Source organism: Malaclemys terrapin, chromosome 14 (assembly GCF_027887155.1).
Source record: "Malaclemys terrapin pileata isolate rMalTer1 chromosome 14, rMalTer1.hap1, whole genome shotgun sequence".
NCBI lineage: Eukaryota > Metazoa > Chordata > Testudines > Emydidae > Malaclemys > Malaclemys terrapin.
In genome coordinates this window covers 8905921-9050099 of record NC_071518.1, presented here as the reverse complement: position 1 = coordinate 9050099, position 144179 = coordinate 8905921, and the positions used below count along the sequence as shown (strand labels likewise).

General features: G+C 41.1%; 1 protein-coding gene across 1 annotated transcript; it reads right to left on the bottom strand.

Annotated features, from left to right (window-relative positions):
- Positions 1–45326: 45326 nt before the first annotated feature.
- On the bottom strand, positions 45327–100408 carry MLYCD (malonyl-CoA decarboxylase). The gene is made up of 5 exons (XM_054048938.1): positions 99752–100408; positions 79315–79427; positions 77050–77206; positions 76031–76180; positions 45327–46772 (listed from the first exon to the last, which is right to left on the bottom strand). The coding sequence occupies exons 1-5, from the start codon at positions 100322–100324 to the stop codon at positions 46239–46241; spliced, it is 1527 nt and encodes a 508-aa protein (XP_053904913.1). The 5' UTR covers positions 100325–100408; the 3' UTR covers positions 45327–46238.
- Between the last annotated feature and the right edge of the window lie 43771 nt (positions 100409–144179).

The window sequence follows — 144179 nt, the reverse complement described above, 5'->3', positions numbered from 1 at the left end:
AAATCCGGTACATGATTCTTCTTCACTTCCTGTCCGAAACCACCATGCAGTGTTGCTATGCTGCTAGAACAGTCCCCCCAATCAACGATGAATTAAGTGAATGTGAAGTGCTCTGAAATCCTTTGATATAAAAGTTGATGTGAATGAAAAAAAAATTCTTTTGATTCCTATTAATTTGTAATGTTAATGAGTTACTTTTAAGAAATTACTCCTCTCCTGCCTTGTACAATACAGAATTTTTGCATTTATCTTGTTATATCTAAATTAACAGCATCCCCAAGCAGGTGTTACATTTGGAAGGCAACATACTGTAAGCAATTAGAGAATTGTGTGTAAATATATAATTTGTTTGAGGAAAAGAAAGCTCTTTAGTGCGATTAAGTCTTATTTAAAATTTCACTTTAAAAGCTAAACAATTCCCAAAATGGGAAGAGCAGTAATGGCTGAAGGACCAGCCCGTATATTTGTATAGCGCTTCACACCATGGGGTCTGGCCACACCCAGGGCTCCTACTTGCCACATTAATACTAATCAGTAAGAATAACAGATCTGCTTTTATCCAGCTGCAAGGCTATCGGGCTAGCCTCCGGAGGGACTCTGCTCGTTGCAGAGCTGATGGGAGAGAACGTGCATGCTTGTCAACTGTGGAAGAAAACACAGTCTTCACTCTTAGGTTGTTTGCAATGTGTCAGAGACAGTTTATTCTCAAGCAATTGCAAGGGGGAGAGTGCGCACGGCCAGGGATTCCCCCTTCCTAGGCAGGTCTCTGACAGATAAACAATTAGGGCAAGCATGTATACCTTTTGTGGCATACAATAATGATCAACAGCCGCATCTTGTTTATACATATTCCTTCCTGCTGTCTTAGGCCTGGTCCAAACTAACCCCCCACTTCGGACTAAGGTACGCAAATTCAGCTACGTGAATAACCTAAGTACCTTAGTCCGAACTTACCGCGGTTCCAGACGCGGCAGGCAGGCTCCCCCGTCGATGCCGCGTACTCCTCTCGCTGAGCTGGAGTGCCGGCATCAACGGCGAGCACTTCCGGGATCGATCCGGGATCGATTTATCGCGTCTAGACAGGACGCGATAAATCGATCCCAGAAGATCGATCGCTTACATCCGGACCAGGAAGTAAGTATAGACGTACCCCCCCTTTCCTCAGCAGTTCCTGCTACAGTCTGCGTTCCATTTTTATCTAACACAAGGTCAAAATAACCTCTCACAGTTTTCTTCCCCCACTCGCCCAGGCTCTGCCTTACAGTCTCATGTTAGCCCAACTCTTGCTCTTTTTCTAGGAACTAAGGTATCTGCATTGAAATTCCCTTTATCCCGTTCTCCACTTCCACACAACTAGCTCCTCCTCAGTAAGCAGGAGTATATTCCTGGCATGTACATGTTCCAGGAGTATTCTTGCTGGCATGGGATAGGAAGGGATGTGCGGGTAGGGGAGGTGGACATGTTCTGGGTCTTCACTGAAAGACGACAAGGTGTTAAAGTGAACCCAAGTGCTGAGTCATTTCTTCTGCATGGATTTTACACACAGCCTTGAACTCTCACAGGATAAAAAATATCTGCAATCTCCAGTGGAGGCACTGAATCGTAATCTTGCACTGCTGCGTAGAGCCTCTTGGGGCAGCTGCAAATATAGGTACATGGATTTACAGTTCCACTTACAAGCTCAGTATCACACTTTGCAGGGATTGCAAAATACGTTAGGATTACTAATGCAACTTCACAGTATACCCGTGAGGTATGTGCTATTATCCCTAGTTTACAGATGGTGACATGAAGGTTCAGAGTTAAATCACTTGCCCAAAATCACACACACAGTAGCAAAAGTAGGAATTAAATCTCTCCCCTCACACTTCACCTGCTAACCACTAGGCAATACTCTCCTTGAGTGATGGCCTTGACCTTGGTACTAGAGAATTCCATTGGGGCAGATGCTTGCCATGACTCATCCCAAAAATCAGTTAGATTAGTGGCCGCTGTAACTAGCAACAGCTATATAAACACAGCAACACAGTGTATAAGTGAAGCAAAAATATAGCCACTCCAGTAAATAGATAGTAGCCTGCGCCAAGTTCTCCACATTGGCACAATTTGTCTCTACTGCCATCCCCTAACGGCATGTAAATTACATCACCTTGGACTTGGTTTAACGCCTTTACACTCAGTCAGGCTCTCCTAATTGATTCAGGAGCAACTAAGGGAGTCTAACCAAGTCTAAACAGGTGTAATTTACAGACTGCGAGTACTGGAAGAAGGTGCGAATTATAGTAATTTAGATTCACTTCTATATTTGGCCCAGGATCTAAGGGTGCAAGTGAGCCCTAATCCTGAGTTATGTTGGTGCTGTTCCTTGAAGCCATTCACTGAGCTCTGTGACTAGGGTGACCAGATAGCAACTGTGAAAAAACGGGACAGGGGTGAGGAATAATAAGCACCTATATAAGAAAAAGTCCCCACAAATGGGACTGTCCCTTTAAAAACAGGACATCTGGTCACCCTATCTGTGACTGAAGTTAGTTGGAGCAGCACTCACTTTGCTGAGGGCAGAATAGAACATATGGCATTTCTTTGGCCATGTTATTTGGGAACCAAAACTGTGTTGCAATAATTCAAGGCCATGTCAGACCCCTGGAAAGAGCATCTTTTTCCCGCAGCAGTCACGTCAGCCTGGGTGACTAAGTACAGCAATGCTTTTAGAGAGCACGTTGCAGTATGTGGAATAGCATCTGTCATGGCTAATGCAACATTTCTACTTGCCATGCAAAAGGCAACAGGCAAAAGGGTCACATGCGTATGTATCAGGAAGTTGAGAAGATGCATGTAGCAAGCACTAACTTAGCCGCAAAAAGCCATTCTCCTCCAATATCTTCAGAGTTGGAGCCTCAGTTTTGCTTTGCCTTTACAGATGCAGTTTTCCACATGATGAATGGCATATAGCAAATTAATATTTAAGAATCCAGCTCTGAGAAGTAATTACTCAGCTAACACAGAGTTCATGTTATTGATGCTTTTCTCCTTAAGAGACTTTTGGAGTGCTAGTCTACAAACTAAATTAAGACATTTAAAACATTATAGTATTACACATCATTAGTTTTCCTGATTTACATATTTTAGCAATTGTTTCTATGATGTAGCCCGTAGAGCAGCTTTCCCAAGTTATTCCTGAGGAAGGAATGTACATAACCGTATGCCCCTAGAGGTTGATAGAATGAAACAATATGAAGGTAGTGTCTATCCCTGTACCTTTGCTAAATAAGATTACATCTATAGTGACCTCTACAGACAAAAACAATACAGTAAATCCCAAAGTTCATTAATAACAAAGAACTCCCCGCCCCACCACAAACTCCTCTGTTCTGGAGCCATCTCCCTTGGGAAAAGCAGCATATGCCAATGGAAAAGAGTGGAGAGTGAACTTCCAGGTCATGGCTCTTCCACAAACACCACCTTGTGCCCCCAGTTGATCAAATTAAGGTCTGTCAAATTGAACTTTCCAGCTGGTCCAGAGTCCTGAGATAGTTAGTCTTTAATACCTGGGCATGACACTTTGAACCATTAGGAAATTCCAACTAGTAGAGAACGCTGCACATCAAACATGTCCGCCACTCTCTACACTCACTTCCCAGAGAAAGTGATGCTCAAGGTCTCAGTCCGTAACTTCAGTGTGCTCAGTGGCCTGGGCGCATGATACCTAAAAATCCAGAATGAAGACCTTGGTCAACGGCTTCTTTCCTCTGGCACTATGAACTTTGTACCATAAGGATAAAGCACAACTGAGCAGGAGACAGAGCTTCCCCAGGGCTGGTCTGAGACTGTGAAACAAACTTGTCACAGTTCAGGACAACTGCACCTGTATTCTTCCTCCATGGTCCCTCGAGGGCACCCATTCTTAAGTCCAGGCTCCTAAGCCATCACCCTCTTGGGTAGATATTAACATCTCTCTCCTGCCTGACTGGGGTTTTTCCAGGCTGCACAGTTCCCTGCTTACACTGTGAATTCTCCAGCAAACCGTGCTTTGCTTTCTCTTTGAAGACTACGAACACCTGTAATTGCCAGCAACAAGAAGTTACGACAAAGCCTTTTAAAAGCAAACACATTTATTCTTAAGGTGAAAGCATTGGAGAGAAAAACAATAAGCATTCCAACAGGCATGCTAAAATCTTACCAGAGGTCACCCATCCGTCTTATAAAGCCCCAGTAGCCCAAAGTCCTTCCAACCCCTCTCAGTAAGGACTGGGGCCCCCTCTTGGACAGAAGATCCTGACCGCTTGGTGGATCAGAAAGGAGGCGCTGAGTAAATTTAAACTTGACCTATTTATCCAAAAATCCTTTCTTTGTCAGTTGGTTTCCAGAGAATCGAGTATGAACTAGTATACATGTACCTCTCCGGGGTGTTACAATCTAGCTGATCTGTCTTAATCATCACCCAATGTTTTTTGTTCCTGGCCCACAATACTACATACACTTAATACCCTTAGGTCTTTCAAGGATATTGCAGGAAATTGCCATATCTGTCACAAAACTCACACAGGAACTAAGGACCATCAGGTCCACCCGGGGGGGGGGGGGCAAGTGGGGCAATTTGCCCCAGGCCCCGGGCCCCACGAGTCCTGGCTGAGAATCCCTTTCCTGGCTAGAGGCACCTTTTTACTTACTCAGTGGCGGTCCGGATCTCCGGCGGCATTTTGGCGGCGGGGGGCCCTTCAGTCGCTCTGGGTCTTTGGCGGCATTTTGGCGGTGGGTCCTTCAGTGCTGCCGAAGATGCGGAGCGACTGAAGGACCTGCCGCCGCCACCGCCCCCGCAGACTCGGAGCGCCGCCCAGTGAGTCGCCCAGTGAGTGCCGCCCAGTCCGCTCCCCTGCTTTGCCCCAGACCCCCTGAATCCTCTGGGCGGCCTTGAGGACCATTATCAATCTCATCACCTTCTGCTCCATGTGCCAGGTACATTTTTTTGACCTGTCTTCCCTAGCAAATATATACAGAACATATGTACACACGCACACACCCCCAACGAAAACAATACACTCCCCTGCACACATTTCTCCTCCTGGGGAGAGGATGAGAGAATAACTACTTGGTGACGGATGTTGGACACATTGGTTAATACACTACTGGAAGGTACTCAGATACCACAGGGATGACCACATTATAAGAACCTATACAGAGTACACAGGCCTCAGTCTATAAATGGTTTTATAGATCCAAAACAACAACTTGACCTGCTGAAGTATGACCATGCAGCAAGCTGTGGAAGACATAGGTTTGGATCTTAGATGCTTGGGAAAGGAATATAGCCACTCACAAAACAAATACCCTTTGTTGCATGACAGATGAAATGGTATCAGCATTGGACTTTGCAGAAGGCCACTGACAACTTGAACCATGTTTGTGTTTGCATAGGGGAGACTTAAGACGTTGAAGGATAAAAACTGGCCTTGATCCCCAGAATGGAAAGATTAGGATCCTGAGAGCCACATGTGGAGTGGCCTTGGGTCAGGGCCAGATGGAGTTAGAACTCACCCTCGGCTCAATGGCGTAGGGCAAGAGAACGGCACAAAAATAATTTGCACTGTTAAGCAACAGAGGCATAGTTTTGAGTTGATTATGTTTATTCAGTTGTAACTGATCCAGATTGGATCCCATTTTTCACGTAAAACGCTGGGAAAGAGGCCTGACAAATTGTCAGTTATGTGCTGTACCTACATATGTTCCCCGGCATACAGGGATATATTCTTAAATTAATGCATTTTATAACTCGAACAAAACTAATCTAGGTCTGTGGTATAGAACAGAATTGCTGCACTTGGCAGGCATTTGTGAGCATTTAAACCCTCTCTTTATAGGCAAAAATGACAAGATTCATCAATACCATATTGTTCTGTTAGCAGAAATATACCATCTATGGTACATTCAACATAAGGCTTTGACTGACCTTCTGAGATAGATATAAATTAGATATAGATATTTGCCACTGATAACTGAGCAGAACTCTCTACATCAATCTGACAAGCATTACCTAGTTTATTAGTTTACCGAATGCTGCTTTATCCCATATGCTGGGAGGTACTAAGTCAAATGTGAAAAAGTTTCCTATATTGTCATGGTAATTTCCTAATTCTATGTGGTGGCTGGGGAAAAAGAGAAAAAGTAAAAGACCCCCTTCGTTTGACACTACTCCCCAAAATAAAAAGGCACGGGTGCATATGTTTTTATGCTGAAAGATTCACTTGAGACAAAATGTGATTTAACTGGGGAAGGAAGTTACAGCTGAAGGAGTAGCTATGTGTGTAACAGAGACATCTACTGGCTAAATCACAGGGGGCAGGGGGGATTTAGTTCCTTTTGCTTGTTTTGGTACAGAACTTTAGCCTGCACATAAAGACCTCCCAAATTTAACACACACACACATACACACACACACACACACACACACACACCGTCCTCTTCAACATTTCCTTCTTATTCATATTAGTTGTCAGCCTTCATGTATCTAGCTGCAGGCACACCCTGTTTCTCATACTATCGTTAGCTGTTGTGTATTTCCTATAATACGGGAAACAGAAGATAATTCCCTGTTGCATGCTTGGTTTACATTAATACTAAACATTCCTTGTCTTTTGTAGGCAGATGGTGTAGTTAGGTCTATGTCCATCAACTGGCCACATTCCAATATGTTAAAAATAATCCGAAATCTGTTGTGTTGCCTCACTGTCGCTGGTTTCTATAGAGAAAGGGAAAGTTTCTCTTGTTTATCTTTACAAGACACTGACATTTATGTTAAGATGTTTTGATTCGAGAAAGCTGAATATGATTCTCGTTGCTTTCTTAGAAGAAATACTGTGTACCCTCAACTCCTGTTGAGTTAAAAAAAAAAAAAATCTTACTGTTTCTATAGCCTACCTAGGCATACCTTCTTTTGGGGATGTAGTTTTCTGCTGATTATCCACCAACCATTACATTTCCCCTTGGTAATTGTAGATCAGATGTTAGAGTAAAATGGTTATGATCAGCCACTATTTTAAAGATGTATGCAAATACAAACCTTGCTACATATCTTAATCAAAGTGTTTTGTAAGTGAAATCGCATTCCTGAAATGAAGCCGTTTGCCTTTCAAGTACTGTAAAAATCACTTGGATAGACAACAAATGAACAAAATCCTCTCAGATCTGCTTTGATGTTATATTTTAATGTTAAGATGACTGCTGTGTTGGTCTCTTGGTGCAATAATCCATCATTCTGTGGAGAGGGGACACAGTGCTGTGTTGCTCAGGTATAAATCTGGAATAATTTAACACTGTGGATTGACTGTGGGCAATGTATTACTGAGGAAAATATTATAAGAGTGAAACTTTAACTTAAATACCATGTCACCACCCTATGGAATGTAATGGGAATTTTGCCTGAATAAGGGCTAAGTACTGGAGGGTTTGGCCCAAGGTGCACGGAAAAGGGTTGGGATTTTTTTTAACTAGTCAAATAAAATTGCTTATTATCCCATTTGAACATTCCCCTGCAGCATCCCACACCAAACACAACAGCTTTGCGCTAAGGCACAGAAAGAGAAATTCACAGGGGACTATGTCCAGAAGTGAAACTGATCGATCAGTTTCACAGCTCAAGTGAAGGGGAGAGCAAAGTAAAGCAAATAAACAGCATTAGTGGTAAAAAGTTAGATTTTCTGTTACAGGTTGTCAGAAGCTTTAAGCACCCACTTATGCACCTAAGCTGCACACACACAAATAACTAATCAGGTACATTCGCGTGCACCGTTGTGGAATAATTTTCTTTAATATTCTATTTTAATTGTGATGTTGCCCCTTTTAGTGTCTGTAGACAAGCAGAGTGAACAGGTGTGGTCCTCTGCCTGTACACTGTATTCCCACCACATCAAAAATAACTATGAACATTTATCTCAAAGCCAGAGGAGAGCTTAGCACTTATAGGTGTTGAAGCCAACAATGAGTAGTGTGAAATGCAAATTGCAGGAGTGGAAACAGGGCCCCATGTACATGACTGGGCTCTGTAATGTGAATAAATGTGATGGAGCTTTTGTGCCATTATGAATGTTTTTGAAGTTCATTGAACAGAGCTAACCATAAACGTTAAAGAAACAGAAACCAAATATTTTATCAAGTAACATTTCCTATTTTTTTAATTTTAATCTCAGTTTGTTGTCAATAAACATACAGAAATATAGAAGAGAGTTTTAGAGAAACGTGTATTCATTTATTTTTACTTTGTATTACATAAAATAGACACCCAAGATAATGCTGTTACAGAAAAACAAAAATAATAAATATTTATTTTATCTTCTCTATAAAGAAATTGGTGTTTTTTTTTTCTGCCAAATCATTTCATCTTCAAACCACCATCTCCACTTTCACTTCATGGAAGATTCTTTTTCAGAACCATTTTACAGCCATAAAAAAAGAAAAAAAAAGTGTCTAATCTTTTCTCTTGAATCCCAAAATCACAACGAGCTTGTAATTAACCATTGTTTGTAGGGAATTTCTGCCGTCATTATGCTATACTATAAGAATATACTTTTTATCAAGACTTGAGCATGGTCTAATTAATGGAGATCACATGCAGCCCATTAATTAACTTAACAAGGTAATCAAACATTTGGAAATACTGCTTGGCTAGCTCTTTATGAACCCAGGGGCAAATCATGCATCCATTGAAGATGTTATATCGCTACATTAATTAGAACATCATAACCTTTGAAGATGTGATATTCGTGGGTTAATTTGACCGAAGCTACATACTAACAAGGAACTCGTTTTAAAGTGAATGTAGTACCCATTAAAAAATTCAATTGCAACAATAGAAAGTTAATGGTTGTGCTTGTCACTACATCATACGTACAAGACAAGGTTAATTTAGTCCTTGCCCTATCCCACCTAGGTCTTCAATACTGATCTGGATAGTGAGAAGGTGAGAATGTATTTAAGGTGTAAGTGTTGTGCTCCAGGATATTAGAGAGATAAGGTGAGTGAAGTAATATATTTTATTGCACAAACTTCTGTTTCTGAGAGAAACAAGCTTTCAAGCTTACACAGAACCCTTCTTCACATCTGGGAAAGTCTGAGTTAGTTTCCCAGACCTGTAGAAGAGCTCTGTGTAAGCTCAAAAGCTTGTCTCGCTCTCCCACAGAAGTTGGTCCAATAAAAGATATTACCTCACCCACATAGTCTCTTTAATGAGTGAGTCTTTTATTGCTTGGTCTGCCTGCTGAAGCTTACATAAGAACGGCCCTACTGGGTCAGACCAAAGGTCCATCTAGCCCAGGATCCTGTCTTCCAACAGTGGCCAGTGCCAGGTGCCCCAGAGGGAATGAACAGAACAGGTCATCATCAAGTGATCCTTGACCCTGTCGCTCATTCCCAGCTTCTGGCAAACAGAGGCGAGGGACACCATTCCTGCCCATCCTGGCGAATAGCCATTGATGGACCTATCCTCCATAAATTTATCTAGTTCTTTTTTGAGCCCTGTTATGGTCTTGGCCTTCACAACTTCCTCTGGCAAGGAGCTCCACAGGTTGACTGTGTGTTCTGTGAAGAAATACTTCCTTTTATTTGTTTTAAACCTGCTGCCTATTAATTTCATTTGGTGACCCCTAGTTCTTGTGTTATGAGAAGTAGTAAACAACATTTATCTACTTTCTCTACACCAATCATGATTTTTATAGACCTCAATCAAATCTCCCCTTAGCCATCTCTTTTCCAAGCTAAAAAGTCCCAGTCTTATTAATCTCTCCCCATACGGAAGCCGTTCCATACCCCTAATCATTTTTGTTGCCCTTTTCTGAATCTTTTCCAATTCTAATATATCTTTTTTGAGATGGAGCGACCACATCTGCACACAGTATTCAACTTCCAGGTGAACACCTGCTGTTTGAGATCAGCAACCTGGTCAAACAACAGCCACCCTGTATTCATCATCAGTCATTACCACCCTCATTAACATTACAAAAAGAGCACGTTCCATGGTAACATTTAGGCCATCAGTCTGTTCTGGCCTCAGCTGAATCTCAGATGTTCACCTTGGTAGAACGTTCTGTGCAGTTTCTGGGTGATCATACTGGCAAGAAAATTGTTACCTGTATAAGTATTTAAAGAATGCCTTATAGTTAAATCAGTGTCACAGAAAGACACTCCAAAAGCAGGTTCCCAGCCTGCTCTGACTCATAGTTCACATTCAGTTTCTTCCACTATCATGGGATTTGAATAAGTCATAAAATATGGTTCTCTCACATGAAAGTTCCAATATAATAGTTCTGCTTTCAATCATTTGTGATGCATGGGAAACAATCAGCCATAACATCTTGGGCTGTGATCTCATCGTATAGATTTTTATTCCAGAAGGGATCATTATGATCATCAGGTCTGACCTCTTGTATAACTAAGGCCAGAAAATGGCACCTAGTAATTCTTGCATCAAGCCCATAACTTGTGGTTGAGATAAAGACATTTCAGCGTGACGGTGTGTGCGAGGTCACATCGCACAGGGAGGCACCATTGTAAGGGGCAGAGTGGCATCCCCATCCGATACCAGACAAAACCATGCTCAGTTTTGTCCCAGTACCAGATGGAGGACAAACCTCTCAAAAAAAGGGCTGTCTGGTTTAATAATGGAGGAGTGGCTGTTCTAGGTTGAGATAAAACTTTTTTTTTTTTCCCGGAAAGACATCCACTCTTGATTTAAAGGCTCAAAGTGATAGAAAATCCACCAGATCTGTGGGAAGTTGATCCGTTGATTAATTACCTTGAGTCTGACTGTTAAAAATTAGTACCCTATATCTAACCTGTTATTTGGCTTCAGCTTTCAGCCTTTAGATTTTGTTCTGCCTTTATCTGCTACATTAAGGAGCCCTCTATTAGAAATCTTCTCCCCGTGTACGTACTTGTAGGCTGTGATCAAGTCACCTCTTAACCTTCTTCTTCATGAGCTAAATAGATTGTGTTTCTTTAGTCTCACTGCAAGGCAGGTTTTCCAGACATTGAACCATTCTTTTTTGCTCGTTTCTGAACCCATTCCAGTTTGTCAACATTATTTTTGAAGTGGAGACCCTAAAGTATTTTACAATATTGGTTCCACCAACTACAGTGGTGGTAACACCACCTCCCTACTCCCACTTGATATTCCCCTGCATAAACAGCCAAACGTTAGCCCTCTTAGCTACAGCATTGCTCTGGGAGCTCACGTTCCGTTGGATATCCACCATGACCCCAAGTCCTTTTCAGCGTGACTGCTTTCAGGATATAATCCCCTCTCCTCTAAATGTGACCTACATTCTTTTCCCCCCAGATGTATGACCTTGTCTGCTACATTGCGACACATGTTGTTCAAATGAGCCCAGCTTACTAAGCGATCCAGATCTGTAGAAATGACATGAACTTTTCATTATTTTCCGCTCCACCAGTTGAGTGTCATTTGCAAATTTTAATCAGCAAATCTTTAATAAAGCTATTGACTGGCATTGGGACAAACAGATCCCTGTGGGCTAGAAGCTCCACTTCTGGATGATGATTCACCATTTGAGAACTATCACTTAGGCAATTTTTAATGCATTTAATATGTTCTATATTTATATTGAACAGTGATAATGTTTTTAATCGTAATGTTGTGCAGTTCTAAGTTGAATGCATTGCAGAAGTCTACATATGTTACAGCAACACAGTTACCTCAAATTAAGCATGCTGGGCCTGGATTGAAGACCTCCAAGGAAAACCAAGGTGCATTAAGAAGTAGTGTTGTCAGGTCAGCAGGTAGCAATCTTCCCTGAGTCATTAAAGAAACAATATCCTAATTTGGCACTGGATATGCTGTCTTTCAACTGAGATAAAAAATCTGAGGTCCTTCCCAACTGCTTGTGATCATTAAATAGCTCGTGGCACTTTTTCCTAAGAGCAGTGGTGGTAGCCATCGGGTCCTGACATCTGCTCATGCCTGGAAGCAGTAGCTGGTCAATGTATTATTTATAAATATTGAAAAAAATGCTCTATATACACATACAGGTAACAGGAAAGAGAGGGAAAGATAAAATACTGCATCTTGCCACTGGAAATAACATACATCTCTGCCAAAGCAGTTTCATCCCTCATCCAGTATAAGTGGAGTTAGGGCAAAGTTTCCTTCGACCTGACTCAGGGAGAAAAAGGAGGAGAAGAGAGGGGAAGTGTTTGCTTCAGCCGGCAGCGGAGAATCAGGAACAATCACTACTTCATTTACCACTTTACATGTAAGTGAACATGAGTGACTTACCTTTACTGTTTATCTTATAAGCAGTAGAGTCCTTCAGTATCCCAGCTGATCCTTGCCTCCTAAAGGCAGGGCAAGGCCAGCATTTCTACTCCCTTTTCCTGAGCTTCCACTGCCTCTTCTTTCTATCACTGGTCGAATGAGCCTCCCTTGAATCTTTTCCCTGCCTGCCTTATACACCCCATCGTAAGCTGTTTGTATTTGATTCATCTCTTCAATTCCTCCTCTAAGTCCTGCAAAAAAAACAAAAAGCCAAACAAACGAAAAACCCCTACTAAACGGCATGTTTCCTCAACAAGGCTAGCAGAACAAAAGAAACAAAGTTTCTAGGCCGAGCCATTTTGGTGATGAGCAAGGTGAGATGTGCCAATAAAGCCAGGTATATTTTTCAAAAAGTTATCAGTAGGGAAACTTAAAACAGCAAAAACACTATGAGTAAGATGTCTTTTCAGAGATTTTCTAATCTTCTGGGGGTGGGGGCTGGAAATGTATCCTGGATTGAGATGCCCCAGGTGAAATGTCAAGGGATTGGTTTCTCCTGAAGGAAGTAAGGTGTTATCAGAAGGGAAAATTGTAATTTAACTGTAGCGCATATCAACCACCATTGCATGCCATTACCACTAACCTAGCAGAGCTAAAGTGGGAAATGCTTTACACATTCTTCCTCATCTACAAAACCTGATCATCTAAAAAACAAAAAGGGTGCATGATTATAGCTGCCCCAGGACATCAATAAATTATACAGCCACCTTCATTTGACACCTTCCCTTCACACAGTGTAGGTCCATATAGACACTGTCGCTGGTATGGCAATGTGGGTAGTAAAGCATTTGCAACAATGGTCAGGGTGAGGAAATGACCACTGATTATTACTACAACAACCTTACCATATTACCTAACCACATTACGGAAATGAGCTTCCTTTGAATCCCTAAAGCATACATGCTTTCACAGGCATTAATATTTGTAGCAAATAAATACTATTATTAAGACGTGGCTACATTACAATTTTACTGAACTATAAGCTGAATTTCCAAACAAACAAACAATTCAAGAAACTGCCGAACTTTATTATATTTATACAAATATTGTCTCCACAGTTACACCTCACACAGGTAAACAGCACAACGCAAATATACTTTTGCTACTATGCGCCCAAACATACATGTACATTATATATACATTAGGGCCAACTCTCAGCCTTAGCAGCTTTGGCTGTTCATGGAGGAGGTCTGCAAATGCAGGAGAGGAGAGAGATTGAGGCTGCAACAGAGTCAATACCCCTCCAAGCCACCAAGACTCCTCTACAGTCTCAATTTCAGCCACAGGGGCACAGTCCCCAGTCAGTATAGCCCAGTTTCCCTATAACAGGGGTAGGAGGTATGTGGTTTAGCAGATGTATCTTCATAATTGTGTCCCTGCCAGTGCTAAGTCATATGGACCCCTGTGGAGTATAATTAGAAGAGTTTTGAACCATTTAATCAAAATTTAAACTTTTTGCAGGAAAGGAGCGGTTTAGATGATAGTTTCATTGAAAAGGTCCAGGAGGTTATTTCTGGCCAGAGAAAGAGAGTGGTTAGTGGGATGTGGGAAACCCAGGTTCAATTTCCCGTGTCTTCCACATCACAGAGGAGAGTTTGGGTTTTTTTACACAGAACTAAATGGAAAGATCTCAGTTTCATCTCGGTGCAGAATGGAAACAAGTTTTGAAATCATGAAAATCTTTGCTGAATGGGTAAAACATTTCTCACCCAGCTCTAGGTATAATCTCATACTGGGCTGGGGTGTGAAGCCAGGACTCAGACATACGACTTCTGCTTTGTCTCTGGTCCTCTGTGCCTGTGAGGGGCAGAGGGAACTGGATTTGCATCATTGGGCGCTAATTGGTCCCGATGAAGAGTGCACAGTTTAACTGGCACTATTCAATTCAGCTCATATTTGCCCCAGCCTCCCCCATCCTCACTGCTCTGTCTGCCTCCCTCACTCACAAGCAATTGTTTAAATAAACATATGTTGCTGGAAACAATTTAAAATGCACCATGTGCATAGAGGTTTGAGCCCTACTTCTATATGGTGATGCAAAACCACCCAGCACCATAGCAAAAATTCACATTGATTAATCTTCCTTGAGCCTCAATCCTGCCTTCCTTATTTCTTGGATGATTAAAGAGTTCAGCCATGACCTGTGTAGGTCATCTGCCGAGAAATGAACGACACACACCTGTCAGCAAAAACAATCAAAATACGGACCAAAAATGTGGGGTTTTTTTACAGAAAGAAACAATTCTATGTAATACAAGCAGATTTAGCTGACATTAAGCTTAAAGCCTAAGAGGTTATTATAAAGCTATAACTCCTGTTGAAAAAGAAAGACAGGAAAGCCAAATTAAACCGGCAGGTTTGGACATTTAAATTCAGCGACAGTTCAGGTAACACACGACGCTTAGGAAAAAATCCTTAATTCTATTTTAAAGGCTCATTTTCCACAAATGGCTGAGCTGCTTAAGTTAAAGTGAATAAATACCTAATGAGCCATTAAAGTCTGTAAGAACGTATGCCCTCCAGGCACTGGTATCTGGATTCAGCCAATTATAGTTCCATAAGATATGATGAAGACATCAGGTTGTTATTGGAAAATATAAAGGTTGAAGACACTGCTAATAAGTCACTACAGGATGTGATAAAATTGTTTAAACTGTTGGAAAACTCTCAGTGTGTTTTTGCCGGACATATTTTTACTGATAGTTTTTTTTCTTTCTTTTTTTTTTTTTTTTTTTGAGCACGCGAGAGAGAGAGAGACAGCTTCTAAATTTCCTTCTCAGAGACCTGAGAGTCACACACCAAAATATGACATTAACACCAATATGTGATTTGTGTCTACATTTCCATGTGTTTAGCATCTACTCTAGGGGTTATGAAATATTAATGGTAGCAATTCTTCAACTGTGCCTCAGAGAGAATGACTGGGAGAGAAGAAAAAAAAAATCAAGAAAATACCAGGAAATGTTTTTAGAATCAAAGACACTGCGTAGATAGAAGGTGGGAGAAGGGTTATAAACAGTGAAACCTACAGTTTCTTTTGAGCAGAATAAATCTTCATGAAATTCTTCAAGCATTGCTCCTGTGTGTGCACACTCAGCACTTGCCCAAGTTTAAAAACCCTGCCTTTTCACGATTAGGATTTTTGAATACCTTCTTTTGATCTGTAATTTTATTTAAACAGTACATCGGATTTGGCCTGGTACAAGTCAAAGAAATAATTAGAAATACAAGCAAAATCTCCCTATGCACTAAGACTCTGATCCTGCAAAAACGTACGTGCCCGCTTAACTTTCATCTTTCATTGCTCACTTTGAACAAGCACCTTCATGCTTTCTCCCAGGCTGCCCCTCAGTTGGGAGGACTGGACTCGCCATGAACATCCGCAAAGCTACGTCATGATTCTTTTTCAAAGCCCTCTTAAAACTCTTCTCTGCTGTGAAATGTACAAAATTACTGACAACAGGCTGCTGGTGTGCTGAGACCACTGCTTAACACGTTGAGCTGTGTTGTCTCATTGTTTCTTTGTGCTTCTCCATCAGTCTGTATCCACCTGTTGTCTCTTGTCCTATACTGAAACTGTAAGCTGTCTGGGGCAGGGAGCATCTTTTGGTTCTGAGTTTGTACAGTGCCTAGCACAAGGGGTTCTTGTCCATGGCGAGGGATCCAGGTGCTATGGAAATACTAATTAATAAATAATGAGCACTGGGTCATGGGTGCAGTCAGTGGCACTAGTGACAGTGTCTGAAGTTAAGTACGTATGTAAATCTTTGTGTGTGGAAGTTGCAACATTGTTGCCAAGAATGCTAATGGCATTTTGGGCTGTATAAGTAGGGGCATTGCCAGCAGATCGAGGGATGTGATCGTTCCCCTCTATTCAGCATTGGTGAGGCCTCATCTGGAGTACTGTGTTCAGTTTTGGGCCCCACACTACAAGAAGGATGTGGAAAAATTGGAAAGAGTCCAGCGGAGGGCAACAAAAATGACTAGGGGATTGGAGCACATGATTTATAAGGAGAGGCTGAGGGAACTGGGATTATTTAGTCTGCAGAAGAGAAGAATGAGGGGGGATTTGATAGCTGCTTTCAGCTACCTGAAAGGGGGTGCCAAAGAGGATGGCTCTAGACTGTTCTCAGTGATACCAGATGACAGAACAAGGAGTAATGGTCTCAAGTTGTAGTGGGGAAGGTTTAGGTTGGATATTAGGAAAAACTTTTTCACTAGGAGGGTGGTGAAGCACTGGAATGGGTTACCTGGGGAGGGAGCATCTCCTTCCTTAGATGTTTTTAAGGTCAGGCTTGACAAAGCCCTAGCTGGGATGATTTAGTTGGAGATTGGTCCTGCTTTGAGCAGGGAGGTGGACTAGCTGACCTCCTGAGGTCCCTTCCAACCGTGAGATTCCTTGATTCTATGATATGCAGCAGCCTCTTTCAAGCCTCATAACACCCGCAAAGAAAAGTATCTCAACTCCTTTATTATTTGCTCTCTCATAATTTGAAATTTGGAGATTAAAGACAATCTAGGCATGGCCACAACCTAAATTAATACTTTGTCTCACTTTTTAATAGGAATCATGAGGAGCTTGGGGACAGTGGCAGGGTGGCTAATGGAAACAAGGATATGGAAGTCAAAATTACCATATCCAAGGTGGAAGTCAAACTCAGCTTAATGGGACTAAATCAGGGGCCTGGATACTCTCTATCCAAGAATATTAAAGGAACTGGCACATGAAATTGCAATCCCCAAAACAAAGATTTTTAATTAATCCGTAAGCTAAGGGGTCATACACGACTGGAGAATTATAGTACCTATATTTAAGAAAGGAAAAAACGTGATCTGGGAAACTACAGGCCTGTTAGTTTGACCTCAATTGTATGCAAAGTCTTAGAACAAATTTGGAAAGAGAAAGTATTTAATTAGCAGGGCCGGCTCCAAGCTTAACAAGCAGGTGCTTGGGGCGGCCAAAGGAGAGCGGCGGCACCTGCGGCAATTCGGGGGCGGCGGGTCCCTCACTCCCTCTGGGAGCGAAGGACCGGCTGCTGAACTGCCGCCGCCGATCGCGGCTTTTTTTTTTTTTTTTCCCCTTGGGGCAGCAGAAATGCTGGAGCCAGCCCTGTTAATGACATAGAGGTAAACAGTAACTGGGATAAAATACAACATGGTTTTACAAAATGTAGATCATACCAAACCAACCTGATCGCTTTCCTTGAGAAGAAAACAGATTTTCTAGACAAAGGAAATGCAGTGAATCTAAACAACGTGGATTTCAGTAAGGCATTTGATACAGTACCACATGGGAAATCATTAGCTAAATTGAAGAAGATAGGGTTTAGTACAAGAACCAAAAGATGAGTAATGAAAGGGGAGACTACAATGGATCATACTGAAAGGTGAACTCTCAGGCTGGAGAGAGGTTACTAGTGGAGTTCCTCAGGGACAGGTCCTTGGACCAATCTTATTTAACATTTTCATTAATGACCATAGCACAAAAAGTACAAGTGTGGATTTGCCGATGATACAATTTGGGAGGTACTGCCAAAATGGAAGAGGACTGGAATATCGTACAAGATTATTTGGATGACCTAAAAAATTGGAGTAATAGAAATCAGATGAAATGTAATAGTCCAAAGGGCAAGATCATGCCCTGAAGGATTAACAACAAGAATGTTTGCTATAAGCTGAGGTCATATCAGTTAGAAGCGACAGAGGAGGGAAAAGACTTGGTTATATTGGTTGATCAGAGGATGACTATGAGTTGCCAATGTGATGCAGCCATGAAAAAGGCTAATGCAATCCTAGGATGCAACAGGAGAAGTATTTTCAGTAGAGATAGAGAAGAGTTATTTCTATTATACAAGCCACTGGTGAGACTTCATCTGGAATACAGTGTGCAGTTCAGCTCTCCCATATTTAAGAAAGATGAATTCAAACTGGAAGGAGGTGCACAGAAGGGTGACTAGGGTGATCAGAGGAATGGAGAACTCTCCTTCTGAGAGAAAACTTAAGGAGATAAGCTTGTTTAGCCTAAACAAACAACAGGTGGGGGGAGATACGATTGCTCTCTATAAATACATCAGAGGGATAAACATCAGGGTGAGAGAAGTTATTTAAGTTAAGGGCCAATATTGGCACAAGAACAAATGGATATAAACTGGCCTTCAATAAGTTTAGACTTGAAACTAGATGAAGTTTTCTAACCATCAGGGGAGTGAAGTTTTGAAATAGCCTTCTAAGGGGAGTAGAGGGTGCAAAAAACCTAACTTGCTTCAAGGCTGATCTTGAAATGGAGGGGTTGATATGAAGAGATTGCCTACAATGGCATATGGCCCATCTGTGACTATTATAAACAAATATCTCCAATGGCTGGAGATGGGACCTTAAATGGGGAGAGCTCTGAGTTACTACAGAAAATACTTTTGCAGGTGTCTGGCTGGTGGGAAGCAGCTCTAAGTTGCCTTAGGGCTAGTGTTGGCACATAGAATCAGGGGCCTGATTAGGATTCCCCAAGTCCTCAGCACCTCTCTCCTGTGCTAAGCAAAGCTCTGGTGTAAAAAGTATCTGGCCAATACATTTCACATCTGTCTAATTCAGTTCACCACTGCAAGAAGCCTACTCTGTTTTGGCTCAAAGTCAACAAGGGGAAGTTCTCTCTCCATAGACCTAGAATTATGGGGCCATATCTTCAACTTGTATAAGTCACCATAACTTAAGTAAAGACAATGAAGTTCAGCCATATTGCCAGCTGAGGAACAGGCCGATGGATCTTAAAAATTAATACCACATTGAAAATCTCTATGCATCAAGTTATTTTTACTTGTTTTCAAGGTGTAACAAAGTCTTATTTTATCTTTGCCCACTCATGATTTGCTTATCATTTCTTATTTATTCCTGTAAGAGGTGAATATCTCAGAACTTACTCATGAAATACCAGCCACCAGTACAACAATGGAAACTCCAGCTCATCATTGGAACGTTCTTCTCTTCACAGCAATATTTTCTAGGGCTATCAAGCCATTAAAAAAATTAATAGCGATTAATCACGTGATTTAAAAAAATTAATCATGATTAATCACACAATCAATCACACTGTTAATAATAGAATATCATTTATTTAAATAGTTTTGGATATTTTCTACATTTTCAAATATGTTGATTTCAATTACAACATAGAATACAAAGTGTACAGTGCTCACTTTATATTATTATTTTTATTACAAATATTTGCACTGTAAAAAACAAAAGAAATAGTATTTTTCAAGTCACCTAATATAAGTACTGTAGTGCAATCTCTTTATCATGAAAGTGCAACTTACAAATGTGGATTTTTTTTGTTTGTAGAAAAACATCCACATATATTTAATAAATTTCAATTGGTATTCTATTGTATAACAGTGCGATTAAAAGTGTGATTAATTGTGATTAATTTTTTTAATCACGATTAATTTTTTGAGTTAATCACGTGAGTTAACTGCAATTAATCGACAGCCCTAATATTTTCCCATTTAGTATATTTTTAATACTATATGCTGGAATTTCAGAGTTTCACTTCTATAGGTGCAACCCCCAATATACATGCAATTCAAGAGCTTGCCAGAGTGAGCCTTTGAAAAAAATCATGCTCTTAATATACATGCTAGGATATTTTGTTACTGCTTCGAATTTCCAGATTTTACATTTTGAGGTATTGTGACTGAATTCCTGACTTCACAATAGTTTTGTTTACAAGGCGGCAATCCTCCCCTTAACGGCAACTCGCAAGTAATGAGTTTGGTGTAGTCACAGAGAGAGGGGGGAAGTGTGGGAACCAGTAGTTGAAGGAACACAATAAATAAATGAAGAATCTGGCAGTTGAAAAATACATTCCAAACTAGAGTGATCACAAATGAGAAAATATAAATAAGCTAAAAGTTGAGGATTTGGAATACGTTTAAATTACTTTTTCATGAGCCCTGTTGTTTTGCATATTAAAGATCGCTCAGAGCAGCAAATTAAATAGTCAGGGTACTGTAGATAATGGAGTGCTGATATCTTAATGGCACTTGCAGTCCTGACTATGCAATGCAATCTCCTTTTTATTAAGGGAGATTTTCTTCTTGTTTCTTGATTATATTTCCCAGTTAGCTATTTTCCTTTTATTTACTGTTACTGTTATATATTGTAAGGATGATGTTAGCTACAGGCCAGGAACATAATTTAAAACCTGCTTTAAACAGCTGTGTGCTTGTTGGCTTGAGACATATGGTTTTATAAGTTCTAAAATGATTACGTGTGCCAAACCATCAGCAAGGCAACAGCAGAAATGTAGATCATATTTAGAAACGTACATTGGTGACGTGTAACTTTTTAGAAGATAATTATGAATATTTTTGCAGTTTAGAAGAGAGATTACTGGTAGCTGAAATTCAGGGAAACCAACTGCAAATAACATACTTTTTAAAGCAACCATTCTTTGTTTACATTGCCAGTGAAACAAGTGGCTTTTAATATCAATACAGTAAAATGCATGTTTAATACTCACCAAGAAAAGAAAGAAAATTGTTCCTCAGCTGTGGAAAGAAATGGAGAAATGGAGAGGATTATAAAATATAATAGTGAGTTCATATAAGGTCAATGCTATATATTCTATTTTCATTATAATGCACTGCTGTCAAAGTCTACACTGCCTGAACTGACTGGGGGTGGGGGGAAAGATGGTATTTTTCAGCTGAGCATGGGGACTACACAAGAAATACAATTGACTAGCCTTATCAAATACTGTGGCCCAGATGAAGCCCTCAAACCCCGGTGTCCAAGGAGTGGCACTATTTTATTGGGCATTGCTGGATGAAGTACAAAAGTGTTCTCAATTTCAAGTACAATACAGTAAGGTTTTAAGACGTGAACGATCCAGTCTGGAATACCACCTCCAAAATCCTTTGATTTTTTGAAAAATCCACTTCCAAATCTAGACCCATCCTTCATTATGTTTGTCCCTTTGTAGTTTTAAGATAATAATTATAAGAGTGTTTCGCACTTATGTAGCATCCTTCATTTCCGCATCTCAGTACTGTATATCCCAGCAGAAATAGAATCCAAGATACACAGCTCCTCCTTCCAACTCTGGCCACTAGATGACTTCAATTGAACTGAATTCTCCCTCTCTCCGAGACTCTTCTGCCTCCCACATCCATACAGCCCTGGAGACGCCACTTTGTTGGATGAGGCATACAAGCCGTTAATCTGCTTCTAGATATAAAAGTGAACCTGCAAGGACATCACAGGGGGAGAAAAAAAGGTCTTGGATTATTTGCAGTATAATCAAGAACAACACTTGCCTTAGAGTTCATTATCTCTGTTGAGCAAGCAGACATATATTTTCAACAACCTGAAGGAGCAGAAAAAACAACAACAACCCTAGAGAACGACTGTGGACATATATTGATCTAAACAGACACTGACATGAACTTTTAAACACATTTTTTCATGTGTGTTATTTACTCTCCATTTTCCCCCCCAAGATCGTTGACCAATCATTTTCTCTAGACTAATTTTGTCCTCAATAACTGCAGAGTATTGATTTTTCCTCCACATTTGACATGGACCAGAAATCAACATAGCCCTTTCCTTAACTTCCATGCCTGTGTTCACCATCGTTGGTGATGCTCACGCACCTCTGGGAACAGGTTTGATTGGACAGTGGTTATGTATGGAAAACTGGTTGTCTTGGTGGCAGCCTGGTGCATTGGCTAGGTCACCAAACTGTGAATGAAGAGATCAGCATTCTACACCCACTGACTCGCCAAGGCTACGAGCGAGGGGTGTGATTCCCTAGTTCCCATACTCATACTCGCTGTAGTTTGATGAGAGCTAGTGCAAGCATAAATAGGGAAGCTGCGATAGCATGGGCAGCAACAGCACTGGCATGGCTTAGCCATGCTGATTACAAACACTCCTAAAAACCTATGCAGCTGAGCCAGGCTGCTGCTGTCTGGGCTACTGCGGCTATTTATAGTTGGGTTAGCTCTCATCCAGCTACCACGAATATGTGTATTTGAGCAGGGGAATCACACCCCTAGCTCATAGTGTAGATGTAGCCTATGGGCTTGTCTACACTTATCAGGGGATCGACATGTGGCGATCCATGCATCGGCAGTCAATTTAGCAGGTCTAGTGAAGACCCATTAAATCAACTGCAGATCGCTCTCCCATCGACTCCTGTACTCCACCTGAACGAGAAGTGCAAGGGGAGTCGACGGGAGAGCATCCCGTCGACATAGCGTAGTGTGGACCCCATGGTAAGTAGATCTAAGTATGTTGACTTCAGCTACATTATTCACGTAGCTGAAGTTGCATAATTTAGATCAATCTCCCCCCGTAGTGTAGACAAGGCCTAAGAAATTCATCCACATGCACTGAGAGCAAACACTAGGTCTGCCCTCTCTTCCTCCCTCTTCGTATCTCTCTTTTAACTGTCCTCCACTGACAAGCTGAATCACCTTGTTAACTGGTAAATTGCACAGTCCTTAACTACTTGTCTTCTCAGTTTGGCCCATGTGAAGACGCTTGCCAAGTACACAGAGTGGAGACTCGGCCTTAGGCTGCTCACACTTTGTCACACACCGTAACAGAATCTCCACCGTGCCCAATTTACGGAGTCCCTTTGGAGGGGAGAACCACACTTTCATGATGAACACATGGATTTCCAGAGACCAACAGGCAAAGAAAAGGCTTTTGACATAAAAAGGCTGTGTTTAAACAGACTCTGGGCCTTCTTTCTGCTCCAACAAATGGACAGGGCCTTCTGTCTAAGGGAGCCACAACCCTGGCAGCAGGCTTGGAAAGACTTTGGTTTCCTAGGACCCCATAAGACAGATGGGTAACTGTAGGATTAGATAGGTATATAAAGGGTTAAATTAGGTTGACTAAAGAATGCTTTGCGGGTTGTGTAATGTGCAGGCCTTGTTAGCAGTTGCTGCAAAGAATGTGGCTTAACTGGAAAGACTGGACCTGGAAGGTAACTGTAAGATAGGAGGAAAAGGCCTTGAAGAAAAGGCCTCAATTCCCAAGGGTTGTTCCAATTGGTTTAAGCAAAGAAAGAAATTCTCAAACAGTCACGTAGAAACCAACAGGTAAGGTATAAAAGAGTGAACGGCTGAAGGGTTTATTACTAGGACCTGCCTGGCCAAGTTGGAGCCAGGCTCCGAGAACCCCAGAGCTAGTCCTCTTGTAAGCACCTGATTCATACTTATAACGGCATGTTGGGTATGGCAAAATCAATACTCTGCAGTTATTGAGGACAAAATTGGTCTAGAGAAAATTAGGCATTTACGGCATGTTTGGAGCAGCTGTATAAATGCCATTTGGCCTTTGAATTTAACAAAAGGAATGTATGGTTAAATTGGTGTTGTGGTGTTGTTCTGTAGTAATAATATTAATACATTAGTAATAATGCCAAGTGACCTCTGGTAAGCTTTTAGCACGCAAATAGCAACTTCTATTGGTTTGTATGTTTTCTCTCTAATGCTGTTACTTTATGAATGTGCTTGCTTACAGCTTATCTTCACTACAGGGAGATCAACACTGCTGCAATGGATGAAGCAGGGGTCAATTTAGTGAGTCTAGCGAAGACCTGCTAAATTGACAGCAGAGCGATCTCCAGACGACTCCAGTACTCCACCAGAACAAAAAGAGTAAGGTAAGTCGACCACAGAACATCTCCCATCAATGCAGCACAGTGAAGACACTGGGGTAAGTAGACCTAAACTACGTCAACTCCAGCTACGTTATTCACGTAGTTGGACTAGTGTATCTTAGGCTGACTTACCCCGGTAGCCCTTAGAAAGAGCTGTGTGTGGTAACTTTTAACTGTTGATAACACACTCTTCATATTCCTCGGAGAGAGCTGTTAGGCAGACTGGTTTGCTGGGGATATCACAGTGTAGGGAGCTGTGCAGCTATAAAATCTCAAGTCTGAAAGGAGTGGACAAAGGTTCCTGTCCAGCGACAGGTAATGTTTGGAGACCTGACTGGGCACAACGGGGAGGGAGGAAGGGAGATCTGACATGAGGCAAAGAAGGGTTAAGGCCAAGATTTTCAAAAGTGACTACAGATTTGGGGGGGTTCAGTTTGTGAGACAATGAGCTTGGTTTTTAGAGGTGCTGAGAACCTGCACTTGAAGTTGCACTGATAGCTCCGGCAAACAGTGTTTCAAGTTGGACATCCAAAATCTCAAACCAGTAGCCACTTTTGAAACCTCAGAACTATTTGAAGGTCACATAGCAAAACAGTGGGAGAAACTCAAGACCCAAATCCCATTTCCCAGCTCATATCATTAGAGAAATTCTGGCTCCTAATATTACAGAAAGGGTTGAAAGGACCAGTAACTGTAAACACAACTTGGTAAGACAAGGAGAAAAAGTAATACACTTCAAATAAGTTAAATATGGCAACAATAACTAAAAACAACAAGAGACAATTTGTTACATACTATGGGCTCTGCAAAATAGTGTTACCTATTACTCCTTATTATTGCACTGGGAAAGAAATGCACACTGAAGGCAGAAAATGAAGTTAGCAATGATTTTTCACTCATGAATCCTTCTCCAGGGATGAGCTATAAAGGGAAAAAATGCAGCCTGGGAAAAAAAAAGGTAGAAAGCAAGGATTATCTAACTTTATATGTTTACTGAGAGAGACACAGGGTATGTCTATACAGCGTTTGGGATTGAGCAAGAGAGAGCCTCCCCGCTCGGGTCGCCGGACTCGGGTTAGCAGGGCCCACGCTAGCACTCTAAAAATAGCTGTATGGACAGTGCTTTGAAGTTGCAGCTCAGGTCCTGAAGCATATGGAGAGGGGTGAGCAATGTTCAGTCTTTGAAGAAAAACTTTGAAGAAATGTTAGTTTTGTGATGTGGTTTCCTTTGCGGGAAGCTGTGACAACACAAGAGAGTTTGCTTTCTGTCTTAAAGACTCTATCTAGAGTCAATTCTTGGGGTACAATAACTGGAAACTGGGCATTGGTGTTCGGGCTGAGTATTGGGGGAGGGGATTGCCTCTGTGCTGTTTTTGACCACCTCTGTTCCAGGATCGGTGTAAATAAAACAATTTACCCTAAGAACATACCCAGACACAATGTCACTGATTTCTCTTCCAATAGAAAACTGATCTGTAAGGCTCTCCACATCTGCTATCGCTCTGCAGAAGGATAATACCATACTAACTCACAATCCCTATCATATATTATCCAGATAAACATGAATATGGAATGCAGAGGAATGTGAAAAAAAAGCACAATTGGGTGGATATCAGAGAGTGATGAAGAGGTGCAGCTATACTAAGACTAGAGGGAATTTTAGAAGTGTGAATGGGAAAAGAAAAAGTCCAACAGGAAAAGGTTGCAATAAAGGTTAGAGAGACAAAAGGAGTGAAGCAATGTCTTTTACTGGACCAACTTCTTTTGATGAGAGAGACGAGGTTTAGAGCTTGTACAGAACTCTTCTTAAATAGTGCAGAAATGTAACAGAGAAGGTGAGAGGGGAAAAGTGAGGTGGAGCAATCAAAAGTAAAACTAAATGAAAGGATGCACTTCATAATAGGGCTCATACAGTGTAATCGGTTGGAAATGCACAAGGTAAGTAAGTGGAGGAAACGTCGGCGGAAAGAGAAATAAGAACACACAAGGTGCATACGCTGCACCTGGGGCAGAAACTTTCAGAGGTGGCAAGAAAGAGTCAGCCTAAAATAAGGTTGCCATTTTGTCTTGGGAGCTGGGGGATGGGTACAGTAAATGCCAGCTTTTGTGTGTGTGTGTGTGTGTGTGTGTGTGTGTGTGTATGCCCAGTGCCATATGGGACAATAGGTAATATTTTTCAGAGACATTGGCATGAATACAGCAGATTTCCTCTGGTTTCACACTCAGCGTATTTCAAAGAACTTTACAAGGTGATGAATGGATATTCAGAGTACAGCTGAATATATACGTGTAAGGTATTATCCCTATTATCAGCAGAGTACAGCTGAGTATACCTATGTGGAGATGGGGCAGCTCTGAAGTACGAATGATTTGCTCTGACCCAGGCTTGGCCGTTAGGATGCGTACACATATGAGAGTAGCCAGGATACTGAAGCTCTCCTTTTTCCCTTCAAATCTCTAATTTACGCCTGTGGTTTAACCATTTCCTCAGAGAATTAAGCAGCACATCATCAGCCTAGTGCAGAACGCCAGTGTCAGCAGTGTGGACAGGCCCAAGTCTTATGTAGGGCCTGGGTTCTTGACCTGGGGTTCATGGTGGGGTGGCAATGCCTGGGGAAAGGAAAACTGGCTGAGCTGCACGGAGAGGCAGCTATCCAAGAAAGTTGACTCCAGCTTCATCTCCTGCCTCTCCAATTTGAGGAGATTAAGGCCTCAGTTTATCAAGGTACTTAGGCATGTGTCTACCTTTAAGCATGGGAATAGAGTTAGACATGCATTCAGATACCTTGCTGAACTGTAGTCTATAGTCTAAGACTCGGGGCCGCGTTATAGAGTTTTTAGTTCCATCTATCCTTCTGTTTGGGGGAACAGGATTATAGCATGATATTATCATCCCATATGTAATTATTGATCCTATGTGGGGAGAGAGAGAGAGAGAGATTGGGGATAGTCTTCCACAGTGGAAGCAAAGGAACAAGTGAGAGACGGAAATAATAAAATATACCAAAGGTGGGGTATAAAGTATACCCTATTACCTTATATTAAAGGATTCCATGATTGAATGATATCATTATCCCTTCTGGCTCATGTTAATATGCTGGTTAAATCTCTTAAGTAGATTAAAAAGAATTTGCTTTCTCTACTGAGAAAACAAACATGAACATGTGGTGTACACATTTATCTACGTATGGATACAAACATAATTCCACCGCAGCGGAGAAAGAAAAAGAAAGGGGACATATTTGGATTAGAGTGAACGTGTGAGAGGAAAACTGGTGATTAGAAAGAGAAGGATTTAAAAGTTGAAGGGTTTTTTTTACATTTTCTTGCTTGGCGACTTTGGTGTCTAGTTGCTCATGGTCCCCTTTGAAGCATTTAAGATAGATTCATTTCCCCGCAAAATAGCAACCCCCAGCTAGTTAGTTAAGCATTGCAAGAATAACAATCCAGTGTCCTCCAATAGGTCAACATGTTTGGTTAATTATCAGGATAGATCCTCAGTTGGTATAAATTGGCAGAGCTCTTTTGAAGTCAATGGCATTACATCAATTTGCATTGAGAATCTGGCTCATCATGGTCCTTCATCCTATAGCTAACATTTTGACAAACTCTACATCAGTGGTCGGCAACGTTCGGCACGCGGCTCGCCAGGGTAAGCAGCCTAGCGGGCAGGGCCAGTTTATTTACCTGCTGACGCGGCAGGTTCGGCCGATCGCGGCCCCCACTCGCCGCAGTTTGCCGTCCCAGGCCAATGGGGGCAGCAGGAAGCGGCGCGGGCCGAAGGATGTGCTAGCCGCGGGTCTGTCATTGAATGGCCAGACAGGTTAAAGTGTTCTCCCACTGGTTTTTGAGTATTATGATTCCTGATGTCAGATTTGTGTCCATTAATTCTTTTGCATAGAGACTGTTCGGTTTGGTCAATATACATGGCAGAGGGGCATTGCTGGCACATGATGGCATATATCACATGTTGGTAGATGTGCAGGTGAACAAACCCCTGATGGTATGGCTGATGTGATTAGGTCCTATGATGATGTCAGACCTGTGGGTGGCTATTTTACAACAGAAAAACTTCAAAAACAGACTCCAACGAGAGACTGCTGAGCTGGAATTGATATGCAAACTAGCTACAATCAATTTAGGATTGAATAAGGACTGGGAATGGCTGAGCCATTACAAACATTGAATCTATCTCCCCTTGTAAGTATTCTCACACTTCTTATCAAACTGTCTGTACTGGGCTATCTTGATTATCACTTCAAAAGTTTTTTTTCTCTTACTTAATTGGCCTCTCAGAGTTGGTAAGACAACTCCCACCTGTTCATGCTCTCTGTATGTGTGTGTGTGTATATATATATATATATATATATACACACACACAACCTCAATATATGTTCCATTCTATATGCATCCGAAGAAGTGGGTGTAGCCCACAAAAGCTTATGCTCTAATAAATTTATTAGTCTCTAAGGTGCCACAAGTACTCCAATTCTACTCGTGGTAGCAATACATCTAAATCAAATAATTTGTAGTTGAAACAAATGCTTTGATTACATGAAAAAATGGGACATTTCAGGTGTCCTCAAAGAAGCTCCTTGCACATCATCTGTAAAACTGGGAGTGTCCCAGCCAAAGTGAGACAAGTCATCCCTTGACTCATAAACCAGTCCCCTTCAGCCAGCAGTATTTGCTGTTCCTCTCCACTGTTACTTTTCCTCTTACTTTGAATGGCGAATGTTTCTAAGTCCTCTTTGCTATTTCCCAAGACTTCTCCCATTTCCACTTGGCTGAACAAAAGCTCAAGAACAAGAGATCAAATCCCAGAGGAGAAAAAGCCAGACATCACTAAAAATATGAACCATGATTTCCTTATTTATGAGCGTGTAGCTGTCCCCGGAGGCTGATTACATAGAGTAGCTAATTTCCCAGAAAATGACATTTTGTACCGTTATACTGAAAGAACTTAATATGTAAAGTACTATATAAAACAATTATCTAAATCTGGGTAGAAACAGTAGCAATTTAATACTTTACTGTGCACAGCAGAAAATTGCAGGTATTAAGGAAAACGAAGGGCTACCATAGAGACTGTGGGGCTCTTTAACAATCTGTACCCATATGATCACATCTGCTGAGATCTTTTAATGAAGAGTTACAAGGTGGCCCCTGCTTCCATATTAAAACTATGAGCCAAACTGCTTCATTTCAAAAACAGCAATTTGTATACAGCACATGGACATCTGCTGAATAAAAATTGCCTGCTTACAATTTAGGCAGGAGCTTGCATAGGCTGGATTCAGACCTTCATTGTATTGTTCAATGTGGTACCCCAGAACACAGCGACATTTTCATTGTTTGTCTGAAAGGATTTTGAAGAGGTTCTGTGTAATTATTTTTCTAAGCCACTTTGGCAAAATAAATTCTAATTGATCTCCCACCAGCACCCTCAAAATGCTTCCTTGTAGGCTTGGCAGAATGCAATTTTTATTTATTTTTTTTATAATTTTGACAGATATTCATGTTTATTTTTAAGCACTGTTTTATCTATCTAAAGTTCACAGTTCACAGTTGGGTTTTAAGCATTTTCTCCACAAATTTTATTGATTTAAATTTTCACAGTTGCAGGTAATTCTGAGGGAGGGGGCCAGATAAGAATTAGTTAATGACAATGGACACTGAGATTCAAAAAGTTAAAGCTTTGTAACTGTTCAGACATAAATTGTCGTAATAGAGTAAATACCTAGAGTCCTGCAGGGATACAAATTTATATCCATGGATGCGGATATCTGCAGATATAAATCGGTATCTGCGGAACCGCAGGGCTCTCCTGGGAACCACAGCAACGAAAGGAGCAGAAAGCCAGCACCCCTCCGGCATGGCTGTACTGCCCCCAAACAGGAGATGCAGACAGCTGCATGGAAGGGACAGGGGCAGGCTGGGGGCGGTACAGCTGTACTAGAGAAACTGCCATCATGGGGCGCTGGCTCCTGGGAGCGGCAGCCCCACGTTCTGCTCCTTTCACCATTGCGGTTCCCGGGAGAGCCCTGCGGTTCCGCAGATACCGATGTATATCTGCAGATATAAATTTGTATCCATACAGGGCTCTATAAATATCCTTAAATCAAACTCTAGTGAGTTCTCAAGCAACATTTTTCTTACTTTTCCCATCTAAATTTAGATTATTGATGGGAGTATTTTCCCATCGGTTCGTGTGTGTATGATGAAATCGACATTTACCTATATCGACCAATAAAACTGTAAACTTTCCAAGCCTGCTTATATGGCTATTGTCACCATAGGGTATGTGTCAAACACAGAACAAACGTATGAAATCTGCTCACTATGTGGAAGCATGCCCTAGTGAAAGAAGGTAAACATAGGGTTTGTTTTGTTTTTTAAAGGGCAATTCCCTGGAAGTCTGCAGTAATGTGTCACGGCTTGATGTTAAGGGCATTGATACGCTCAGAGATTGTAATAAAAAATGTCATTCACGTGTCTGACACTTGTAACAGCATGTAAGAAAGTGAGAGTCTCCCCATGTCAGTGAGTGGGTCATAGGCCGTCATGCCTCGTGGTTAGAGCAGGAGTCAGTAGCCAGGAATCAGTGCCCAGGGTCAGAGCTTGAGTTGGGGGCCAGGTGCCGTAGGCTGAAGTCTGGAATCGGAGCTGAGGGTCAGGAGCAGATTTTCTGGAGTGAGGTAAGGCAGGAGCAGGGCTGGGAACAAGCAGATGCAGACGTTATCTCAGCCATGGGCAAGTGCTTTGAGCAGCTACCGAACTACTGCTGCTGCTGGGATTACGAGCCAGTCGGCCGATTCTTCCAACCAATCAGGCTGTGTTGCCAATCAAACAGCCTACTACTGTTTGCGCCCATTAGGTGGCCCAGAGATTTGCTCTGTAGGGCCTGCTTCCAGACTGACTTAGCTGCAGACCCTGGTTCCTGACACCCCTCCCTCAATGAAATGTGCTCTTATACAAGTGCAGGTAGGAGCTGGCTAAGTTGTCTTTGACAAAAAAAAAAATCACCACTTTTGGCATATCCTGTAAATGAAACTGTCTGACAATATGTAGCAAAAAGTTTGATCTCCCTGAGTCATAATCAATTTGTGACTAATTTCATTACACTATTTAACAGGGAGCTGTCACTTAGGGCTTCAGTCAAGCTTAGCAGAGCAACAAATAGGCATCACTCATTCATTATGTCTTCACAGTTATAATAGTTACATGCTTATTCCTTTTCACATTCAAGCACTCCTCATGGTTCTCCACGGGGATGGCAACAAATCTGAAGTGTCTGCTCAGCCATGCTATCGGTAGCTTTTCTGCCTTGCGGGGAAGTGGGGTCCACTCACAAGTCCCCTTGCTGGAATTACATATCCAGCTCAAGGTGTGGCCTTTACAATGAAATGCAGCATGATGATGAACAGTGAGTGGTAACCGAACAATGGCACGTGCCTATCACATCGGCTCAGCTTACCAGCAAAAAGATGCCCACCCTGTAAACTCAACTCAGGATCTGAAAATCAAGCTGGACTCTTTCCTGCCTGCTAAGAGCATCTTTCCTCTACCCTGACGGGCTTTAACCTAGCCCCATTGCCAATGGAAGCTCGGTACTTGTAGAGCTCAGGGGAGCCAAAGCCATGCTAGCCACGGCAGCTCTGTGCCACCGACAGATCTCCCTATGTAGGTGAAATCCTTGCTCATTTTGTACCCATGGAGAGGTGCAAAGCAGGCAGAGTGTAGCTAAGAATCATGGCCTGTATCACAATGCGGGTGCACACGGGGAAGAGATAAGGCAAGGCAACCTAAGACTCTGTTCCTGTAATTGACTCCATACAAGTGGACCCTGGCTCCTGCAAGGTGCTCTGTTAAGTCAATCAGACTTTGCATGGAGCTGGAGGCCCATCGTGGGGTGTTTGATGTAGGATCTAGGTCTTAGGACTGGGAGCCTAAAGGACACAGATACCCTAATCTTACTGAAACAATGGGAGCTGGGCATCTAATGCCTTGAGAGCCTTTGAAAATTTCAGCCTAAAACACTGTCTCCTGACTTGTGTGTTTTACTTTGCAGCTCTAATATTCTTCTAATACCGGGGTGGGAGGTTGTATGGGCTACACAGAAAATATCATTTTCATTGCATTCATAGATGCACTGGGTCTGATTCACATCACAGTTACCATGAGGTAAGTCAGGAGTTATTCTATTGAAGTCAGTGAGTGAAATCCAGCCCCATTAAAATCAAAGTCAAAGCTCCCATTGACTTCAGTAAAGCCAGGTTTTCACCTAATGGATTTACAATGTGTGTGATCAGTCTCTGGCTATTTACAACTGTCTGCTTTGTCATTGATGGTGCACAGACAGGCTTCACTTCTTGAGCCACAAAGTTCTTTTCTCCCATTAACAAATGCAAATGACACAAATCTGGGTGTCCTTTTGGCTTTACTGTCAGAGGTTAATTCTCTGTGAACAGGGATTTTCAGCTGTCAATAGGCATTTGTTTCACCTTTCTTTTAAAGAAGAGAGGAACAAGCAACGGTGATGAGAGATTAAGACTGGCAGGGTAAAAGAGCACTGGAATGAACACTAAAGCTATTTTATTCTCATACAAAGTACCAGATCAGAAATAATGGACACAGATAGATACATTGGGAACATTCAGCTAACAGCAGTTTATAAACCACTGAAAAAGTTTGTCAGTCTCCTAAATTATTTTCACAGAGTTGTGCACGTCTCTGTCTATTGTGTCCCATTTTTGAACAATGTCCCATGTTCAGTGTGTTGGGATTGATGCTATTCACCAGTACTGCATGAAAACAACTGTTTTGCCATTCAGTGGCATTGTGTTAAGCCATTACTCCCTTCCAGACTGGGGCTCAAATACAACAACCAGCTATTTGAGAACAAACTCATGGGTACAACATCCAGCTCTCTACCGAGCTAACAGAGAAGATTGCATGCCTCAAAGGGCTTCACCGAGCACTGCATTAAGAACAATAAACACATCAAGGAATGGCAAAACTGAAACAGCCCAAGATAGTCACAGCAAACATGATGAAGATGACAGACAAACCATTATCTGCTGCAGGACCCATTGATTGAAATCCTGATGCTGTTAAAGTCAAAGGGAGCTTTGACATGGACTTCAAATGGAGCCAGGATTTCACATCCGTCACAATGAATTTTTATCAGTGGGCTGAAAGATGCTTTAATTATTATTTTATTTCCACCTGACTTTTTAAGTATGCTCTGTGGGAAATGATGCTTAATGATATGCTAGTAAATAAAGTCTGCAGGCTTCGCAGGACTTAGCAGAGAGAATAAAAAAAAGTGCAATATGCTAAATCAAGACTTGGCTCAGTCCTTGTGCACACATCTCTTTTCTTACACAAAACTGTATTAAGCTTATAGTTCAGTAAGGGTCATTTACGTACAAATCCCTTGTAAATCAGAAGTAAAATGATTTGGTTTCTATGAGCAATACCATCACACATTTACTCATCACAGGTTAATATTTCAGGGTGTTCTTATTAAGGACTTTTCTGTAAACAAGATAATACAAGTGCTTTCTCTCCCTTCAACTCTCTATTTTATATCTCAAAATCTATAAAACAGATGTTGATAGTCTGTATGTGTTCATATTACACACACCCCATCAGAGTGTATAAATTTCCTCTTGATGAATCCCATTATTTTAGCAATGACGTAAAAAGTGTTGAAATGTGCACTTCACCAAAGCCCAAAGTGATCACATAATATCTTATTTCAACACATTTTATGTTGCAGACCTACTATTTCAATACTCCTAACTCAGCAACTTGTTTCAGCCTGAATATTCACAAATCCCTCAGTGTCATTTCCTTCCAGAAAAGCAAAGATAAATCTGTTTAAAAGTGAGCCCATCATTGTTCTGTTTTAAACACCTCCACTCTCTCATCATTCATTCTGTTTTTAATGCTTTTCCCATCTTAACATCTCTGTCCTCTGATCAGTCCACAGCCACAGAAGCCATTTCAACTGTTTTTCTAACAACTCTCTTACTTGATCAGATACATACAGAAATAAACTTGTGCTGCTCTGACACATAAAATAATCACTTGTCATAAATTACCACTGCGCTTACAAATCTGACATTGCTAGCCAGGTCAATATAGGCGGCATACACAGTGAAGCCTGTAGATAAGGGTTGCCAACACTTTTCATTATAAGCAATTGAAAAAAGGCTTATTTTAACATACATAACTGCTCAGGCTGAATTTTCTATGCCAGATGTATGCCTCAGGTTTACATATATATTTTTTTTAATTATAGTAAAAACGGTTCAGCTGTTTCTCAGACAAGGTTGGGGGAAGTTTCTTAAAATTTCTTACGCTGATTCATTGATAAGCTTTGATGCCTCCAGGTTTTGGAGCAAGGACCTCACTCTGTGCCAGAGAAGTGCTTTTTGCTGTTCCCATGAAACTCTGCCCAAATTTGGCTAAATTATAAGCCTCTGGAAATCGCTGTCTCAGTAGAGACGTTAGAGTTTGGCAGCAAAATTCTCTGAAGAGTCCATCTGTACTGAGCATGCTCCATCCAAGGGCTGCATTGCTTCTCTTGCAGCTAAGGCACATGAACTATCCCCCCTGTGCTCTCAGTGCTCCTGGTGTCCAGGCAGCATGGAGAAGAAATGAGTCAACTTGACTGGAATATAGAGGAATCAGAAGCAAGGCCTGGAGGATGAAAATGGGGAAACTGGGATGTACAGCTAATGAGAGGAGGTCAGGGTTGGAGATTGAATGCCACCCTACAGAACTGGATTCTAGCCCTACCTCTGCCACAGAGTTCCTATGTGATGCTGGGCAACTCACTTCAACCAAACTTTTTACAAATGCTATTAACTCTATGTTCCTCATTTCTGCGTGCCCAACTTGAGACAGCTGGTCTATGATTTGCATAAGTGCTGAGTACTCACATCCTGTGCAATGAATGAGATTCTGCTGAAAATATAGTCTGTGATCATGCAGTTAAAGACTGTATCAAAATGCATACACACAAGGGGACAAATTAAGGTTACATGGGCAACCTTAATTCTGGCATTTCCTAACTTTTGGGTGCTTTATCTTACAATATTAACATTCTTTTACTGTTGTTTTCTGTGTTTATGTGCATGTGTGTGTGTGTGTGGGGGGGGGTAATTTGCTTGCATCTGAAAACATCAACATTTCAGTTAAATAATCCTATTGGTTTTGAGATGTATAAAGTTACATGTGGTGATACAGAAGTCCCCAGTTTATGAGAAAAGCACGCCCATTCAAGAACCTAGTACCAAGCTGGATGTTCAGTATTTCACTTTCTTTTTCCAAATGACAGATTATATTCTAAAATATGTTAAAACTCCAACATAAGAAGAAGTAATGACCGCATTTCACAAAACAGGGTGCTGGCTAAGGAGTTTGAGATAATCAAGGGCCTAATGTGTAATGTATACTTTCAACATATTTAGAAGTATACTCAGAAGTATATTTACAACTACATCCTTTCCCACCAAACTCTCATCCATAGAGCAAAAGAATGCAAGAACACAGTGTAACCTTTTTCAAACTTAAAAGATATTTTCATTAAAAAAGGCTTCTTTGGAAAAAATAGTTGATTAAAAAAAGCAAAAACATATCATTGATATTTTAATTACATTTTAAAGACTTTACTAGAACAAAAATTTCATTTAAGTATATTCTTAGATACAGACTGTAGGAGCTTAATGATTGTTTTCATTATTTAAAATTTCTGCATCATTTCCTTTTTCTCTAATTAAGCTGAAACAAAATCGGTCATTTTGATTCTCTCTCCAAATTCCAGCTTTAATTAAGATTCCCTTAGTGTTCCTAGTATAATCCCAATAATCAGGGGTTCATGAGTTCTCTGGTTTAAAGTCATGCTAGGTTGGAAGTTAGTGTACCTGTTTCAGCTAATTTTCCCTTATATTTGCAATGGTTTCAATTTCAGCACATTTTTTCTATTAGATAGAACAGGTGTAGCTGAAAATGAATCCAGCAATTCAGCCCTCAAATCTTCATCACAGGAGGGAAGAGTCTAATGAAAGCTGGAAGCGTGGAATGGCAGGCTCTAATACTGATTGATCAATACAAAACAATTCTGTACCATGTCACACTGAAATGGGACCATCAAGGACCGTTGCACTATGGGGAAGGGGATAAAATGGGGCCCAGCCACTCCTTCCTTCAGCACCCTCCTTGACCTAGAACAGACCTCCCACACTCTGGGGGCACTACATGGTTGTGCCCATGTTCTACCCCCACCCCAGTCATGTGGCCTTGGAAGAAAACTGCAGAGAGAAGCCAGCCAGAGACTGCAGCCAATAGGGACAGATGCAGCCAAGGCAGAGACCTTCAGAGAGCTTTCTAGTTTTGACTAGATTTTCTGTGCCCTGCACTGATTGGCTGCTTGTTCCAACCTTCTTTCTCCTTCACTTTGGTTTCACTCTACATCTGCCCCACTTACCCTCTTCTCTTTCCTTTTTGTTCATTTAGCTTATCCCCTCCAAAGTAAGCCCATCAAATAAATAAAATTAAATTAAAATTAAAAAACCATGGACTAGCATGCCTTTTGCTGCCATCACATTTTCACTCTGCTTGCATGTTATACCCCTTCTCCTCCCCTATGCCTTTCTTGCCTGTTTAGATTGTAAGCTCCCTGGGGCAGGGACTACCCACTACAGCACCCAGCACACCGTGGCCTCATTCTTGGCTGGCCCTTAGACACCGCTGTAATAAACGTGGTTCATAATAATACCACCACCAATTAAAATGAAGTGAGGTACATTGAGCCATGCGGGCTTATGGTATTTTGGTGGGAGGAGACCAACACATCTAGAAGACATTTATCTTTGAAAAACCACAGCAGAGCATATTCAGTAGCTAGTCTCCAGACTGTTTTTATTATCAGCAATGAGGCTTCAATGGTATCACTACAATCACTATGTCAAGGGAAGTGCCCCAGAGAATTTTTCTGAACTACTTGTAAGCAGGTACCAGCACACCATCAATGGTCTGATTCCATGAGGGGACAAGTGTCCTGATTAGCATCTCACACGATCAGGCACCAACTGCTTCTCTTTATGCACAGAACAGGTTGACACTACCAGTACACACTCCCTGCAGTACTGTATCCATAGGCCTCCGTCCCAAATTGCAAGGACTCTCTGCTCTGTCTTTCCTTGCCTGTGTGGTCTTATTTCTTGAGCTTAACACTATGTGGCCCTTGTCTACACAGGGAAGTTGTACTAGCATAACCTAAAGGTGTGAATTTAGACTGATACAGTCAGTGCTTAATTTGTAATGAAAGAGGTGCCAGGACTCAAGCAATTTTTGTACATTCGTACCTGATGCAGCGAGCCCAGAGGTGCCACAGCTATGAACTGCCAAGCCTAGAGGTGCCGGGGCTCAGCCCTGGCAAATCCTGGCGCAAATTAAGCACTGGTTATAGTTACATCAGTGTAAACTCCTGTTTTCACACTTTTATTCTAATCTGAGTGGCATTTTTTGATTAAGCCAATTTGGAATAGGTTTAAGTTAATCCAAAATAAGGGTCCACCTGGGTTTACACGACACCAGTGCAAGTTTTGGTATTGACAAGCCCTTTGGCCCAGATCCTCAAAGCTATTTAGGCTCCTAAATTCCACAGATTTCAAGGGAAGTGAGGAGCCTATACACCTTTGAGGATCTGGGCCTTAGAGACTATTGGGCTTTAGAGACTAAGATGGAGCAGCTCCATTGTAGTCAATGGAAATACACTGATTTATACCACCGGATCTGGGCCTATAACTCCTTTTTTATCAGTGACTCTTTGCACAGCAGTATATAGTGCCACTACCCAGACAGCATAATCATCAAAATAGTGCTTCGTTTTATTTATTTACTGGAGGAATATAATGAACACAGCAATCATGTCATCTCTATTTTTGACATCCTAACCAAGCCGGTGATGCATAAGGCAAGTTGGCACAAACCTTTATGGGGTTTGCTCAGTGTAATGGTCTCATGCATGACTTACAGCTCTTGGCCAAAATGGGTTGTAAGTTAGCCCAGAAGTTGGTGCAAGTGGGGGTAACTTGCCTCAATTTGGCATTTCTCCTGGAACCAAACCCACCTGTTAAAACAAGTGCAACATCCATTGCTGTTCATAGGAGCTGAACTTTCATGCCAGGAGTTACTTGGTCCCTCAGAAAAATAATGGGAATGATGTAACCATAAATTAATGGAGGGGCAGGGGCTGCTTTCTTCCACCTCATTCATCGTCTTGCTGCACCATCCTCCTCTTCAGACCCTTTTGCATGTGTGCAGCATCTCACTTCTGCTGGAGCAAGTAGGGAACAAAGCACCCGCATTCCAAAGCGCGACACCCTAGACAGTGTGGCAACATTAACTTATTCTAGTGCCATGAAATACCCTGTTACCCATGCAAACACACTTAGCTGTCTCTCATAGTGGGAAATACCCGTTATTTCTGAACGTGACCCATTATTTCTTAACATGAGTTTTATCGTTCAATTTTCCAGGCAGCTTGGCTCCACCTCCCTGGACCTCTGCTCTCGCTAAATTGTCCAGGTGGCCTCTCTCAGGGCCTCTACCCCTCCTGTGCGCCAAGGAAAGGGTTCGTTGGCTGAGCTGGTATATTTTAAAAGTGCAGTACATAAAACAAAGGCATCATAGTTTCACCTCTACACCCCACTACTGAGACAGAATCAAGGCAAGTTACATTACTTTGAGGCTTAGGCCCATTTTCTGCTCAACTTCCACCACTGTTTTTGTCACCACTAAAATGGAGTTCAATTCCCTCCACGGGAGTTGCATCACTTAGGCCTTGGCTACACTTACCAGCTAGTTCGACGGCTGGAAATCGAAGTTCTGGGTTCGACTTATCGCGTCTAGTCTGGACGCGGTAAGTCGAACCCGGAAGTGCTTGCCATCGACTGCGGTACTCCAGCTCGGCGAGAGGAGTACCGCGGAGTCGACGGGGGAGCCTGCCTGCCGCGTGTGGACCAAGGTAAGTTCGAACTAAGGTACTTCGACTTCAGCTACGTTATTCACGTAGCTGAAGTTGCGTACCTTAGTTCGAATTAGGGGGGGTAGTGTAGACCAAGCCTTAGGGAGGTTGTGTGTTCTTGTGTGGGTCCCCAGTAGGTGGTAGTCCATACATCACTCCAAATGTACTATTTATAAGATGCAAATAATGTAAGGCGGGACACAAGACACAAATTGCATATAGTGAGCCATCACAAAGGCCTTTATAAAGAAGGCCACAAGAGTTTCATGAAACAGTATGAAGTTGCTGCCTTTTCTGTGGTGTAGGTAGTTTCTTGTATTTGTCTACAACAGCAACCCCCAAAACATGCCTCCTTGCAGACCATTTTGCTCTAGGCATTTTGCAAAATTACACAGATCTGTTATCTACTCATTTTCAGACATTTTCCATTCATAAAACTATGACACAACTTTGCTCTGTTGCTGTTCTTTGAGTTCTTCCATCAAGACCAGTTTGTTTATAACTACTGCAATGATAGTAGCAACAAGAAGCAGTCCACATTAAGGACTGTGTGTCTGTAAAGTGTTGTTAGGTTAAATTCAAGCCATTTTCATAGTATGTTTTTTTTTTTTAATTGACCGTCAGCAACTGTGTTTAAAAACATTTTTTGTGAATCTGTGACTAATACATGTCAAAATCAATTTACGCCCTTCGTCCTCCCCCTTAAAATAAATCTGTACCTGGGCTGATAGAGGACCTGTAAAACGCCCAGATTCAGCAATATGTTCTCCAAAACAACCAGCTATGGTTTACAAATTGAGTTTGCAATGGAAAGCCTTAGAGAGGCATTAACCCTCTCTGGGTTAATGGTTCCAACCCAGTTCATTAGGATAGCGACTAAAAGTCATTGCCCAGCCCATCGCTCTCACTGAAATGAGTTTGTAGACTCCATCCAGTATAGCATGGGCAGCTGTTTAGAGCAAATACCCCATTAATACAATCACTATTCATTAGCTCTCTTACACCAGACAACCCACATTTTGTCTGCTTTGTGCCACAGCAGCTGTAAAAGTACTTTAGCGAGCTTCCTGGGACTTCCCCCTCTTTCGGGGAATCCTTCCATGGCGTGGGGTTGGTATAGTGCAGGGGTCGGCAACGTTTGGCAGGCGGCTCGCCAGGGTAAGCACCCTAGCGGGCCGGGCCAGTTTATTTACCTGCTGACGCGGCAGGTTTGGACGATCACGGCCCCCACTGGCCGCAGTTCGCCGTCCCAGGCCAATGGGGGCGGCAGGAAATGGCGCGGGCGAGGGATGTGCTGGCCACGGCTTCCCGCTGCCCCCATAGGCCCGGGACGGCGAACCACGGCCGGGGGGGGGGGGGGGGGGGGCATGATTAGCCGAACCTGCCATGTCAGCAGGTAAATAAACTGGCCCGGCCTGCCAGGGTGCTTAGGCTGGCAAGCCGTGTGCCAAACGTTGCTGACCCCTGGTATAGTAGTATAAAGGACAAGGCCAGAATGCTGTTCTACAACTATGGGCCTTTGGGCCAGGGGATAGGCTGCAGACTTCAACTAATGCCCAGCTGCCCGAAGTCTGCTCTGATTTCCACTTGGGAATAGCCTGAATTTGAGGAAATACAGACTAATGCTACTTTGCTTCTCCCTTGCTGCCCTTCCTCTACCCACATATGCCTTTCTCTGGCCCTGGCTAGACAACAGGATCTGGCCCCTTCACAGAGAAGCCATGGATTGAGTGTGTAGAGACTACACTACCAACCAATTGAATATAGCCCTATGGTGCCTTGGTGTTATTCTCTAGATGGTACTGCGGCCAAGGGTTCAGCATGTGTTTAAATCTTCGGCCCAATGGGAGTTTTATAATGATAAAAGGCTATCAGAAAAGGATAGCACATGAAAACTCCTCAGCTTGGGCCCAAAGAAGGAGAAAGCAGCCAGAGTGTTAATTACTTTTCATATTGAGGGGGAGGAGGTCTCAGTCATTTATAGATTTTACAAGAGCATTTTAATGTCAACAGAAAATTGCCTTTATGATGGCTACATAATACATTTTTCTATTTTGAATGTTTTCTAGATTATCATTAAAAAAGCATCAGCGTTCAGCAGCTAGCTGAAACTGACAAAAGCAAATGGGAGTCATCCTGCTGAGGCGCTGTACTGCAAATTTACCTTTTACATTCTGAAATAGAACTGTGCCCTGCTCAGTGTCAGACGAACACTGGAAGAAGACCCAAGTTTTGCTGTGTTATACACCATTACCAGCTCCTCTTCGTTATGTGCGTGCTCTTCAGAATAGGCTTCACCAACTCCGCAAACTGGGCGAGGGGAGGCATTATCCCTGCCTTTTGAGCAATGAAGCTGCATTTCAAAAGAATGGAATAAAACCCCTCCAATGACATGTCCATTGCCCCAGTAAATAGTACATATGGTGAGCATTTCCTTTCCACTTTCAGCATTGTTCATTTTAAAGCAACCAAGCACTGATGGTCATTTTAAGGCCAACAACCAATGAAAGAAAACTTGTGGGAATAAACAGCCAGTGGCAGTAATGAACAAAAGACTTCACCCTCAACAATCCTTTCGCAAAGGTTCTTTTAAAATTGAACTACATTTCTGATGCACAATTAAATGATAGAATATTTAGCCTAATTTGTTAGATTACTGATGTAACAGATAAAATGAACCAAAAAGCGAACAACTGAAGAAGTGAAATACTTTTGCAGGTGTTTGAGGGCTTGTGGAGAACAGATGTCATATAGAAAATACATCCATATAATGCACCTCCAATGTGATGCTAAAAATCTTTGTTTATAATCTCCCAACAAACGGACCATGGAGGCATTTAAACTCTGTCTAGGTGTGAGAATCCACACGTTATGAGCCTGATTTAGATCAGCCTGTTACTCAAAAATCGCTGCTGTCTTTAATAGAAGTCTCTTATTTGACTTCCTGAAACCGGAGGCATTTTAGAGAACAAATATAGGGTTTTTCCTTCACAAACAGCTGTATTTATTCATACACAACTGAATTACATCTTAAAACCAGGAGTATACGGATTAAATTGTACTTTCTAAACTTTGGAGATGGGCAAAATAAATACACCTAGCTTCTGATCTCTGTTGAAAACAAAAGTGTCATGTCCTGCAGTAATGTGTTTGCCGAAAATGAGGTTTTCCTAAGTGACTATCTGGCTGTCAGGGTATCAGACTAAGCACTCTTTTGACAGCAGCCATTGAAAGTTCAGCACCCACACAACTTATCTACACATGTTCCCCCTCAGGGCTCCATGTAAAGATAATATTTAATGATGTTACACACAAAACAGGCAGCAGAAATAATAGGGAAAGCACAGAAATGGGAAGGCACTCTTTGTTCATCTTTTCCTTACTCTGGTCACAATTTTATGCTACAACTTTAGACCTGATATTTAGATCCTGGTGGGCAACCATGAGCTTGCAGGTACTTTCAAGGGCACTTTCCTACCACTATTGGCCATATGGGCAGGTATTATAGATATTAATGCCTGTACTTGCAATGGTGTTTTATTATATCAGTTGCAACTGCAGGTGCAGGTGCTAGGAAAGCACCATTGAAAATCAGATCCTTATTTAAAATGGGTCTTTTTTGTCATGTTTTTATAGAAAAACAGAAAATGACACACAGTTTTTGTTTTCTTGGTCTTTAATTTTAAAAGGCACCGGTCTATACATAGCATGAAAACAATAAAAGTCATACCAGGTCAGATTATTCATCCATCTAGTCTGGTATCAAAACTATTGTCAAATCAAGGGAACTTTTCATAAAACTTCTACAGTGCACCTATTCGGAAAGGGGGATTTCTTCCTCATCCCAGTAAGCGATCAGCTTATTCCCTGGCACTATCCTTTATAAATACTCATAATTCTTATTTTAGCCAGTGTAACTTCAGATGAATAAGTGCCTCTCGGGTATACATGCTTGAAAAATTTCAGGTTCTTAAATTTAAGCTGTTTTTCCTTAGAGAAAATATTTAAACCCCCTTTTTTGCCCCAAGTCTAAAAATGAGGTTATGTTTGAAATTAAAAAAAAAAAATCTGTTTCAGGCTGAGAACTTGCACACCAAGTTTCAGAAGGATGAAAGTTCAAAATGATCCTGCTAGAACCCCTAGAAAACTGGGGTACTAACTATTCACTATGGCAACACTAATGAGTGCCACTCCAGTGCAAGGTCTGGCTGAATTCATTTAGCAGATTTTTAAACTCTTAAGTCCTTGAGAGTCTTTAAACATGGATAATATCTTCCCTTTAGGCAACACTGACATTTTGTACATAGCAAATGCTGAAATTTACTCCAAGAGCCATCGACAGGCAATTTAGACAAGCTGAAGCAATGACGGACTGGAAGGGACTGAGTGCACTCTGCATTGTAAAAATACATCCAGAAGTACCTGTGTTGTCATTCATACCTGATATTAATGGGTTCCAGAGGGACTACTTTTATCCTGGGAAGTCCCAGTCCTGCACCTGTCATGGTTTTCAATAACAGCAGGATTAAGACCCTGTTTATAATGCCTTTTGGTGTAAGGTGCGGAAGCCTCAACTCCCACTGATTTCTGTAGGGGGGGGGGTGTCAAATTTTCAAAAGTGTTCAGTACTCAACTGCTTTTTTTTTTAAGCCATATAAATAAGTGACTAGGTTTTTCAGACCCACTGAGCATCCAGCAGCTCCCATTGATTAATGGGTGCTGAGCAGGTCTGAAAAACCTAGGGAACAGCAGGTCACTCGTAACAGTAACTCTGGTTTGGTGTGCTTTTTCCATGTGGGTCCCTCTCACGGTCTTTTAGCTGGCAGTGTCCATTGGGCCCACACATGTGCCCTTCAGGCCTGTGATCCCTCAACTGAGAGCTTAAAGACAAGTGCAGTCCCAACCACCACAACGGGCTTGTCCACATGAGGAGTTATTCCAGAAGAGCTCTTCCTGTGGACCCTCTGAATCCAAAAGAAGAGTGCCTTATTCCAAATTAGTGTAAAGTAGATTAAGCTAATTTGGAATAAGGCGCTGTTATTATGGAATAAAAATTTCCACAAATGGAGTTAAGCAGGGATAGGTAATCCACTTTAAATTCACACCCCACCTTATTCCACATTAACCTTCACGTGTACACAAGCCCGCCATTTACTCTCACCCGTTGAGTTGGTACACAGTGGGGTCTGTCTGCTCTCCGGTATTATTAGAAAAAAACCAGTCCCCCAGTCCTCACCCCATCAATGAGGCACCAGTTTTAGAATTAAAGTAACTGTTTTCTTGTCCTGTTGGCCGTTACCTTTACTCTAGGCCACTGACTGACTGACTAGGCAGAGCTGCTTTCCCACCACTTGCCAAACAAAGGATAGTGTCCAGCGGACACTACCGACACCAGGAGATTCCAGAAGTTCAAGTACTTAATTCTACAAGTGGGAAATGCAGAGGCAAACTGAAGAATTTACTGATCTCTTCTCAAAAGCTCTCCAGTGTCTTTTTGGCTCATGTGCAATGAGCCAAGTTATTCAGAGGCAGTGAAAAAGCTATCTTTTGGCATGTACTGTATTGCCCTCTGGCATTTTCACAAAAACTACAATTCAAGTTGAGCAAAGAGACTCTTAATTTTCCTTAAAAATTTTGGCAATACAAGATTCCTCCCCCACAAGAAGTTGGTAATTTTTTTTTTTTTTAACTGGTATCTGATCAAAACCCACGGGTTTGCCTTAATTTGTTGACATAAGAGAGAGCTGCTGACTAGATGTGATGGCTTTTGGAACCATTCTTAAAAACATAATGAAAGCAGCATGGCATAGGCTAGTTGCCATTGCTAATGTGAAGACCAGCTGCTATGTAAAAATGACTTTGTTCTGAAGGGAATAGTGCGTAGTGCATCCAGCCTCTCTGCATCATCACACTGAGAAATCTGCCATCAGCTGAAGCCAGGGAACATTTAATCTCTTTAGCAGATATTTAAAACAGGCCACTCAGTAGGTGGGAAGTTTTTTGTTTAGTGAATACAAATAATTCATTTGATTGTCCTTTCTCCTGGAATGAAATGGTATATCTGGACCCTTAAGGATCCCTTCACCTTTACTTGCATAGGGAAATAGAAATGTTTGTGTAATTCTCTTAGGAATTTGGTCAGGATTTCATCATACATTGAAGTAGCCAAGAATTCTGCACTCCAAATCTGCTGATATCTGATCCACTGAAGTCAGTGGTCTTATTTCACTGGAGACACTAACATCAAGTGTGACTGTAACCTGAATATGGTACATTTTGAGAGCGATATCATGTAACGTTTATAGGGCAAGACTTATTTTATTTTAATTTATTGCTTTACAGACCAAACCTGGCTTTTTACTATTAAAAAAAGCTTCTTAAAGTCCAACTTCTAAAATATCCAATATAATTTATGGAGATTTAATATAGATCCGAAATCTTCATAATTAAGTCCTATAAGCAACAGACTTTCTTCTCTTATTTAGCGCCACTGATTTTACTTATTAAACTGTAAATATGAGCTATAGCAATCTGCAAATACACTGTTGCACATACCTACTGCCTTGAGAAAAAGCCACAGAAATACAAGGTATATTGTTGCGTGATCAGAGCAATGATTCAGTGTTGGCACTTTGTACTGTACTTTGAAAAAGCAAAAGAATGGCCAAATCAAGAGGTTTTACCAAAAAATGTCAGGAATAAAGAAGACAAAGACCTTCGTGAAGAAATGCTGCAGATTGCTCTTCAGCTTATATATATTTGAACAAAAAAATGGTCTTCGCCCATTGCTTTTATCTAGTTATTTGGGTACAGAGGAATTCCTCTGTGCTTTTGAAGATGTAGCTTAAACAACAATATTGATCCTGAGAACAACAACAGGGGCAGAGAACAGTCCACACAAGTCACCACTGGCTTGTAACCTTAATGAGATGAGTTTACATAGCCTTTAATACACATTTCCAGCTCATCTGAACATAAAGTATGGCAATAATTCAACCATACTGTATCAGGCTTTGGGTATCTGGCAGTACAAGTAAAGAAAGTTATAGTAATTTTGGCAGACAATGTAATTTTGCATCCTGCTGTGACTAAGAACAGAGCTCATTGTTTTATTACAAACATTCCCTTTTCAATAAGGACATCCCAAGATATCCTACCCCTTCATTCAAATGAGGAAGGTTCGCTCTTAAAAACTTCTTGTATATTTAAAGTTTGCTATTTTGCTGAAATTGAGACACCAAGGAAAGAACCTGTTCTGAGGCTTTGATGTGCTTTGTCCCAAGGTATCCTGCACTGTTACTGGTTGTGTCCTCTAAGAAATACCGATAATTTACCATCATGCCACATGAAGCAGTGATCCCACGGGGGCTTGTGTCTGCCATCCAATTTATCCGCCACAGCACTGCACCATTCTGAAGGTGAAAGTTTGCTACTGGATTAAGGGCATATCCACGGTGTTTCTCGCCATACAGGTACCAAGCACAGAGTCTCATAAATGGAGAATGCAATGCTTTGACCAATCTTTCCGATCTCACCCATTCGTTGTTAGTTAAGAGCCTCTTTAGCTTTTCAGCAGCAGGGTCACCTGTGATCTCAGAGATTTCTTGGCATTCTGCATCTGTAAATAGTTCACTTCTCCCCTGTTCCTTTGTTTGTGAGGTCAGAAGTCCAATGAGCCACTTGGTGAATCCTGGGATAGGTGACAGACTAGAAAACACTTTGATCTGAGGAAATTCCCCCTGTAGACCAAAAGAAAAAAAACAAAAATCACAAATCAAGCATGACAATTGCTTTTTTTAAATGAATGGAGAACTCTGACTCAAGGAACAATTGCTAAATATTCTAAAAACTGTTTAGGACAATTTACTGTCAGGAGGGACAAATGGTTCTGAGAAAAGATTATCTTCTTTAGCCAAAAGGATGATTTAGTACACAAGCTAATGGTGTGTGCAAATACCATATAAAATCACCTCTGTCAATAACAGATTAGTTTCAAGTAAGTGTTTGCCATTCTGAGAATGTTTTTCCTTTACAGCTGATAATTATAATCTACACAATAAAGCTCAGCTAGGTCTATAGGTATGTGTGTTGTGCCCATCAACATAGCACGGTGTCCATTAACGACCCTCCCCAGAGGAATAAGGTGAAAGAATTTGGCCATTTATGACTTTCCTGCATTTTTATTATAATTTTCCCTCTTTTGACGTGAAGAAATGTATGGGTAGTGGGGGAGAGGGGGGAAATGAGGCTTAGGCTAAATTTCTATGATCAACTCAGGAGGCTTCTTCCTATTAGATACCAAAGGCAGCGTGTCTTATTTAGATTTTTTAGTCTTGATGTCAGTGGCCCTTTCGGATGAACTGGTGCCACTTACTCAAGGATTTTTCTGAATCCAGCATTTACTGAAGTGTGAGAAGAGATTATGTACCATTGGAAGCTACTTTTCGTACTATCCATGTGAACTGCAAACACTTTAAGATAAAATTTTATGTTGAGAACAACAGAGTTGATCCTATCAATCAACATTTATAGCATCAGTTGAAGCATCTCTTAGGTGCTAACAGACATATGAACAGAAACCATTCCCTTTGGTAATTATGACAAAATTGCATGCTAATTTTGAGGTGTGCTGACATCAGGACTAGATGAAGCCACCAAATGCATTGTCGTTTGGACTTAACGCATCAGGAATTAACTTAGATATCAAGCCTGGTGGGTGAAGGAGGGAGGAAGAAGCCAAATTACAACAACCCAGAGTGCTTTTTAAAATTACTTTTCACACTGAGGGGGAGGAGGTCTCAGACATTTATAGACTTTACAATAACATCTTAATGTCAACATAAAATTGCCTTCACAATACATTTTTCTATTTTGAGTATTTTCTAGATTATCATTAAAAAATCATCTTCATTCAGATGCTATCTTAAACTGACAAATGCTAATGGGAGTCATGCTGCTAAGGCACTGCATAGCAAATTTACCCTGTACATTCTAAAATATAACAGTGCCCTATCAAGTGTCAGACACAAACATTGGAAGAAGAGCCCTTTTAAACTCCTGGATTTCCAAATTTAAGACCCAATTCCCTGAGAGCCCCTGTGGATGCCTAAAGAAGTGAAAGAGGCTCTGATGGGATCCAGTCATATAGAACAGCTTTCAAAACCAAAGTCTAAGAAACCTGAAATATGAAACCACACACAACCCCAAAATGTATGTCTACACAATTTAATATTCTTAAAAACAATATAAATTCTGCAAGAATAAAGGAATCAAATGTTTGGTTAAAATACTATGATGGTCACCAAGAGACCAAGATCAAAATACAGTTCCATATCCTCTGGTCCTGTTAAAAAAATAATTAAACATACTTGATACCCAACATAATATGGGGTCTGATTTTTAAAAATGCAACCATTCAATTGCCCACACCTAATCTGTTTGTCAATTACTTTTAAATACATACAATAGTCAGTATATGTGCAAAGAGCTTTCCAGTCAAAATGTATAAGTGGCTATTTGCACAAGCCAATACCAAATATGCATGCAAAATGACATGACAGCACCCCCTCAAGGTACTTGGTCTGGCAGGGCAGTCAGTCAGCTGCTCTTGCCGGAGTCCTTATCGGAGTCCCATTTTTGAACTATGAAGTGTGTTAGTCTAAGTCCTATTGGGGTGTTCAGATTTCCCATTATACCTGGCAGGGTTAGCTGCTCCTGGTTTTCAGAGTGCCTAGATACCCCTTGGGGTCTTAAGTCTCTGAGAGATGGATAGGGAAACCCAGGTGTACCCACGCCACTGGGTTCCAGCTCAGGGCCTTTAAACTTGAGAGGCAGTATCAAGACTCAACAACTCATCTAGCTGTGCCCTGAGTTCTTTCCTACCTCCCTTGGTTCCATAGACTTTCCCAGCCTGTAGATCTGGTTGTCCCTTTGCTGGAGTTATCTCTGGGTGACTTCTCACCAGCTTGGTGGCAGGACCTTCCTTCTCTAGTTTGTTTTCTCCAAGGAAGCTGTCCTGCCCCTTTGCTTCTAAGCTCTTTTAGTCTCCCAGCTGCTGTGAAGCTGCTAATCAGCACTGACTGGTGGTTGCTGCATTAACTCCTTTGTTTCCAGGCCACCATGGGGTCCATACACCTCATCACATATACACATCTGTACATATTACAAACTGAATTTGAATGTAACTCAAAAATAGATTTTCCCACAAACATTTAGAAGCGGGTCTCCTGCTAAAAAAGTCTTGAAGAAAACCCACATTTTGGCCTAATGCGACAGATATCCTCTGCCAAACATCGCAATCCAGCAACTGAGGTAGTATATTTATTAGTCAGTGGGAAACATAAAGCAAGCTATTCATAATGTTAAAATGTCCTGAACAGTCATTATCTAACATTCTGCAGAAAAGGACCTAGGGGTTACAGTGGATGAGAAGCTGGATATGAGTCAACAGTGTGCCCTTGTTGCCAAGAAGGCTAGTGGCATTATGGGTTGTATAAGTAGGGGCATTGCCAGCAGACCAAAGGACATGATCATTCCCCTCTATTTGACATTGGTGAGGCTTCTTCGGGAGTACTGTGTCCAGTTTTGGGCCCCACACTACAAGAAGGATGTGGAAAAATTGTCCAGTGGAGAGTAACAAAAATGATTAGGGGGCTGGAGCACATGACTTATGAGGAGAGGCTGAGGGAACTGGGATTGTTTAGTCTGCAGAAGAGAAGAATGAGAGGGAATTTGATAGTTGCTTTCAACTACCTGAAAGGGGGCTCCAAAGAAGATGGATCTAGACTCTTCTCAGTGGTAGCAGACGACAGAAAAAGGAGTAATGGTCTCAAGTTGCAGTGGGGGAGGTTTAGATTGGATATTAGGAAAAACTTTTTCACTAGCAGGGTGGTGAAGTACTGGAATGGGTTACGTAGGGGTGGTGGTGGAATTTCCTTCCGTAGAGGTTTTTAAGGTCAGGCTTGACAAAGCCCTGGCTGGGATGATTTAGTTGGGGATTGGTCCTGCTTTGAGCAGGGGGTTGGACTAGATAGATGTCCTCCTGAGGTCCCTTCCAACCCTGATATTCTATGATTCTGTGATCTGTTAGATAAAGATCTTATTAGCGAGAACCACAAATGTTCACTCTGTGAAAGTTGAGAAAAATGTCAAATATTTGTTAGCCAAAGGAAGGAAGTATTTGCCTCCTACTTATGTAATGGTGTTGCAGTAGTGCCACCAAACCAATGCCTCAAAAATCATCATATTGGCAACTCTACGATGAAAAAATAAATCAGAGATACCAATACAATCCCTGTAATTCTAATTAATCTTTCCACTAAAGCACTGCAAGACAGCTTAATTCTGCAGATAAACATTTAGTGTATTCTAGAAATTTAACCAAGTTACAGAAATATAGAAAACAATAGAAAACCTGTATACTACTGAACATTGAACAACATTTTTCTTGTAGCTATGGCAACCAGTTTAAAAACACTGGTGAAAAATATAAGTCTACTGTACAATTTACTAAAATACATGACTTACATCGTTTACTAATTGCTACAGTAAAGACTCGTACCATAAACTGATCTCCCGTGACTGACAGTCCTAGAATCATCTCTCTCTTCCTATCAAATCCCAGCACACAATTCAATTTAAAGCAAAAATGAGATTGCCAAAGAACTCAAGTTACATAGACAATACAATGCAGCACTGGCAGAATGAAAGCTGTGGAGCACTGAGCTGCATCACGGTATGTACACACAATTTAAACTTAGATATGGTATAAATCAGGGGTCGGCAACGTTCGCCACGCGGCTCGCCAGGGTAAGCACCCTAGCGGGCCAGCCCAGTTTATTTACCTGCTGACGCGGCCCCCACTCGCTGCGGCCCCCACTCGCTGCGGTTCGCTGTCCCGGGCGAACGGGGGCGGCGGGAAGCCGCGGGAGGCACATCCCTCACCCGCGCCGCTTCCCGCCGCCTCCATTGGCCTGGGATGGCAAACTGCAGCGAGTGGGGGCCGCGATTGGCCGTACCCACACATATCCTGCAACGCTTGTGCAACAAATCTTTGCCAGTGGTTGAACAGGAAAAGGAAATCTATGCCTTTTGCAGTGCCAATGATTTGGAGAGAGCCAACAGATCTTACCAGCAATTGCTACTTCTGCATGGTGCCTCCAGTTGGGAAAGGTGTGTCAAAGAAGAAAAAGTGGACTGTGCATTATCCAAACATTCCATCAGCTATACGCCCAGTACCCCACGGAAAAGAACTGCCGGTTCCTGATGCACCAGAATCATTTTCACTTGAGTCAGATGAGGAAGAGGAAGAGGAAGAGGATGAAACTTCTGGTCCTGAACCATCAATGTCACAGGACCCACATTTTCTCCCATCCTCCTCCTCTGAACCACACCTCATAACACAAGGTGAACTAAATGACCTTGTCAGGGATTTGGAACTACCTAAGAGTAAGGCAGAGCTGTTGGGCTCCAGACTACAGAAGTGGAATCTCCTGGCAGATGATGTTAAGGTTTCCATATTCCATGACCGTCAAAAGGATCTTGTCCCATTCTTCTTCATGGAAGGTGATCTTGTAGCCTGCAACAACATCGATGGTGTGATGGCAGCCCTCAACATCGTTCACGATCCAGATGAGTGGAGACTGTTCATTGATTCATCGAAGACGAGTCTTAAAGCTGGTTTACTGCATAATGGCAATGTTTTGCCATCAATTCCAGTTGGTCATGCAGTCCATATGAAGGAAATCTATGACAACATGAAACAACTTTTGAGGTGCATAAACTATGACCAACATCAGAGGCAGCTTTGTGGTGATTTGAAGGTTGTTGCTCTCTTGCTTGGTCTGCAGACTGGATACACAAAGTACTGCTGTTTTCTCTGTGAATGGGATAATCGTGCAAGAGATTCCCACTACATCAAGAAAGATTGGCCACTCCGACAGTCATTGGAGCCTGGGAGTGTTCAGCATCCACCACTTGTTGAATCAAGGAGGATTTTTGTTATCACCCTTACACATCAAGCTGGGTCTGATGAAGAACTTTGTCAAGGCCATTGACAAAACACAAGCAGCTTTCAAGTACCTCAGTGGAAAATTTCCAAGGTTAAGTGAAGCTAAGATAAAGGAAGGTGTCTTTGTTGGTCCTCAGATCCGTGAACTTCTTCGAGTTGATGCATTTGACCATGCATTGCGTGGCAAGGAAAAGACGGCATGGAAAGCCTTGCAGTTAGTGGCAATAAATTTTCTCGGAAACAACAAGGCAGGCAACTACAGGTTGTTGGTGGAAAACCTCCTCAAGGCATACAAAAGCCTTGGTTGCAACATGTCACTAAAGATACATTTTTTGCACTCTCATCTAGATTTTTTTCCACCGAACTGCGGAGCAGTGAGCGACGAGCACGGCGAGTGATTTCACCAGGACATTGCAACAATGGAGAAACGCTATCAGGGCAAATGGAGCCCATCAATGCTTGCAGACTATTGCTGGACAGTGACAAGAGATGCTCCATTTAATGAATACAAGAGACAAGCCAAGAAGCGCCAAGTAGACACTGAATATTATACTAAACTATGTACATAATAGTTTTTTGCCTTTTGTTTCATAATAAATTTTATTTATATAACCCTTTTGCTGATTTTTAAAGATACATAAACAGGACAGGTGAAATATTATCATGTAAACAACCATAAACACATTAAAAGACCTAGGTTTACAATTCATGATTAAAACTCTACTATCTACACAATATACATAGACATAAAATGTAAAAACTTAAATATCTTAGAAACAGTAGCCAATCAGTTGTTTTAATTGTCATATTTGAATTCAGCACATCAAAATACATAATAAATAAATCTCTGAAGCAGATGACTTCTCAAAAATTGTAGACCGGTGTTATTTTTAATCGTGGTGTTCCCTAAACCATGGCAAACAACCCCAGGTGACTAAGATAATGGGAGTCACATCCCAGAATGGATATTAAGAGAAGCAATTTGATTTGGCCTACCATTTCTTGTTTATTGAGACTACAGATTTTAGTAATTTGCGGGATAAAATTAGTTGGTGCTCAATATCTTAACACCACTTCTTATCCTACAAGTTAATAAGCATGAAAAATTAAATTGCAAGTTGGGTAAAGGAATTAAAAAGAAGCTATACATGTAGCCTAAAGACAAGTGTCTACCACATAAGCATTAATGAAAAAGTAGCATAAAAGAAAGTAACATTCCGATCAATTATTTAAAACATTTACACAAGTGATATCCAGGAAGCATAACCAGTTATTGATTTATGAAAAGATAACATTTTACAGAAAATTCTTCAGGTAATATTTACCTTGCAAATAAGCACTGAACTTTAGAGAGCGAGAGAACTCATGGAAGAATCTAGGCTGGGGTGGGCAAACTACGGCCGGGGGGCCACATCTGGCCCTCCAGGCATTTTAATCCAGCCCTCGAGCTCCCACAAGCCCTGCTCTGTGAGGCTCCAGGAAGCAGTGGCATGTCCCCCCTCTGGCTCCTACACATAGGGGCAGCCAGGAGGCTCCACATGCTGCCCACGCCCCAAGCAATGCCCTCGCAGCTCCCATTGGCATGGAACTGCAGCCAATGGGAGCTGCAGGGGCAGTGCCTGCGGACACCTTTCCCCCAGTTACGGATCCCATCCGAGGAGCTGCAAGGGAGTGGTGTGGAGCTACTAATCCATCTGCGTGTCAACATGGAATTGTTAGATGAACATATCTGCCAGGTTTAGGGCATCTTTGTGCCAGCAAGCAGCACAAGACCACAGTGCAACAGAGAATGGAGTTCAATGTCTTGAAAAAACATTTAACAAGTTGGGGGGCAGGGGGGGGAAAAAATCAACTCTTAGTCTTATACTATTATTTGCATTAAGATGATGCATATAAGAAAAATCTGTTTACATATAGTAATATGGGCGGGAGGGGGCGGGAAATAGGAATTTTCTGCATCAGCATGCCTGCTACACTGGTTGAAAATTGCAATACAAGTTTCCACCCACCCTGCAGCTCTGTGACGGAGATCTGTTTAATCTGATGATTAATGGCTAGGCACCTCAGCTGTGCAGTGTAAACAGCAATGTCTTCTATAAAACATTTTAGAAAAGTGGGTAACACTAAAGCCTTTATCAGCAAACCTGGATAGAAAGGGGCAACGTATGTCTAGTGTGGAATTTTTAGATAAATTACAAACATTCTCATTCTCTGGGTTCAAATTACACACTTTAATATTAAAGAAAAAAACTATAAGAATGCCACATACATCACCACATAACAGGACCAAATTCTGCAGCTGCCACCCCTAAATTCCATGACATTGTTACATTATTTTACAGTAATGAAATATCTTTCGTTTCCACCCTTATGCTCCCATGTCTCACAGCTGAAAATCATTTTTGTCAAATTAGTTGATCATTTCCAGGGACAGTTTATTTCACTACGCCAGGGGTCGGCAACGTTTGGCACGCGGCTCGCCAGGGTAAGCACTCTAGTAGGCTGGGCCAATTTATTTACCTTCTGACGCGGCAGGTTGGGCCGATCGCGGCCCCCACTCGCCGCGGTTCGCCGTCCCGGGCCAATGGGGGCGGTGGGAAGTGGCGCGGGCGAGGGATGTGCTGGCCGCGGCTTCCTGCCGCCCCCATTGGCCCGGGATGACGAACCGCGGCCAGTGGGGGCTGCGATCGGCCGAACCTGCCGCATGAGCAGGTAAATAAACTGGCCCGGCCCGCCAGGTGCTTACCCTGGCGAGCCACGTGCCAAACGTTGCCGACCCCTGCACTATGCCCTCTGGACAGCCTACATCCACACTTTCCTGGCCTCTGCTCCCAAAATATTCTCTAGTTACCCACAGCTCAGATCTTTCTTCCCACTCCTGTGTGCCAGGGAAGAAAAACTTCTAGCCAGCTTCTGTGGCTCATCTCACCAGCTCCCCCTGGTCTGCAGCTCCATTGAACAGTGCAGGGATTATGCAGTGTAATTCAATTAACCCCTCCTTGTGAGGAAAGCCGGAGAGCAAGAAGTAGCTGCAATCAAGAAGGAAAAACAATGTAAACAAATCCAAAACACCACCTGGGCACTTGGCTGCTACAAAATGGTAAATTCCATAGCAAGAATATGGTATCTTCCATTATTGTTTGAAGTGTTGTTGTAGCCATGTTGGTCCCAGGAATAGTAATGCCAGCCTGTAGTTTATAGCGACAAGCTTTCTTTTGAGACCAGCATTCTCATGGAGAATGTTAAGTGTAATGAGCTCTGCAAGATTCCAGTGTGATGGTCCTCCTTGCTGGTTTCTCAATTATATATTGACTGACTCAAAGATCCTCTTTGGCCAACCATGAGTGATTAAAAAAAAAAAAAAAAGTGTTCTTAAGAATTTGAGGAGGTTTGCTTGTAGCAAAGTTTGCCTGAGTAGGGTGGTGGTGCTAGAGATAGTACAACTGCCATCACCAAGTGCTGAAAAATACCAGAAGAGCTCTTTGAAGAAACCATTTTCCCCTATAATGTGACTTCCCATATAAACAAAAACAGAGCTCCATCCAGACAGGGACTCAAGGAGGGCTGAAAGTGCCTCCAGTGTTTCGGATTCTTTTATGCAAGCTTGTCTACTATGTTGGGCCTACAGCTTTGGGAATAAGGAGGGGTTGCTGCAAGCTGTAATGCACAGATCCCCCTTAGGTTGGAAGGAAAATAGGCAACATAAACAAAATCTGCCCACTGAATCAAGGGAAAAGACTTTGTCAAAAAGTAAATTAGCAAAGTTTTGAGGTCTACTTTGCTATGCAGATTAGGATAGCAGGAGATTTCGAGGCCACCTTTCAGTGCTGTTAGGAAGCAGAAGAATACAGGGCTTTATGAAAGACAAAAGCCAAGCCCTTCCCTTCCCCACATTGACAGGTCTGGCTCTTACCTCCTAGCTTGCAGAAGAAAGAAAACACACTGCCCAAAATGGCAAAACTGAACATGAAGAACATTTCCTCTTGCTATTTATGTATTAACTCTGATGTCTGTATCATAGCTCCCTGATAACTATTAACATTTACTGAAGTATAGTATACTAGTGGCTTTCTTGGGCTGTGGGATTATACTTTGTTTACCACTGACTTTTAGAAGTAGTTCAACTGTTGACCCTAAACCAAAATATTCACAAAAGAAGTTACTGGTGAAATCCATTATGGGAAGGAAAAAAATAATAAAAAAGAGAGCAAATCGTGTTTTATTAAAGATGGATTAAAAACTGGGGAACTGGTCCAATCTTTGCAGCTATAGTACTATCACACCTGATGAATGTTTGAGTTTAGGAGCTTACCTTAGGTGGCCACTTCTTGCAGAAAAAATAAATAAATGTAGTAAAGCGTACTCATTTATGTTGTTGCTAAATTGATGTGCTAGTTTCTTGGGCTACTAATGGATCCATTCATGTTTATTTTCTTGTCAGAAACACGCACACCACCAAGAAGCTGCTGGTGGTGGTGTTTTTGTGTGTTTGTTTTTTGCAGAAGGTTGCAGATCCCATCCTATTACTCCCGACTCATCTGAAACTGCTGCATTCCAAACTAGCTGAACAATGAAAGCAACAGTCCAAGGTCTCATTTTTCACCAATGAAAGCTAAGATTGTGTAGGAAAATAAGTTCTTACCAGGTCACCTTGAACAAATTAAGGTAGTAATTAACAACCCAACCACAAAGTCAAAATCTGCTCCCAATTGTTATGTATTTTAGAAACTGTTAACCTGGGCATTCTGTCTAGTCTCAGTTTGCAGGTATAATAATATGCCACTGGCTATCAGCTTTTTACCAGTTCTCTCAAATGCAGACCTCACCGTGGTTATCTATGTCTTTGTCACCTGCAGACAGAATTACAATGCATATTCTGTGAATATTTGAAAACTTCAGCTAGAGAGAAATGCATCTGTCCATATGCTTACATATCTAGACATTTTTCACCAGTGCTCTGTAAATTACATTGGCTTTCATTTCTAGGTGCAACACAAGTTTTAACTTAAGCCCTACGTGGTTTGTATCACTTGTTCCCAAAGACTGTTCACCCTTTGTTATACCTGCAAGCTGAGACTAGACAAAATGCTCAAGTTAACAGTTCCTAGATTTGTACATCAGGAAACTAGTGCTAGAGTATTGTCAATAGAGAGGCTGTTGGAAAACTGTGTAATGAATTGTGCTAGTCATACATATAACCCAACCCGTTAATATACTAAACAATGTTAGATAAATGATTATCTATATTATAGGAAGATATAAAGGACTTTTTTTGTTCTTGTACATGTCCCTGCTGATGCAGAATTTCAAAATTTAGCTTAAAAATTATTGTGTAAACCATGACAACTGGTTTGTGTGTCTTACTCTGTAAAACCCTGGTCTATATAAATAGCAGGTGAAACCATCACAAAAGAATTGTTAACTTCAGGTCCCCCACAAAACAAGTTAACATGCAAAAACCCAAGGCCACAAAAACAGACCAGTAAGATCAAAAACAATTTGAAGGTGCCAGTGGGGTTGACAGCAAAGAATAAATCACAGAAGTGAATTTTAGCAAGGTAAGCAAAAATATATTCGTTTAGGTTAATTATTGTGATTTATGCATACAAATGTTTAGTTGGACTTTAGAATGGATAGGTATGAGGCAAAGTTATGGAACAGGGTATAAAAAGAAGACACAGGGGAAGAACACAGCAGACACCAGAGATTTGAAAAAAGTCACCCTGTCCCCAGGAAACGTAACTTTTCTTGCCTTATCTGTTTTTGAATGTATATGTAATTCATAGGTGCTAACAGCATTGTCCTAAAATGTACAAAATAAAGGCTACTAGAAATGGCTTAAAGCTAAAGGGGAGTGGATCTCATTTGCCTTCCAACAAGCCCTGATTCTGGAATTAGTTTGCCTCCTTAGCTCAGGGTCCAAATCTGTGGATCTTCAGGACACACCCTTGCAGGATCCCAGAGCTTGGGCTCCAGCCTGAACCCAAACACAGCAATTTTTCAACCATAGCCCTGTAAGCCTGACTCAGCTGACGTGGACCAGTGTTTTTAATCCCTGCATAGACATATCTTGAAAGCCTATTTGTCTAGAGTGAGTTTGACTGGGTAGGAAGTATTTTAGTGGACACTGTCTTAATTTATATTTAATGACTATCCTAATTTATATGTGAATCTAGTACATTGAGTTAGGTTCATTCTATGAACTGAGATAAATATTGAGACTGGAATGTTTAGTGCAGCATACTTTCTCCCGTGAGTCACTTTATGCATGGAACAAACCAATCTCTAAAGCCACTGTTCTGATCTCCTATAAATACACCTCCACCCCGATAGAACGCTGTCCTCAGGAGCCAAAAAAAAAAATCTTACCGCGTTATAGGTGAAACCGCGTTACATCAAACTTGCTTTGATCCACCGGAGTGTGCAGCTCCGCCCCCCCCGGAGCGCTGCTTTACTGCATTATATCCGAATTCGTGTTATATCGGGTCGCGTAATATCAGGGTAGAGGTGTACCTCAAAAACCATTTCTATCTTGATGCCTATGGTAAAATGCCAGCTGATAATGGCTAGTAAGGACAACTAATATTTAAAGATTATTCAAACTGTTAATTGCTCAGTTTGGAACATGTGTTCACACAGGCTATCACTGTTAGTTTTGCCATCAACTTCATAATCTCCTCCATTTGTTTTAAATTAGACTAATTCTTTTGGGCAGGGGATGTGTCTTGCTATGTGATTACACAGTGCTTAGCGGGGGGAGGGGGGGAAACTGGGGCCTCTTGGACTGCAATAATACAAACAATAGTAATGAAAATCCATATTTAGAAAAACGTCTTTATGAGGGCATATACTTTAAAAAGTGTGTGTGCAGTTGTTTGCACCTGCAAACTGGATAGAGACCTGGTCCTATATGTCCTCGCACGTTAGAACACAAAGCCATGTCTATATTAGGAATGTTTTCCAGTATAGCTATATCAATATACTATACTGCCAAAGTGTTCCTATTGTGGAAACAACTTTACCAGCAAAACTGTGCTTTTGCTGATATAGCTTAATCCAGCCATTTTACATCCCTGAATGAAACAAGCTATACCAGTAAAAGTGCAGTTTTGAGGATATAAATGTGTCTATACTAGGGGCTTTTGCTGACACAGCGGTCAGTCAGATATCACACCGCTTCATACCCCTTACTGCTATAGCTATGCCAACAGAAGTTTGTAATATAGACATGGTCTTTGTCAACCTCTTATCAAGGAGATTAGGAGGAAGTTTACCATATGGGCAGGTCAACCACTTTGAGGGTTACTTTGCAACTTCCTCTAAAGTGTCTGGTACCAGCCACTGTTGGAGACAGGATACTCGACTACACAGACCACTAGCAATTCCCATATTCCTATAAATTTTCCGAAGTCCTTCTAAATAAAGAACTAAATGCAAAGAGTGGTTATAAACATATTCCTAACTCAGTGGCTGTGTCTTTTCTGATTTAATGAGATCACTTCATGACAGAATGTTTTGCAACTTCCCTTATGAAAAATGACAGCAGAGGTTCCATTTTTGAAGTTATACTGGCATTTACAAGTAGATGTGTCACAGTGGGTTAAGTTAAGGCAAAGTCAGAAAAAAAAATGAAGAGTTTTAATGGAGAATGAAAAAAAGTTTAAAAAAATTGCAATGCCTTGGGAAACCATGAATTGAATAACCTTCTGCTGCTCAAGCTGATGTCCACAAAGGTTAACTCAAAACATGTGAAGGGTTACAGAAATGTATGAAACATTAAGTGTTAAACTGTAAGGGAAAAAATAGAATATTGCTAAAAAGTTTACTTAGTTCTTTCATAATATTCCCTCTTCCCCCAAATATTTTACTGGCAGCAAAATTAAAAGACTTTTTTACCATTCTTAAACTGTATCTTTTAGCACATAGTGGTCTTTGTGTTTATTATATAACAGGTTTTCCTTCTTCACACATTGCTCCCAAATCTACCTATTTTTCACATAGGTAACTTGGCTTACACGGATGGCATGCAGTATCTTACACCAACAAAATTCTTGCTGTGCTACACATCTTAAGATGCTGCCACCAATTCACAGCTGACTCAGCACTGCAATTATATTGTTGGCCCCTTTGAAGTGGATAGAACTGTGCTCCAGACAAATGTCTGCACTGAACTCAGGCAGCCTTGGAAAGTCCTTCACTTTTAGCTGACCCAAAATACAGAGCAAACAAATGCAATGAAGGAGTATCATCAGAAAGCTGAGCCCTTCTGCCAAAATTAGGCTGCCAATAATATTGATGATTAGATGTTCCTCTTTTGCCCTGGCTGCCACAGCTCTGCAGAAGAGGTTCCATAAGACAAGTGCTTTGAGGCTGTAATGCACTGGACTCCTCACATCTGGTGCATGTAGCTCAGTTTGGGGGGAGGAGGGGAATAAATGATGAGGTCGTGGACAAGGTAAACCTTAAACATACGTATCCAAGTTCAACAAAGAATCACTGAGTAGTATCACTTAGACAACATAATGATGAACACAGTATAAGAACTTAGAGGGAAAGAGGAAGAAAGGACTCTTCCCCTTCACATTGTCAAAGTCAATTGGCTGAAGTCACCTGACCCTGGTTCAGCAGAGACTGAAATTACTGAGAGGGTAATCATGTAATGAAAAACAGTTAGTTAGATTAATAGGATTGTGTACAGCTTTTTAAGGATGTAAAATATATAATGGTAGTACAGAACAGAGCCTGTCTCGTCTTGCAGAATTTGAGACAGGAAGTTCTCCACGTGGAAAAAAATCAGTTTCTCCCACAAATAAAAATAAATAAATACCCTGTAATCCCATTTAACAATCTAAAAATCTTTGTCCAAAATCTAACCCATTTCCAGGTGGCTGTACAAAGATAGTAAACAATGCTAAATTTGGTACTTCAGAGTTCCAAGAAATAACATTGTCTCATTAAAAAAAAAGTCATGTTAAACTAAGTAGACTTTACTACTTATTTTGTGTCAACACAACTGCCTGTAATCACCACTGAAAAGGGTAATTTCCATACCTGCTTTAACTGTGAGCCAAGCAGTTAATTATCACAATTTACACAAAAATCACTTCCAAAGATATAACTTAAGACTTATCCCGACATTAAATTATGCCAGCATCAAGCCAGCATTTCAAAACCTTTCAGGCAAGCCATCAATTTTCCACATCTGCAGGAGAAGTCTGTTTCTCCCTTCATATATAAACCCCAACCACTTCCCAACAAAACTACAGATTCATAAAGGTTAGATATCACACTGGAATACCTAAAACAAACAATAAATACTAAAACATGTCCATTTCTCTCCTAAGAATGCAGGAGCAGTGTTAATGTTATGCTAAATTATTACAGCAATGAGACCGGCTCACACAGTCTCAACGTACTAAATTTTGACACAGCTCTCAATTCTAGCCCACATACATTTAATTAGGCAGGATTGTGCCATGATCATATAATCCCAATCCAACTTCACGCAAATTGTATCCTCCCAGGCAGCACAGGGCCATAAATTCTTGTAGTTTATAGGCACTACAATCACTAATAATGAAGAATGCTGATAGGGAGCATGTGTAAGAAGTATGGCAAGGTGGAGCTCAACAAGGACAACAGGTAGAAATGTATGAGAAAAAAACTGAGCAATGGAAGGAACAAGTGGCAAGAGGTAGAAGGAAGAGGAAACAGCAAGAAAGAGGGGGAAGGAAGAGAGGAAAGAAAGAATAAGAGACATTAGGAGACAAAGAAAGGACAGTAGAGAATCAAAGAGAGATACCTCTTCTCAGCCCTAGTCTATCCTATTAGTTTAGGTCGAATTCAGCAGCGTTAGATCGATTTAACCCTGCACCCGTCCACATGACGAAGCCATTTTTGTCGACTTAAAGGCTCTTAAAATCGATTTCTGTACTCCTCCCCGACGAGGGGATTAGTGCTAAAATCAACCTTGCTGGGTCGAATTTAGGGTAGTGTGGACTCAATTCGACAGTATTGGCCTCCTGGAGCTATCCCAAAGTGCTCCATTGTGACCACTCTGGACAGCACTCTCAACTCAGATGCACTGGCCAGATAGACAGGAAAAGCCCCGCGAACTTTTGAATTTCATTTCCTGTTTGGCCAGCGTGGCGAGCTCAGAAATGACCGTGCAGATCTCATCAGCAGAGGTGACCATGGAGTCCCAGAATCGCAAAAGAGCTCCAGTATGGACCGAACAAGAGGTACTGGATCTGATCGCTGTATTGGGAGAGGAATCCGTGCTAAAAAGACGAAATGCCCAAATATATGAAAAAAAATCTCCAAGAGCATGAAGGACAGAGGCTATAACAGGGACCTGCAGCAGTGGCGCGTGAAATTTAAGGAGCTCACGCAAGTCTACCAAAAAACCAGAGAGGCAAATTGCTGCTCCGGGTCAGAGCTCCAGACATGCCGCTTCAATGATGAGCTACATGCCATAGTAGGGGGTGCCCCTACAACTACCCCACCCCTGTGTGTGCACTCCGTCAATGGATTCTCACGCAACAGGGATGTGGATTTTGGAGACTAGGAAGATGATGAGGAGGTGGTGGCTGAAGATAGCGCATAGCAAACAAGCGGAGAAACCGTTTTCCCCGACAGCCAGGAACTGTTTATCACCCTGGAGCCAGTACCCTCCCAACCCACCCAGGGCGGGCTCCCGGACCTTGAAGGTGGAGAAGGGATCTTTGAAAATATAATATATGGTTTAAAAGCAAACGTGTTTAATGATTAACTTGCCCTGAAGACTTGGATACATTTGCGGGCAATACAGCTACTGGAAAAGTCTGTTAACGTGTACGGGGATGGAGCAGAAATCCTCCAGGGACGTCTCAATGAAGTTCTCCTGGATGTACTCCCAAAGCCTTTGCAAAAGGTTTCTGGGGAGGGCAGCCTTATTCCGTCCTCCATGGTAGGACACTTTACCACGCCAGGCCAGTAGCATGTAGTCTGGAATCATTGCATAACAAAGCATGGCAGAGTATGGTCCCAGTGTTTGCTGGCATTCAAGCAACATCCATTCTTTATCTCTCTGTGTTATCCTCAGGAGAGTGATATCATTCATGGTCACCTGGTTGAAATAGGGGAATTTTATTAAAGGACATTCAGAGGTGGCCACTCCTGCTGGGCTGTTTGCCTGTGGCTGAACAGAAATCATCCCCGCTGTTAGCCACATGGTGGGGGGAGGGGTGAAGCGATCATCCCATTAAATTGTGTGTGTGTGAGGGGGTTAGTTGGGTTTGTGCTGCACGTTAACCCGAAAACCACAGCCCCTCCTTTTAAATGGCCAACCCAACGGGTGGTTGGTATGGGAAATGGGGCGCTGCTGTTTGAAACCATTTCCACATGTTATGAAGGTTAAAAAAGGCCAAAAGACTGTGGCTTACCATGTCTGCCTGCAAGCCGAATTTTGTTGCCCGCCGGCCCTGTGTGTGATCTCTCACACCAAACCGGCAGGCCCTCAATATAAGAGGCTACGTAATGTTAACAGCTTGGTTCACCGTGAAAGTGAGTCTACCCATTGTTCTCTAAAATGTGTCTTTTTAAATACTTCTCTCCCTTTTTTCCTCCCGCAGCTGCAAATGTTTCAACTCTCCCCCTATCAACTCCATCCCAGAGGCTAGCAAAGATTAGAAGGCAAAAAAAAAAAAAACCCACGCATTTGCGATGAAATGTTCTCTGAGCTCATGCAGTCCTCCCACACTGAAAGAGCCCAGCAGAATGCATGGAGGCAGACAAGGTCAGAGTGCAGGAAAGCACAAAATGAACGCCAGGACAGGAGGGACACATGAGAGGACAGGTGGCGGGGATCAAGAGGATAGGTGGTGTCAGTGTGATGAGAGGAGGCAGGACGCAATGCTGAAGCTACTGGAGGATCAAACTGATATACTCCAGCGTATAGTTTAGGTGCAGGAAAGACAGCAGGAGCACAGACCACTGCTGCAGCCCCTGTTAGCCACATAACCAATCGCCCTCCTCCTCAAGTTCCATAGCCTCCTCACCCAGAAGCCCAAGAACGGGGCGGGAGGGCTTCCGGGCACCCAACCACTCCACCCCAGAGGACTGCCCAACCAACAGAAAGCTAGCATTCAATAAGTTTTGAAGTGCAGTGTGGCCTTGTCCTTCCCTCCTCATCCACCCCTCCCGGGCTACTTTGGCAGTTATCCCCCCATTTGTGTGATGAATTAATAAAGAATGCATGAATTTGAAACAACGACTTTATTGCCTCTGCAAGTGGTGATCAAAGGGGGGGGAAGGAAGGGTGGTTAGTTTACAGGGAAGTAGAGTGAACCAAGGGGCAGGTTGTCATCAAGGAGAAACAAACGGAACTTTCACACCGTAGCCTGGCCAGTCATGAAAGTGGTTTTCAAAGTTTTTCTGATGTGCAGCGTGCCCTGCTGTGCTCTTCTAACCGCCCTGGTGTCTGGCTGCATGTAATCAGCGGCCAGGCAATTTGCCTCAGCCTCCCACCCTGCCATAAACGTCTCCCCCCTTACTCTCTCAGATATTGTGGCGCACACAGCAAGCAGTAATAACAATGGGAATATTGGTTTCGCTGAGGTCTAACCTAGTCAGCAAACTGCGCCAGCGCGCTTTTAAACGTCCAAATGCACATTCTACCACCATTCTGCACTTGCTCAGCCTATAGTTGAACAGCTCCTGACTACTGTCCAGGGTGCCTGTGTATGGCTTCATGAGCCATGGCATTAAGGGGTAGGCTGGATCCCCAAGGATAACTATAGGCATTTCAACATTCCCACTGGTTATTTTCTGGTCTGTAAAGTAAGTCCCTTGCTGCAGCTGTTCACACAGACCAGAGTTCCTAAAGATGCAAGCGTCGTATACCTTTCCCGGCCATCCCACGTTGAAGTTGGTGAAACATCCCTTGTAATCCACCAGTGCTTGCAGCACCATTGAAAAGTACCCCTTGCGGTTTATGTACTGGCTGCCTTTGTGCTCTGGTCCCAAGATAGGGATATGCGTTCCATCTATCGCCCCACCACAGTTAGGGAATCTCATTGCAGCAAAGCCATCCACTACGACCTGCACATTTCCCAGAGTCATTACCCTTGATAGCAGCAGCTCAGTGATTGCATTGGCTACTTGGATCACAGCAGCCCCCACAGTAGATTTGCCCACTCCAAATTGATTCCCGACTGACCGGTAGCGTCTGGCGTTGCAAGTTTCCAGAGGACTATTGCCACTTGCTTGTGAACTGTGAGGGCTGCTCTCATCTTGGTATTCTTGCGCTTTAGGGCAGGTGAAAGCAAGTCATAAAGTTCCATGAAAGTGCCCTTACGCATGCGAAAGTTTCGCAGCCACTGGGAATCATCCTAGACCTGCAACACTATTCAGTGCCACCAGTCTGTGCTTGTTTCCCGGGCCCAGAATTGGCGTTCCACAGTATGAACCTGCCCCATTACCACCATGATGTCCAAATTGCTAGGGCCTGTGCTTTGAGAGAAGTCTGTGTCCATGTCCTCATCACTCTCGTCACCGCGCTGCCGTTGCCTCCTTTTGAAGTTTCTGGTGCTGCATATACTGCAGGATAATGCGCGTGGTGTTTACAGTGCTCATAAGTGCCGCGGTGATCTGAGCAGGCTCCATGCTTGCTGTAGTATGGCGTCTGCAGGAGAGCAGAGTGGCAGAGGAAGCGATCGTTCGATGACGATGGTTTGCAGCCCTACTGCACTGTCTGCTGCCAGCAGCACCCAGGACACAACAGCGGCGGCTGAGCTGAGCTGGCTGCACGCTTGCCGTGGTATGGCGTCTGTACGAAAAAGAGGCATGAAACGATTGTCTGTCGTTGCTTTCACGGAGGGAGGGAGGGGGGCCTGATGACATGTACCCAAAACCACCCGGAGACAATGTTTTTGCCCCATCAGGCATTTGGAGCTCAACCCAAAATTCCAATGGGCGGTGGAGACTGTGGGATAGCAACCCACAGTGCAACACTCCGAAAGTCGACGGTAGCCTCAGTACTGTGGACACACTCCGACTTAATGCGCTTAGTGGGGACACACACAATCGACTCCTATAAAATCGACCTAATTTCGTAGTGTAGACATACCCAGAAAGAGACAAACAGAACTGGCTCTAATAACCTTCTATGCCCCATCTTGCCAATAACCTACCCAAAATCATATAACAGAAAGGGGAGGAATGATGTGAGTGGAGAAGAGGGGCCACAGAAGTCATCATACAAAATAAATAAATAAATAAATAAAATGAGAGCATAGCCCTTCATTTTAAATGCTGTCAAATTTCATAAATTCTAGTACTGAGCCCTTCTCCACCTATTAGTTATGCAGACATGTTAGCAACATTTTGTCTCAGTTTATTAATGCTGCTTAAATGGCCTTTTATTAAATATCATCCCTTCCCCTCAATATCTTGCAGAGTTAAATTAGGAAATCAGGGTCTTTGGCCAGGTATCTACGTGCAAGGTGACATCAGCAGTCCTAGTTGATATGAGGCTGACATAAAAAAAATCCTACTGCACACAAAGGAGTTGTTCTTACCAAAAATGTTCTGAAGCTGACAAACAACAATGTTCAATTAAGTAATGTTTAAATGCTTACAAAAAGATTTTTTGAAATGTTATATTTTTTTCTTATCCTTTCAGTAGACATACTGATCCTTTGTGCACCTGGGTGTTTATGTTGTCAGCATACCTTTTTACACTAAAGTAAACGAAGCTATGCTTTGATCTTAAACAAGAAATGTTGCTGAAAATTCAGGACAAGAAAAAGCTTTTGATTACTGAGTCCGCTCCACTATTTTCATTGAATATAGCCAATGTAACAGGCTGAGCTTCTGATTTTGTAAGACTGGAAACACAATACATCTGTTTAAAAACAAGTGATCTTAATCTACAAGAACTGGTTAGAATTAGCCTGTTTGAAGTTGGTTAGAAATCACAGACTGATTAGTGGGGTGCCATTCATTCAGACCGAGTTTCAGAACAAAAACTGGATTTAAGATGATAATACCTTATTTTGATTGCTATGATTCAAAAAAATTATTTTAATATAAATGCTCCTGGTATCCCGCTGAGTAAGCCCCTTTCTCTCCTTGCTCCCCCCCCTAAAAATTACCATATTTCATACTGAAAATTAAATCTTTTCAGGATATAGTGTGCTCTATGAGAGAAACATTCATAAAATATAATAACTAGTAAACTGTGATCATTAAGTTGCTAGTTTATTGATTTAAAGCATGTATTCATCCCAGGAAAGACAATATGCACCTAGAAATGTCATTACTATGACATTTTAAATATGTATTATTCCTTCACCTGCAGCTTTAATTTCCTTTAGGAAGCTAGTATATTCTGTTTCTCCAGTTGAGAGAAGAAGGAAATCATGACTGGCACTTTTGGCACCACAGAAAAGAGAAAGGACAAGTAGATTGATAATTTTTGTTTGTCCAACATTATTGGATATGGACCTATATTTTCTTGACTTTAATGAGTCAAAAGGCTTCCATTTATAAGAGTCTGGCCTAACATTAGTTCTGTATTACCTAGAGCTCCAATCAAGGCAGAGGACCCAGTTGTGCTAGGTGCTGAATAAAGAAAAACTAAACTCTCTGCCCCAGACAGATGCAATAAACAAAAAAAGCGCGAGGTGCAAGGTAACAGTAGAACAGTTATGCATAACTAAGAAAGCCAATGGGACAAACGTGAACAATGTTGCACTGAAACATGATGTTCTATTTTAGTGTCAGCAGTATGTTGCATAGATCCTTTTGTTATTTAAAAAACAAACAAACAAAAATGTTGACATCCTGAAAGTGAGGTTTGCAGGACTACTTCATCACCCTGCAAATGTGAGACGGTCCCAGAAATACTAGGATGGGTAGAAACTATTGCGGGTGTAGTTTAAAACACTATGAAACTCTTGGAGAGCACAGTAACAAATGATACTCAGTGTTTCTAGTGGGTTCCTGCAGGGATTAGTTCTTGGCCCTACGCTCTTTAACATTTTTATCAATGACCTGGAAGGGGACATAAAATCATCCCTGATAAAGACTGCAGATGACCCAAAAATTGGGGGAAATGGTAAATAATGAATAGGACACGTCACTGATACAGAGAGATTTGGATCTCTTGGTAAGCTGGGCACAAGCAAACAATACGTGTTTCAATATGGCTAAATGTAAATGCATCTGCCTAGGAACAAAGAGCGTAGGCCATACTTACAGGATGTGGGACTCTATCCTGAGAAGCAGTGACTGTGAAAAATATTTGGGTGTTGTAGCGGATAATTAACTGAACATGAGCTCTCGGTGAGACACTGGCCAAAAGGACTAATCAGGTCTTTGGATGCATGAACAGGGGACTCTTGAAGAGGAGGAAAGAGGTTATTATACCTCTGCGCTTGGCATTGGTGAGACTTCTGCTGGAATACTGTGTCCAGTTCTGGTGTCCACAATACAAGAAGGATGTTGACAAATTGGAGAGGGCTCAAAGAAGAGCCATGAAAATCACTAAAGGATTGCAAATATGCCTTATAGTGATTGAGCTTCTTGAATCTATTTAGCTTAACAAAGAGAAGGTTAAGGGGGTCTCTTGATTACAGTCTATAAATATCCATACATGCGGAATATATATTTAATAATGGGCTCTTCGGTTTAGCAGAGAAAACATAACCCAATACAATGGCTGGAAGTTGAAGCAAGTCAAAGTCAGACTGGAAATAAGGCACACATTTTTAACAGTAAAGGTAATTAACCACTGGAACAGTTTCCTAAGTGTCGTGGTGAATTCTCCATCACTGGCATTTTTAATATCGAGACTGGTTGTTTTTCTAAAAGACAATGTCCAAGAATAATTTTCGGGAAGTTCTATGGCCTGTGTTTTATTGAGGAGGTCAGACTAGATGATCACAATGGTCCCTTCTGGTGTTGGAATCTATTAATCTGGCTTGCCTACAGAATTTTACAAGATTCTTGTGAAATTTCCAGTATTGTAAGATCATCATCATCTGGGACTATTTAAAATTTGAAAAGAAGTCATTAAGAATGGTAGTTCTTTAAGTGTTTAAACATTCCTTCTTAAAAGTTTGGCTGTAGAGGTGTTATGTGAGGAGATAGAAAAGTGCGAAGCAAAATTTCATGATCCAATTAAAGTCTGCAAGTCAACTAGCATCTTGGCACTGCAGAAAAATAGAATAGCTAGAACCCAAATAAGGAAGAGTTGTTTTTACAAAAATAAACAAACAAATAAATAAATAAATAAAAAAGTCAGACGTGGGATTAAAAAGTGGCTTTTCATAGATTCATAGAGTTTAAGGCCCAAAGGGACTATTACATCATCCTGTATATCACAGCCCATGACATTTCTCCGAGTTACCCCTGTATTGAGCCCAATAACTTATGTTTGGAGCAAACATACTTTCCAGAAAGGCATCCAGTCTTGAAAAACTTCAAGAAATGGAGAATCTAACCAATTCCCTTAGGTGTTTCTTCGAATGGTTAATCACCCCCACTGTTAAAAGAGATGCCTAATTTCTCATTTGAATTTGTCTGACTTCAGCTCTCTGACATTGGTTCCTTTTGATACCAGTTATTTTTTAAATGGTTTTCATTCAAAATCATGGAGACAAACCAAAATACTGTTCTGAGGTGGAGAAAGTGAGATGCCTTCTTGTAGTCAAGGAGAATATTTCACTGCAACAGCAAAGTAGTTGATATGGGAGCAGAAACAAAACTCTCCTTCCAGAGCTTCACACAGAGTAAGAATATCCCTATGGTGTGGGAAAAAGGATAAGTGAACACATCATATATATTGTCATTGATTGCCCATGTGGCTAGAATAAGGTACAATGAGGAAGCTTTACAACAAGGCACCAGGAGGAGAAAAAGGTGGTTGTCTGTGAATCTGAAATGTCAAGAAATCAATGAACCTGCTGCATCATTCGTTTAGTACCTTAAAAAGTTTTTACTTTATTTAATGCAAAAAAGCTGAAAGAGGACAACATGCAAATTAAAATAGCGTATCATCTCTTTGCAGCTACACACTGCTCCGTTACATGGCAACTCTGCGAAAATTAGGTCACCTTTCTTACAAACAGCACAATTATGTAGGCGTACCATGCATTTCATTTATGTAATTTAATACTCTTCCTGGTAAAGTACGTTGAAAGACTACTATATATACACACACATTCCTAATTTTGTCACACTGTAATATAAACAATTTTTCTGTACATTAATTCCAAACTTCTTGTGTAAATCTCCATCAAAATCATGCTTTCTCAAGTAATGCTGCATAGCAGCATGTGGCATTTTAATGATGGGCAAAGGAGGCCATCATTCCAACCCCTATCAGAGAAGGCAACACTTGCAACAAACTCAAAATCAACTACTGTTAATTATGTTACATGCAATGATAGAAGAATCTGTCATGATATAATAGGAATATCTGGGATAGTACATTTTCAGCACACTGACCCTTAGTAATCTGGATTGCTAAATAGTGTTTTAGCACCTACATTATTCCACATCTACACAAATGACCCGTCAAACTACCCTGGCACAAGATGCTTTATCTACACAGATAATCTGTGCATCACCACAAAGCCCAAGGAGTTTGGCATATTAGACAGTACTCTGGTGAATACACTAAACACCCTAGACAAGTACTATGCAGCCAACCAACTGTATGTAAACCCAGCAAAGATGCAAGGCAGTGCATTCCATCTCACAAACCAAGTAGCCAAATGTGAACTCAAGGGCAGCTGGCTTGAGACAAAACTTACTCATTCCATAAATCCTATATACCTTGGTGTTACTCTCGACCGCACACTCTCCTTTAGAGTTCATATTGAGAAAACTAAAGCCAAGGTTAGCAGATGAAACAACATTCTCAGCAAGCCAGCTCCCAATAGTCAAGCACCTACCACCCAGTGCAGATCAGCTCTGGACTACATGGTATTGCCTTAAATGACTCCGCACTGGAGTTGGCCAATCTAGAGATGCGATGATCAAGTGATGCTGACACTGTGGCAGAGTCTCAAAATACGAAGCATCTCCTGCGATGCCAGCTGTTAAGCACACATGCTGTTCCAGTGACCTGGGGGACTGCAGTGAGATCACATGTGCACAGACGTGATGGGAAGCAGTATTGAGACACAATAAGAGATCTAAATTACTCACATGAAACTGTCAAATTCTCAGTGCTTTTCCTACAACATTTCTTTATTTAAATAATTTAGTTTCCAGCATCACCAAAAATTTTAAGCACTGCCTGATCAGACTTTTAGGAGAACACGTGTTCTATAAACCAAGTGAAATAGTTCCACATTAAGCAACATTTGCAGAGGGGAGAATATTTTTGTTTAAACAAATGTGGTTTAAACATCTGATCTACAGGAATGACATAGTTCTGCAACAATGACAAGTTAGGTATATTGAGTAATGATTAAATATATTTTCATGCTTCTGTTTTCCACAGAGTGTGACTATTTTAATAAATTTATCTTTCAATTTCTGCCAGAGAATGGGAGTTTACCAATTATGTAAATGTTAATTAAAAGAAATATGGATCTTTTTGTAACTTAACTAGCTACAGAGCTGCCCTAAGTGTACTGTAAAATTCCAGAAAAATTTCGTCCATCCCCTCTGGAATATTCATGACTAAGACATTTGTTTCATTTGAATGAATAGTATTTGCTGCCTCTTCCTTACTAATCATTAGGTGAGCTGACACCTTGACTTGTTCCCTTGGTCACAAACCTTTCTTTTCAAGAAAATCAACATCATTTTGGCCCCTTTGCTATTCATTACATTAAATTTGAGCTGTGTAGTAGCCAGTGGAGCTGCAACAGATTGAGATGTTTTACATTCAATACAGTGCTGCTATACCTATATCAGGGGTCGGCAACGTTTGGCACGCGGCTAGCCAGGATAAGCATCCTGGCGGGCCGGGCCAGTTTATTTACCTGCTGACACGGCAGGTTAGGCCGATCGTGGCCCCCACTGGCTGCAGTTCGCCGTCCCGGGCCGATGGAGGTGGCGGGAAGCCGCGCGGGCGAGGGATGTGCTGGCCGCGGCTTCCCGCCGCCCCCATTGGCCCAGGACGGCGAACCGCGGCCAGTGGGGACCACGATCGGCCGAACCTGCCGTGTCAGCAGGTAAATAAATTGGCCCGGCCCCCTGGCAAGCCGCGTGCCAAACGCTGCCGACCCCTGACCTATATTATTTCTTTCTGAAGAAACCTCAATCATTTTTTTCTTGATTCTACTAAAGTTTGTGATTATCCAATCCATACACAACTTTCTGAATACGACAACAAAAAACAGGTTGTTGGGAAATTTTTTAAGTGCTCTTCTGAAATATTTAGCCTTTTTCATCTTTCTAATAATAAAACTTTCTGGAAAACATAAGCTGAAATGAAGCCCAAGTTTTTCAGTCTGAGGAAATTAAGAACTTTGAATTTCACAAAAATTCTCCCAAAGAGAAAATGTTTCATAAATCATTCAGTTCTTAATATTTTGAACAAGCTTTCAACTCAGTTTGTAGTCTACTTAAAAGGTTACTCTTTTATGACATTAGAACAAATTGAAACGGTAAAACTGATGGAGACCCCATGTGCCATTTAAATCTAAAAAACACTGAATATGCAAATATTTCACTCTCATACAGAGCTTTTCATCGGGAGATCTCAAAGTGCTTTACAAAGAAAAGTAATAAATTGACAAATATTTATATATTGACTAATATTTATGTAACATCCTTCAACACGTATGAATACAAAACATAATTATTGATGTGTGTTGTGAGGTCTAAAATTAATATCAAGTTTTTTCCACTTTACAGTTTGATTTTCAGTTGCTAACAATCTCTCCCCTCCCATCCCATTTTTGGGTTGAAATCAGTCACATCTGTTCTCAGTTTGATTCACTGTTTGGGTTTTTATTCTGTTGTTATTTTTTAAGATTAAGCGAAAAATGTTTCAGTTGTCTGAAAACCAAGAAGGTGAATACAATTCACACAATCCCCTACCATTTTAAAAAAAATAGTTAGTGACCTTTTTCAGACAGCACTGGTATTTCCACAGTGGGGAATATTAGAATCTATAAAGACCTTGCTTCAAGAAATATCTTATTATACTTATTCCATAATGCAAATCCATCAGAAGTATTTCTATTTCCAACACATTGGCAAGAATTTATGTGAAATAATTTTCTCTTGCATACTTCAAACATGAAGGTTTAGGGGTTTTTTGAGAAAAGTGTTCCTTCTGCTCACTTATTTTGTTTTTCCATCAAATATATTTCCCTATTACATTTGATCTAAAAACTAGTCACAGAACACACCAAAGCTCATAGCCATCCATCACAAGGGCTTTTACAAATCATGATTACACAATCAAAATCTTCAATACACTGATACATAAAAGCACAGTGACTGTATTCCAAAATAAACACATTGTTCAGAAGCCCTGTGTACAGATGATCAATTTGTTCCTAAAATTTTCCAGATGCCAATACACAATTAAATTGTAGCTTCGGTATTCTGCCAAATGCTCAGCTATCAGGTTCTCACTAATTCTTACATTTAAACATTTTCAAGATGGCAACATCCAGAACATGGTCATTTCCTTAGGAAATTAAAAGTTACAGAGGCTTGAAATTAAGTGATTTGGAATTAATCAAATATAGTGGAGTGTAAACAAATAAATAATAGTACATATTTTCCCACATTGTCATTATACTCTCTTTGTTTATTCTCCCCAAGGATTATTCTTTAAAATCAAGGCATGAGAATAATATTACAGCCTAACAATATTAATATCTATGGGAATGACACCCAGCAAGTAGAGCAAAACACGGCAATTTAGTTTGGCACTTAACATGAGCAAGCTAAACTTTTAATAAGACAACTTCCTAAGTGCCTGTCTAAAGCCAAAATTAAAATGTTTAATGCTCATAATGCTTGGATTTTGAATTTCTCTGTAACAACACTATGAATCCTAATTAAGGACACTAAAGGATTTCTAGCTGTGTAGGGTCTATTCTCAAAGTTGCTGAGAATCTTCAGTTGTCATTAAAATCAAGGGAGAACACCACTTTGCACGACAGGGTTATAACACTGTGTGTAAATTTCACTCCCCATCTTTTCCAGATACTTTTGTGATTAACTTCTTTAGTCTCCACATCTAGGAAGAGATCGTTACAGTGAAAAACAGGCCTGTTTGCCTCTCTCAGGCATTAAACATCCCTACATTTAAATTGGTAGATTTGCACTGAGACTTTTCAGTACCATCTTGAAAAAAGCAAACGTGACTGTATTTTTAATATTTTAATTTTGTTGAATAAAACATTACTTTTAAGAAGTTGATAACCTAAGTGTCTGATCTAACACCAAGTTCATACCGAAGTTAATCCTGGAACAGAAAGCCAAATTTTTCCAAAACTCACAACAGATTCTGGGCAACCCCTGGGAACATAAGTGCCTGACCACATGCCAAGGTTGCTTAAATATTAACCCAATAAAATGAGAAGTCAGGATTTCCTAATGCCTCTCTCAGTAAGAGTATTGTTTAATACTAAACATTTCTTATACTATTAATGCTTTCACTATATTTTATCTACCTTGCTTACAGTTCAAAGCAATTGTTTAGTGCAACACTATGGATCAATGCATTATTCTTTTGTTTAAATTCTTTACAAAACTAACTGACCCATTAAAGTTCAACTACTTCATGATGTAAAGGATTCTGATTAAAACGGGAGTCAGAATATATGTATTTCTGATAGCCCCAATTTATGCAAGGACTTATGTATCTGTGTGTATATGCTCCAATACCCTATCTCACTAAACTAACACTTCCAAAAATGTTAATTCAGCTTAATAGGAAGAACAGATCCTCCAACAGTTATTCCTAACAGCTACAAGAAAAATAAACTCTTCTCCAAGAGTCTAGAATGGTTAAAGGTGGATGTGTTTGTTACAACAGGTAAAATAGCCCAAATACATTAGTGTTTTCACATGCTATTTCTAAATTCTTATACAATCCATACTGCACATCAATTATTTGGGTTCACAATAGAGTGCTACTCTAATATAAATTAGAGGTGGTTGGGAAATTTTAAAAAAGGGAAGATTTCTGCGTGCACACACATACTCCATTTTTTGATCAGCTCTAATTAGAATAGGAGACACGTTGATCAGTTAGTTGTTCACCTTGCAGTGAAATGTTTGGCAATTTCTTTGCATTGTTACAATGATAAATAAATAAGCTGCAATTACTTTCATGTGAACCTTGACTTATCTGCAATATTCTATTCCATAGTTCTCTGTACTATACCAAAATACTACATTCTAGATGAATGTAGAAACTAAATACCTATACTAAGAGTTCAACTTCAACAGTTTAAAACAATCAGGTAAACAAAAGACATTTTTTAGGAGGAGGAGGAGGAGAAGGAGAGAGTTGAAACCCTGGACTTGGACCACAAGGGGTCTTATTTTACACTTTCTATATCAGCTCCTAAGCTCTTCTAACCTCATTATTTTTAAAATCTGAACCTCAAACATCTAACTTATTAGTTGCCAAAAACAAAGAAGAGGGGTGTGTGTGTGTGTGTGTGTGTATATATATATATATCTATATATATATATCAATGACAAAACATACTATAATGCACTGAGAAAAAAAATCTGTTATGTCGGCTAAGAGGTATTTTGCTAAAGAAAGCTACCAAATGAGTTGAAGAGACGCACATATTTCTTAAATAACAGAAAATCAAGGAGCCAATATTAAGTTTTAGTGCCAATTTACTAAATAAAGATGGGAAAAAGCTTTTTCAGCCCTCAGAAGGTCATCAAAGACTTAATGGGAACCCATGGCAGCTCTACATCTTGAGTAATGAGGCACAGTGACTACTGAAAAGAAAGGACTCCAGCAGGACAATACCCCAAAGTGTAATTTACCACACCTACCTGTAGTTCTTTAACAACTTGTTTGATGAGGTGAGTCCCCAGTTCTACACCCTGAAGTCCCTGCTGAGTCAAACTGATTGAATAGAAAATGGCTGTAGTAATTTTGTTCATATCTTCTGTTTCTAGAGGGGGAACCTCTTTCACTATGGCCTGTGAAAGAACAATTAAAAAATTAGTAAGAGTTCCCATCACCACAAGACTTATTTCATTTTACTACACCTCTATCCCGATACAATGCTGTCCTCGGGAGCCAAAAAAAAAATCTTACAGCGTTATAGGTGAAACCGCGTTACATCGAACTTGCTTTGATCCACCAGAGTGCGCAGCCATGCCCCCCCGGAGCGCTGCTTTACCGCGTTATATCGGGTCGCGTTATATCGGGGTAGAGGTGTACTTTTTAATTTATTAATAATAATGACAGTGTTTCCATTCTCTTACTGTATTCAATCTATTGAGACAAAGTCAAGCTCTAGCACAGTATAAAAGATATTCTAATCATCACATCCCACACTCCGAATCCCCCCCGGTCGTTCCTCTGCCTAGGAGCAGCAGGGACATGTCGCCGCTTCCAGGGAGCCACGCGGAGCCTGCGCCAACCGGACTTTCAATAAAGACCAGAAATGCCAGTTTATAGAGCTTGCCGGTTGGTAAAGTGCCAGATAACACAGCTTTCACTGTACTTTGGGGGGGGGGGGGGAAGGAGGAGGAAGGGACCGACCACCCATTACTGGCAGGTATCATTAACACAACAACCAAAATAGACTTTTTCTTCAATGAACAAAGATTCCTGCCACTTATTCTAAAACTGTATTACAATTCACATAGATCACCTAAATCATTAACTCACTGGAGTTATTCTTGAAAAAATAAGAAGTATCATTAGTAGCACCAAGAATTTAACTTGGATTTTCAAAACGAGAGTTTAACACAGACTTTTGATCCATTCTGAACCAACTTTTTTAAACAAGCCTATTTAGCGATTTAAATATTGAAGTAGGTATGGAATATGCTGATTGTACCTGGATGCTGCTGGAGATTTCATTGGTTAGTGCTACATGCAAGGCTATCAATGGTTCCCCAGGGATTGCACAGTGGGCAAAAAAGTAGCACCTTCTATATGACCCAACTCGACGCTTCATATCAATCCAGTTTCTGACAGGATGCACTGCTTCAGAGCTGAATAGGAGGTTAAAAAATTAAGATTTTCATCTAAAAGACAGAATTCACCCAACCTACTGTATCAACCCAATGCTGCTCCCATTAATGTCAATGGCAACATTCTTATTGACGTCAGTAGGGCAGGATCAGCTTAGAAATGAGAAAATGAAATTCACCCATAAGCTGAAACATAACAGATTTTGTAAAATCTCTCTCACATACACACACGCTGTGTCTGTGTATAGCCTTCTCTGGAACATAAAGTTCCAATTTGCAGTTTGTATTTTACATAGGAGACCAGATTAAATCACTATGCCACTGATTCACTGAATGACCTTGGGTATATCACATCCCCTCCCGCATCAGTTTTCCCAACAGTACAATAGAGATAATATTTGACCACCCTTGTAAAGAACTTTGAAAGCTTTAGATGAAAAGCACTACATTAAGCGCAAAATGGTTCCTCCTAATATTACTGTCTATGCTAATGGAATGCTATTTTCAAATACATTTAAAAATCCAACCTCCTCATCCCATCCTATTGCTAATACTTTTGTTGCATGTGCACAGAATGGTGTCATTTTTTAGAAAAGGAAATCTAGATATCAGTGAAAGGGTTTTATAAATTAATATTTCAAAAGGATTCATGTAATACAGTGAAACAGGAACATGAAGTCTCTCCTCAACCAGTTTTAGTAACTCTATTCAAATCCTTTAATTGATCAGTATCCACAGATTAATCACATATAGTCTTAATTAAACTAAATAACATTTATTTTTGATTTGCAGACCTAGATTGTATCATCATTTTACTTTCTTTGTGTTACAAAGAACAGATGAAGTTGCCTACCCTCACAACTCTTTCTTAGAGATGTTGTTTTCTTGAAAGCTTTTCTTAGAGTTCAAGTATGGCAAAAAAAAAAAATCAACACAATAGAACTTTGATTCACACATTTCCAACTGAATCAATTTTGAATACAGGACAGGAAGATAGAAATAAATATTGTCGATTGTCAAGGCACTTGTATAAACTTGACCTCAATTTACAAGAAAAGCTGTGTTATCCAGCACTTTACAAACTAGAAAGCTCTATAAACCAGCATTTCAGGAGTGGGTGCGGTGTACGGTGTCTGGGAGGGAGTTTGGATGTGGGAGGGTGCTCAGGGCAGGTGGTTGGGATGTGGGAGGGGTTTTGGGGTGCCAGATCCGGGCGGCACTTACCTCGGAAGCTCCCTACAAGCAGCGATGTGTCCGGAGAGGCGCGGCCAGTCGGCTCCGTGCGCTGCTCCAGCTTCGCCCCGAGCACTGGTTCCGCAGCTCCCATTGGCCAGGGACCGTGCCAATGGGAGCTGCGGGGTCGGTGCCTGCAGGAGGAGGCAGCACACAGAGCTTCCTGGCTGCGCCTCTCTGGACAGGTTGCTGCTTGCGGGGTGCCGCCTGAGGTAAGCACTGCCCAGATTTGGCAGCCCGCACCACAACCCCCTGTCCCGAGCCTCCTCCCACACCCAAACTCCTTCCCAGGGCCTGCACCCCGCACCCCCCTTCCTGGCCTCCCAATCCCGAGCCTCCTCCTACATCCAAACTCCTTCTCCCTGAATTAACCGGAATTTTTTCCTTACCCGTTCCCTGAACATGCTGGATAACAAAGCTTTAACTGTATATTTTACACTGGATTCTGCATACTTTAAATTACCACTATACATGACTGCAGAAGAATTACAATAATATTTGATTAGATGTATGGTCTTGGTACACTACACTGACTCCTTACTGTGTAGAGTTCACCAGCAGCAGAACAGACTTGTATGTCTTTTATGGCCATCACAAGAGATATTCTTCTTGGCTCTAAGCATACTCTCCCAGAGCCTACAGCTCTAATTTATGCTGAAAAAGACCGTAAGTATGAATCATCTCACGCCCCAAGGATATTATTTATGATCTACATAATTCTGTTAAAATCAATGTATGTGCTAAATAATATGTGTAAGGTTGCAATTCTTTAATCATACTTTGCAGTATAGCATAGGAATGCAATTTCTTGAGGTGGGATCTACACAAGGGCCTGCAGAAAGGCCAACCCATTGTTCAAACTATATCAACAAACATTGGAAATTCTTGGCACTTACTCACTAATCTTTTGAAGAACTTCACAAGGTGACTGCCAGGTGACTCGCTCCAGGTTTAGGAATCCTGTAGAAAACCATTCTGAAAGCATGCTCTTTAGCATGCCATTCATCTCCTTGAAACAGGAAGAGAAAAACTGACTCATTACTTTGAATAAACTGGGTGCAAGATAAACTGGGACAAGGCCATCTATCTATTTCACTAAGGATTTTTTGTTTACTTTTTACCATTATCACACTGAAAGTTTTAAGCAAGTTACTGGGTCCATTTGAGAAAGCTAATTGCAAATCATCTGAAGCTCGAATAAATAGAAATCCTTATAATCTAGGACTAAAATAAGGAAAATGTTTACAAGATAGTATGCAGACATTCTCTACGGTGCGCTGCAGATTAGAACCCAAAAACAGTTAAGTTGAAAAGGACACACCAGAACAGCATCTGAGTGGTCAGTAACACTGACAAGAACTGAATCTCAAATCGCACATTTGCTCAGATGCATCAATTTGGATGCCAAAAACAAATCAAGAAGGTTTTCAGATTGAATGTCTCGTAATATTCTGTCTCAATCTCTGCTGAATACTAAGCAGTTCACATATCAGGAAGGTTATTAGCATTAGATCAGTATTATGGTCAACATTCATAGATACCACTTGTCAACCAGGTTTAAAAAGAGTAAGATACTCTAAGCAAGCAAGCAAACCACTGAAGAATTTTTAAATCACTTGCATATTACTCTTTGTTCACTACTGTTTTTGCAAGTGTTTTAACCCCTCTTCACTGCTGGCTGCACAAAGAATAAAATGGCAAAGTATGTTCTATTCCAATGCTACCTATAGCGCTGACAAAGCAGGAAAGACCTTTTCTGTATTGTTACCTCCAGGACCAAGATTACATAGGTCAGGTGAAAAAAGCTTAGCTGAGTCTGCTTGTAAACCTTGGCAACCCAATTCTCTACACTGGCAGTTAGCATAACTCACACATGGATGCTTCTGCTTTAGACAGATGCCCCTCGAAGAAATGGTAGCGAATAGAGTTCACAGATATCCCAACTAGTTTATCAGTCCCTGAAATGTTGTAGTATATCAGCACACTGGCCTCTAGGGAAACAGAGTAAAACTCTCTCTGATGTTGCAACAATTGAGTTTGTTCCAATGTATTGCTATACTCTGCCTGACCTTCAGAGTATTCTGTATTGCAGTCAGTAACCAGGTTACCAGAGGGAACCCCCCCCCCCACACACACACACACACACTTCATTCATTCTTTGGTGCTGCTCTATTGTGCCTAAAGGAACGCTTTAAAAAAAATGAATATAAATGAATATAAAATAAACCACCACACCGTTTTCTAGATCACTAGCAAACAGATATTTAATCATCAGAAATCACTTAAATACAAGAGGTGCTCACCAGTTTCATGTCACGACACACATTAAACAGCACAAATAACTTTGCATGCCAAGTTACAAGATCTTTAGTTGTGATGTACTACGTATTAGTGTCCCTCTGTATTCCCCGTTAGAAGCTGAACATGATAAAAATAAGCTATCAAAAGAGAAGATTCTGCAGCATAAAGAATAAATCTCATTATATATATATATGAATGAATGAATGAATGGGTAGGTTTGATTTATTCAAACAACAAATGTACTCATACCCTGGCTGTGTAAGGTCTGCAAAGACTTCCAATGAACAATCAGAATTCAAGTGACCTGTATCTCAAGGAGGATAAATTTAAGACAGCTATCTCTTGGACCACATACGAGCACATTGTTGAGGAGCAGATGTAATTATGTACATTGACTATTCCATGCAAAGTTTCATTGCCACAATTATGGAGGCAAACTCATTCCTGATATAGCTCCAGTCACTTCAAGGGACTTACACTCTGGATGAATTTGCCCCACAGTCTCCTTCAAAAAGATCCCAAAACTACTTCAAACACAAAAAATAATTTTAGAAATAGTAGTTAATAAAGCTGGCATGTGTAGGATATTTGCATCTCATTTTTTATATATTTTGATTTTATATTTATAATCACCCAGTGTACGTTACCAATGCCTAATCAGTTATTAAATATGCATATTTTGGTTGTGTCAAGAGATTTTAATCAGGACTTCAATGTACAAAACATTTTATAAACATAGTAATTGGCATGGTCCCTGACCCAAATTACTTGCATTTTAAAATGGGAATCAACTTATGAAGGGTGTGGGTTGAGGAGACAAATCTCATTTTATATAAATATTAATTTTTTTATTGTGTAAATTATGTAATATTAGCTTTCCCTAACTACCCATCAGTCACCTGCAAGATGGCCTCTGAGTCTAGCAATAAATTGTTGGCAAGTTTCATGTGAGCACCACGGCAAAACAGATCTTGAAAAATTACATAAAAGAGAGGCTAGCAGTTTTATAGATCAGGCCAGGTAGGAGATTACAAACTGAACATAAAGCACACCTCTTGAACTCCTGTCGCTTAGCTTTAGGATCTCGCATCACTGATCTGAGAACAAGTGCCAGCATGTCTGCACCTAATGGCCCCCAAGTTTTCTACTACTATCTACCAACTATGAACTAACAATTAACTTATCTAAAGGCAGGCACTTGGAAACTGTTTCCAGAGAGTTAGGTCGGACACTCAGCCAGTGTTCCTGGTCTGCGCAATACCACACAGTTTAATGAAACCGAGGCACTTGGGGCTCTCTTTTTATATCCTTGCCTGCAGAACATTTGGGGCCCTGAAGGAGGGTGCATGGGTGCTCCAACAGGTGCAGATTTTAGAGGTTTCCATTAATCCTGCTACATCAGCAGCACATCTCCCATTATTGGGAACGTACAGAGGCCTACTTGAAGAATTTCAAAATTATACAGTAGTTACCTGCAATTCAACTGTTCAACTGCCCCTGATCATTCTCTTTCGCCTCAGAAAGGTTAGACCTTGGTCAAGATGGTCCAATTTGAAAGATCCAAGCCACTAACTCATGTAATGCCTTTCTTCCCTTGTTTCTTTGTTTTTATTGTTTGCAATATAGATATATATGCATTTGGGCAGCAGTAGAAAGGTTACCTACAGTAGGAACAGACATGGCTCAAAAGCCTTACTCCACACTATTACATTTTTTACAGGGTACAGAACTACAGCATTAGAAATGTGGATTCCATAAATATTTACTTGTCTTTACTCTGGTAGACCCCAAAGGGGCTGTACTGGAAGTACCAGGAAAAATAAGCAACCACACTTTGCACTGCTGTAAACCAGAGTATGTGCAATTTAGAACATAAAGACTTTACTTTAGCACTATGTTTAACACACTGGTTTTAGTAATATTTGAGCATGACCTTTGTCCCCTGGTTATGAACACAGAAGACAGGTCCTTGGGGTTTTGTTTGTTTGAATACTCCTCATACTTTTCCCTTTAGCTTTTTTCCCCCTCTCTCAGCAGAAACGCTAGTTTTAGGTGGATTCAATTGTGACCAATCACAGGAAGCACAACTATCTAGCTAGTAGTACAATAACAATTTGTAAAGCGTTCTACTTTCAATTCTTATGGTTATACTAGATACTCACGCAGAAGAAAAGTTTTTTCTGGAGGATCAGATTTTAATTTCCATTTAATTCAAGACAGGCCTCACATGGCTGAACATCTTGCGTCAGAGACAAAGCTGAAATGCTCAAGAGTAAAATAAAATTGGGAACAACAGATTAAGGAGAAGGAAGAAAAGGGAAACAAAAAAAACTGGCGGAACAACCAGCGAACAGGAGATGGACAGCAACTGTCGAAGATGGGGCCAGAGGGGAAAAGGGGGAGGAAATCGAATGATAGTCACATTTTAAAAACTCTATTTTTTGGGAGCCATGAATGCTTCCCCCCCCCCCCCCCCGCCATACAAAACCTTTTGGCCTGTTATCTTTCTCCTCTAATTTTAATGTGGATCTAAGCAATTACATCTGTTTGCAACATTAGGGGCTATGCCAGTAAAATGACCCAAAAAATAAATGAATCAAACTAAATGTATCCCCATATACAAATGAACATAGCTAGTTATCTTTAGTTTTGCTAGTTAATAGTGAGCTAGTGAATAATGTAAAGCTATTGACAAATTTATAGCATGAGTAGAGCACCATTTTATTAATTCTAACCTTGTAACTTCAATCATTCATTACATAACGTATCCGATTTTATTATGACTGACAAAATGTATCAGATCCTTAAAAGAGAAACTTCTCAAGCTCAACAAGGAGAATAAAGACTTTTCAAAGAAACGTGAGCACTTTTTTTCTGAGATTTTTTCCTGCTAAAAGATCCACTTACTGTAAGTTACGGACTTCATATTTCACTTCTATAACTTAGCCCTTCCAAAAAAAGTTCTAACATAGCACTGAGATAAATATAATAGATCCTTCATTGCGTTTAGTCTTAAACCTGATTTTCAGCAATAGTTTTTACCAGCAAACAAAATATAGTGAACTTAAAAACGTAACCTGAAAGTTTATCACTTTTCTGTGGACTAGACCAAAAGAAATAGAATTTTACGGATGCTGTAGCTCAAAATCCCTGTAGAAAACTTTTCTACAATATGCATCATATCCCATTACTAGACGATCTCTGGACCTCAGGATAGAAGATGTAAACCTTTAAATAGGATGTGGCCACACACAGAGGTTAATAGAAGTCATCTGCCTAAATCCCATGTAAATCTGGAATTTTGAGTACGGAAGAATGAAACAGCAGAATATGAATATAAAATTCAGCAAAGGGGTTCACAGCTTTGTAGCAACAATACACACCAAAGTACACAGTTGAATAAAATAATTTCAAAAAGCTGTATTACAGTACATTATAATAATGAATTTTATCTTCTTCATTTGCTTTCATCTGTCTCAGTTACAGAAGATTTGAAGATGCAGAATTACTTTGCAAACTGAAATGGTAATTCTTAACCCTAACCAAAGTATGAATCTCCTGCAGTAATGTTCTGTGGCTAATTTTTTTTTTACAGTAGTTTATATTACACTGTACTCATATTTAAAAAGCAAACTACTAGCTGCCTGAACAGAGACGATCATAAACAGGGCATTTTTTTACAATTAAGTACAGTTGAGCCACAGACTTTTCGGATGAATAAATTGTCTATTTAACTTATGTACAACACTCAAATAAAAATAATTCTCCGGTGCACCCTAGCTCACTACAAGATTTTTATAAACAACTATTTCTTGAAATACTTTCCAAAAGTGTGTGAACATTTCCTATAATATCCTAATGAAAATAAAAGTGGAAATGTTTTTAAAAGGCACACATCAAAGGAAAACGCTGTTGGCCTAGGTAATTGCTACAAATAATCCAAAATGAAGACAGCTTTTATCACAAAAAGCATGTTTTAGCCCTTAAAACACCATGCTAGTAAAGCTCTGATTTTGCAATTCCAGACTCTTCTTGCAGCCAATCTACACTAATCCACCTAAAGTTATAATTAAATTAGCTCTTCCAGAAAAACTCCTAGAGCAAAGTTGTTGATAATGATCACAGTAATGGAGTTTGCAAGGTAAATCCCCAAATCTTCGCTTTTTTCCCAGACCTCATTTGCAGACTCAATCAAGTTTGCCACATTTCTTTCACATAAAAAAAATCTGCATATTCAAAAAAATCTCCCTTCTCACTTCCTCCCACCCCCAACTTTAATCTTTACTAATCTATGTTAGACAATGCATAAACTTCTCAGGCTCGCATGATCCAGTGACAAAGCAGACACAGTAGAGACTGTTCAAGGACTCTAAAACAAAGCAGTCTTTCACCTTCAAAGACTAAGTATTATGACTCCTTTGCACTCATGGACTTTCAAACTACCTCCTTTTAGTGGCATCTTCCATACATGTGCTGAAATGGAAAGTTGTTTGTTTGGGATTTTTTGAGGCATATATTTTACTACCTAAACCCTGCTGTAGATCTAGAAAGGCCACATATCCTTTGCCACACAGAGGGGGAAGAAGTCAAGTGTGAATCTTCATCTAAGAGTCAAAATCCAAAGTCTGCCAGACTTTGCTGGCCTTCCTTCTTAATCAGATTTAATATCGTGTGTCAGATGTGTCATTTTCCAGCAATGTATTACAGCGGGTAGTTTTCTTTCGGTTGCACTTCCATCTGATCTATGCGCTAATTAGCAGGACTGTACAAAAAGTTATGTTCATAAACATTGTTAATAAAGAAAACCTAATATGACTGAGAAACAAATGCCCAACACAGAACAGAAATTATGTAAATGACGTTTACTTCAAAGTACATATTTATGTTCTTACTCAAGCACAAATAAATCTGTTAGTCTTTAAGGTGCCACCGGACTCCTTGTTGTTTTTGTGGATACAGACTGACACGGCTACCTCCTGATACTAATCTCCCACTAGTCACAATAGCTGAACTACTGAATTCCTGCCATTTGGTGGGAAGCAGGGACACAGACTTCTAGAAAACCATGAATGCTATTGTCTGCAGAGTGTGGGGTTCTAGAGCAGAGGCTATTAAGGGTTCTATTAAATATCTGCCACAGATGAGACTTCAACTAAATATCATTTCCATACAACCAGGAAGTAATGTAATTAACAGGATTCTGACAAAAAATTAATAGGTGATTCTGTTCCTTTATCAGTCATACACACACACACAATATGCTTACGTGAAAAAATGAGAGCGGGGCCATAAAGGAGTAAATGGAAAATAGAATTAACTCTCATAGGGTCCCAAACTGCAAGAGAATCCTGCTATTAAAGCAAGTTGATAAATGGAGTAAGAAAACATACAGAAAATTAAATTTGGCACTCAGACTTTCATAACTGAACAAGTTACTTTGTCACGGAAAGAAAAACCTTTTTTTTTCCCCCCTTCTATTTTTGTTGCAGAGGAATAAGGGGGAAAAAATCAATGATGAAAATAAAAAAGGAATCTGTTGTAAAGTTATAAGTGCATCATAGTTTGCATTATTTTCATTTATACTCTTCAGCCTGCCTTTAAAAGATAAGCACTGCAGCAACAGAATCGTATGTAATATTTTCTGATGGTTGGCCATTTCATTAATTTAAATACAACTTAAATACAAACAAAGGATTTTACTATTCACACTAGTTTTATGAATACCAGGTTTTACTGAAAAGGCCGGGGGGGGGGGGGGGAGAAAGAGGTGTGCACTGCCCCACTTCCCACTACATCTGTCTCATCTTCAATAGAAAAGGAATAGAGTGACATGGGACGGAAGGTGGACAAAAAGAACACTTCCAATTCTTCAGTTGGTAAGAACACGTATTGGAAGCTTTGAATATAATCAGAGCCTTCCAAAGTTCCTCAGACAAAAACAAAAAAGACACACACAGATATGAGCAAAAAGAAAACTTAATTTGAGAGTTTAATCTCATAAAAGTTATTTCTACACTGCAAAGAAAAACCCACCGTACCAAGTCTCAGAGCACTTGCAGGGCTCAGCATGACTAAAAACAACAATGTAGATGCTCAGGCTGGAGCTTGGGCTCTGAGACCCTCCCTGCTCACTGGATTTCAGAGTCTGGGATCCAGCCCGAGATCCTAATGTCTCCACTACTATTTTTAGCCCCACAGCCCCAAACCATGCGCGCCCAAATCAACTGTCCCAGGCTGTGACACCAGATGCTGTGGGTTTTTCTTTGCAGTGTAGACATAAACTAGTACTCTTCGTCCCTAAGGGTAACTCAAGCACAATATATGATCATATTTTGCAAGCCTCCCCACACAGCTCTTATACTCTACATATTCCAAACAAAACTCCCAAACCTCAACTACTCCTGACGAAACCATTCCATCGATAACAATAAAAGATGCTTATAGACTTAGAAAAAGTTCGTAAAAAAAAAAAAAAAAAAACTTGTCAGAGTAATTTCTGGCTATTAAAATCTGAACCTCAGCTCTCAGTTTAGCAAGATGGAGCTTGTTTAAAAATTCAGGACACAACAAAATATTAAAGTTTCTTGTATACAAGCACAACTCCAAACTATTCTTCTTCTCGCTCTTTGGTGAAATAAGTAATTTTTATATAATTTCCTCTATTGAAAACAGTTCTAAGTAGTCAATATATTTTCCATTAACTTTCTGTCTACACACTACTGGTACAGAAATATTCGTGAAATACAATTAAATAGTTTAGCTACTGAAAATCAATGTACTTGAAGGAGGATCATATTTGTTCCAAATTACACCACAGTTGCCCAGATTCTCTGTTCTTCCATTTGTGCTAAGCACAGGCATGGGGCTGGGAAATAGGAGGGGCATAGGTGGCTTTAAGCCACATTTGTGTGCTACATATCTAGGGCATCTTCTACCCAGCCCACAGTGTAAATTAGTCAGGGCTGCTCTGACAAACTTGGTTGTTTCCTAGATCCCTATATTGGCAGTGGGAACTCTGGCCTCACCCGGTCATTCTGATGACCTGCCCTCATGACAGAGGACAAGTTGTGGGAACATGTTATAAAGCTTTTACACCAGCTCCAATGCCAGCTGGAGTAAGACCCCTGCACTGACAGTAGGCTCCCAGGTCCATCTCCAGCACTTTTCTGCCCCATGTATGCTGCTGTAGTGTCACGAAGAGAAAAGACTGCAGCAGATTAAGCAAGTAACTTGGTACTGTTTTCAATTGTAAGCAAGAGATTTTCCCACCTTGTTTTGAAGTCTATGCACACTGTAGGGAGTCCAAATTTACTCCTTTCCTGGGGTTTGCATTACTGGCTAATCAAAGGATACCAAAATGTGTCAGCCAAAGCTCTTTCTATCAAGGCCACCTGTTCCTAAGGCTTCCTTGATGGACTTCTTAACCAAATCCTAACTCCCTCTAAGGGTTTGTATACACAGGAAAAGATTTTCTTGGTGTATTCATATGTCCCTTCATCTTCAACCACCACTCCAGAGGACATGCGTCCATGCTAATGACAGGTTCTGCTCGATAATGATCCAAAGCAGCGTAGACCAACGTATGTTCACTTTCATCATCTGAGTCAGATGCCACCAGCAGAAGGTTGATTTTCTTCTTTGATGGTTTGGGTTCTGTAGTTTCTGAATTGAAGAGTTGCTCTTTTAAGACTTCTGAAAGCATTCTCCACACCTCGTCCCTCTCAGATTTTGGATGGCACTTCAGATTCTTAAACCTTCGGTCGAGTGCTGTAGCTATCTTTAGAAATCTCACATTGGTACCTTCTTTGCGTTTTGTCAAATCTACACTGAAAAAGTGTTCTTAAAACGAACAACATGTACTGGGTCATCATCCAAGACTGCTATAATATGAAATACATGGCAGAATGTGGGTAAAACAGAGCAGGAGATCTACTATTCTCCCCCAAGAAGTTCAGTCAAAATTTAATTAACACTTTCTTTTTTTTAAATGAGTGGCATCAGCATGGAAGCACGTCCTCTGGAATGGTAGCCAAAGCATGAAGGGGCATACAAACGTTCAGCATATCTGGCACGTAAACACCTTGCAATGCCGGCTACAAAAGTGCCATGCGAATGCCTGTTCTCACTTTCAGGTGACATTGTAAATAAGAAGCCGGCAGCATTATCTCCCATAAATGCAAACAAACGTGTTTGTCTTAGCGATTGGCTGAATAAGAAGTAGGACTGAGTGGACTTGTGGGCTCTAAAGTTTTACATTGTTATATAACTGCACTCAAAAACAAAACTAAGAAACAAAATCTACATTTGTAAGTTGCACTTTCACAATAAAGAGATTGCATTATGGTACTTATATGAGGTGAACTGAAAAATACTATTTCATTTGTTTATAATTTTTACTGTGCAAATATTTGTAATCAAAAATAATAATATAAAGTGAGCAGTGTGCACTTGATATTCTGTGTTGTAATTATCTATGTAGAAAAACATCCAAAAATATTTAATAAATTTCAATTGGTAGTCTATTATTTAACAATGCAATTGGCAGATAGCAGTGCTGCGTATCTCCCCAGTTTGCTCACCGCCTTTTTGAACATGACCCTTCTCTGCCTCTTTGGGGAGGCATCAGAGTGCAGATGCAATTACTAACCTGCTGCATTCCTCCCACCAGCCCACCATCAATCTAGTGTTATTACTAACCTACTTCCTGCTGCAATGGAGACTGTCTTACCGTCACTAAGCTTAGTCCAGAATGGTAAAAGCAGTTGGGACTGACAATCCAAACTTATGGGGAAAAAGCAACATTTTATCATTGCCATCATGGAGGCTAGTACAGGGACAATAACTACTTGTGCTGATTCTCTGTTCCCAAAGCACCTGATATCTCTCAACCCTCATGGCAGACTCTGAATACCTTGAAAATGTCCACAGGAAGAGCGAGAGAGCACATGTTTGCTGACAGCACAAGGCCAAAAAGACAGAAGAGCGAAGGGAAGCCGGCAGAGGCACTGTTAAAGGAGTGCATGGACAAAGAAAAAGGATTAAAGAATGTTGGAGAGCATTGTGGTGCTATGTTCATGGACAGCACCCCAACCTAGCCAAGTCTTTAAATCATGATTTGAGGACTTCATAAACTCAGGCAGAGGTTATGGGTTCCTTACAGGAGTGGGTAGGCAAGGTTCTGTGGCCTGCAATGTGCAGGTCAGACTAGATCAGGGGTTCTCAAACTTGGGGTCGAGACCCCTCAGGGGGTCAAAAGGTTATTACATGGGGGGGGGTCACAAGCTGTCAGCCTCCACCCCAAACCCCACTTTGCCTCCAGCATTTATAATGGTGTTTAAAATATATTTTAAAAGTGTTTTAAATTTATAAGGGGGGAATCGCACTCAGAGGCTTGCTATGTGAAAGGGGTCACAGTACAAAAGTTTGAGAACCACTGGACTAGATGATCAAGATGGTCCCTTCTGACCTTAAAGTTTCTGAGTCTATGTCTTGCACCTTGGGGTGAACACATGATACTGGGAGCCCACCTTCACTCACTCAAATACAAGAAACAGGCCCTTTCCATATCTTCCACCCACGCCCAAGACAAGGAAAATTACTTTCCTGACCAGTTTGGGCCATTTTGCAGAGGCAGGCTTTCTGGCTGTTCATAACATTCAGGAAGTCTCTCCCCCTCTGCTTCCCATCCATAAGTGACATTCTCTCTTGCTCTCACAGGTGTTGTACAAAACACCAAGCATGAGGCAGATTTTGGTAAGAAGCCACCAGCCTTGTGATAAGACACCTCCACTTTCCCTTCAGTCCTTCAAACGCACACTCTACTGTCATTCTGCAGTTGCGTGGGGTACAGTTAAACAGCTTTCTCCTATGCAAGGGACCGGTAAAAGACTTAATGAATCAGGAAAGCAGCAGGTAAATGGGGCCTCCCAGCACAACAGGAAGAATCACAACACCATTTATGTCCACAGGGATCTTGGGAGCAAAAGTTTCATTTCTCATTACAGAAAATAGGCCAGAGTTTCTAAAGATCCTGGCATTATGGCCTTTCCAGACTGCCCATTAACCTAGCGGAACCATCTACACCAATGAACCAGGCCTTGAGGCACTATGAAGAAAGCCCTTTTTTGTTGATGAGCTACATGTGACACTTCAAGGGGGTCACCCAGACCAGTACGAGGTTTTGCCACCACTTGCCCTGTAACCTTATGTGCATCTATGCTGTCCAGCACTGTTACAGAGGCTTGACATCAGCAGCATGCTTACAGCACAATGGCTTCACCTGGCTTCCACCAGCCTGGTCTCTAGATTACATATCTATTTGTAGGGCATGTCAGAAATCCCTTACTGGATTTAAGTTAAGTTTGGTAACAAAAATTCTACCTATACCCCCGAGGTTTGCAACTAGTTTTGAAGTAGAAATTCTCTTGTTTGAAGGAGTTAAAGAAAGAGTTTATAATAGAAACCTCATTTACAAAATTTAAATACGGAGCAACTTCTGCCATGTCATACTGTATTTAACTCTCCATTTTTATACACCAAATAGGTGGCTTGATTTGTCACAACTGTGTTGTTTGCCAGAGACATTTCTGTCTCGTACCATCAGAAGATACCTCTCCTGCCTGCCATGATTTGAAAATAGTTTTCCATTGCTCTGGAGTGTCCTAATATTAGAGAGAATTAATTATTTTTTAGATTCAGGTGTGCTTCACATGAGCCCACCCACCCATATATTTACTATGATTTTGCAAAGTACTTTTAAAAAATAAATAGATAGATGTATAATATGAAGGTCAAATATATAATTCCGAATTATTCTTTGTTCTAACTGTCTATACACATCTAGCATCACTGCGTTAAGGGGGATGCTCTTCTGCTGCAACTACCGTTAGTTCAAACTACTATAGTAGAACCTAAGAGTTACAAACACCTTGGGAATGGAGGTTGTTCGTAACTCTAAAATGTTCATAACTCTGAACAAACATTATGTTTGTTCTTCCAACAGTTTACACTGATTTAATACAGCTTTGAAACTTTTCTATGTAGAGAAAAATGCTGATTTTCCTTTTTTTTGTTTTTGGTATCTTACATTTAACAGTACTGGGCTGTATTTGCTTTTGGGGTGGGGGGGGATGCACTGTGCTGCTGCCTGATTGTATACTTCCAGTTCCAAATGAGGAGTGTGATTGACTAGTCAGTTTGTAACTCTGGTGTTCATAACTCTGAGATTGTACTGTATTGCAAACTGCAAAGTTCAAAATCCTTTGAGGAGGGAGTCAGAACAACAAATAAAATATCCCTCCTCATCCTGGCCCTCCTACTTCCCAATTACTATAAGCTATACGTTTCCCTTTCCCCCAGTTTTCCTGTGTCTTTTTTGCTCCATATTAAGGCCATTACACAAGCACTGAGGATACAGTATAGTAGGAACTCTGCTGATGCAGAAAGACATTTTCAAGTAGCCCTGCTGTTCTTGTTCACATTTATCTATGGTATAATGTAATTTGGTCCATAGATCGTGGGTCTAGTTCAGTGGTCGGCAACCTTCGGAACATGGCCCATCAAGGTAATCCGCTGGCGGGCCACGAGACAATTTGTTTATGTTGACCATCCACAGGCACGGCCCCCCGCAGCTCCCAGTGGCTGCTTTCTGCAATTCAGCTGCACTTCCGAACATCTCCAACAATTTCATCCACATCCTTTCCCCTACACTCCTCTTCCCAAAAACAAAATAAAAACACTACACTGTATCCAAAACTGAAGTCTCCTTCTTGAAAATCTTTTTTACAGTCTCTAATCTTGATTAAAGAAGAAAACTGACTTCCCTTGGTTACACTAAGGTCAAGATGAATCAAATCTGTGACAAAGTGTCCAGACAAAAAAGTTACTAGGAAATATATTTTACTCTAGATCTTACCAGACAATTACAAACGCAACCATCAGGAAAAATAATCTGTAACCTTTAGCAAACACTAACAGGAGGTGCACTTTTTTAGAGTCCAATATACGAAATGACAACTGCAGAGCTATATTAAGTATTGTTTTATTATGGACTGGAACTGAGCTTCTCATTTGCAACGTATAACTGGATCAGAATTTCACCTTTTTCCTGTTTATGAACTGTTCGCCGGCAGCTTGTGAAGATCTTTGGTGAATTATTATTAGTCTTTGCAAACAGTTTGGGAATATATAAGTTTTTAGTATTTTGCTATTTTTCCAGTAACATTATGATAAACTCTGCATGAGAGCCTGGGCATATTAAGTTCCAGGAGTGCTAAGAAAGGTAATTTAAATCTTCAGAAAGAGAGAAGTTTGGCACAGGGAAGGTGTGGAGAGGGTTCTGAACAGCAAAAGGGAGAGTCCGGCTCAAGAAACAGACTCTCAACAAGCTTCACCCATGTGCATTACAGGAGTCCATCAAGAAATTAATGACTTTATAAGGCACAGAAAAAGTTCAGCTTCCGTTACAGCCAGATACTATATGGCTAAAATAGGAATGTGGGAAGAAGGGGAAACTGGTAGGAAAGAAAATATATATCCTATCAGGATTAAATAGCAGCTAAAACATCTCATATAAGCTTCTGTTGCTTGGCACTAATTTCCATGATTTTCAGAATGCCTGCTTCATTCAAAACAATCCATTTAAATGAGACACTGTGTCAGTACTATTTTCAAAAACAATGTTCTTCAATTGTCCGCATGGCTTACTTTTATTTTGACTACACTCATGTTTGATGCTTTAAAGTGATCACACCTGCAAGATTTTTAATCGAAGGAAACTCTGGGGTAGATCTCCTGGAAGAAAAACTCCCAGATGGTAAAACAGATTTCCCTTCTTCCCTCAGAACACCAAAAAGCATTTTTGTGTACCCCCAGGGGAAGAGCTATGTAGTTACCACCAACATAGTCTACAACTGAACTTTTGTTTAGATATGTCTAAACAGAATTTCTGCAGCTGGGTCAGAAGTATCTATCATCTTCTATGAGTCTACCAGGAAGACATTTACTGTTTCTTAGCAACTAGTCACTGAAAAGTCTAGTCATTTTCTCTGGGCCGTTGGTCACGATTCCGCTAACTGTTTTACCTTAGAATACTAACCCTGAATACAAATTCCTCCATATTTGCAGGGTGTCCTTTTCTTCATACTATCCTCTATTCAGTATATGTACAATGCCTTGTTCAATGTTTATGTTCAGATTCTTTGGTTTTCCTGCACTGAAAATTGGGACTACTCTACTCAGTTTCTTAGATTTTGTTTGCTATAAATAAAATAGTCTTTTGAACTAAAGCTGCCTTGATAAGGCTCATGACAGCTATGCCACTTAGGAAAAAAAAAAAAAAATCAAGATCACCACTGTGAATTATGCATAAAAAGAGGCAGTTCAGTCACATCAGGGCATGGCACCTATCATCCATTAGTCAACAACAGTATTTAAGAGTGGGATACAGCCAGGCACACAATACCTGGGTAGCGTGTCATTATAGAACTGAATCAAATGAGGTGAACACAGAGGGAGACTTACTTCTCTGCATCTTAATGATTTTTATCTCAACAGTGGACAAAAACAGTATAATTTATGCAAACACTTCTGTTTAATTCAGTTTTTACCATCAATAGGCTAAACTGTCATGGTTTAAAAACTGGACCAACTAAGTCTATTAGTTATCCATTACACTGAAGATATAAATACTCAGGTATAAACTATAGAAAGATACATGTTGCATCCATTTCACCATCTATTACAGTAATGATTCAGCAATGCACCTGTGGTAGAGAAATTAAATAGAATGCCATCCTTCTATTTCACACAATACCTGTAAAGATTTTGATGGAGAAATGGTTACATATTTAGTTCTAGTATTGCAGAATCCAGCTACCAGCCTTATCTAAAGTTCTGAGAAGACTCTTCTGTGCCCTTTTCTATAGTCTAGCACTCCTCCTTCAGCTAGGAGGAAGACAATAGGGGGCAGTAGGGTTTTTTTTTTAATCATCTGCAGGAGTAGGCTTACTGGTTACTGAACCATCCCAGTGTCGTAACCAATACTGGGAATGAAGAATTGCTCTCAAAATACTCAAATGCTGTTCACTTTTAAATCTAGACCCCACATGTTCTGCCTGATTGCTTCCACTAATCTCAAATTCTCCTATGCTTTCTCTATGAGAATCGTGCATGCTTATTACCTACATTTTTCAAAAGGTTTAAGTGATTGGATGGAGCAGTAGCCATCAGGAAGTGGTTGCAGGTACATTTTGGACAGTTGAGTATGTGGCCCAGACTTCCAGCAGATGCAGTTCTTCCAAGATGCCCTTCCTCCACAACTGCCAATTATTCCAAGACTTCCATGGTTGCACTCTAAAACATTAGATTGAGACTCTTAACATTGTAGTTAATATGGATAGTTACTCACAGATCCAGGAAAACACTTCCCTATATCCAGGCAATGAAATCTCTAGTCTAATTCCAAACCTAAAATGTTTCAGTGCCCACAGAACCATAATTCCGCTCATATGAAGAAAAAAAGAGATGCTGAAAATAAGCACGTCACATATGCTCTTTACATGTTAATTCTTGGAAACAAGTTCAATGTAACTGGATGAAAAAGTTAAGTAAATTTACAAAAAAATATCCTTGTACAGTGTCACTAAGCACAAAATTGAATGCTGTTCTGCACGTCCACAAGATACATCTAGATGTTGAAAATACACATTGATTTTAAGTTTAGAATTTCTCTTTTCCTTGTTAACTGCATTCTATAACAGAAACAAAAATTCTGAATCTTTGATTTGTATTTAAAAAAAAAAATCTAATATTTTGATAGTTTCAGTACTCAAAGGACAAAGACTACACAGGGGGTCAAATACAAGGGAAGTTATGTTATGAGTACCATTTCATAACACTGCATTCACTCCACATGCTTTTATTTCAGAAGATGGAATGTCAGATTGTGCATTTCAGAATGTAGTTCTGTTGTCATTCTCCATAACCGATTACAAAAGACAAGAATGCATCTTGTAAACATTTCCAAGAGAACTCTGTTTTTTTCAAACAACATTTGTGATCAAAATCAAGTCAAGATAATTTCAGCTTTAAACAGAGGTACCATCATAGGCTGAGTTAGGAAACCCCATTGTATGAATCCTCTCTACTGAACTGAAGGAAACAATGCATAATACAATAGCGCCAAAGTCATTTTCCCTGAAGAAAGGCTACCATTAATAACTTAAAAAAAAAAAAAAATAGGAGGGATGTGCCCCACCCATTTAAAACAAACAAAACACATCAAGAGACATCCTCTGGTCTCCTGTTAACTTAATGTGTTTAGCTATATCAGATCACTAATCAGAGAAGTTATCAACCAAGTTGGGGGGGGGGGGGCGAAGGAGGGGAGGAATTGCAAAAATAAGAATTACAGTGCTGGCATATGAAATAAGATTTCACTAATCAATGGGCCAGCTGTTTGGACATAAAGCCCCAACTGGAACTGCAGGAAAAATAGATGCTCTTATAAAGATTGCATAAAATTCACTACTAGAGGAAGGAGTTTGCCAATCCTGCAGGGAACAAGGGAAATATGTATCAATAGGTTTCATTAGTTTCATACTGAGCAAACAGGAGTTTCAGAATTGCAAACAAAAGCCAGCAGTTACCATGCTATCTTTAAAATTATTATTTCAAGCACTAAAACCTTTAAAAGAATGAACTAAGGGAGCAGTCTGATTGGTTGATGAGGATACACTGACATGTATTCACAAGTAGAGCCCTACGCAGATACAAAATGTATATCTGCAGATGCAGATATTCACGGATATCCGGGGAACTGCAGGGCTCTACCAGGAACTGCAGCAGCGAAAGCAACAGTATGTTGGGCTGCCGCTTGCAAGAGCCAGCGCCCAGCCTGGGCAGTATCTCTGAAGTGGATGTACCACCAATGAGCAGGGCTGTGGGAGTGGGCACCAGGCTCGCCAGCAGCTGTCCCTGGTCATGCTAGTGTGTGCAAGCAACTCATATGTTCCCAGACAGGAGTCCCTTCCATGCAGTGGTCTGCATTAACTGCGGTTCCTGATAGAGCCCTGCAGCTCCCCAGATTTCCGCTTTGTATCTATGGATATAAATTTTATTCCTGTGCAGGGCTTTATTCACAAGTGTCAGAAACAAATTAGCCAAAACATTAAAATGGTTGGTTTAAAATTGCAACACTATCCAAACATGCTACAATATGTATATATTTTAGAGTTTTTCAAACAAATTCCTCCCAAACATCCCAGGTTTGTACACATGGTCCAGAATTGGATATACCGTCCCGCATTTATTGCTCAGATTCACAAACCTTGCCCAGGTCATGACTTCATTAGTTAAGAGCAGTCACAAAACAGTAAGATAGGGCTCTAACTATAGCGCAGTATTTAAAAAAAATAAAATTAAATTAAAAAAACTCTAGACACTAAATCTCACTCAGCTACTGCCCTCCCTCTATTTTTTCTTTTCTGGGGAAGACTATTAAGAAGTTTGTAGAGCGGCAACTCTGAAGATATACGCAATCCTTGGATTTCCTTGACATTTAATAGGTGCATCTTATGTAAAAGAAATAAAACAGAATTCAGATCTGGTTTCCTGTAGTAAACAAGTAAGGATAGACTAAACTAAAACCTCAGACGAGAGACAGAGCTAACACTTATACAGCAGAAACTCAGCGTTATGAACACCTTGGGAATGGAGATTGTAACTCTGAACAAAACATTATGGCTGTTCTATCAAAAGTTTACAACTGAACATTGACTTAATACAGCTTTGAAACTTTACTATGCAGAAGAAAAATGCTGTTTTCCCTTTATTATTTTAGTAGTTTATGTTTAACACAGTACTGCACTTGCTTTTTTGGATGGGGGAGAGAGTCTCTGCTGCTACCGGGTTGTGTACTTCCAGTTCCAAATGAGATGTGTGGTTAATTGGTCAGTTTGTAACTCTGAGGTTCTACTGTAATAGCTTCTTAGGTTATGTCTACACTAGGAGCATGCCTTCCAGCCTTGGTAACAGACACACTCTAGCGCTCCTTGAGAGAGCATGCTAAAAATCAGAGAATCATAGAATATCAGGGTTGGAAGGGACCTCAAGAGGTCATCTAGTCCAACCCCCTGCTCAAAGCAGGACCAATTCCCAACTAAATCATCCCAGCCAGGGCTTTGTCAAGCCGGGCCTTAAAAACCTCCAAGGAAGGAGACTCCACCACCTCCCTAGGTAACGCATTCCAGTGTTTCATCACCCTCCTAGTGAAATAGTTTTTCTTAATATCCAACCTGGACCTCCCCCACTGCAACTTGAGACCATTGCTCCTTGTTCTGTCATCTGCCACCACTGAGAACAGCCGAGCTCCATCCTCTTCGGAACCCGCATTCAGGTAGTTGAAGGCTGCTATCAAATCCCCCCTCATCCTTCTCTTCTGGAGACTAAACAATCCCAGTTCCCTCAGACTCTCCTCATAAGTCATGTGTTCCAGACCCCTAATCATTTTTGTTGCCCTCCATTGGACTCTTTCCAATTTTTCCACATCCTTCTTGTAGTGTGGGGCCCAAAACTGGACACAGTATTCCAGATGAGGCCTCACCAATGTCGAATAAAGGGGAACGATCACGTTCCTCGATCTGCTGGCAATGCCCCTACTTATACAGCCCAAAATGCCGTTAGCCTTCTTGGCAACAAGAGCACACTGTTGACTGATATCCAGCTTCTCGTCCACTGTGACCCCTAGGTCCTTTTCTGCAGAACTGCTACCTAGTCATTCGGTCCCTAGTCTGTAGCAGTGCATGGGATTCTTCTGTCCTAAGTGCAGGACTCTGCACTTGTCCTTGTTGAACCTCATCAGGTTTTTTTTGGCCCAATCCTCTAATTTGTCTAGGTCCTCTGTATCGGATTCCTACCCTCTAGTGTATCTACCACGCCTCCTAGTTTAGTGTCATCTGCAAACTTGCTGAGAGTGCAGTCCACACCATCCTCCAGATCATTAATAAAGATATTAAACAAAACCGGCCCCAGGACCGACCCTTGGGGCACTCCGCTTGAAACCGGCTGCCAACTAGACATGGAGCCAGTGTCCATGTTGCTGTCAAGCAGTAGCTTGGGCTAGACACCTGAAGTCAGACCCGGGCATTTGGGCTGGCTTGCCACCTCCAGATGACACCTCCTCCTAACATCTTGCTTCATTAACATTACTACACCTCTACACAGCATTTTGGAGTGAGCCTTCGAGCCAAGATCAACATACTCAGGCGAATGGTATTCACGCTAGTACTCTACAAATAGCTCTCTAGACAGCACTTTGAAGTTGTGACTCCAGATCTGAAGCCAACATCCCTCTCTACGCTTCAGAGCCCAAGCAACAACTACAAATCTCTGTCTATATAGCTATTTTTAGAGCACTAGTGTGAACTCCACTAACCCAAGTGTGTCAACCTGAGCTGGCAGACTTTCTCCAAAACGCTGTGTAGACATACCCTGTGTGTCGTACCGATGTAGCTAAAGCACATCCTTGGCATCAGAGTACATTCACCTCACCAGTTATGTCCTACCAAGCCAACTATTCCACCTGGCAAAATGCAAAATTCTCACACACGTTGCAGGACGCCCTGCTACGTCCTATTATTACTGTCCACAAGTGCGTTGCCTCATGCCAATGGCGCCCCTTCCTCCTGGCTCATCTAACTACTGGCAGAGACACAACAGCTCCCATTTGCAGCACTACGCCACGGTCAGCTGGTCTTCCCTTTGCCATGCCCATGCCCCCTCAGCAGTGCATCATTTCCTCCACAGTGTGCTGGGTTCCCCACCCCTCACACCCTCGCCATCATTACTTGTATTGCAGTGACAGGCCCTTCGACAGAATTTGGGGGCCCAACTCCTCCCATTTCACTGCATTCACACAGACATTGGGGGAGGGGTTGAGGAACGCTGGCCCCCCCCTCTCATCAGCCCTGCACCTGGGAGCTTCCCCCTCCCCGCGACCCATTGCCACCCCACCGTGGGCCCCCCTCCTCTCACCCTGACGTGCGGCCCCTCCGCATGCCGCGCCGCCAGCGCCTCCACCAGGTCGCCCCTGAGCTCCATCAGGAAGCGGAGCCCGCCCTCCAGCCGGCCCAAGTGCTGGAAGAGGCCCCGGTAGCGGGGGGTGAGGTAGTAACGGAGCCGGTCCTCGGCCTGGAGCAAGGCGCCCGGCTCCCTCTGCTGCTCCCGAGCCTGCAGCACCTTGGCGCTGAACTCGGCCACCCGTCCGTGGTCCACGCCGAAGTCCCGGGCCAGGCGGGCCAGCAGCTCCGCCCGCCGGGGCCCGGCCTGCAGGGCCCTGTAGGAGCGCATGAACTCCGCGCTGCGGAGCTCGGCCGGCGGCGGCGCCTTCTCCCTCGTCTCGTAGGGGGGCAGCGGGGGCACGGAGCGGCTCAGCAGCTCCTCCATGGCCCGGCTCGGAGCCGCTGGGCCCGAGCACAGGGAGGCGGCGGCGGCGCCTAGGCCCGCGCCGGGTCCCGTCACTATGGAGACGCGGCTAGGCCGCCTCGGCAGGACCCAGGGCCGACGGAGCAGGCGCGGCGCAACCAGAAACGGGCCCAGCCGGCTCATGCTGGCCAACCCGCACCCGGCCGGGACCCCTCGGGCAGCGGCGCCAGGCTCCTCTCTACGCCCTAGCAGTGCCAGGCCGCAGCGTTTCCGGGGGGGCACCCAAACAAACAGGCTGATTGGGTAGCAGTGCAGATTGCTGGCGGCGACAGCCAATCAGAGCGGGAGTGGGCGGGGCGTTAGCGTGCGGCCTTGTCTGCGTCTGGCGGCCATCTTGAGTGTGGCCTGGAAAGGGAAAGGAGCGGTCGGACACGCCTCTTCCTCCGGGGCGGGGAAGCAATGGCCGCGCCCCGCCTCTCTTCTCCCCTAACCTTGGCCCTCCGCACCCATTTTCGAGTCTCTCCCCCTCAGGGCTCTGCCCTGCTGCAGCAGGTTCTATCAGCCCCCCGTTGTGTTGTCTCCTTCCCCAGCAGATACCGCTTTTCCCCTTCCCCCGCTGTGTCCTTCGCCTTAGGTAGCATGGGCCGCCAGCTCGTCCTCCTGCTTCCCCCTCCCACACACACATGCCACTCATCCCTGTCACTCCCTTCTAGGGGGACATATGCAGGAGCCCCACCCCCTCTGAGGCCCCGCCCCTGGCTCCTCCTCTTCCCCTAAGGCCCCGCCCCCTCGCCTAGCTAGATGCCAGAGCCAGTGCCTGATAAGAGCTGCTAGGGTGGCCCAGCTGCTGTGGGGAGTCTCCTACTGGTCCCGCACAGAGCGTTGGGGGTGCTCAGGAGTAGCCCCTGGCCTATGTTCCCACTCTGTGGGGTGTGCTGCCCAGGGCAGATGGAGAGTCTAGGACTCTGGGGCTCCCTGGGCAGCTCTTACTACTTCCCAGCTCTGGCTTCTGGCCTAGCCAGGGGCAGGACTTTGGGTGGAAAAGACTAGTGCCACTCCTGAGCCTCAGGCAGGCATGGAGTGGTGCTGCAGGGAATCCAGGCAGTAGTGCAAGTAGGGTGGCACCCTCCAGTATGCAGTGCCAACAAGAGATTTTTAGTGGGTATGGGGTATTGGAAAGTCTTGGGGCTAGCCCCCCTCTCTGGGGATGGGGCTGCACACTGCTTCTTTATATGGCTTTAACAGCACAATACATATGCTAACAAACTTAAATAAAGGCTTTGTTTAAGTTTGTTAGCATATGCATTGTGCTGTTAAGTGGGTCAGGAGTACTCGAGGGGAGGGGTGGGGGGACGGAAGGTGTTTAAACAGTGTTTTTGATTCTGCAAAAAGAACAGGAGTACTTGTGACACCTTAGAGACTAACAAATTTATTTCAGCATAAGCTTTCGTGGGGTACAGCTCACTTCATCCGAAGAAGATGTTCTTTTTGTGGATACAGACTAACATGGCTGCTACTTTGAAACCTGTTTTTGATTCTGTTTCTCCCCATTGGTCTGAATTATCCATGACATCCATACTGCTTCACATCAAGTCCAAATCATTAGAGGAATGCCTCTGCTTGAACTGACCAGAGGATGTTTGGATTCTGAAGTCAGCCCAGTTCTGTAGGCTGACATGAATCAAGTGTTGTCCCCAGTGTACACAGAATTCTTCTTTGCAGCCAAACTAGTCGAATATGCATTTTGTAAACTGGAGCAGCAAAACAAAGAAAACAAATGCCTCATTTTCCAGCTTTGTGGGTGAGAGAACTATAAGGGAGGATGATAATACTGGACACTGATGGCCTTAAGCCAGCTGCCTCAGGAATCTGCAAAGAACTTTGCTGAAAATATGTTCCTCATCTTAGCAACAGAGCTAGGACTTATCACGCTTCTGCCCACCTTTATTTGAATGAAGCTCCTGATCTGACAGTTCAGGCATTGTCAGTTTCATCCAGAACAATTTCAGTTTACAAACTTGGAGCCTAATCCTGTAAACCCTTAATCATTTGATCAGTCCTATTGAAGACAATGGGACTACTTGCATGACTATGGACCACTTTTGTAGTAAGTGTTTCGGGAGTCTGTTCTGTTCCTATAAAGGAAGTTGAATCTCCCATTGAAATGCAATGTTTGGGTACAATACCATAATGCAGTTTAGGATACAGTTCTACTTAAAATTTGTATTTTAATAAGTCATACATATGCTGAAATGGCTCCACACCCAACTCCTAAATTCTATATAAACAGACTGAAATACTACATATCTGGGGGGAAGGTGAGTAGTTAAGCATTTTGATGTTTGAATATACAAATACCCATTTCGTCACTGTACTGGAAAACATAGCCCCAATTATTTTCTGTGTTAATCACTCAGTGTGTATCTGAAATAATTACATGCCTTCTAAGAGAAAAGAATCAGTCCACACTTACTGAAAAAAAAATGCCTTCCAACTGGTGTTCAGAAGAGTGCTACAAGACATACATAATCTCATGAGCAGAGGGCAGAGAGGCTACCTCCCACATTATGACAAATAATAATAATAATCTCAAAGAGGCAGAGGTTCACAGATTTGCAAACCTAAAAGCCTGTATTATTCTTTAAACCATCTCAGCACATACCAGGTTTATGAACATTAAAAAGTTAACTGCAAAGGAACACTGAAGTCCATTGACCTTAATGTGTGCCAGCCAGTATGCCCTCACTGACGAAAGGAGCAGTCACACCTGAACAGCTAAAAATTAACCTTGCCCTTTTTGGCTAAATAGAGTCATGTCACTGGCTCCATCTCTGTTACATAACAGATAACAAAACTCCAGTGAGGCATGGTGATGGCACATAGGGTCTCAAGTACACGGTGTGATTTTTCAGAATTTCTTTTGGGAATAGTCATGTACGTGAAATAGCTGCTACTTATGATTATACTATTTCTATGCATGTATATTCATCTTGGTAGCTGAAGTTATGAATATTAGCTATGTTTACTACATGTTTGCTTGCTCGTGTGGTAATGCCCACAAAGTATTTAGCCAGCACATGAAGGGACAAGTCAAGTTGAATGGATGCTGGAAAACGCCTGCCTACACTTAATGGACTTTTTTTTTAATGTTCTAACTAGAATATGGGTGGGGGTGATGGACATTAACTTGCTCATGTGACTCCAAATACCATCTTCACAGTGAGAACAGATTTCCCTTTACTTGGCAGAAGCTAAAAGGCTTTGAAACATCTCCATTTTGCCTCTTTACTTCTCCAGCCTCTGGACTATGAACATATACTAATGGGAGCATTCTAACCAAGGGACTGAGGACTTTAAGGTAATCTGGAGCCTTCATATTTCCTTGATCCTTTGCAGATGGACTTATGAGCTGGATATGGTACAGAGACTGTTCTAGCCTCATTGATTGCCGATTTCTCCCTTGCAATGGACAAAGATCAGATGTCTGATGACTTTCTCACGAGTCAGCAGCTTTGATACCTGTGGTATAAGCAACATAGCCCTTGCGTGAGTGTTTTTTTCTTTCCTCTCCAAATATCAAAGCCTGTTCCCATTGAACTCAATAGCAAAACTCCTTTTGATTTCAATGGGAACAGGATTTCGGCCCAAGAGATCAGAGAATGTGATTTTGATCAATTGCTTCTCTCTCCAGAGACAGTTCTCATGCACGTTCTGCCAGGCTGATTTTGAGTGCCGCTCCTGTATGTCATGCTGAAGAAAATAATAAAACAATTTAGGCTGTAGTTCTATCAAGATGTAGATGACACACACAGTTCTATGCCTCTTTTCCATCAAACCCAGATGCCGCAGTAGCTTTGCTTTCCTAGTGCCTGGCGGAGAGCAATACTTAGATAAAGGCAAGATGGCAGAAGCTTAGTTTGGACATAAGGGAGGCACTGATAGTGTGTTAAGGGAAAGTGGGGTGATTGTCCTTCCTATCCTTCTTTCATTTAAGAAGCTTTTAATTTGGGGTGCTGCTGGATCCTCAATGACACCTGGGAGTACAGGTGGCACCAGGGGCCCAAAGCATCATTTTACAACTGCATCTGTTCAAAAGATGCAGTTGTAAAATTTTAGACAGGTAAGGGGGATGTCGGAGGGGACAGGGAGAGTGTGGGGGCCTGGGGCTGGGAGGAGTCACATGGCGGGTCATGTGGAGAGGTCTTGTGTCCACCCCCCGTTTGTGTCCCTCCCATGGGTGAAGTACTGGCAAGAAATGATTTCTACTTGCACCACTGAATACTGCTGTCCCAGAGTCATTCAGCCTGGGACTTAAGAAATGTACATTTTGAGACTGTCCCGCCCAATTAGGGATGGATGGTCACCCTACTCCATTCCTTGCCACCAGACAACTCCTGCCGCATGCCCCCCACCCAGCTACACTTCAGACTGTCATCCATAGCCCCCATCCCATCCTGAGTTACCTTTTGTTCTAGTCCTGTACTGCTTAGGCAAGAACCTCAGGGTGTATCTAGACTACAAGCGCTGCACAGCTACGGTGCTGCCGCTTCACCCCTGTAGTGCTGTGGTGTAGGCATTTGGAAGAAGTCTTTCCTTCGCTGTAGTAAATCTACTCCCTCAAGAGGCTGTAGCTAGGTTGACAGCCATCTGTGTCTGCATTGGGGTTTAAATCAGGTTCAGTACATCTCACGGGGTGTGAATGTTTCACACCTCTGAGCGACATAGCTAGGTTGACCTGTTTTAGATACAGACCAAGTCTGAGACAAGAAATGGGCCATACTATACAAGTCAACAAACTTGGGTTCTGTCAGACCGGAGGGAGAACTGAATACCATTAGACAAGGTCTCGCCATCAAGAATAGCCTACCTCCACCACCCCTTACATTGGAATCTGAGGACTGTAGGTGCTTCAGCAGTATGTGAACACAGAGGCCGTCTCACAGTTAGGTAGGTCCCAAGCCATATACATTGATTTCATCAGGTATGAGAGGTCAGCTTCACAGATCCAGCTGCAGAATCAAGTTCTAAGAGCACAATCCTGTAAATTCTGCATCTGTGGCACCTCCATTGAAATTGAAATACCCTACAACACAAACTATGTCCCTGAACCTGCAAACTCTTACAACTGGTGCATAATACCACTCATCTGTAATGAGTTCTGTAGGACTACTTCTGAGTAAAGTTAAGCATGTGCTTGTTGTTTGCAGTGTCTATGGGCCCAATTTTAATTCAGTATAAATTGGCTATTAACATAACTGGGAGCAGTATTGGGCCCCATAGATCTGATCCTGAGAGGCACTGAGTGTCCTTGACTCCCGTGTACTTCACTGGAAGTTGAGGATGCTTGTCCTCATGCAAGATCAAGCCATCTATGCTAGTGAAAAGCACTACACAAGAGCAAACTATTGTCACATATATCATGAAATGTAATTAAACGTTTCTAAAATGACACACTAGGGTCACACAGGAAGAACAGAAAACAAGATTGTCACAGCAGTCTCACACGTGTGCAGGGTGGGTCATAGACTCAGATCATTGAAGGGGGAAAAGGCAGCACGACTCAGGAGCATTAAAATATAGGAAAATACATTTCTATTAGAGTGTGTGGGGACAGAATCTAAAGTTAACTGAATTGAATTACAGAAATTCCCACAGCAACCTCATAACAGTATAGCACCTGCTAAAGTAAAAGCCCCTAGGGTTGCAACAAGCCTTTATCTGGGCTAAACAAATCTTTTCAGGTGGGTGAGTCCCTCTGTCAGACCTTAATACTACACTCGGGCTTGTCTACTCTTGAAATGCTACAGTGGCACAGTTGCACTGCTGTTGCACTTCAGTATGGATGCTCCCTATGCTGATGGGAAGGGTTCTCCCATCAGCATAGGTAATCCACCTCCCCTTCAGTCAACCTAGCACTGTCTACACTGGAGGTTAAATCGGATTAACTACACTGCTCAGTGGAGTGGATTTTTCGCATCCCTGAGTGATGTAGTTAAGCCAACTTAATTTTCTAGTGTAGACCAGGCATCAACCTTTCAAGACAAGAGCAAGCCTCTGTGAGTCAGGTTCACATGCTAAGTTTAGTCGCAGGCTAGCTGTATTTCCCAAACCTGGAGCAGATTTCTGTCTAGCCCCAACCTTCCCAGGCCAGCCTGACTCTTTCAAAGCTGGGGCAAGCTTTATAGCCCATGAACCATCTTCTTACTAAATTCAAGCCAATTAACTAATATTATCACCTTAATAAAAACTTAAGCAAGGCGAACAGCAAAAATGGGATTATCCATTTATACCCAGCTAAGGCTTGGTTTAGATCTCATGGTGTTACACTGGTGTGTGACTTCCATAAAGTTACTCCTGATTTACCCTGTCATGAGATGAAAATCAGAACTTGGAATCTGGCTCTATGATTATATAGAACATTTATTCCTCCACGACACAGTTTCCATTAGACCACATGAGTTCATTTAAAAAGCACATATAGTGGCATCATTGAAGTACTTGGCTCAGATTTGAGTTTGAGAATAGACTTCAGTGAGCACATGATTGGGCCCTAAATGATTAGGTCCTGATACTGCAATGAGTTCAATGATGTGGGACCTATGTGCCAGGGGCATCATTTGCTATGGAACCAGATGTCTATTTACCCACCCCCCAGGTTTTTATAGGTCACTATGCTCCATTATGGCTTCTACTTCCTGCACCCCAACTTTGATCTTAACCCTTCGCTATGCCAGCAGGCATTCATTATTCATCTATTTTTGCCATCCCCGGAAGTTTTCTGAAATGATGCCCTGCTCTATGCCCACAAGGTGCCTCATTAACGTCATTGTGGCTCCACATGGGTATAGAGGGGCCAACTAGATGGTGCTCATTGCAAGGCCTTAGACTTAATATTGGAACAAATATCAAGTTTCTGAAAGACTGTACTGTTGCATTATTATTCCTTTCCCCCCTTCTCTGTAATATGATTGTGGATTTTCAATTTCATGAATAAGGTAATATTGATCCAATCAGATAAAATATTTCTTTAAAATTGCAGTAAAATGTGCACAGGAGGAATGTTTTATTCAATTTATTTTAGTGTCACTGTCACAGCTCTTAAATACTTGACAAGTTTTTCTGATACTGTCACATCTAATTTTAATCAATTTTCCCCCCCAAATGCACAGTGTTAATCAAAATCAATGTCTGTCTTCAAACTTAATTTAATTGTAAATATGGGGGCAAAATCCCAAATTGCTAAGTACTTACCTTGTGAAGATTCCAAAAAAACATAGCAAGAGCTGTTAAGAAACTATTAAGTTATTCAATATTTCTTTAAAAAAAAATAGTGTTCTACTACAGAATTGAGTCTGAGGGTCCCTGATGCAGTCATTTTCCATTGTCAGTGGGTCAGATTTGGAGACTGTTAATCTTTAACATCCTCCACAATTGGTATTTCTGTTGGAGATATCCACAACAGGCTAAGGAATGAATGGTCATGGAGAATGAGCTACCCTCTCACCCTTATATTTGGTTTTTCCGCTTCATCACTGGAATGTACAACATGCCCATATTTGTACCTGCTCAGTTGATAGAGTACTGCAGCTTTAAATGGTGTCAAATAAACTGGCACCTTTCACAAGCACTTTTTAAAAAAAACGATCATTTTTTAAGTCCGAACAAAAAACAAGAGTATCCAATAGCAACATTTGTTAAAAAAACAGAGTGGACAACAGTTTTACTGACAAAAATGAAACCATGAAGATGGAGCTTTTTTTTTTTTTAACATATTTTCCCCCTGAATCATCTAGCTCAATTAGTTTAAAAACAGTTGTCATGAGAGGTGTGATCATGCTAGGTAACAAGTGTCTCCTGCAAGCCACAGAGGGCCCAGTCCTGCAAACATTTAAGCATAAATTTTATTTAACTAGCATGAGTAATCCCACTGAAATCAATGGATTTACTCATGGTAGTAAAGTTAAGCAGATGCGCAAGTGTCTTCAGGATTGAGGCCTTAGGTTCTGGTCCTGCATCCATACTATTCAATGGGAAAATTCCCTCTGACTTCAAAAGTGTAGGATCAAGCCCTTAGTAAACTCCAGTTCCACTTCTTAGTGTTTGCCTCAAGTGGCACATGACCAGGATTCACCACCATATTTGGTCCCCTAGTTGGATTATTAGTTTCCCCACCTTGGGCCAGGTACTGACGGATAGTGTGACGTGAACACTAATACATGCCCCCCACTGAAGGCAGCAGAGGGAGTTGACAGAATGTAGGCTCAGATCCTCAGAGGTATGTAGGGACTTACCTCCATCTAATTTCAATGGGAGATAGGCACCTGAATACCTTTGAGGATCTGGGTCTCAATATGTCATAGAATCAGGCCCAATGTTTAAACTTAATTACATAGGCATAAAGTGCTTTTCCTCCCCTCACTCTAACTATCTAGATTGGCTCTTTTCCTTATTCTCACAACAGCAATTTGTTTCTACATAAACTATAAGCCATTTAAAAATGTGCCAACATGTATTGCTCACCTACAAATACCATCATGAAGTAAGTGAGAGAACTTTCTATAAAAAGTTAGACTTAATAATAAGTAGATTCATTTTTTTTTTCAGGAAAAACAATTACTTGCATCAGTGTTTTTGTTGGTTTTAAAAATAGAAATATGTTTCTTCAGAGGGAAACTTGAGCTTAGATCCAAAAGGTAGGTAAGCAAGTACTTCAGGTCCAAAAATGTATTTTCCTTGAAATCAGAAAGATTTTATAAAACTCAGTATGAACAAAAATGTTTTCATGACATTTAAACATGTGAAAAATTCCCCTGCTTCGTTGAAAAACCTGAACACAGTAATATTGTGCTATTTTCTAAAAACCAAAAAGTGAAATAGAATGTAATTACACTTTAGTAACTGTAATTTGAAATTTGAAGCAGTAAAGTTTCACAATCCCAGCAAAAAGCAAGCTAACATTATAACTGGTGAAAATTCAGGCAGATCATTCAATTGCTCAGGTGATTTTTACCAATCTTCAGATTTTTATTTTTTAAATGAAGCTGCACAGTTTTCAAAATAGACAAGGGGAAAATATTGTTTTGTACAAAATAACTGCACCTACTTGGCACTGAGCCCCTTGCTAAGTGCTCATATGCTAAATTTTAATACGTCTATTGAATGATGATACTATCATCTAAGATAGGTTTCAGAGTAGCAGCCGTGTTAGTCTGTATCCGCAAAAAGAAGAACAGGAGTACTTGTGGCACCTTAGAGACTAACAAATTTATTAGAGCATAAGCTTTCGTGGACTACAGCCCACTTCTTCGGATGCATATTGGGCTGTAGTCCACGAAAGCTTATGCTCTAATAAATTTGTTAGTCTCTAAGGTGCCACAAGTACTCCTGTTCTTCTTTTTATCATCTAAGAGCAAATTCAACCATCAAACCATAAAACCATTTATTTGACGTAACCATCCATTTATATATGAAAATCATTTCTGACATTATGGAATATCTAAATTTGTAAATAAAAACATGCATCGCAGTTCAAGTTAACTCCAGACTGAACTGCTTAAAAGAAACTTATTGGAGGTTTTTGTTTTTATCTTGTCTAAGCCTCTTCCATCTGCAAGTTGTAGTCAATATACAGTTCTAAGACTTGTGAAATCAATTTCACTATCTCACTCACTTAATTCCCATTTTCAATAGATACCTCTAAACTTAAATATAAAGAGTTTATCATTAAGATCCCTGATCCTGCAAACACTTATTATGCACATGTTTACCTTTGCTACTGTGAGTAGTCCCATTGACTAGTGAGACTATTCATGGTAATAAGGTAAAGCACATACATAAGCATTTTCAGGATTAGGTCCTAAATAGGGATAAAGGCCCCAATCCTGCCTAAATTACTCTCCTTCTTAATTTTACTACCTCATTTTAGATGTAAAATAACAGAAAAAATTGTGGTCCATATTCTTAACAACTAGAAATATGCATAGCTCTGTTGAAGTCAATGAAATGAAGTTGATTTACACCATCTGAGATTCTGGTTCTAAATTTTATTTTATTACAGCCTCCTGTTTAAATTTTCAGTCAAAACTATAGCACTGGATATCACAAGATGAAAAGGAAACAAGTTTCACTTGAATTTTATGGATCAGAGTTGCAGCACATATCCAAAGACATGGTCCATTTGAAAGAAATGGTATTGACACTTATGTGTAAAGTTAAATATTTGCATAAGTTTTGATAGGTAATGGGGCTTAAATGAGGCCTGGACCATGGTACCATCGAAGACAATGGCAAAACTTCCATTAACTTTAATGGGAGCAAGACCAAACCCAAAGTACCCAACAAAATGTCTTACTAGGAGAAAAGCCATTCATCGCAGGTAGTGCTGTCTCTGAAGTGTTCTGTGAGGAGATATTATTCCACACCTCCAAAAAAGGGCAAAATGATTTTAAAATATTGTTATACATCAAGAATTAGAAGCATACAGGAGTTTTCCATTTCTTTCAGACTAAAAATGTTGAAATAAATGTTGAACTGATAGAACACATTAAAAAGGCCTAATGGTGTATTTAATTGAGAACAGCCTTTTTCATTTTAGAATGAGTAGCAAGGCTAAGAGGTAATAAAAGGTTTCTCTTTTACTGCTTGGTAAATTACAAGTAGAGGCAGTAGTTTCAGGTTCACAGCACAGCAGTAAGTTGTGTTTTAAGCACATTTGTTGATGGATTTTGGGGAGAGCCTTTAGGATAATTTTAAACAAGAAATGATTTTGTTTTGAAGATTTCATAAATCTCATAATGCGTTATTGAAAACAAACTGACACTGTAGTTATTTTGTAGAAAGCAGAACTTTTTCAGTTGTAGTAATGGGTCTTCAATTATTTAAATCTGGCAGGATTAAGGGCTGTTTAGTTACAAATCCAAAAGCTTTTTGTTGTTTACTGAAATTAAATGACAAAGTTGTACTCATAACTGCAACTAATGCTTAATTTTAGATATGTATAGTAACATCAGTAGAGTTATTTAGCTCTAAATACAACTCTACTTCTCAATGACATTAGGCTAAACTCTGTAATTCTAAAGCTTCCATTACCTTCAAATAGAATTTTGTTTAAGGACTGCAGAGTTCAGCCGTATGGCCCCAATCTTGCAAATGCTTATACGTATATGCTTAACTTTACTACCTTGAGTAGTCCCATAGCAAGGCGCTCAGTACCGTGCATGTGCAGTTATTTTGTATAAAACATTTTTTCCTTTGTCTATTTTGAAATCTGTGCAGCTTCATTTAAAAAATACAAATCTGAATGTCAGTAAAAATCACCTTTTTATTCATGAAAAATCAAAGCTAAAGCTATTAAACGTTTTGAGTGTTTTGGCAAATGCTGCAAAATAGCTTAATATTGTGGGTGAGATTCACAAGGGAGGTTTAGATGCTGCAACACCGCTTCACTTTAAAGTGCCCTGCTTTCTAATGGAATTCACAATCCTGAATTAGGTGGCCAGGCTCCATATACAATGCATGGGAGAGTTATGTGCCTAAGAATGGGATTCACAAAAGTCAGCATACTAAGCAGGGAGCCACCTAAACTAGCCAAAAGGAAATGCTGGGAAGAAGGGTGGGGCATAAGTCCAGCCTCTCCAAGGAGTTAGCTGCTTAAGTCTGGGCCAGAGGGAGGTGCCTGTTTCCACTCGGGAGTCACAACCATGAACCCGCTTCTGGAGTTAGATGCTGTCATAACTATAAAGGGAAGGGTAACAGCTCTCCTGTGTACAGTACTATAAAATCCCTCCTGGCCAGAGACTCCCAAATCCTTTTCCCTGTAAAGGGTTAAGAAACTCAGGTAACCTGGCTGACACCTGACCCAAAGGACTAGTAAGGGGACAAGATACTTTCAAATCTTGTGGGGGAGGCATTTGTTTGTGCTCTTTGTTTGGGGAGTTGTTCGCTCTTGGGACTGAGAGGGACCAGACATCAATCCAGGTTCTCCAAATCTTTCTGAAGAAGTCTCTCATATTTCAAACTTGTAAGTAAACAGCCAGGCAAGGCGTGTTAGTTTATCTTTGTTTTCTCAACTTGTAAATGTACCTTTTGCTAGAGTGTTTATTTCTGTTTGCTGTACTTTGAACCTAAGGCTAGAGGGGGGGTCCTCTGAGCTCTTTAAGTTTGATTACCCTGTAAAGTTATTTTTCCATCCTGATTTTACAGAGAGGATTTTTACCTTTTTCTTTAATTAAAAGCCTTCTTTTTAAGAACCTGATTGATTTCTCCTTGTTTTAAGATCCAAGGGGTTTGGATCTTGATCCACCAGGAGTTGGTGGGAGAAAGGAGGGGGATGGTTAATTTCTCCTTGTTTTAAGATCCAAGGGGTTTGGATTCACCAGGGAATTGGTGGAGAGTCTCTCAAGGCTACCCAGGGAAGGAAATTAGCTTTGGGATAGTGGCAGCGGACCAGATCTAAGCTGGTAGTTAAGCTTAGAAGTTTTCATGCAGGCCCCCACATTTGTACCCTAAAGTTCAGAGTGGGGAAGCAGCCTTGACAGGTGCGTAAGCCAAATCCGCTTTCTTTCAAGAAAAGTGGTTGTGGTGTTACTGCTGCTCCACCCTTATAACCTTAAACCCACCAGTTAGAACAGGATGTGGGATCAAATCCTCCCTCTGCCTGATGTAGAGCAAGAATTAGAATTTAGGTCTCCTACCTCTCAGGAAACTGCTCTTAACTACTGAAGTATTCTGGGAGAGGCCTTCCACAGTAGGATTTTAGGGCCAGAAGGAGCCATTATGATCATCTAGTCTGACCTCCTGTATAACGCAGGCCATAGAAAACTTCCCCAAATTATTTCCTATAGCATATTTTTTAGAAAAAAAAATCCAATCTTGATCTAAAATTTCAGTGAGGGAGAATCCACCATGACCCTTGGTAAATTGTTCCAATGGTTAGTTACTTTCACCATTAAAAAGGTATGCCTTATTTTTCAGTCTCTCTTGTTAAAGCTATTCCCCTGTGTAAATTACATAAAATTAGTGTACATATGTTACAGGACAATAGCAATTTTCACCTTGCACTTGCTTATTTTGTATCCACTTGTCACATTCTTTATCCTTAATTACTGAGCTAGTTCTTTTACAATTGCATTAATTTTTGTTTCCAAGCAGCAATTCTTAATTTGATTAAATGCTAGCCTGCAATAACCAGACTGACTAGTGTAGCGGTAGACTACCTTCACTTTGTTCCAGACCATAACCAGGATTATAAAAATGGGGGGCAGGGGAAGTGCAGTTAAAGCTCTGCATAAAAATTGAATATAGAAAAGAATTTACACTGTAGCCCTTTCATATAGTTCATCACAGAAGCCAAATGGTGAATTTAATGAAAGCTCTCCGCTTAATGCCCTGTCCAATCAGATAATGGCCCTTTCACTCTCCTCTTCTCAGTGTCTATGAACTGGTTATAGATACTGGACCAAATTCATCCCTGCTGTAACAAGTCACATTTTAGAATCTTGCATTAATTCCTTGCAGTCCTCTTCACTTTTCTCTCTCTCAACGTAATAGAGGAGCAGTTAGATTAACAGTTCAATACAAACTGGACAAAACTCAGTTTGAGTATATTGTAGCACTTAGAGGATAAATGGCCTGCAGCCCTGGAAATCAAAGTCCTTTATTAAAGCAGAGGGCTGCTGGGCGCAATCGGTTTCAGTGCAAGCGGATACATTGTCCACCAATGACCTCAACGCTGACCCTGGGAGGACCAATCTCTTTCTCTGCCTCCTTGAGATTAGGGTGATTTAGTTCCCATGATTCAGCCCTAGCCTTGGCTGAGCAGACATGTTCAAGAGCATAGAGTTAAGCAAATTTTATGAGGAGCAGTTTTATGATGTACTGTAGGCTTCTGTTTACTCCATAAATATTATTTCTCTGACAATTACTGTTTGGATTGAAGAGGTGAATGTAAACTATTGGTTACAGTCCAGTACAACTTCATTTTGTGTAGAGTTTTTCATGTATCCAAAAACACTCTGTAGAATTAAGTGATGCAGAATGAGAGAGAGAAATTAAAAAGTATGTTCTAATTTCATTATTAATTGTTCTTTGCAGCACGTAGTGCAATGTTTTGGAAGTAATGTGGTTGGAAGCTTTTGGGTTTTTTATACCAAAATAATGGCTTTTGAGTTTCTTCAGATGATGTGTTCTATATTAATGGGCGTATTGGAAGAAAAACAATTTTGAATAAGGTCTGACTATGGAATTTTTCTGGGGGTTAGGGCAGAGGACTAGGAATCAGCATTCCTGGCTTCTACCACTGACTTTGACATAGTCATTTAGGCCCTGATCCTGTCAACACCTAAGCATATGAGTAGTTTTACACATGTGAGTAGTCCCATTGAGGTTGCGCATATGTGTAAAGGTAAGCTTGTTCTTAAGTGTTTGCATGTTTGGGGCCTTCACCTTGCTGGAACTCAGTTTCCTCATATGAAAAATTAGGATAATATCCTATTCACAAGGGTGTTGAAGCTTAATTACAGTGAAAGCTGTGTAACACTGACCTATCCATCTGTCACCACCTCTAATGGCCAGTAAGATCTTCATTCTCATAAAGGTTTCTCCACGGCAATCCCATCATTTTATGACTACCCATCACTGACCAGGAAAATAGAAATCCCTCTAGTGGCCATTGTCATTAGGTTTCTCTGTATTTGATGCTTATAAATTGCTCTGGTTTTCTCAGATGAAAGGTGCTGTATGAATGGAAAGACATTATTTGCTTAATGTAACTGCTGTGAGGATGACTTGTTTTGGCACTGCTGAGCATTTATGCCTCATTCAATAGTGGATAGACATTCATTTTACTATTATTGTACTATAGTAGTGCCTAGAGACTCCAGTCAAGATCCAGGCTACATTGTGATAGGCAGGGCATAAGCATAAAGTAATATATGGTCCCTGGCCCAAGATGGAGAGGGATATAACGTATGCATTTATGAAATTAGCAAGATGCATATTCAAAAGAATAGCTGCTAAATAATTTGTGGAATAAAATGTATTTTAGCTCTCCATTATAACAGCTCAGAAGAAGCAAGTATAAATGCCTCCTCTCTAGAATCCTCCATTCTTTTTCACAATTTCACCACTTCCACCTGAAATGAGTTATGCTTTTGCTTTCCTGGGGGTGATGTCTGGTTGCAGATGTCACGTTTGCTTTAGGCCACCTGATGTAACTGAAGGAGACATGAGGCATGTGTGTGTGTCAAGGAAGGGGATTTGAAAGATCTGTCTGAACCATCATGTGGGTGGTTAAGTCATTGGTTAACAAAGTACCGGCATTACCTGTGTGTCAGTGCATGTACCTTACATTTACAGGTATGCGGATTTCAATTTAAACTTGGTATTGCACTGTCCTTGAAATAAGTGTGCACACCACAAGCTACTATGTCAATGGATTCAAGGCTCTAGGAATCAAATGTAATAGATTTGATAGCAGCCTTCAACTACCTGAAGGGGGGTTCCAAAGAGGATGGAGCTCGGCTGTTCTCAGTGGTGGCAGATGACAGAACAAGGAGCAATGGTCTCAAGTTGCAGTGGGGGAGGTCCAGGTTGGATATCAGGAAAAACTATTTCACTAGGAGGGTGGTGAAACACTGGAATGGGTTACCTAGGGAGGTGGTGGAGTCTCCTTCCTTGGAGGTTTTTAAGGCCCGGCTTGACAAAGCCCTGGCTGGGATGATTTAGCTGGGAATTGGTCCTGCTTTGAGCAGGGGGTTGGACTAGATGACCTCTTGAGGTCCCTTCCAACTCTGATATTCTATGATACTCATTGTAACAAGCTTTTCCAGACTGAAATTTCAGCTGTGGTGCTATCTTTATTCCAGGGTCTAATTTTGTTCAGCAGAACTATAAGCAGTTGATGTGACTAGTGTATGCCCATGAGGTCTGCAAGCAGAAATTGCAATGTAAATGTTTGAGTCCAATTTAAGAAGGAAAAAACGTTTGGAATTTTGCGCGAATGTGTGCAGGTTTTAGGTTATGTCATTACTTAAAAATCTAAATGAAACTCTAGCCCAGTTCATAGTTCTTGTTTAAATTTTTCATTGATTACTGACAGTGGAAAAAATTACCAGCAGATTGGAGCATGAAAGACTAAATGTGTGTGGTGAAGAGATTTACTTCAGTTAATGTGGCAGTAAATATAGTTATTCAGAGGGAGAAGAACTCTGAGGCCTTTCTTAATGCTACTGTTGGTTTCTTGCAAATACTGCACTGGAGGCTGGTTAAACTTAAAAATGTGTAGGCAAATTACAGAGATATGGATACAAGATCAATTTATAGCACAAACGAGATTGTAAATTGTAGGGATTCATGGGGAATGCTCCCTGTGGGAGGAAAATGCTGTTTTGGGTCTCTGGATACGCCGCTGTTCATCTCTGTAATTGAAGCTGAGTGTTGTATGGAGGATGTGCTGAATTTCTGGATTGTCTGTTAGAACTGATAGAGAATAGAGCAATTATGGTTCATCTACGAGTTTCACATTGCAATTATGGAGCAGATTTTCAAGTTTTGTTGTGCACAGATGCATGCACATAACTGCACACATCTACATGGTGTGCACATGGCTGATTAGGTGCCCAGTGGTCAGGTGAACATATCTGGTATTTGCATATATAATTTAGGTATCTACAATTTTTGTGTGTGCAACTGCATACACCTACATTTGAAAATGTAGCTTTGTGCACATTTTAATGCAATAATTCATTATTATTACAAAGACAAACTAATGATAGGGGCATGAGAGGCTGAAGCAATTAAACAATCTTCTTTTACACATTGGTTGCAGTACCACTTGATTTTAAAAATCAAAGACTTTTTATTTCCAGATGTTCTTTCAGTTGCATTTGTGTGGATTAACAAAGACTAGCCTGGGAGTTTAAAAACTGAGGCGTTTGAGAGATAGTGCTTTGTATTGCATCTTACATTCAGGACCTCAAAGCACTTAATAGATAATTCAGTTGTAAAATATCAGTGTATTAGCTAAGTATTTTATAATTAATACTAATGTGCCATTTTACATCTTTGAAATGTTTTACACACAATTGTCTATCCTACAGAGGAGTAGCAAGAGAGACACAAATTGAATTTGTTCAGGATTGCACAGCTACTCATTAGCAAGGCTGAAAATGGAACTCCGGAGCTTTGGCTCCCACGTCCTCTTCTCTAAACACCGCACAACACATTCTTTGAAATTCCCAAAGAATATAGTATACAACTTGTCAGCTTTGGAAGCAGTTGAATTCAGATGAGACTTTGCTGGTCCTCACTAATTTCAAGTGAAATAAACAAAAGCAAGAAGTTTTTCATGTTGCCACTTTTTAAAGGATGTTGCTGAAACCCTTTGGCTGAAGATTCCTTTAAAAAAAATAAGACGTTCTGTTTTCCTTCCCCCGGTTGTGTTTTTAAGACATAATTAGACGTGCAATTTGTTCCATAGCTGTCCATGTTTCACTGTGGAAACTAAAAAGGGGTGGAGATGTAGAAATAGAGGCACACACACCTGCCGTCATCCTGTTTTGTCATAAAGAGAGGATGTAGGTGATTGTAGAAAGTCACTTTCTAAGCCAGGGAAAGTAGATGGGTTTTCAGCGGAAACATTTTATTCTCCAGTGCTGAACTTAGCGAATTTGCTCAAGCATCTCTAATTTGAAGACTCTTCCCACCTTTGCTTTTGTGTCTCAACAAGACATAATATGGGGTGGCAAGATGAAGAAGCAAGGCCTTTGTATAAAAGAGCCATTCCATTGTTTTAAACTTGTATGAAATATTGAGGGAGAATAGTTTCATATGTGATGGTGTGGCGTTACAGCAAGTAGTGGAAGGTTTGATGACATTTAGAATTCAGTTTGCGTTTTGCTGTGCCAGCCATAGTCCCACAGTATTTCCATTCCTGTGGGTTTGCCACTCGCTCTTTAAAAAAAACACTTAAGTTTTTTTGTTTGCTTTTTAATTATTCAACCAATTAAGATGTTTAAAATGGGCTTGTCTTTATTCCTCAAATTAAGCTAGTTTTGTTTCTGCTTTCTTTCAATTATTCCTGTAATTAAGATTCCTAAACCTATTGCGGTAGGGGAAGAAAGTAAGTAAAAGTGGCACCCATGCTATTTGGCGGCCTTAATAATAAATTGCTACAACTCTTTCTGAAACAGCCACTACAAAGGAAATGATTAAGGAATTTGACATCCAGTATGTAGTTTTGAAGAGAATACAAAGTTTTTAGTACAATAGCCTCATCAGGGATCACAATTGTAATCAGTCAGCAGTGTAACCACTTAATTATGAAAATCTGGCATGGCACTCCTGGGAAGAACTTAAAAATGCTAAACCTGCATACCACGTCTAAGTGGAATGTTCAGTCAAGTCAAATGCTTCAGTGTGCCCTATAGCAAGCCAACATAAATTTAGGCTTTTAAATATTTTATTAGTGTTGATGTTCATTCTAGCTATAAATCAGATCACGGTAACAACAACTGAAGTATTTGTTTCACATGGAGAATGTTGGACTATGATACGTAATTTTCTCTGACACTTATGATGGCTACTACAGGCGGTGCCCTCAAGGAAAGCTGTGCTTGAGATATGAAATGGTTTAAGCTGAAATGTGCTAAGATGGTCTGGATACCCTACTAAAAAAAAAAGAACAATCCATAAACACACTGAATTCTTTTTCTACTACTTGCTATCATTAAATATATTAATATACAAATGGGAGTATCATAGTAACTAACTGATACATACAGCATTTTTTTTTCTTCAGAGTCCAACAACACTTCAGAAGAACAATTGAAGGACAAAATCTGCTTCTTTATTTTTCAGTTATTTGAGCTTGCTTTATGGGAATTCCTTGTATAATACTTGCCAAGTCAGTCATATTAAAAGGAATCATATTTGGAGTTTTTTCTAACCCTTTTTAGCACTGACTGTGTTTTTAGCGAGCTAACTTTGACTACCTTAAGTTTGTGTGTTGCAGTCTGGGTCAATGCATGCATCTGTGAGCTATAAATTATTTGTAATGTACTCAGTATTTTATGACGCATGCAATGAAGGGCCGCTATAACAGCCATTATATATGTACTATGTCAGAAATACATGTTTTGGTCTTTTGAAATCTTCTGGGATGTTTAGGAGCTAGATCATGACCGTGCACTGTGAAGTTAAAGGATAGCGCTCTGCTCTCTAAAATGCCTTTCACTTCTGAATTTAGTGTGTGTTAAATATTTCCAGGCACTAATGAAATCCACCATTCCCTTCAGCATTTTTAATACAGACATTTGAAACTTCATTTAAGGGAAAATTAATAGCCCTCAGTACAACTAATGCCTAGTTTATGCAGCACGTTAAAAGCGAAATTCACCACTCTGGTATAAGCAGATTCTTCTACTAACTTTTAGCAGAATTGAGCCCATTTACACCAGCAATGAATTTTGTACCAAAATCTTCAGTGTTTTGTAAACACTAGCTAATTCATTCAATGTACAATAAAGCTGTAACAGATGATGCTAGTGTAGACCAAGGTCTCAATTCTGTAATTGCATATTGGTTGCTCCCTGTGCTTGCATGAGTCAAATGCTGGATCAGGACCTGAGATTACCACCAGCCTAGTTTTGGGATCTTGGGCCATTCTCTACTTATTAATCCGAGGTCTTGTTTGCTTTATGAAGAAGCAATATCATTATGGATCATAATATCATCCATCATGCTTTAAAAATCCTGTACTGTACAGTGCATTGCTGTTTGACATTCTGCAGTAGTGCATTCTATGAGATGACTTCCTGGTGCGTGTGAAGAACTTTCGTGCTATTTGTTTTGAATGTACCTGCCATTCACTTGATCCCTTGTTCTTAGATCTACTTAATGGGACATAATAAAAATAAATATCTGGTCATTTGTTGCATATATAATAATAATAAAGGAGGGCTCCATTTTTACATTTAAACAGACTCGAAACACATTGGCATCTTTTTGTTTAAGCCTGGCCCACTCTTCGTCAGCTCTTCTCTGTCTTGATCTAGGTAAATGAGCATTGAGAAATGTGCTTTTCCAAGCAGAGTTTCTAACTCAGTGTTTGTAGAGTAATCATTTGCCAGAAGTGTCATTTCTTTATCCACTCTACAATGTCTCATTGAGAAGATTCCCAATTATAAGTTGAGAGGTTCGAGTTGGCTATTATTGGTGTTTACCTAGGCATGCTTTTTGTGTCTCATCCTGTAATTGATTTTCATATCTTCTGTCTTGGGATCTGACACATTTCTACAGTATTATCCTTCCGAGTCTATTGCCTGAGCAGCACTAAGAAAGGTGAAAACTGTCTGTTGTGCTTGGTGTTGGCAAATAGCAGGACTCAAAATAAAATCTTTATCTGTGTCTTGTGAAAAACACTGCAGAGTTTTGGTGGCTTATCTAGTATGCAGGTCTCACAAGAGCACACACTCCTTACTCCCTTTCTGCTGGAATTCTATTTGCTAAAAATGCTCCTATAATGCACATGGAAGAACAGAAAGCAAAACAGGATGACAATTACTGATAAGAAAACAGTGTTTGTGGTGGACCTTGATGACATGACTGCAGTTGGCGCTCTAAAGTAGGATAAGAGGACGTTAGTATTGAGAACTGCCATCAAACTAAAAAGTCAGATATTCAGTGCTTCAGATATGTATCAAAAGAACATAAGTAACTTACTAAGCAGAAACCCAGTCTGTATGAAGATCTTTAATCGGAAAGACCACACTATTCACTGGTATCTTATAATTGGAGGATAATTGTTGGGCATCAATAATTTTATTTGCATTTTTATAGCCCCTCGAGACCCCAACCAAAATCAGTGTCTCATTGAGCTAGGGACTGTACAAAAATATAGCAAGAGACAGTCCTTGTCCTGCAGAGCTTAGTCTAAATAGACAAAGGGTGGTAGGAGATGTAGCTTGTCCAAGGTTGTGCAATAACAGAACTCAGGTCTCCTCACTGTCATTCCAAAGCCCTGTCCATTAGACCATGTTAGACCATAATGTTTCCCAGCTTCATCTCTGGGGTTAGCTTTGGTGCTTCTAAATGTTTTTTTTTAGAGGTGAAATCACTTCTTTTCACTTCTATTTCCTGAGGAATTTTCCCTGCCCTGTGGATTAATTACCATATCTCCTTTCTACTGGTGGTACTCATTAACTTTTATTTAAGCCATCTAACCTAGTTATTTTCTAATTAAACGTTCTTCATGTTTGCGGGAGGGAGTGTCACTTCAATTTACTTTAAAGCCTTTATTTTCTGAATTCTAGAAATTGTATTTTTCACCTGTTTTCATAGTTAATTATTTGTAATTAGAGCAGCACAACATTTTTGGAAAAAACCTGAAACCAAGTTGTGGGATTTAATTATTGATCCAAAACTCAGGTCAGGTTTTCAGATGTTTGCAAACCTGTTGGCAAACATGGGCAGAGTTTTGAGCAAAGCTGGGCAGACTTATGATTTTAAGTAGAAACTAAGCAAAACCCTGTGGTCAGTTTTCTTTAGCATCCTTTTTCTATTGTCCCCTGACTCTTGTTCTTCTATGTCATGTTGCCCTTGGGAACCAGTTAATCACTTTCTTTTAATCAAATCTTTCCTTAAAACACACTTTTTTATTAATCTGATCAACAATACCCCCCTCCCCCCAGAATGAAAGTATGGAAACTTTAAAGAGAGAAAGAAAAATCTATACCATTTTGAGACTATTGTACTCCGTGCATTGTCCTAGCACTGTATTGCCTAACGTAGGCTTCAATAAAGCAAACACTTGTATCTAAAGATAAGCAAGTATATATGAATTGTCCCGTTGACTTGGTATTTGCAGGATCTGGGCCATCCTATGCTAACGGCCTCATAAGCCTCTGATTTGTACAGCACTGAGCACCTAGGCAGCAAACAATAAACAAAAGTAAACTTGATGGCGGCCCCAGATTCTCTAATGTAGCTTGTGGAGGCTTTCAGCAGCGACTAGCCATTGACTTATTTGCTGAATGCTAGCAATGTGCACAATATGGGGGACCTTCATACCCAAAGGAACCTACAATCTGAAAGGACTACAGAGGGCAGAGGTTTTGAAAATCAGTCATTACTGAGGGGCAGGACTCTATGGTGGAGTTGGTGATGATGATACTGTAATTACGGTTGTTTCTAATGAAAATATATCTCTAGAAGAATATACAAATATATTCATTGGTTATACATTGGACTGTGTATTTCTGGGCACAATTCTGAACTTCACTAACTGCAGGCATCAGTGAGACTATGATCCGGTTTACTTTGACACCCACACCTCTTCAATTTGTGCTCGAATATGCTTTTTTTATTTATTTATTTTTTTTTTTTTGAAGTGTACATGTGTCAGATAACTCATCAGGCTGATGGAATGTGTTTTGATATGTTTCAGTGCAATACCCTTTAGCCATTGACCGATCATTTTGTTTTAGTAAGGAAGAAAAAGAAATTTACTGCTGAAACAACGAGCTTTTCCTAAACTCTATGGCTAACCAACATTGGGCTGCAGGCAGACAGACCTCTGTACTGAGGGATAGCCAGGTTACTATAAGTATTGCTTTGAATGAAACATTCCTCTAGAATTGGAATGTATGTGGGTCATGTATCTGATGTTAAGGCCACGGAGGCTGGGTGTGAAGGGTGAGGAAAAGATGTTGTTTTCTTTTTATTGCCTATTCTCCATAATTTGAATGTATCAAGAACTTGTAGGACTGTGCAGGATAAACAGTGAATATCATGTTTACTATTTGCATTATACTAAGTGCTTTGAACCTCAACTAAAACCAGGACCCCATTGTTGTAGGCACTGTATATACATGTAAAGAAACAGTTCCAGCCTTGAATATCTTACGATCTAAAAAAACAAGACAAATTCTACAGAAACCGTACTAGTTTTTATCATGTTCATCAGCATGTTTTATAATTCTATTTTGTATTATCTTTTCATTCCGTTTACCTGGTAATTTAAAAAAAAAAATCATAGGTTTGCAATTCTCAGGATCAACCCCAGTACCATATTTTTTTTAGAGGTCTGTACACCTTTGCTCTTCTCTAGCCTTCTGGTATGGTTATTGGTTTTAATGTATGTGTATTTTTGTTAGCAGTTCAACCACTTTTAAGTTTTTCAGAATTCTTAAATATATCTCTGATGCTCTTTAATCTGTCAGTTTATCCCAGTACTGTCTCTTCTGAAACCTCAGTATCTGAAAGTGCTTCATCTTTATTATCTGCAGACAATAGGTCCGGGATAGATGTCTCCCCGGGAACTTAGCTTCTCAGCAATGTCCTTGTCTTTGATTGTTCCTTTTACTCCCTGATAGTTCAGCACACCCACCAGTTTTCTAAGGGGCTTCCTGCTTCTGTTATGCTTAAAGAATTCATTTCAAGTCTTTGACTATCTACTCTTGAAGATCCATTTTAGTATTCCTAATTTCCTTTTTATATTTTTATATTTTAACTGCCATACTTTAAGAGCCCTTCTATTGGTTTCATTAGCATTGGATTTCCATCTTCTGAGTATAGCTGTTTGGAATGAATGACACCTTGAGCTTTGTCATTCAACCATACAGGTCTTCCTTTTCTCTTGCCTTCCTCCTTCCTTGATATGTATAATTAATGGTAGATTTGTATAGGAAACAGCAAACTTAATAAGGACTGTGAGATTTTTTTTTTTTTTTTTAAAAAACTGGTAAATTGACTATTTGTTTTTAAACAGTTTTCTAGACTTAGGGGGTTTTATTAAAGTTCCTTACTGCTAATTCAAAATATTCCATTTCCCCCTCTGATTCTGTGTTCAGCTGAGTATTTCACTCAGACACTCTTAGAGGTTGTGTCTTGTTGTTTGTTAGGATTTGGGGATGCAGGAGAATTTTAACAGGAATGGGAGGCTACCTAGATCTGGGTATTGATTCAGTCCTCAAAAAATAAGGATTTCATTAAGGTCATTGAGGACCTGTTTAGAAATGACACTTCTCACTTTAAAATATGCAGCTTCTGCCTCCAAGTTGTCTCTGGAGGCTCTTGTATTTGTGCCCAGAAGCATCACTACTGCAGCAAATTTAAGATCCTTGGTGCAAAGTTCAATCATTATTATTTCAGAAGACTGAACCCATGGACTGAGGTTCTTGTTAATTTGATTGTTTCTAGTAAATCTCTTTCAGCAAATTCTCCTGTATCCCTGGGCTGCCTGTCTAGCAGGATCCTGTGATGGATGCACCATTGCTGTAGTGTGTGGCATATATTAAAACAATAGCAAAATAAAATGAGCCCCATGTGTGCCTGTGAGAAGTGAAGGGAGGATGTTTTTGGGGGGTTGGGGGAGAGAGAGTGCCTTGGATATTGGAACTGAAATCTCTCCGGTCAGCAGTTCTCTGCAGTTACAGATGCCTCCTAACATTTAAGACTTGATCTAAACCATATATAAGCCTTAAGTGTGTTTCATTTACAGAAAATGTATCTTGATCCTAAAATAATAGACCCGAGACAGCAAGTTCATTTAAACAAATAAAACCAAGCAAACCAGAAACTTCTTATGATGATTCGAGTTGAGAAAATGTCTAATCCTGCAAACACCTAATGCTGGTAGCAAACACTACACCCATTAGTAAGCATTTCAGAATAAAGCCCTTGGATTGAAAGTTCCTTGGGGCAGGGAATGCCTTGTGCAAGACTGAGCATGCTATGACACTTAATAATTAGCCTGCTATTGGTCAAGCTAATACACGATCTTAATTTCGGCAGAGGAAATAAATTTTTTGATAAGCTGGTTCATGTCTTTTATGAGCAGAGTGTTTGTGTCAGGAGTGTCATGGAGAAGTGTCATTTTCATCTATGTAGCTTCACTGTGATGGGAGCAGAGAATAAAGCCAACACTAGCAAGAAACTAATGAAAACTAAATCCAGATCTAATGAGGAGCCAGCAGAGAGCTGACTTTAGATAACTATGGCTTCAAAAAATGACAGTTTAATTAAAATTGTTGTTGGAAGCACAATGTAATAGAACTTTGTGTTTACAATGTGTGCAGATATTCTTCAAAATATACATGCGTTTGCTTACTGGCTGCACAGAGAGCATTAATGCTGATAGCACGCATCTCCACTATCACTTTGCAATGCTGTTGTCTAGCAACACTGAAGAAGGAAAAAGTATGTTGCTTTGATTTTGTGTGACCAGCTTCTGAACTATTGTGAACAGCAGATATTCGTGGTTCACTAGCATTTCAGGTGCTATCAAAGTGGGGCTTGCTGATCAATGTTGGAGAGTGTTACAGAGGTTGTAGAAAAGAGCTGAATCAGGAGCAGGGTGTGTGGCACTGTCCTCATGAATTTCAAAACTGGGTGGAACTTGCCTGGGTTAGGGCTTTGATACTTGAGTTAGGACCAGCTAAAGGTTTGCTGATGATCTTGAACTCTTCAGCAAAAATGGACCGAGTTTCAAATGAGGTCGATGCATTGTTTCATTTGAAAACATGTGGAATTTGGTAGCTTCTGTCCCAAACCAGACACACTCACACATTGGTTTTTGAGTTTAAGTTTGAGTTTTTAATTTTTGTTTCCTTCGTGAAAATGAACTTCCCCAAGATAATTCTTTTTCATTTTGTATTGTGCGGTGTTTCACAGCACTGTTTGGCCATTAGTACACTCCACCACTGTGAGGTAGGTGTTAATCCTCCTCATTTTACAACCAGTAAAGCTGAAGGAAAAGAGGGATTACGTTATTTGCCCATGGTCATACAGCAAGCTTGTGGCAGAGCCAGGATTTTAGGGTGACCAGATGTCCCGATTTTACAGGGACAGTCCCGATATTTGGGGCTTTGTCTTATATAGGCTCCTATTACCCCCCCCCCCCCCCCCCGTCCCAATTTTTCACATTTGCTGTCTGGTCAGCCTACAGGATTTGAACATGCAAGTTGCTGTCTCTCTTCTCTGAGATCAACTCACTAGATCATAGGGTTAAAAGTGGGGAAAAGTTTCATGTGAATCTCCGTTCATTAAAACCAGTGTTGGGGTTTTTTTTGTTGTTGTTTTGTATCCCTCTACTCTAGGAGAGTGTTTAGTTCTAATATGCTCTGAGACATTCACTTCTTTGGGAATATCAGGCACATTTTTTGACTTTCTTGCCCTCCTTTCAAACCAGTTGGACAAATGGGAAAAACTTACTGTTGTTGGAAAGGTAGTGTCTATATATGAATGAAGAGAAAACGTATATGATTTAGGGTGACCAGGTGTCCAGTTTTGGAGCGGAACACCTGGTCAAAAAGGGATCCTGGCAGCTCCAGTCAGCATTGCTGACCAGGCCATTGACTGTCCGGTTGGCGGTGCTGCCGCACAGTGGGACTGGCAGGCTCCCTGCTAGCCGCCGCAATGCTCCCAGGTCGGGAAGCAGCCGGCACGTCCGACTCCTAGCCTTAGGGGCGGCCAGGGGGTCTGCGTGCTGCTCCGCCCTCCACCCACAGGCGCAGCTCCCATTGGCTGGGTCAGGGCAGGGGAGGAACTAGCACAAGCGCGACTTGCCAGCGCTCAGCAAGCGACTGTTGAGGGGTCACGTGGCATGTGCCTCTCCCGCTGCTGCCCGGCCTCTTCTCATGCTCCTCGTGTGGCTGGGCTCCAGCTGCGGCACATGACCTGCGGCGAACCACAGTCTGTTTGTCACCCCATCGCCAGCACCCAGGAGCTCAAGGTGTGTGTATCCCCGTCTCCGAGTGCTAGGAATGGGGCTGCACCCCATTCCCCTCACTGCATCCCTCCCTGTCCCACCTGCTACCCCATCCCCCACCCTGCATCCCTCCCCATCCCATTCTGTTCTGCCCCCCACTCCTACCTGTCCCAGCTCTGTACCCTTTACAGCGCTCTCCCACACATCCTCTCCACCTCCCAGATCTGCCACCCCCATGTCCCTCACCCTCCACAGCCCTGCACCCCATTCACCTCCATACACTGCTGCACTCCCATTATGTCCCTATGCACCCCTGTGCCCCCCACATCATCATGCACCTGTAGCCTTCTGCCTCCCCCTACATCCCCATCTACCCCACATAGCCCCCCCCCAACACCTTCTCTCTCCTTCACTGCCTCCTCTTACCCCTACCCTGCTCTCATCCTTGGCCTCTTTCCCTCTCCAGCCTCTCTCCTTCCTCCTCCCTCCCCCAACACATCTTTTTCCCTCCAGCCCATCCTCCTCCCTTTCCGGCAGGGTGATTTAGGCAGCCCCTGGAAAAGTGTATGAAAAAGTGTCTCTGTGTAGGCAAGTGTGTGCATGCATGCATTGTATGTGTGTAAGAGGCTGTGTGCCTTTGTGTAGGGAGGTGTGTGTATTGCAGCATGTGTGTATACCTGTGTGAATAAAATTTGCAGCCTAACTCTTTGACTTTTATTCCCTTTGCTGGCTTGCGCACAAAAAATGTGATGGCATAAAATATGTGTTTTCTTTTCATAACAAGTTTTTAAAAGAGAAGGGAACTCTAAAGGAAATGTATTACCGGTATTTCTTAAAAAGTGAATGTTGTTGACTAGTAATTTCAGAAGAGCCAGTGAATCAGACATTTCTCCCCACCTTTGTCTAGTTACATTATAAACTCTTTGTTGCAGACTCTCTCTTTTCATGTGTATGTCCAGCACCTAGCACCCTGGAGTCCCGATCTTAGTTAGGTTCTCTAGGCACTAAACAACAATTGTAATACTAAATAATGTGGAAGTATGTGTTAGTGCATGCTATACATGAATAGTGCATGAATACATGTGTGTATCTGCATGTAGGTGTGGGAGTCCGTTTCTACAGAATTATTTATATAGGTATCTGGACAGGTGTGCATTTCTGTGGTTGTGCTCTATGGATTTGTATTTGGGCTTCAGAAGTGAACCTTTAATGGACCCATTGCCGCTATGGTAATGTGTGGTCCTAATTCCACACCTAAAATTACAATAACTTTAGTGAACAAAAAAACATGGAGCTGGTTACGAAAAATGGGAAGAGGGGAGGGAAAGAACCATGAAAACCTTTGTGAAACTTCTTTTTTTTTTTTTAATTACCCTTTTTGACTATTTTGCTGCCAGTTCTAGAATCCTGTAACAAATAAAACCTGAACTTAGCATAATACATCTGTTGAAACAATAATATGCCTGTCTGGGCCTTGCAGTGAACATGAGCATGCGAAAGAGGGTGGGGGCGAGCAAGCGACGGAGGGAGGGGGGATGGAGTGAGCAAGGGCTAGGCCTCAGGAGGGGTGGGGTGGGGCCTCAGGAAAGGGGCAGGGAAAGGGTGTTCAGTTTTCTGTAATTAGAAAGTTGGCAACCCTAATTGTCTGTGGTCCACAATTTGGCATTTCAAACACAGATCTTTTCCAGATCCAAATGTGTACGAATGGGACGACCTGAATTTTGCATAGTTATGTCACTGGCTCCTGTGTATCACTGTCTGCCTACAGTTTTTTTCATCTATGTTTTCTGCATTTTCTTGGCTTCTGTTTTAGCTCTCCATCACGCCAGTGCTTAAAACGAACCTTTTAGGGCCAGACTTTCAAAGTTCACTTGTATGGTTATAAATTGAATTGTACAGATATAAGTAGGGTGTGCAGAAAAGTGGAACCATAAGAGAGATTTTCATACTCTTAATATATATGCTTTACTTTTTATACTTTATAGGCTTCTGCTACTGATCATTTGTATGGTCAGTCACTGTAAATTTCTTAGGATTTTTTTATTTAAATAGCTTTTTCTTTCCATTCCTCCTCCTCCCATTTTAGCCCTTCAGCAATCCCAATTTCTTACAAGTTTAGCTGGGTCTTTGTGTCCAATTTAATTTATGCTTCTGCAGTGAATGTTTTAAATAAAATTTGACTGACTCTACAAGAAGCCCCTGGAGGAATAAATTTTTATGAGAATGAGAGATTCTTTCCCCCATGAGTGAAAAATGCTTATGATTATTTCCTTCTGATGCTACTGTGGTCCGCTGGCTTTTTGATTTATGCTGTAAAGTACACAGAAAGGTATGGGATTTAAAAAGGGTAAAAAGTCCACATTACCAGTTGGCTTACTACTGTTTTGCCTGCAATTTTCAGTGCTGCCATAAACATGCCCAACCCTATTGGTAGTTCAAAGTTCAAACACTGGCGGTGGTATGAAAAAGATGGAAAGCTAAAAGAGCTTGTGGGTTATTGCCATGCAAGAGAGCACTCCAAATATCATGTTGCTTCAGAATTCTTACATCTTCGATCTGTGGCATTGCCTCAACAAGAAACCCTCACGCTCTTTTATTTATTTACGGGTTTATTGCATCTATCTCACTCTCAAAGACCAATTATTTAAAAAAATCACAAATGTTAACATTATGCAATAAATAGCTCAAGAAAATCTTTAAAAAAAACCAAAAACATTCCTAGAGAAATTCCTGCAGCGTAGAATATTTATTGCCATGTTTATTTGAAGGTTCTTAGGAGTCTCCATGGCAACCTCCCAACCTCAGCCCTTTCCTCTTTCCCACCCACCCAAGAAAAAGTCCTAGAGAACAGGTGCATTTCTCTGGTCCTAAAAGTAATCAAACCTGAGTTTTGGTAAATCAAGGTAGGAAGGGAATTCCAGAGTTCAGGAGCCCTTGTGGAGCTACTGTTCTATCTCATGAGAAGAAGTGGTTCTGGGTAGACAGGACTGGAACCATTTTGGACTCTATCTAAACATCTTTTAAACCTTGCCTGGAAATCAATTGGCCAACCAGCAGCCAATGAAGTTCTTGAAACATCAGAGTCACGTACTCCTGGTGGACTTCAGGGATGCCACATCCTGAACTAGTTTCAGCTTCTGAATGGTTTTAAGGTGCAGCCTCAGCTGAAGTCCAATCTAGATATCAAAGTGCATTATTATAAATATATCTTGCACATCACACTGTATGCAATGTAGTGCGATCCATCACTGAAAGAATACATTTATTACTGTTCAAAGTGACGGGGAGAAAAGCAAATGTCCATAGTGTCGTTTGCCAATTACTTGAATTACTGTAGCTGGGATATTTCAGACTACATGTAGTGTGAACCCCAGGAGAAACTATTCATCTTCCTCAGACTGGTATTTGATTATAATTGTGTGTGCGTGTGTGTGTATATAGAAAACCTATTAGTTTGCAAGTGTAATTGGATCAGCAAAGCTTGATGATGCCAACAATTTCCTGGGGATTCCACTACAAAAGTCTAATTAAAGAGGTGGAGATCTGAGGATTTGAAAAGAAAACATTGGAATACGCAGTTCAGAGGAATGACAAGGTTCTGAACAATGTGTTGTTGCAAATAGCTGGACTTCGGTGTGCAGTTTATTACAGCACGTCTGGCATTGCATACACCTTCACATGGGAGTCTGTCTCATTCCGGTTAAGCATAATTAAAAAGAGGACTTGGGGACTAGCTACATATCCGTTAATTGGGCAGTGATGGTAACAGAACAGACTTTCCCAAATGTGTGCCATTTTTGGTTTTGTTTTAAAGACACTGATGAGAATTTCTGTTTAAATTAGAGAGTGTCACACTTGAGAGGGGGGAAAAACATTGCTGGAAAGACTGGGAATTGATATCCATGTGGCCTAAGTATAGGTAGTAATAGGCACCTGGTCAGTCACCTTGTATTGAGAGTTCACATCTCAGCAAGGAGCAACCTGGATTGAGTCTGATTGTACTGAGGATAACAGGGTTTTGAGTTACAGCTGTACTTATCGTAGTCCAGCGGTACAATTTAGCAATTTTAGTTCTGGCTGAGCCACTCACTTTCGATGGAGGTTTAAAAACAAACGAAAGAGTGAGGAGAACAGGACACCAAAGTAAAGTAAAAGAATTGTTTAAATTTAACCAGCATTTTGGAAAGCTGCCTCAGAGCTCTTCCTGGATTATAGGTACTTGATGGGGGAAGGAAGGTTTTCTAAACCATGAAGACTGAATAAGAGAACTAGCACTGAAACAGTTATTTACATTGAGGGCTGCTGGCAAACTTAGGCTACATTTTAAAAAGGTTTATGTTACTGAAATACATCAACTGAGTTTTTTTTTTGTTTGTTTTTTGGTAAAGTGAGACATATCCTTTTTTGCATTTATACATTGGGTAATGTGTGTCTGGTGTTTGCCTGTTTGTGACTCTTCATTGTGTTCCTTTTCCAGCAAAATGATGGAGACCTTCCCAAAGGTAGACGAAGAGCCCTTCTGTACATCTAAGGAGGAAAGGAAAGAAATGGTTAGGAAAAAAGAGGCTAAAGATAGTTAAATCAGGGGACTAATAACAGCTGTAAAATTTAGTTTGCAAGATAATTTAGTGGTGACAGAAAGGAAATCTGTATTATTTCTGTATCTAAAATAATCTGTCATTATTACTTAAGTAATAGAACAAGAGAGGATCAAATACATTAAAGAAGGAAAGTGAGTCTATAAGGTGAGTGACAGAAATGTTCATTGCTTCAAATCATTCCTATGGTATTCCTCCCCTTTTCAGGAAGGAGTTTTAGGAAGAGTATTAATATTGCTGTATTGCGGTGCTTTATAAGGATCAAAGGATATCTTTTTCTCTGTCAAAACTTGAAAGTCCATTTCAGTTCAAAACCAATCAAAGAAGAACCAGAAGATTGATTTCATGCCTGTCCACCAAGAGCCAAGGATGGATGATGTGGTTGTGTGGGTTATTCTGATATTCTCTAAAAAACATGTGCACTGGAGACTAAGGCAGGAGAATGAAGTTGGATGGTTCATTCAATATGGTAGATGAAAGAAAATCTCTATGGCATGTAATAAGGCAGCTATATAAAAGCACCTGATGTACAGACGCGGATGAATGGCAGCTGGAAATGCAAAAGGGGGTGGGAGTAACGAAACAGTGGAATGCCAAAAAACAGAGGAATGAGAACTACATACAGATTCTGGCCCATACTCCTGTCATATTTCTCTGTTGCATTGTAAATGACTTACCACATAAACAATGCATTGACCCAACACAACCAAATGAAGCCACTTGTGTTGAAAATATTCAAGCTGGTGCCAAACGAGACAGCCCTTCTGCTTTAGCAACACAGCTTACCATACACTGCATTCCCACTGGGCATGGTCCAATTCTAGATCCATCAGATATTCAAATGCCTCCATGAGATTGGTCCAAGCCAGGCATAAAATCCACACCTGCCCAGGGGTTTTTATAGTGGAGGTGCTGAGAGCCACTGAACCAAACTGGAACCTGTGTATAGAATGGGAACCACTTCAAGCCAGGGCCTGCACTCCTAGTTCTAGCACCTATGCACCAGTCTCTCCAAAGGGTTTGGAATGGTGCACAACATGGAAGTATCCAAATGTGAGCCAGGTGAATTAGATTACTCGAGCATGGTAACTAATGCAAATGGCTTTGTGTAGTCTTCAGCTCTTCTTCCTTCTCTTGTTCTAGGAAGGTCTTCCTGGAGAAGGAGTAGAGAGGATGGGAGGAGTTGGTATAATTTTCATTTTGGTTATAGTGGGTAGTACACTATTTGGGTCCAGAACCTTAAAGGTATTTAGCTTCTAACTTCCATGGAAATCACTGGGAGTTACATGCTTAAATATCTTTGAGGATCTTGGCCTTGGTGCTTTTTTGCAATCTTTAGGCTTTTTTGGGGGGGGGGGGGGGGGAAGAGGCTGAATCTCTCTCTCTCGTGCCCCCCCTTCTCTCTCTCTTCCCCCCCCCTCTCTCTCTCACACACACACACACACACACACACACACACACACATAGAGAATCCTGAACTAATTTTATTAACAACAAGCCGAAACAACAGTACCTCAAAATGTATAACGTGCCCTGCATCTACACTGTTACAGGGAGTTTATTCTCATTCCCAATGCATTAGCTTTCATTTCCAGCTACTTGACAAACATTGCTTCTGACTACATTCCTGTGAGGTAGGAGAGTATAATCCCCATTTTACGCAGGAAGAAGTTGAATAATTCTTGCAAAGCCACAGAGGGAATCACTGTTGAGACCCAGATTATATAATTCTTGCTTTTTAGTTCTTTGCTTGAACCAGTAAACCATGCATGATATATGATAATCAGCTGAGCTACTGGGAAAGTGATCCTTGCGGAGAACATTGCAAAGGTTTAGATTAAAAAAATATATATTGGGATTAAAGGGATTTTCACTGTATAATGGAGATATAGCCATAGTTAAAATGTCCAATTTTGGGGTGTATGGATTGTTTATGAAAAGAAAAAGCACTTTGCCTCCTTGCAATGCATACCGAAGAGAGAAAATGTCTTTGAAGTAATAGCAGGCTCCATTTCTAGGAAGAGAAGATTCAGACTGACAGAGGTTTGCTAATACCATTGCTAAAGAAAACCATGTGAATCTTTCAATACATTGCATCTTAATATCAGTACAAAATAAGAAGCTTCTGTACAAAGTTGCAGCTGAGGAACTTTCTGAAGAATATAAATTAAGTGGAAAATCCTTCTTGCTGTGACAGGCATAGGGTTCTGTAAAAATGTTTTCTATTCATTACACGCTGGCATTTGGGAGTACAGAGAAAACTGTAGTACATTGCCGACAATGTAATATTTATGTGGTGTGATAAAGGCACTTATCCACAAGCTTTTTTTCTATTGGCTTTTGAGATACTGGGGGTCTAAAAACAGCAAAATGTGTTGTTTGTTGCAATGGTTGATCCACAATAATCTGGCTAGCTCTAGCTGGTTGTTTAGATGGTAATATAATCCTAGTATCTTTTTTTGCCATTGCAGAAGGGTAATTCATTGCTAATTGAATGTGAGAGTCATATCAATACATAGCAGAATACAGTCCATGATCTATTGATTATTCTTCTACATGTAAGAAAATCTAAAGATGATTTTGAGTTTTGAGTTTTGACCAGCTGTAGATTCAACGTATAAGATGAATAAATAGCTTGCAAGCATGATATAAATTCCACATTTTGTGTGTGTGTGTGTGTGTGTGTGTGTGTATACACCTGTACCTTTTGGGTGGGGTTCTGCTTGACACTTTTTATTATGTATACTAAATATATTCTAGGGTGAAGTTGGGAGAGAAGGGTAGACAAGAAAGGATTAAGTAAAAGGGAAAACAAAGGAAACCAGAGTCAAGCAGGGCTGTGATGGGATGTACAAACCCCACACAAGTCAGGAAAAGTTTAATGGGCAGCTGGGGGCTAGAGGGAGGAGCTAAAAAGGTGAAGCACTGCCTAACTGCTGCCTGGCTGGGTGGAAGAGAAGTTTTTGTGCTCTCAAGTGGGAGAGAAGTCTAGCTGGGATCAGGAACAGGGAAAGACTGCTGCCTATCCAGGCCTCCCTGAGGGAAGGGATGAGTTTTACATATCTTTGTGTTTATTTTGGACTTTGGGTACCCTGGAAAGGGTGGAACTGTTGTGTGACCTAGCCAGGGGGCTAAGTTACCTCAGCGCAGAAGGTGCTTGGAGGATGGATGGATCTGCTGAAGGCACAGTGGGAAATAGACAGAGCTCCTGCTGCACAGAACCATGCCAAAAAGGGGCATGTCAGGAGGGTACGTGGACACAGGGAGGATAAAGAAGGCCATGGAGGGCAACTGGAGCAAGGCTGAAGCAAAAACTGGGAGGTAGGGAGGAAGGAATGGGTGGCTGGAACAAGTAGTCAATTGGCACATGGTAAAGAATGTTTAGAGAAAACTATCGGAGGACAATACCAATGTTCAAAGTCCCATGCTTAAACTGATTCTTCTGGCTTCTGTGTCCGGCAGGCTCCATTCCAGGATTGTTTTTATTTTTTCTTTCCTTGATCCCACATCAACATCAGAATTTTATGAATGATGTAAAAATGTGTAATGCCATCAAGCACCAAATATGATGATTCAATTAAACCATAACTTTTGGTTTCAAGTCTCTTCAAAATTTCTCACTCTTTATCTATTAAAAAAGGGATGAGGTCATATCTTGCTAAGTCACACATTAAAGCTTTAAACATAGGTTGCCAGTTTTGCCAACATAAATCCAACTGAACATTTTATTTTAGTATGGTTGATGTGAGTTAAGTGCATACGAAAATAGGAAATTAAGGGCACTGGTTGAGAGCCAAGCAATGTGAAATTATGCACTCTGTCCCCTCTCCATGCAACTCTGCCAAGACTTCTCAGCCCTGCACCTACAGCAGCCCTGCCATTTGTGTTGTATTGGTGCCAAGTTGTGTGTCGGTTTTGTGTTGTGGTTAGATGTTTGCTAGGAACTAGGGTGGCATTAATAAATAAAGGTTCTCGGTGAATCTCCTGAGTTTAGGCCCCGGATTCTGGAGGTGAAAATGCGCTAGTCTGCTACACCAATAAGATATCTTCAGATCAGGGTTTCTAACATTGTGTTAAATTCAAATAACATTAAAAAATGCAGGTGGTGGATACCTTTTTTATATAAAGCGAATGAATACCTGCTCTTCTTCTGCAGCTCTTTACATGTTGTCAATTGTTTGATATGCACTTTCCAGAGGGGGAGAGAATCTGAAGACCGGAAAGGAACAGGAGAAAATGTCAAAAAAGAAAAACAGAATGATGAAGTGAGTAGTGAATCTGCTTCAAGAGATTGTATTTTCCAATCTTCTGGCTTATAGGACAAACTCTGTGGGCAAAAAATGTGTATTTCCCCCAGCAATCAGTTAAAGTAAAATTGCTGCTGACTGATTCCCCATTGACTTCATTAGTAAAGAGAACTTTTTCAAAGTGTTTTAGCTTTGACTGTCTTTCAGGTTAAAGAGACAAGGTAGATGAGGTAATATTTTGGACCATCTTCTGTTGGTGAAAGGTACAAGCTTTAAAGGTAACGAGTGAATTAAACAAAATCATCCAGGGTCAAAACTTTCAGAAGAAAAGCAAAAATAAGTGAACCTCTATTCTAGAAGCCAGGAATTCTTCCTTTCCACTAAACTTAAACCACCAAAGTCCATCAATATTAACTGAAAGACTCTTATTGACTTCAGTGGGCTTTGGATCAGGTCCAGCTTGAATTATTAGAATAGGTTGCCTGTTATACCACGATGGATTGTTTTTCTCTTTCTTCCTCCTATGGGTTAAATCCTTGTTCAGAGGGACTACTAAACTTTAGTCTGCAAGTAGTCCCAGTGAAATCAATGGACTACTCAGGTGCTGTTGTGTTGAGCAAGACTAATCAAATCAAGCTGAGTTCTGTGGCAGAAAGATGTCTGTTAAAGGCATGGTAAAAGATTAGAGGAACCCAAAAGGGTGGTTGCCTAGCTGAATGTAACCAACACAGCACAGTCTGCTAGCTTTATAATACACTATGCAATTTGAAATTCACTTCATGTGACTATTCCAGAATTTGAGCTAGAAATTCACTTTTCTCAAGAATTTGTGCTGGTAAATCTCAAGCACTCAAAACTGAACATGTAAGGGACAAGAGCACTGTCAAATCATCATCATTTGCTTCAGATTCAAATTACTGTAGTTGAGAAATTTTCCTAATTTTTTCCTCAGTGCTAACATTTATACCAACTCATCCAAACTTCTAAAATGTTCTGATTTGGGTCACAGTCTTTGCATTCCAGCAGCTTCATTGACCTTCTGCTCAGAAAGGTTTCTCCTCATGTTTCCATATAGAAATTAAGGTCGCTGACCTCTTCTCCATTACACACTAAATATAATTTGGGTGCAAGAGGGTAGTATGTTCATAAATGTCAGCTGACTTTTTTGTAACAGAGCCACTATGAACCTGCTCTTTCCTATCTTCAAGACTGCTTAGAAAATAAGCAGCTTGCAAAATTCTGAACACTTTAAACCATCAGAAAATGATGAAGCCACAATAGATGATGGCTTAAATCTACTAGGATACCAGCTATGAACTCATTCTGATGTATGAAGTGAATGAATTGGATGAGTAATGTGGAACAGTTATTAAGCCCTAAGGTTTTCCAAGTGGAGCTTAGACAGTTGCTCCTAGAAAAAGTGAAACATAATTTTCTTGGGTCAAGCTAGCTTTAATGAATAATAAATCTGGAGTGAAAAGGCCATTTTAAGTTACACCAGGCTGGCATACTTCCAAAGATGCCGGAATTATGTTTGGAATTCAGATGTTATTTAGTTTCTTCTGAGAGTTCTGAAAATAACTTATCCCTTGTCATAGCACCATCTGAAATGTGTAATGGAATGCACCCCTCTATTCACACCCTACACACTATTGTAATAATCTTTGTACAAAGTATGCCTTGGGAGGTATCATCTGAAAACTCATAACTTGCTGATCATTAATATCATGGTAAAATGCAAGTAGCCACATTATGTGTAAAGTTATCAACATAAGCTGAGATCATGACTGAAGTGAGTTGTCCAGATAAGTCTGGGGAGTAGCTAAACCAGTTTCTCAAAAACTAAGAGCAAGCTGATGCCCCAACCAGATGTCAACAAAGCTGTTGGTGCATCACTTATATGGCCATTCTTTGGCAAGAAAAGGGTTCAGGGAGAAAGAGCTCTGCATCTTAGCAGAAAAGCAGTCTAAGGTCTCCTTCCTCCATCAGAGCCCCATGTCTTTTGGTTCTCAGCTGGAAATGCTTTTCATAGAGGGGCTGAAACTATAAAAAGGAGGGGAAAACACCACAAGAGACCCTTCCTCTCTCTCCCTGTCCATCTCACTCTTTGCACCTGAAAAGGCAAAGGAAGCAGCTGTTGGACTCTGGAAGAGGGGTCCTGACCTGAAAATTTGGTCAGTAATGCTGTTGGAAGCTGTGGTAAGAAACTTTGCTTGAATCTAATATAGTTTTAAGTTTAGGGTTAGACAGTGTTTTATCATTATTTTTCTTGTAACCACTTCTGACTGTATTGTCTGTGTATTCTCACTTAAAATCTATCTTTTTGTAGTTCATAAGCTTGTTTTATCTAATCCAGTGTGTTTAAGTTAGTGTCTGGGTATCTCCATTTAAGGTGGCAAGTTTATGTGTATATTATTCCCTTAAAGGGAGTGTCTAGGAGAGTGCTGGGCAGTACAAGATATACTTTTTGGGTGAAATCTGGAACTTGGTAGTGTGTTGGGGTCAGCCTGTGGAAGTAACCCAGGCTGGTAAAAGCCAGTGTGTAATCCAGACGTGGTTGGCAGGTTGCAGTTACACAGATACTCAGAGTGTGACTTGCATGACAGAAGGCTGTTTGTGAGCGGCCAGGTGTGAGGTACTACAGCAAGGTATTGTAAGGCAGCCAAGGTTGCAGGGCAAGGGTGACATAGCCCCTCACTGGTTTGGATTCCACTCTGATATGTCACAGTAGCGCCATCTGAAATGGGCAAGAGTTTTATCCAAGGAGAGTTTTGCAGAGCAGTTGCCTCACTGATCATGAAGTACAGGGGATTAAAAACTAAATAAAAAAAAAATTCTCCAGAGAGCTGTGGAAGTGAAGCCAAGTGAGTTATAAAAGCTTTTCCTCTTGATTGCTGTAAATTTTCAGTAAATGCCATATCCAATGCAAAAGCCATTCTCTATTCAATTTACACCAAAGCATTTTAGTCTCAGACCAAGAGAGTTATAATTTCCAACAGAAGATAATGTTCTAACAACAAAAGGGGATATAAGGGATAGAAGCACTAAACTGGGAAATGAATATGAAATAATCCACTATTGCTCTTGATTATGAAGTGGAAAACAATTCCTATAGAAAAATATACAGGAAAAACATTTGAAGAAAAAGATGGGTAATAACCAACCTACCTACCTGCTCCCATGTCCTTTTTCAGTCTTGCTTCAAAACAGCTGGGAAATACAAGAGTCATATTGTATTCTTTATGCTTTTGTGAACTCTAGGAAGAAGTATTCTAAAAATACACAGTCAACAAATTCCTCATCTATTTCATTTTGAAGAGAGTAAAAAGAATAACTATCTTTGCAATCATTATAGAATGACTTCTTTCTCTTGCCAGCAGACAGTCATCTTGTTAAAGATTAAAGAAATAACATCCTGACTTTCCTATAGCCAATTCTAAAAGGCAAAGTACTCTAAATTGTAGTTATTTGTGTAGAATCAGTTTCAAACCTGATTCTGCCAGCGTGCATGTGAGTAACCTGATTTGTGAGCAGTATAGAAATTGGTCACATGTGTATGAGTGTTTCCCGAAGCCAAATCTTAAATCAGAACGTATACACAATGGGCTAAAATTCTGTTTAATTAACACCCTGTGCAACCCTGTTAGTCAGATGGGTCGCAAAGGATTTAAGTTTGGACAAAAACATGGCTGAAAGTTTTGTTCCGCACAAATAATCAAAGTGCCTCCAAGAGGAGGCAAAAATGTTCACTCTGCACAATGTTGTCTTCGCTAATTGGATCTTGAGTATTGATAGTAGGGTGTTGCCTCTGCTCACTTAGGAAGTTAATCAAATCATGCTACGTGACACTTCATTCTGCCTATGTAACATATTAATCTCTCATATGCCTCTTTAGCAAAGGACGCCAATGAAGAAGTAAAGTTACATCACACATTTTAATGGCGAAACCAATTATCACTTGTAATGTCATGGTGCCCATGATCAGCTGGCTGAAGTTTATGAAGAAATAAACCATTCCCATGCTGCTGATTACACTTCTTAGGCCCAATGGCCTCTGCATTTAATCAGCACAAAAGGAGCCATTAATTAGTTTGTAAACCCCTGCCAATAAAACACTATTGCTCAATTAAGTTGCTCTTGACTAACTGCGGAACTATTAAGCAATAAGACCCAGTAGCAGCTGAATTATTACACTATAATTAAGCCCGAAAGTGTTGAAGAAACATAGATTTAGATCTCAAACCGTTTAAAAAAAAATATTTTAAAAGATCAATTTTAAACAAGTCCATTAAAATCTTTCATCATAAAAAGAAATTAATTAAAGAGAACTTGGTAATATCATAGACCAAGAAAACCTGGCCAGATTTGCATCCACTGAGGATTTGGCCCTTTAAGTTTGTTTGTTTATTCCTTTAAGTTAAGGAATAGAAAATTCATCTGCAAAAAAATTTTAAGGTTATTCTTGCTAATATGTCTATGCTTTTTCATAGTTGTCTATGGGGAGACTGGTATGGTTAATGAGTTGTGACTGGAGATGTTTGTAAATTTTACTGCTGCAATGCATGTCAGTAAATCAAAAACACCTTTCTTTCCTCCTTCCATTACTATAATTTCAGTCAATTATAAGTGTCTCTTTCTGTGTTTAATACTTCATTTGTTAGAGGAATTTGTGGAGAGGTTTTTACTTGACTTAATGTTCAATGAAACTCACTTTTGTTTGTTTTTTTTAAGAGTGATCTGCACCTGTTGAGTATACCTAGATCTGATAGGACAATTGATAGTCCTTGCTAGGCACTTAATATGTCTGAAAGTTGAGTTAATAGTTTAGTTGTTAAATGTGCTTAAATGCTTTGCTGAATCAGGACCTTAAAGAGGGAATGATGTAACAAAGAACCCAAAATGGGAAGTATGTTAGTTTTCCTGGTCACTGTTCAATGTTAGTTCACTAAGTTAAGCTGTATTTGTCAGCTCTGAGTGTAACCTTTTCTGTGTGACACCCCGTAGGTTACTTCAGACAACATAATAAATCTCACTAATTCTGACTGTTGCTGGGGGGGTGGGGGAATTCCCCCTGCTGACCTCTAAGGAAATAGAGAGGGAAATAGAGACAACTAAAGGAGTGAAAAAGAAAGCTAAGCAAGAAGGAGCGACTGCTTCAGCCCTGAAAGTAAAGAAGAAAGAGAAACCGCAACAGCAGTGGAGATGGTAAATACCTGTTAGATTGTACGTTCCATTTTAACAGTAATGCATCACAGTGAGAGAATCTACTCTCTGATCCTTAAGCACTCTAGGTAAATATATGCTAACTGCCATTTAAGACATGTCAGCTGCCTTTTGTTGACAATATAATCTGTTCTGTAATTGACAATCATGGTTATGCACTTATAAAAGAAAATTCTGGTTGAATACACTTACCTGTTTTCAGATTCATCTTGGAGAACAGAGATGCCAAACGAGTGAAAAGCAGGGTTTAAATTTCGTATTTCATCACATCTAATTGTCTCCGTAGGTTTAAATCGCTTTGTATAACTTGAGATAGCATAACATTTTTTCAAAGCACAACCTAAGACCATGTGACCAAATTCTGTAAAGGCAACAGGGTAAGGGTAGAATTCTAGTGTTCCACTACAGAATTTTTTTAAACCCAACTATGGTGCCAAACCAACCCCTGGAGGTACAATAACTGAAACTCCTTTGATACTTTGTTGTCAATGGCAACCTGTTGTTCCTCTTAATATTGAATCATGTCCTATTTCCTAAGAAGAATACTGTCATATCTAAGGCCAAGACAAAATGAAGTGTAAACATCGGGTCAACTCTACAATCCGTTTGGGTTCAACAAGCCAAATAAATACTTTGAGACAGATCCTGAGCTATGGCTAAGAGATGCTTTGTACAGCTCAGGATAAGAGGCACATAAAGGACCTTCACTGATTCTCAGCTTGCTAGGTGCCAGGCAAGTCCCTCAGGGTGTTTTGGGGGGGTGATGCAAAGCCTATTGAAGTCAATGAAAGCCTTTCCATTGACTTCTATGGGCCTTGGATTGGGCCCTAAGGGGATTATCCAAGTTGCCGGATAAACCAGCTTGAGGGTTGCTTTTTTTTCCTGTGCAAGAATCTGACCTGTAAGTCATATGAAAAGTACTTGCTGAGCCAGTAACAAAATTTCTTGTGGCTAACCTAAGTTTCCTGCTCATTGGTGTGCAATTATGTGACATGACAGATTAATGAGGAAAGGCCAAACTTTCAGTCTAATGAAAAAAAGGCTGAAGGGAGACACGAGCATCTATAAAACCCACATGGGGTATTATAAAAAGGACAGAAATTCATTAGTGTCACTAGTCAATTTGGAGAGAGCACGAGCTAATGAGCTGCAGATGCAGTGGAGAACACTTAGGTTAACTGTTATGAAAAAAAAAAAAATGACTGATAGGAAATGTCCAGAATTGGAACAAGCTACCACGGGAACCAGTGGATTTGTCATTGTTGGAGATATGAAAGGATCAACAAATAGAAAGGTTGGGTGACTAAGGATAGTAACATCAGAGGAAATGTGTAAGTGAAGTTTAAAGTAAATGTCTATTTATAAGAAGAAATATAGATATATCTAGCTTTGTTTTCCATGTAGTTCACCCTATTGTCTTTTTACTTTTTTACTACCAGCACTGGTCAAAAATGTCTGTCTCAGTAGGTTGGGGTTTTTTGTTTTTGTTTTTCAATAAAATGATGGCTCATTCTAAAATATTTTGCAGCCTTTGTACTAATGCCATAATTTGTCTTGGTGAGCATTTGCTTCCCCTCTCCTGATGTTTAGTTTATCGGTATATAGTACAACTTGTGTGCACCCACTTCTCTTGGGTTGTTAGCTCAGGGCTGTGAAGCTAATAGCAATAAAATATGTAGCTTTTAATAGCTGGTATTCAGGAGTGTAGGCGAGCATGCTGCCCTTCCGTGTCCGCGTCGGAGGGAGGGCCACGTCATCTCGAAGTCTGTATCTATTAAAGCCTTCTCTGAGTAGAAAAAGAGTGGGGGGAATGAGTGATTCACAAGGGAGCCCCTCCTTCAAGCAGGGTGGGCCTGTATACAGTCTGGGCTCTGGTTTGTGACCAGGGAGAGTTGCAACAGCCTACTCACCCAGCCCCGCAGTCAGGCCAAGCTGCGGCAGTCTATTCCCCTGGCTTTTAAGTAGGGTGGGGCAGCCAACAGTTAAGGCTCTGGCCTGCAATTAGGCAGAGCGGTGGCAGCATATTCCCCCGGCCTTCAAGCAGGGTGGGGCAGTCAGCAGTTAAGGCTCTGGCCTGCAATTAGGCAGAGCGGTCGTACCAGCCCAGTGTATGGGGTTCTGGTTCGAGGTGAGTGCTACATGCAGTCGATGGGGCTCCGGTTTGGGGTGAGCTGAGGAACACAGGCCTTCTGGCCTATGGAGGAGGAGTACTGCCACCCCAGGGTTGGGGTGACAGGGGGGATGCAGGCCTGCCCAACTCCACCGCATCCCAACCCAGGGCCCTATCAGTGGTGGACTAGTCCACCACTGGATCAGCGGGAATCCGCCCGCAACACGCTGACTTGATTTCAGGCTCACTCTCTGCCAGACTATTGCCTGGTTCCCCTGGGTTGCTTCCTTCTCTCCCCCTCAGGCATACCTGTGTCAAGGGGTCACCTTCAGTCTCCCCGGGATAGACTGCCAGGGGTAGCTGTAGCAGTTTCTCCATGTCGAGAACATCAGCGCTTCCTGGAAGCTGAGGTGGGTCCCTGGGGCAACAGCAATTTTCCTTGGTGCTCCTCTCCAACAGCGGGGAAGAAGTGTCTGCCTCCTCTGGCAGCTCCCTTCCAACTGAGCTGCTGGGCCAACCTTTTATATTTTCCCTTCCTGTCCCTCCTCTCTGCTTCCGGTGTGCAGGGCGTGGCCCTCCTGGCTCTGCCCACGAGGTGGCTTGCAGTGCTCCCTCCGTGTCTGCCTTTGTGGGGGGCCATGCCTCCTCGCTACAAGGTGGAAAATAAAAATCAAGAGACTGAGCCTGAGGAACTCTTGGTCCTGGCTCTTCATTACTACGTGAACAGAGGGAGATGGTGGATCTCTTATGTGAAATGGCTTTTCGTTAACGTCCCTATTTATTCAAATTATACTCTCACTACTATAGAACTATAATGTTTATGCTTACCTCTCATGGTGTTATGTTTGTTTAGAGAATAAGGCCTGGTCTAGTTTACAAAGTTAAGTTGATGTAAGCCTTCTTACGTTGACCTAGTTGTGCATGTGTCTACACATAACTTTGTCTCCCACCACTGTAAGTGTCCCATTACTGTGATGCAATAACACCACTTCCTTGAGTGGCATTGAGCTATAGTCAATGTACTGAGGTTGATGCAGCATGAGTCTAGACACTGCATTGCCAATGTCAACTCTCAGTCTTCCAGCAGCTGTCCAACAATGCCTGGCACTGACTGCTCTGGTCACAGTTGTGAACTCCAATGCCCAGAGGTCATGGA

Bases quoted from the DNA above. Each gene is read 5' to 3' on its own strand.
- MLYCD (XM_054048938.1), bottom strand. From the start codon at position 100,324: ATGAGCCGGCTGGGCCCGTTTCTGGTTGCGCCGCGCCTGCTCCGTCGG. The intron at 79,428-99,751 runs GTGAGAGGAGGG...TCCTGTTTCAAG, and splicing joins CGGAGGGGCCGCACGTCAGG to GAGATGAATGGCATGCTAAA. The intron at 46,773-76,030 runs GTAGGTGTGGTA...TTTGGTCTACAG, and splicing joins AAGTTGTTAAAGAACTACAG to GGGGAATTTCCTCAGATCAA.